Raw genomic sequence first — 144,179 nt, forward strand, 5'->3', positions numbered from 1 at the left:
TGGCTCCTGCATTCACCTTGTTCACGTTTTGCTCATCGTCTGGAAGGAACTTTGTCATTGCAGTTGTTCAGCTACCAGGAGACTTCGATGGTCAGTGCATAAATTTGTCTGATCTTCGCGTTTGTGTAATAAGACGACATTCCGGCTTCGTTTACTTCGCTTTCCCCGCCTTCATGGGCCTAAATTTCTAAGCAACATATACTTTTCTAAATGGAAAAGGAAAGAAGATTCTGTGAGCATGCGTACCCGCTCCTAATTTCAACCATTCCGCCTTTCGAGAGTAACTTGCGTGGCCAAGTGGAAACGCACCAAGCGTCTGCGGGATATTCGAAAGGATGCGCCATTACGTGTGTCGACGCCTACGTCCGGGGCGCAATGATTACGATATCGAATATTGCGATTTAGAATATAACATAAAGTATGTAGAACCGATAGCACCAGAAATACATATGGAAGCGACGTCATATGACAGGTTTGGGCGCAGAATATAACGGAACTCTGTTGGCTTTACGAGAAACCCCATCAAGGAGATCTTCATGTGGTGCAGTCGATCTATGCTGCCACTCAGTCGCCTGTTATTGAAGAACTTATATACATAGTTTCCAGAAGATTTCATTTGTTTTCGGGAAACAGTGGATTATAGTAATGCAGGGTCTGGAATAATTTACCGTTTGTGAATATATGGTTCGGTTTATTATAATTTTACAACGAGGAATTATCGTTTTATTTATACCCACACTGCGATGGTCCTTCTATAGGTCATCCTGCTAGAGGTATGACAGCTGACGGAGAGCCAGGCGGACACGTCTTTTGAAGAAGCTGAATTTATAAGACAGAGGCCGATGACCGAGCAACGCGCAGTGGTACGATAGCTAGGAGACGAAGGACATAATATGATAGCGCCTCTTTTTGTAAAGGATGTCGCAACGCACAGTGTTTTCACTGAAGCATCTATTGTTAAAACCTGCAACAACAAGAGCTCACGATTCGTGACTGTGGCAGGCATCAGTAATGTTTATCTTAGTGCCTTCCCAGCCCATGTTCATATACGTTGAGCTCTTTGTATGATCTGCGTAAGCAAAGTGCGATGCGCAGTATGACGTGTTTACCCTTGACACAGTACCCGAGGAATGCGCCAGAAAGTGAGTGAGCAATCCTACAACACATGAATAGCGTTGTTGCAAAGTTGAAATAATCTTCATGGGTTCCTTTGCTGAGAAGGGAGGAACTAACTCTGTCACGTTTGCTTTAGCTTTTGGTAACATCAGTGTTCCTAACGATTACAGGAGACCTTAGTATCAATGTTATCTATGCTTCTCGGCACCACGCTTTCTTGTTCTCTTACACCTTCATGGATTTAGTCACGTGGACTGGACGCTCCTGCCAAGGATACGTGTATACTAGTACGACACCTCACAAAAGGTTACGTCAGTGGGAAAAGAAAGTATTCAACTTACATTGAACTTCGTATTGGCTGGGTACTAGGGCTAATGAGAGAACATGAAATAAAATACAGAAATTACAGATTATAGCACGTTGTTCACCTAATGAGGGGCTCTTGGTTCAACATGGCGCCGTAGAACCTTAAAAATTATAGACAACTAGGACAATATTTGTCCGCAAGAATTTGTTGCTGTAACCATCGTACATGATCATGTCAGTGATACTTTTCTCTCCTGGTGATGGCTACATGTCTCCAACCTCTTTTATGATCCACGCAAAACGTTGTGAACACATGAGCCGGCATACTAAGCCTCAAAAGGCATAGGGATGTTGATATACTTGAAATGTGATCTGGCGCACGCTTTGCACTCGTGCTGGCGATGACGTCAGGCGAGCGCCTCCCGTTCATCGCTCCTTCCTCATCTAGGTGACGACACAGCGAGCACTCTCCAATCGCGCACTCTGCTCTCTCCACCTCCGCACATGCGCTTCCCTCCTTTAGCTCTGGCTTTCCGCACAGATTCTACTGTTACCTTCGCAAGAAACACCATCACGAGATGGCGAAGTAATTAAATAAAGCGGTCGCTTTAAAATGAAGTTGCGTTCGCTTAGCATGCGTAACCGGGTGTCTTGCATGCGTGAGCAATTGCTGTATGGAAGAAAAATTTCGGATACACACAGTTCACATGGATACACACAGTTCACATGGCTGCATGCGAACTTATCTCCTTGAATCAAGGTGCAGACACATTGTGGGGCTTACTTGTTTTCGCCAATTCTGCCGAGTGGTTGCACGAAAAAGTTGTAAAGCCATTAGGTACCGGGTAAATTAAAACCTCTGCTTACAACACGTCCTCGGTCGATCGATTTCACTTCAGTTTGCGCGATATTGTTTACGTACGAGCACATTACTGAACACCGCGTTTGATGTGATGCTCGACATGACGTAGCAACGGTGCAAGCGCAAAATTTTGTTGCTCGTAATGCCGACAGAAAATAATAACCTTCTCCGTGTGTTTTGAGTCGCAAGTTTATATATTTAGAAGAGAAAACGTGACGTGACTGACAGTACAATAAATGAAGATTTAGGTACTTAGTAATTACGTGGACTCACTGCAAATTGCATAGAGAATCGTCTTACAGCTTTGACTTCATTTCAACGGATTCTGTTTCACTTAGGGAGAAAATTGTCACTCTGACGCATTCAGTCTAAGGCAATCATAATTCGTTGCTAAATAAGCTGTGGAAGCGATAAAAGAGCTGATTGTTTAAATGAACCATTGATTGTTGTGCGTAGAGACGTATCTATGTACTGTATATCGGTCCCCACTAGCCATTCCGCAATTCGTCATTGCCTGCTAACTATACTATACTTGTCACCACACTATATACAATACTTAGGAGACCTCCCTGCCAGTCTTCGAGGCCTTCGTTTGCACACTACTCCTCCACTAATATAATTTTATGGCATGGACTAATAAACTTGACCTTGGTGGATCCAGTGGCCCTGGAATCTCGGGCCCGGCCTCTACCCTCCCCTTGAAGGCTACCCTGAAACCACCCCTGGTCACGATACAAGCAGCAAATGCCACGGCCGGCCACGAGCTTACCCGCGTTACTGCCCGCGGGCCGCGCCATGAGGTCAACCGCTTTCAAGCCCTTCATTGATGTGGTTTGACTTGCTTTCCGTGTAAAAAACGGCTCTCTGCTTGCTTTCTTGCTTTCTTCCTAAACCATGGCGCGTACCCGCTACGGGGGATTGGCCAACAAGTCGGCGGTTAAACGGAAAACGATTATAGGAAAACGTGTTTTTTTTTAAAGGAGGCCAAACTAGAAGGTAATAAATTTTAATCAGTTGAATTGGAATTTTGTAAACTAATAAATAATAAATTCGTGCGTAATTTTGCGTCCATAATATATCTCCCTTAACGCAGCTGCTTGCCGACAGCCAAGACATCTCGGCATGGTCTACCGCTTGCGAAGACACGTTCACCACATTACGCCATATTTTGATATCCCCACCAATTATAAGCCACTTTGACCCGGACGCTCCTATAGAAATCCACACGGACGCTAGTGGAGTAGGCCTCGGCGCTATTCTTGCCCAGCGTAAGTCTGGCTTCGAAGAGCACGTCGTCACTATTGGGCCAGTGAAGTATTGGATCAGTGAAAAAGTATGTCTTGCAATCGTTTGGGCAATCACAAAACTTTGACCTGACGTATATGGCCGTCCATTCGATGTGACTGATCACCGGGCTCTGTGCTCGTTGTCTCCATTAAAACACCCATCTGGTCGCCTAGCTCGTTGGGCTCTTCGTATACAGGACTATGACATCCGTGTTGTCAACCGGCCAGGCCGCATAGCATTCGGATGCCGACGCTCTTTCTCGCTCGCCACTCCCCGATGAGTGTGGCGCTAGGTCTGTCTCCAGCTACGATTCGTCGTCTCTTACATTCGCTGACATGGCAGCAGAGCAACGCACGGATCCTTGGAAAGCCTCTCTTCTAGAGTATTCACCTCAACCGTCATCTCACACCACTGAACGCTGGCTTCGTCACACTCCTCGCCACTTTGCCATCCGCGAAGAGCTCCTGTACCGCCACAAGTGCCTGATGGCCGTAAATGGTTGCTAGTGATTCCTCGCCATCTGCGTTCCGACATCTGTCCCTCTTTATACGCGGATCCGCAATGCACCCGTGCCGGTGTACTCAAGACGTATGCACGCCTACGGCTTCGATACTACAGGCGAGGAATGTACCGCCTCGTTCGGCAGCACGTCCACTCGTGCTCCAAGTGCCAACGCCGTAAGAGCCCACCTCACAAGGTAACAGGGCCGCTGCGACCATTGCCTTGTCCTTCCCGGCCTTTCGACCGTGCCGGCACTGATTTGTACGGCCCTCTACCGTACATTCCAGATGGCTACCGCAGGGTCATGGTCGCCGTGGACCACCCTACGCGCTAAGCCGAAACTTCAGCGCTCTCGGCGGCCACAACACGCGAAGTTGGCTTGTTCATCCATCGCAACCTTGTTCTTCGACACGGTGCGCCTCGAGAGCTACTGAGTGATCGTGGTCGTCCGTCCCTCTCCGAAGCTGTAGAAGCGCTCCTTTGCGAATGCAACATTGTCCATTGAACTACAAGCGCCTATCATCCTCAAACCAATGGTATGACCGAACGCTTTAATCGTACTTTCGGTAACATGCTCGTCATGTACGTTTCCGGTGGCTACACTAACTGGGACCGCATCCTTTGTTCTTACAATAGCGCCACTCAGTCTACCATGAGATTCTCTTCCTTCTTTCTTCTTTATGGTCGCGAACCTTCCTCGTTTATGGATACGATTCTTTTGTATCACTCGGACGCTTCCGAAGCTACGACACTATCCGAAACTGGCACTTATGCCGAAGAATGTCGTCATATCGCACGCTCACTTACCGCGCAAGACCAGGCCAGCCAGAAACATGATCGTCACGCAAGCTTGTCTTTCCCATCATGTTCACCTGGAATGCTGGTAGGGCTCCGCGTTCCCTCCTCTACTCCGGCCCTAGGCCCGGAGTAGTTCAGCTCAGGCCATAAGCATAGGCTACGGGGCCCGAGCCTCGTCCGCAGTTTTCCGGAGGGCGCAGAGCCCCCCCCCCCCCCCCTCCCCCGGCTATGCTCAAGCCTGCCCCCCCTCACCCCCTCTTCGCACACACGCTAACACCTAAAATGTCATTGCCAGAGTTTTGTCAGCCACATCATTTGAGGTTTCTTTTGAGTTGCCTCGACCTTTTTACATAAAATGTTGTTGTGGATCATACCTTACTGCATCACTGTTGGCGCGGATGTGCACTGTTTTTAATTCATGCTTTCGCTTTATTTCGGCAAATCCTGACAATCGGAGGACAAGCACATTAGAAGCACTAGCGGTGGCTGCCTCATCCATATTTTTCTCCCTTCTACATTGTTTTAAATATCAACTCAGACACCATGCACATATACAATATATTAAAATATACACACAGGACAAAGTTTATTATAATTTTATAAAAAAGGAGGTAGCCAGTTAAAAATTCTTTCTCAAGGTATGGATAGCCTATGCCTAGAGAAGGAACATGTTGTTATATGTTCACCTCGCTTCAAATAGCTTTGCGTGATTTTTTAATAGAGGAAAAAACCTGCAGACTAAAGTGACCGCTTTGGCAGAGTCTGTTATCAACGGCGTGTGAAATGCACATGAATGATACGTGTCTAAGTATTGCTTCTCTTTCCAGTAAACAATGCTAACTACTCATAAAAAAGAACGTCAATGCAAAAATTTAGAGGTGCGCTTTGTTTTATCCTAGTCAGCATGTCTTTCTCTAATGAGCAGAAAGAAAACAATCATTGCCTTGGGAGCTGCGAAAGGCAAAAAGAGGAATGCCACAAATATACAGGGTGTTTCAGCGAACAATTTCAAATTTTTTAAAGGTTGACTTTGGCAGATAGCTCAATTCTGTTTTATGAGCAGGTCTACTCGATATCAGTGCTTCGAGTAGTTCCTTCAACAACTGTCGAAGGAACTCTTCTTCCCCAAGGATGAACAACTCCACTAACAGAAGTGACAGTAGCTCAAAGTGGAGACTCCTCAGAAGTGGAAAGAGAGCAAAGCGACGATGCCCGGCGGCAACTGCCTCACATCAGTTAGGCCAAAGACAAGAAACCCCCGCAGCAATTAAAAGTCGCGCAAAGCGGCCACGTGAGCAGCGACCAGATGTGATAAAGCTGTTAACTCCAAGGCCACGGAAACCAGTATGCACGGCCCTCCAAAATACCTTGGCAGGGACGCATTGCAGCAGCACATGTGTATTGGATTCTTGAAGGGGGCGATTGGGACACAGGGAAGATGGGACAACGCCCCGCCGCTCTGGTCTGTCACGATTTGGGAGCACTTGCCACCCTAGGTGCCACATAAAGTCGTGTAGGTGGCCAGGCAGAAATGACGCCGTTATCGCATTCCACGATAAATCATTGGAACGTGCGCGGTGAACTGGGAGGACTAGAGGAAGCAGTAAGGCTGACATAGTAACAAGAACACGGATTTCGAGAACGTCTACATCAGCACATACAACCGTTGCATGTGGCGATAAAATGCTACGGCCGTAGAGTAAAATGCAGGTGCGTTTAACAATTGTGGTCCGCCATATAACTGCACCCCAGTAACGTGCAACGAATTTTTGTTCCAAGGAAATAGCAGGCGAGTTCACGCACAGGACACTGATCACGCTGTAACAGACGGAGCAGAAATCCCAGAGCAGCCGGCAGCAGACAGATACGTATGGGAACGCGAACTTACCGCGAGTGCATGGTTGCCCAAACGCCACGCGACAGAATAGTTCTGTACTGCCCGGCCACAAGAAGGAACCAAGAAGGGACTGGAGTAACCCGTAATGGTGACTGTACAATGTGACAACCTTAGGATGCATAGTTGGGCGTGTTGGTTAAGCATGATTTCTGAAGTGAAGGCGCTATAAAGACGGAGGACAAAGAAGAAACACACACACACAGGGCGCCACTTCCAACAATGTTTATTCAGGAAAAAAGGCCACTGATTTATACTAGGAGCGTAATCACAGTTTCTCAGGGCGCATTCGCGTTTAGGTAATACAGTTCTTTGCGTGACAGTGATATGGATGCAACACTTACGCAGTTATCAGCTGCTTCAATGATTCTTTTGGCCTCAATTATTAATCTAACCCATTTGTCACGGCTTCTGGCGACCACAGCGCAGGCGTGGAAGTCTGGCTTACATCTGCAATTTCTACAATGAATTGCCAGGTGGCCCTCCCTCCCATTGTTCACTTTGTTATTGTGTTGCCTCAGCCTGTCATTCAGGCACTGCTCTGTTTGGCCCACGTACTTTTTACCACAATCTAAGGGAATCTCATAAACAACTCCTGCCTGACATTCTACGTATTTGTTATCGTGTTTAGTAGCACAGGCCGGTGCCTTGCGGGAATAAGGGTTGGTCATTCGACAGAGCTTAGAGAGCTTGCACGGGGCAGAAAACACGACATTTACGTTGGCTCGCTTTGCAATCTTTTTCAAATTATGTGACATGCGGTGTATGTAGGGTATGACAGCAACTTTTTCTTTTTCGCGGGGTGGCTCCTGGTCCGGTTGGAGGATTCGCGACTTCTTCAGGATTGTTTCTACTACGGACACTAAAACAGGTGGCGGGTAGCCTGCCTCTTCCAGGCGGTCAATCTGGTTAAGAAAACTCGCCGCAGCTCGATGTGGACAGGACTTCTTAAAAACGTTCAGCAGGCACATGTTGGCGATGCTGCGTTTAACTTGCTTAGAGTGAGAGGAACTGAAAGGCAGCAGAGGTTTAGTAGCCCGAGGTTCATACTGCCAACAGACGTGGTTACTTGCTAAAAACAATCTAAGATCTAAAAACCTGATGGAGGAATCTACCGAAAGCTCGTGGGTCACTTCAATGGGGGATAAAGTCTGCCTGAAGGTTGTCAATGTTTGACTAACGACCAAGTCGGTGTCACTGCAATTTTTATCTACCAAGATTAGGAAGTCGTCAACAAATCTAAAAACTTTGACTACGCTACTACCCTCGAGACTGCTAGAAATGGTTCTGCCAGCACGAGCTAAAAATAAGTCACTCAGAATCGGAGCTAAACACGACCCTATGCAGACGCCGCTCTTTTGCAGGTACAAACGACTGTCCCATTCAATATAGGTGGCAGCCAGGTAATGTTCTAGCATAGCCAAGAATTTGTCTTCCGGAATACCAGTTTCGTTCTGAAAAGCCAGGGAGCCGAAACTGTCAATGCCTTCCTGGACGCACTGAAGCAATTCTGCTTTTGGCATGCTATAATATAGATCTTTCAGATCTACAGAAAAGGCCTCTAATTCTGCTTTTGTCTGTCTTGACAAGTACTCGACTACTTGTGCAGAGTCCTTTACCAGGTAAGGGTCGTCTACTGTTAGAAGCTTCAGCCTTTCTAACAGAAACGCAGCTAAACATTTCTGCCACGTATTGCGCTCCGACACAATTACCCTTAGAGGGCAGTTATCTTTATGGGTCTTGGCGCTGAAGAAGACCTCAAGAGTGCTCACTTTGCTATTCCTAATGTCCCTAGCTAATTTTGACAGGTTCATTTTCTCGCACAGCTTCTTCGCTTCACATTTCACCTTATTGAGCGATACGTCGTGGTGACAATGAAAAACAGAATTTAAGGCTTCCAACGTTTTCACCTTGTAAGTCTCTCGTGGAAAGATGGCAAAGCCGCCTTCTTTGTCCGATGAGAGTATGCAGTAGGCGTTCGTCTTCAAATAAGACGCCAGACGATTAATTGCGGGACGACCGGAGTCACACTGGTCCCGTAGAAGAACGTCCACGCCACTTGAAACGCACCGATCCATTTCACTCACGGGAGCCAAACTGGACACTTTTCGCACCAGGGAAAGCTTTTCCGGAGCGCTGGTCCGGGGCTTCACGGAAAACTTCGGCCCTAAAGCCAGACACTTTTTGACGTCCTCCGGTAGCGTGACGTTTCCCTCGGTGAAAATTGAGTTCCCAGGGCCTTGTTTTTTCTTCTTAGGATGAGGCTGGCCACGTAGGTGGGACAGGGTACTCTGCCAGAGGAATTCGGGTACTCTGCCAGAGGAAGTGTTGCATCCATATCACTGTCACGCAAAGAACTGTATTACCTAAACGCGAATGCGCCCTGAGAAACTGTGATTACGCTCCTAGTATAAATCAGTGGCCTTTTTTCCTGAATAAACATTGTTGGAAGTGGCGCCCTGTGTGTGCGTGTTTCTTCTTTGTCCTCCGTCTTTATAGCGCCTTCACTTCAGAAATGTGACGACCGTACCATACACGGCCGCAAAATGCAGACTGTGCTCTGTACCTTCTTTCTAACTAGGGTAAATCGCACCATTGACCTTCCTGAATATTGCGCCTTAAATCTTCAACAATTGAGAGCCACACAGCGTTTGATATGCTATCTTAGGTGTAATAAAGACCTAAAATACGAATAGAATCGCTCTTTTGAAGACGGAACCAATGAACAAATAACGACATTTTGAAGAATTTAGCGCAGCACCTGAAATATTTCCGTACTCAGTCGAAATTCGAAGACACGGGATAAGCTAGCTTCATTTCTGAGATACAATGTGGTGTCATTGGCGAAGGCTGTCACTTCCACAATACCACTACCAGGCAGTGGAAGAGCGCGCACGTAAGGGTCTCTCTGTACTGAGCGCAGAAATAACTGAAGGCTAAGCACAAAGAGTACTGGAGATAGAGGGCACCCTTGACGAACACCGCGAATAACGGGAGATGTAGCACTTTCACGACCATCAGCAAACAATGTACTTCGGACATTTTAATAGGCAGTCCTAATAGGTACCACAAAATTTGACGAAAAGCCGAATGAGGTCCCTACATTGAACGTGTAACTATGTTCAAAGTGATCGAATGCCTATTCTTGATCTAGTGAAACTAAGAGACCAGGCGCTGACCTAGTCAGCGTGTATGTCATTATGTCATGCGTGACGAATGGGAGACTGTGTACCTCTCTGCCGAGGACTGAGTATGCCCGATGGTGTTCTATTAACGAAGGCAACAGGCTTCCCAAGCGACGGGTGAGAACAGCTGTGAAGGTTTTGCAGTCAACGCTGAAAAGCGTGATTGGCCTCTATTCCGCTGGACAAACTGATGATAGATCGTGCTTAGGTATCAGCACAATACGACCGCCGCGAAAACTAGACGAGAATTCAAAGTTCTCAAAGCAGCGGCTGATAACAGACACGAAAGTGGCTCCAATATGTTCTCAGAATGTCAGATAAAAATCTACGGATAATCCATCCGACCCTGGGGTCGAGCCACGCTTCGTGGAACATAATTCTGCTTTCACCTCGTCAACTGATAGACGAGAACAAAGTCGTTCAGTGACCTCAGGTGGAACCTGAGCAATTCATTAAGCATTTCGACGTTAACATGATCTATTTGCAAATTCGTACCCTCTATGTTTTCAAAATGCGATGCAAAGAGCGAATAATCACGCGAGGGAGGCGAATAGCAGGAAGTGCTCTTGGAGCCGCAGAACCGAATGCGTTCGGCTGTCTAAATAGCGAGTTTCTTGCAAAGCGGAGAACTTCAGGGTGTGCACAGTAATTTGGCAGTGGAACTGCCGATCACTACATAACAAACATGCTGCACTTACACGATATATCAAGGCGGCGCTCGTCCCACCTGACATTATTTGTCTTCAGGAAGTGAGGAAAATGCGGATACCTATTGGGGGCTACCGTTTTTACAGCGATTCGAACTACCCTGAAGTGGCAGCATTGGCCCGCAAGGACCTGACAATCACAGTCGCCATAGCACCTGGCGTAGAAATCCACCACCAAATACTCACCATTTGGCCAGTTAAGAAGGGTCGTCCCAAATGCCTCATAACCAACGTATATAGCCCCCCCCCTAGGGATAAGAGGGCCGATTTTTCATTAATTTTAAGTCACGTATCTATCTTGCTCTCAACGAAAGACCGACTAATCTTTCTCGGAGACTTTAACGCTTGGCACTCCGCATGGGGTTATCAACGCGACACCGCCAAGGGCTTCAATCTACTACGACAAACTCAGTCCCACGAACTTGTACTGATTACGCAGCCAGGTACTCCTACAAGGATAGGAAACAGCGTTGCCCGGGACACCACGCCGGACCTTACGTTTGTCAACAATGAGACGGGGGTCACCTGGTGTAACCTAGACGAAACGCTAGGTAGTGATCACTATCTATTGTGTGTCAATGTTAATACAGCTAAAGTTCGACAGCCCCTAGGGGTGGCCAGGCTCACTGATTGGAAAAGGTATAGAGAAGAACAGCAGGCTGCTTCCTCATTTCCAGCCACGGCCGCAGGTTGGACAACTTTCCTCAAGGAGGCCCATGCTGCCACCACCAGAGAGATCAAGACCACAACGGAAGCACCAGCAGTAGACGGCCATCTCGCCCACCTCTGGGAGGCCCACAGAAGCCTCACCAAACGCTGGAAGCGGCAGCGGCGTAATCGCAAACTTAGGCGCCGAATAGCCCTGCTGGCAAACGAAGCTAACACCTATGCAAAGGAGCTGAATAATCAAAATTGGCGCAGCTTCTGCGACTCTCTCAGAGGCACCCTCAGCACCAAGAAGACCTGGGCCATTCTTCGGTGCATGTTAGACCCAACTAGCACGCGCACCGAGACGTCTAACGTCATGCGACGGCTCTTAGGAGAATACAAGGGCTCAGAACAAGTACTCGAGCACCTAAAACGCACCTACACCGGCGCTGCCCAGACATCTTCACACATTATGAGAGAATACCAAGGACAGGATAACTCGAGCTTGGACGCCCCCATCACCTTCTCAGAGCTCTACGCAGCGGCACAAACCTTCAAGAAGAACACGGCTCCTGGACCCGACCAAATTACCAAGGCAATGCTGCGCAACCTTAGTTATGTAGCCCTACAGCACTTAGTCGACTTCTTAAATGAACAGGTCTGGCGACCGGACGGAAGACTACCGCGAGAATGGAAGGAGGCAGACATCGTGCTTATAACAAAACCGGGCAAGCCGCGCGAGCTGAACCATCTCAGGCCCATATCGCTCGCGTCTTGCATGGGCAAGCTCTTTGAACGAGTAATTCTAACCCGACTCGAAGCCCACATCGAAGGAAACTCACTCTTCCCTGAATCTATGTTCGGTTTCCGCAGGAGCATCTGTGCACAGGACGTCTTTCTTCTATTAAGAGATGAGGTGCTCGATCCTCCTCCGGGCAGTACGGACAGAATCCTGCTAGCACTCGACGTCCATAAGGCATTTGATAACATCTCACACACTACAATACTAGACGGATTACGAGATGTCGGGTGTGGTGAAAGAGTATTTCATTACGTTCAAGACTTCCTGAGCAGCCGCTCCGCGAAAATAGGACTGGGTTCAGCACGTTCTGCCCTGTATCGCCTACCAGATAAGGGCACTCCTCAAGGATCCATATTGTCACCACTTCTTTTTAACATCGGCTTACGTAGAATGGCCCTGGACTTACAGAAGAACCGGGACCTTGGCTGCGCCATATATGCAGACGGCATCACACTCTGGGCCTGCAAAGGGTCCTACGGAAACCGACAGGACACGCTTCAACAGGCCATCAACACCATTGAAAGCTATATGAGGCGAGCAGGCATGAGGTGCGCTCTGGAGAAATCGGAGTATATTCATATTAGACCTAGACATACCCTAGCGACCAGGGCTCCGGATCTGCAACTCACCTTGGAGGGAGAGCCCATCAAGAGGGCATCCCACCTGCGCGTGCTGGGAATGTGCATTCAAGAAACGGGCATAGTTAGCATAGCGCTCTCCAATCTCAGACGCACTGTACGGAGCGTAACTGGGCTTATTAGCAGATTTGCACGCAGCCGAGAAGGCATGACCGAAGCAGACACCATGCAACTAGTAAACGCCTTCGTCATTAGTCGTCTAACGTACGCTCTGCCTTTCCAAACCACGCTGCGTAACGACATCGAACATGCGGATAAGCTCATAAGAATCGCCTGTAAAGCAGCACTCGGCCTGCCTGAAAGCACAAGTAGGATCCGACTGAACGAATTAGGAATGATGAACACTTTCGAGGAATATGCAGCGGCCACCCTAATGGCGCAGCGTGAACGGCTAAACACTACACCTCAGGGACGCTCGGTTTTACAAAGACTTCACTATTCACTGACACCACAATATTGCGGCGACGAAACAATACTACTACCATCTGAAATCCGAGAGCGAATCCACGTGGCGCCAATCCCCCGTCACATGCACCCAGTTCATCATGCGGCACGGAGACGCGCGCGGGCAGCCACCTTACTAAGGCGGCGAAGCGATCCGGATACTTACTTTACAGACGCGAGTTCGTATCACAAGAATACAGTCACCCTCAATACATTTGCAGCAGTCGTGACTAGCCAAGGACGAACAACCGTAGCAGCATCCATACACACGAAATCGGTTACAACGGCCGAAGCTGTGGCCATAGCCCTGGCCATACGCGCCGCGGAAGCTAAGGACCAATCGGCCTACGTGCTGACAGACTCGCAGGACGCCTGCCGCCTCTTCCTTGGGGGGGCTTTACCGGGTTGCGTCTTCCGCATCCTAGGAACGGAACTCACCCTGGATCATTGCGTGACCTGGTGCCCGGCGCACACAGGGATAGCGGGGAACGAACGGGCGGACCGCTTGGCTCGAGGCATGACAGGCCGAGCCGCGGGCCACACCGCCCGAGAGAACACCTCGACACCCGGTGCGCCAAGAGAAATCCTCGAATTACAAAGACTAAGTAGGCGAACCAAAGCCCTTCCTCACCCAGACCTAGACAGGAGGCAAGCACGGGACTGGCGCCGCCTGCAAACAAACACTTTCCCACATTTATACAGGCTACACAAAATGTACCCAAACAAATACAGCAACACATGCCCCTGGTGCGAAGGAACACCGACATTGGAACACATAACGTTCCAGTGCGCGTTACGTCCGGCGGCTGCCACCTCGCGTTGCTAGACAACACTCTACATAACTGGTCGGGGGAGGCGCGACTCGCGGAAGTGGAATTGGGAAGCCAACTGGCGACCCTTGACCAGGCCCGGCGAGCCGCTGTAACCAGTGGGGCCCTGGAGGAGGGGCTCCACCCACCATAACCAAACAACCTCTATTACAATAAACGTTTACTCTCTCTCTCTCTCAGGGTGTGCACACGGATAATGTCTGCATTTCCAAGCAGCAGCTGACAAAGAGGACGCTGCTATCATGCGTTGGAAACGCCTCCGTACCTCACGCTGCCATGACCGCATCAGCGGAGTCACTTGATTTACCCGAAGCGCAATACGGAGCTTCATGGCGGTATCCGCCAGTTCTGACGTGCGTCGCCTGAGTTCACGAACTTCAACTATGTAGACGCCACTGCACTTGAGAGCGTCCCATGACTCTGGGTCACATCTAGAAAGAGAAGCGCGCAAGACTCTTGACTAACAAGCGCGCGATTGCGCGTCATATAGAACGCGGATGTCGAGGCGCCAAGGTTTTGCTGATGAGGAAGCAGGGAAGCAAACTTCCAGCATAACTGGTCTGTGATCGAAAATATAACCAGGAGATAAACGTAAAGTTACCACATCAGATCGAAAGACATACTCAGCTAAATTGTTTGGCACATAGCCACGGTCTAAACAGCTTGACGAAGCGCCGCGTCGCCACGTCCAGCCAAATGAAGAACCATGAAAAAGTAGATTTGTATCCAGCAACGGAAAGTGCTGGACGAGGTGTCGCAACTCCCCTGAATTCCTATCAGGGCAACCCCAGCGCAGGCCTTGCACGTCTGCTCGAGTGTCTAAAACGAAACTAAAATTGCTAACTAGAACCACGTGACGACTGTCCAGGAAATACGCGTTCAGGTCACGAAAAACACCATAGGACTGAGCGGCTTGCGCGGGTCCATAGATGCGCAAAATACGTAACCTCAGCAAAGATAGCACATAATCAAATGCCAATATCCGCCCGGTCCCATCATAAGAACGTGATGATATCGCAGTAGCCCTCTGTTGAACATAATAATAGCGACTTCACTATAGGCGTGATGTTGAGAAATAGAAAAAAAAGAACAATGTAGGTTGAAATTGCGTTTTAAAGCAAGAACATGTCCAAATTTGTCCCTTGCAAACACAGAATGTCACCATTTTTAGCGTGGGCCACGCCGATATCTGCTTGTCTTATAGGAATTCAGAACCCTTGTGGGTTTAGTGAAATATTATTCAGGGTGTCAACCATATTAAACTAAAAGTGTCGCCGAACTGACCTGGTCGTGTGGTTCAAGTTGGCACCCCGGGAACTAGTCTAGGGGAGATGCAGTACACACGTCACTCCTTCGACCCTTTAGAATAAGGCCGTGGTTTCTTTGGCCGTTGTAAGTTGGCGGGGCGCTCCGGGGCGCCGTCCGAGCCCGAGGCTGACGCGTGGGCACGCTTTACGTCTCGTGGGGCCGCCATTTCTGCGTCGATTCAATCCAGGCTTGGTGATAGTCCAACGCCACTATCAACTCGGAGGCTGAAGAGATTGTCAGATGATGATGATGCTGGTAGCGGTTGGCCTGCGGGATCGACGTCATTGCCACCGACAACTTCGGCAGCAGGGGTGTCATTCAGATATAACGGCACAGTGGCTTTTGCAGAAGAGCCACAAATCGGATGTGGCATTGTAAGCGACGCAACTAAGGCAGATGAAGCCACCGCAGACTTCGTTGGTGTAGCGAGGAGAGAAATCACAAGCCCAGATGTTTTAGCCGTGTCTAAAGCTTTGGTGGGATCAGGACTGGTGGCAGCAGCCGTAGTGGAGGCGCCACCGGCCACAGCACGCGTGTGCCTCTCTGCCTGGGAAGCCAGCAAATATGGCGTGCTGCGATCGGCCACGTCATTAATATGACGGTCCTCCCCTTCGGCCGACGAGGCCGGCCAACATGACGTTGTTCTTGTTCGTGGGGGCTGGGGCACATATCCCCAGTGGGGGATTGGGCATGAATCGGGTGGTTAAATTAGGCGTATAAAAAACAAGGGAGTGGACAATTTGAGCGTTGGAGCTTGTCGCGTTATGATTGCTCGAGCTGAACGCTTTTTCTTTGCCATTCGCCAGTGCTGGTTGATGCGGTATCAAGGTAATCTCTTTGATTAAGGAGTCACGCGCAGTCGTGACCGCAGCTGACGACGGCGGTAGGGGGGGAAAGGCTCCAGCAGTAGCGTCTGAGTATGGACGTCGGACAGGGCACAAGACTGTAGGGTGACCATCCCCGCAACGCCGACAAGGACGGTCACATCCTTCGTTTTCGTGGCCATGGATGTCACAGCGGGCACAGAATTCTGCGGTGCACTGTTCATGGTAGTGGTAGCTAGAACCGCACCGACGAGACCCACGCGTTGCAAGCCACGGTAGTCAAACGTCACACGATGACCAGGGACTCGCATATAATTAGCGACAGGGGTTGTGGTGCTAATTTCCATCCGAAAGAAGCGGGGGTCCGTGAGCAGGCCACGTCGTCCGTTCATAACACCAGCGTTGAGAGACAAAACCTAGCCGTGTGGTGATAGGGACTGGACGAGGACTTCGTTCGTGCAGAAGGACGGTAAGAAGTGGCACGTAGCGTTGGTGACCTGCGGGCCGACGGGAACAACAGTACAACGCTGGCCACCGTTGACAAGGCAACCAGCATCGACGATTAGAGCCATGTAAGCCATGCTCTTGACGGTGACATTCAAGTTGAAGCCTCCCATGTGCTGAATGCAATAGACCGCAGGGAAGCCAACTATTGAGGCCGTCGCGTCGACGACGGTCTCGGGACGATTCCCCGCAGTGACAACATCAAAGACCAGGGCCTTCGAAGGAGTCCATTGTACTGTAGGTGTCATGGCGTAAGAGATGGACACCCCTGACGTGAAACATGCAGGGACTTCTTCTCTTCTTCGTTTGAGGTCTTAATGGTAGGTTCAGTCGGCGAAGCGGTAAACGGTTGCTGGCAATGGAGCCAAAGTTTGATGAAAAGCACACTCTTGCTATGTTGCGAGAGCTGCGTGGGTGCCCTGGAACTTTTACGTAAGTTTCTTTTCAGTTTCTTATGGCTACTGGGCAAATGCAGATGGTGATCAACAGACGCTTACGTAAAATATCCGCAACGTGTGTCTTTATATAGAAATTTTCTTTTCTTTATTGAAAACTGCTAGTCTTTTTATCGGTACAACTGCGAATATAGGATGCAGTGTTCTAGGCAGATGAGTAAGTTTGTTTTCCTCAGTGCGTTTTCGGCGTTCACGAACGAATCAGTGAGACATAGGAAGATTCGCTTTAAAGATTCGGAAAGCTGGTCGGGTCCCAGCCGCCACCGTCCCCCCGACCTCATAAAAATTAAAGCCTTCCGCCTAAGGCTCAAAGACGTCCCCGATGTCTTTGAGCGACGCAAGACGTGTCCGGTCAACTACGTCATTGAGCTTATTCACCCATCTATGGACCAACGGCGTCGCGGACGCGAAACTGTTCATGTCGACCTACCGAAGCCGCATTACGACCCACCAGTGCTCCCTGTTCCGTAGGCGTCCAGGACGGCTCTTTGTTCGCCGGTCAGTAATTGTAGTGACAAGTACGGGCGGCAGCAGACGACAACGACGACGTAGAAGACGGTGGTTGGTGCTTTCGTTCGTGCAACTTGGTTTAAATTTCTCCATTTTAATATCCTTTCTCTAGGAGCCTCCTCTCTTGGCAACTACCACAGGGATGTCTGCTCAGCCGTGGAGGAATTCATAGTTGTCTCAAGCCGTTTTCCTTAATTTCTTCAAACATTATTTTTATCTTTTTCCAGATGCCACTTTAACCAGTTTTTGTACCACCAAAATCGTCCTAATACCATCCACATTTTGGGCAATCGCCCGCAGTGGGTACAAGCCATAGAAGAAGAAAATTCAATCCAATCCAATCCAATCGCTCTCGCTCCGCTCCGCGATTGCCTGTTTATGTGCATTCATATAAAACGCCTAGCGCATCTATCACACGTACTATCAATCTGTAAATTAACGTAAATTGGAATTTTATAAAATAGTAAATAAACTAACTAGGTATTCTCCTTGTGTCACCAAGGAACTCGCATACGGCCCTGCATACGCTCCTGTGGGAGAACCCCGATGTAGTTTCCCCAAAGGAGAGAATGTTTTCAGTGTTTACAGCAATGCCTAATTTTCGTAATGGAATTTCGAAGTATCTATTTCCCTTCATTGCCAATCAGCGGCAGGTTAATGAAAAATATAAATCATCTCAAATTATTTGCAGAATTGACATAGAGAGGACAGCCCTAGACCAGACCTGTCTAGATAAACATTGAGGAGTGGAATACGGCATCGTAATTTTGACAGGGAAATTTCCAATTTTCGTGTGGGAGAGCATCGATTGTCCCAAGGATAAAGCAAATAGTTTGTCTGTTATTTGAAATGTCTGTTTTGCAGGGTATTTTAAAAGTGACATCTTTCTAAAGCTTGCTTCTCTGATTCTATGCGTGCCGTTCTTCTACAGTGTCGTTTTAGCTGATGTGCATTAAACATAGCTACTACCAGAAACGAGGAAACGAGGAGAAACCAAGGCGAGAATGAAAGGTTAGAAAACAAGTAGTGTCGTTGATGGAAGATTTTATCAAGAATAGCACGAACTGTGTGGTGGAGTAGACCAGGAATGATGTGGTACTACGAGAATAAAGATATTAGAGAAAATATGAAAGACGCAGGTGATAAATCATACAAAGTGGCGCTTGTATACAGTATAGTCGGCCTGCCTAAAAAAACGAAGAAACGAAAACAAATTAGGAATAAAAATAACCGTCTCATATGTGCACCTTCTTCTTCTTCTTGCGCCTAGTAACTTCAGGGACAAGCATTTTAAAAGCGTCGTTTCACTGACTTGTCATGAATTCTGCTATTTCTTAATTTGTCTTTACCGCCGTCTTTCGGAAACTGCGGTATATGCAGATGCGTGTATGTGTATATTATACAGGGTGTCCCAGCTAGTTTTAGCCAGTGTTTACAAATATGGCCATTAAATGGACCATTAAAGCATTGTAAATCAAACATGACCCACGATCATGCTGTTAACTTTACAGTCTACTTTTTCGCTTCCATTCGTTGTCCTGCACTTTTTGGACCTTCATGTTATAGCCGATCACAGCGATCAACGTAGCTGGACTGAATAAAGACAACGTTTTTTGCTGTCGCTTGGAGTTACCCCGATTATATTTTTCTCATTCTACCTAATTACATAATTAGCCCTAATTATTGAATCAACTTTTCTAATATTACAATTACATGAAAAGTGTCGTTGACAGAAATGTAGAGCACCATGAAAAACTCCCGATACAGCTATCTGTTGGTCAATACGTGCTACGGAAAAGTGTTCTTCCGAGCGTGAAAGAAGCCCGCGAATACATACAACGTTCCTCGAGAGGGCAGTCGCGCTGCAATTTTGCGTGCATTCGCGGGCCTCTTTCACGCTCACGAAAAATACTTTTATGTAGACCGTATTGAGGAACAGAAACCTGTATCGGTAGTTTTTCATGTTGCTGCACAATCTTCTCATTGACACTTTTCATCAAATTGTAATATCTGACAAGTTGATTAATTAATTAGGAATAATTATGTAATTAGGTAGAATGCAAAAAATTATCTGAGTATCTCCAAGCGACCACAAACAAGATTACCTTGCTTCTGTCCAGCTACGTGGCATTCGCATATTTTTAAACTCCCGCTAAAATTAGCTGGGATACCCTGAATAATATTGCTTGTGACATGTTAAACAGTATTTTTTCTGTTGGGGACATTTCGTGCTTTCATCATTTATCACCGTATCATTTTATAGTACGCTTGAACTTAAGAGATATTTTTGTTTCTGACCTAGAATGCAGCCGGCATTACCTCTTGATGCCAAAATCTTCATATACTTTCGTGTCAGTAAAGGGGAAAAAAAAAAAAAAACAGGAACTATCGCGGCAACCAGTCGGCTGAGAGTAACGCTCCGCTGCAGTACTGTTGTGATATGAGGCAAACACATGGTTCAAAGCAGGTAGCGGTAATGGGTGGAAGAAAGCGGCTACGAATAATCCGAGCGCACCTCGTATGTCCCATGATCATTTCACATCTTTCAAAGAAATACAAGCCGATACATTTTTAAAATAAGCTTAGTCCACACATTTAAATGAACTCATGTACGCTAAGTTTGGACCGGAGATATTCAACAAACGAAATTCGCCGCTTTGTGACGACATTGGAAAACTCACGCCGAGGGGCCTCCTTGAGCAGTCATGGTAGAGATGCTGTTAAGGCCTCGTTTATCATACAAATGAGATAGGTAAAAAGACGAGTTGGAAGTCCATTAGGAAGAATACTACTTGCAAGAGCTCTATCAATGACTTTCGATCTGATCAAGAGATTTGCGTTTATTGCAACGAGCCCTCACGAACGACTGCTGCTTTTTGTGCGTATAAATAAGAAAGCAGTAGGCACATGCAGTGAAGCTCGGTCCGGATCCCGTGAGCTATTCATTCGTGATGTTCTCTGCCTGGACATAAGAACCTGCTGGTCATTGCTCGACAGGAGGAATTTGACCGACTCTTTTGCTGCTGGAATTCGAACCTTATGGTTTCTTCTTTTTTCGATAATGCAAAATAAGAAATAATTGAATAACAAAATGAAATTACATTGCAGCAGAATTTTTAGAGGATCGGTATTCGAGGACATAGTTACTTAGCATCGTAAAGGGCAGTAACGAACATACATTTTGTCGGAATATATACTTCAAGATTTTAGCATTGCACATCAATTTCAGTGGTTTGTGTAACATCAGCTGCAACTGTTTCTTTTTTTTTTTTTTGCGTTTTATGTAGCCACGCCTACTTCTGCGAGAACACAGCGCAGACGAAGCTATCGGCCCTCGGCAGGCACGTACCCAGGATTTTTTTTCGGGGGGGGGCCCACCACCTCCACCACCACCATCATCATCATCATCATAATAATAATAATCATCATCATCATCAGCCTGTTTTATGTCCACTGCAGGACGAAGGCCTCTCCCTGCGATCTCCAATTACCCCTGTCCTGCGCCAACCGATTCCAACTAGCGCCCGCGAATTTCCTAATTTCATCGCTCCATCTAGTGTTTTGTCGTCCTCGATTGCGTTTTCCTTCTCTTGGTACCCATTCTGTAACCCTAATGGTCCAACGGTTATCTAACCGGCGCATTACATGACCTGCCCAGCTACATTTTTTCCTCTTGATGTCAATTAGAATATCGTCTATACCCGTTCGCTCTCTGATCCAAACCACTCTCTTTCTCTCTTAACTTTATGCCTAGCAATCTTCGTTCGATCGCTCTTTGCGCGGTCCTTAACTTGCTCTCAAGTCTCTGCCCCATATGTCAGCACTGGCAAAATGCACTGATTGCACACCTTACTTTTCAATAATAATGATAAGCTTCCAGTCAGGAGCTGGCAATTTCTGCCGTATGCGATCCAACCTATTTTTATTCTTCTGTAAATTTCCTTCTCATGATCAGGGTTCCGTGTGATTAATTGACCTAGGTAAACGTACTCCTTCACAGTCTGTAGTGGCCGACTGGCGATCCTGATCTCTTGTACCTTTGTCCGGCTATTTATCATTATCTTCATCTTCTGCATGTTAAAATTCAACCCCACTCTTACTCTCTCTCTGTTAAGGTCTCCAATCATTTGTTGTAACTCGTCTGCATTGTTGTTGAATAGAACAATGTCATGGGCAAACCGAAGGTTGCTGAGATATTTGCCGTCGATCTTTACTCCTAAGCCTTCCCAGTTTAATAGCTTGAATTCTAAGCACGCAGTGAATAGCTTTGGAGAAATTGTGTCTCCCTGTGTGACCCCTTTCTCTATAGGTATCTCCCTGCTTTTCTTGTGTAGAATTAAGGTAGCTGTAGAACCTCTGTAGATATTCTTACGCGAAGGACGAGTCAGTAAGACGAGAAACTATTTACAGATTATTTTTACAACAACGGTTGCAGCGCTGACCGGTCAGATTCACAGCGCGAGCCCAGTTCGTTCTTCCTCCTCTTTTCTGGAGTGATGGCGCCCACGCGCCTCGTTCAAACAAACAAATACCACACGCATGTAGCAATATTTTCCAAGCTTTTTACGTAAGCGTTCTGTACTCCTTGATTACGTAGTGCCTCTATGACTGCTGGTATCTCTACTGAATCAAATGCATTTTCGTAATCTATATAAGCCACATGGAGAGGCTTATTGTACTCTGCAGATTTCTCGATAACCTGATTGATGACATGGATGTGATCCATTGTAAAGTATCTCTTCCTGAAGCCAGCCTGTTCCCTTGGTTGACAAAATCGAGTGTTGCCCTTATTCTATTGGAGATTATTTTGGTAAATATGTTATGTAATACTGGGTGCAAACTAATGGTCCTATAATTTTTCAATTCTTTAACGTCTCCTTTTTTGTGGATTAGTATAATATTTGCATTCTTCCAGTTTTCTGGGACCCTTGCAGTCGATAGACACTTCGTATAAAGCGCCGCCAGTTTTCCAAGCATTGTGTCACCTCCATCTTTGATTAAATCGACTATTATTCCACCTTCTCCTCCCGCTCTTCATCGTTTCATGTCTTGCAGGGCCCTTCTGACCTCATCGCTAGTTATAGGAGAGTTTCTGTATCCTGTTCATTACTGTTTCTAAGTGAGGAATCGTGACTTCTCTGGGTACTGTATACAGGTCAGCTTATTTCCGCTGCTTTTACTATATCTTCGAGATTGCTGATGATATTATCCTTCTTATCTTTTAGTGCGTACATCATGGTTTGTCTTAAGCCAGGTTTCTTTTTTACTGATTTCAGGCTGCGCTTATTTTTTACGGCTTCTTCAGTCTTTCTCATGTTATAGTTTCAAATATCAGTTATTATCGCCTTGTTGATCAGTTTTGACAGTTCCGCGAATTGCGTAACGCTGTGCGGCCGCCAGTCCCATACAATCGCGTAGAGCGCAGGACTCTGCGATTCTAGACGTACTGCGCTCACCGCGAAAGGTTAGAGAAACACCCACATAAGCACAGCAGAGAAGTGGCTACGTGAGGCGGTTCGACCGATAACTGTAGAAGCGTCATTCAAAACAAGCAATTGTTCTCCACTTCCGGCGGCGTTCTCTCTACTTCCTTTTTAAATGAAAAGATGTTGATCTATAAATATTCTCATAAACAACGGTAAACTTTCTTATTATTCGCTTTTGCTTGCAGTTTGGTTGTTGCCTTGGCTCTCTCCCTTAGTAGATCGCTTAATTTCTGAACTCCTTGCGATTTTTGCTTCCAGTTGCCAATTTTGCACGAAAAGTGCCATACAATTAGGGAAAAACAGACGCGATAACGGGCGACAGTCATCTTGCTTATGGGTTTAAGGGTTATTGCAGGGTTTCATGACAGACGCTATTTCACATTATCTTATTTCCCATCTTATCTAACCCATATCACATGTATATGGTTCCGGGCGTCTGCCAGCGTCGCGGCGAGCCGTAACTCAAGGAAATAATGAAGCAAAGGGAAAAGTTAAAGGCAATTGGCGTTTTCTCCGGCCGCAACTCGTTCCTTGAGGGTGCAGACCAGCTGAGTAACAGCCGCATCCCTCTCCTGGTCCCAGGATCAGCCTAAACAAAGAAGATTGAACTAACAAAAGCAACAGCTATGCGCGTGACGGCTGCATAGATGGTGACAACCGAACGCATCTCGAGTTAATCGCGAGGGGTGCGGAATCTATGAGAAAACTGTCCTTCACATTACAAGAAATGCCGATAACTACCGCCATCTAAAAGGAGGAAAAAAAGGCAGCATAATGCTGACCGATGAACAGCTGCCAAGTCTCAACATTGATCTGGCAGCGCTTTAGGAATGTGTGAGGAGTGGTGGCGTGGGTGGGGAGGGGGAGGTGTGCCACTTGATTCGGGGGGGGGCGGCCCCCCCCCCCCCCCCCCCCCTGGGTACGTGCCTGGCCCTCGGAGCGCAATAGACTCTGTCCCCATCGCGGATAGCTTTAAAGATGGCACCCGCGCTCAGCCGCGCCATAAGCGGTAAACCCCCGCAGTTTTTCGCGTGATGGAAGACGGCGCGCTTCCTCCCCGCCTCCCTCCCTCCTTCCTTCCCTCGCTCGCGAGATCGCGCCATCATGCTCGGCTCGCCCTTGTAAGCTTTCAGTAGCGCACACAACTTAGGGCGCGCGGCCCCGGTGTTATCGCCCTCGGACTTAATACGGAGCATCACGGCGACGCCGATGGTGGCGACGGTGGAAATGCGCCTTGGGTGTCCATATAATTGCTGTTGTAATAAAGAACGTACGCCGAATGAAGTGTTTAACATTGTTCTTCGCGCTCTACAATTGTCAAAATACCGACTAATTAATCAGTAAAGACCATAAAACATGCTCAACTGCGCAACTTTGATATTTCAATAGTAGTATCTGTCTAGCATTTCGAAGAATTCACATGGACTACCACATGAACGCCGATGCCCACGCCGACGCTGTCGCCAACGGCGAAAATTCGACAGAGGTGTCCATGTAATTGGAATTATTAAGAAAAAAAACCAGCTGAAGCAGACCACGAACCAGCTTTCGTTCAATGGCGATTTATTGGTTCCTTCACTTCTTTCGCGGTGTTGTTGAAGACTGCTTAACGCGCCTAAAGGTTCGACCTCAACCTCCTGACCAGTCTTTTTATTATTATTATTATTATTATTATTATTATTATTATTATCGCCGTCGTCGTCGTCGTTGTTGTATTTCTGCTATTTTTGAAAACTAAGAATGATATGTACATTACGGCAGTGGGAAAAACTAAATCCTCCCGAATGGATTGTCCAATGTTACTTTAAGTTTACAATTTGACTCAATCACTCTCGCTGAAAATTTGAACTGCTGTTATTGAATTAAAAAAAAAGTGGCCGTGTCCATTTATAAAGCAAGACACGGTTGCAACGCCCAGTTATTCTGATGTTATCGAAACCGTTGAAATTGCAGTACAATGCAAAACTCTCGTTTCAAGAAGTATATATTCTGACGAAATGCATGTTCGGTACCGCACTTTACGTTGCTAAAGAACCATGTCTTCGAGTACCGATCCTTTGAATATTCTGCTGCAATGCAGCTTGATTTATTTTTTGAATTATTTATTGCTTAGCATTATTGAACAAGAAGAAGAAAGCAAAAGGTGCAGATTTCAGGAGTAAAAGAGTCGGTCAAATCCTCCCGTCGAGCAATTATCAACAGGTTCCTATGTCCAGGCAGCGAACACTACGAATGAAATAGCTCACGGGATCCGAACATTACGAATGAATACTCACGGGATCCGGACCGAACTTCACTGCATGACGCCACTGCTCACTTATTTATACGGATAAAAAGTAGTAGTCGTTCTTGAGGGGTCGTTGCAATAAACACAAACCTCTCGATCAGGTCAACAGTGATTAACAGATTTCTTGCAATTAGTGTTCTTCTTAATTTGCTTCCAAAATGTCTTTTTACCTACCTCCTTCCTATAATAAACGAGGCGTAAACAGCACCTGTATTGCGACTGTGCAAGGAGGCCCCTCGGCGTGAATCTTCATATGTCGTCGTAGGGCACCGACTTTTGTTCCTTGGATATCTCCGGCCCAACCTTAGCGTATTTGCGTCATTTAAACGCATTGGCTGAACTTTCTTTTTTTACTGAAGTATCAGCTTTTATTTGTTCCGAAGAAGTGAAGTGATCATGTCACGTACGAGGTGTGTTCTGATTCTTCGTAATTACTCTGCTGGACTACGTTACCGCGACCTGCCTAGAACCATGTGTTTGCCTCACCGCATTATAGTTATGCGGCGGAGCGTCACTCTCAGTCGACCTGCTTCGGCGTTACCTTTTATTACTTCTTTTACTGGCATGAAAACGTATGACGATTTTGGCATCAAGAAGTGGCGCACGCGGCTCCTTTTTACGTGAGAAACAAAAATACCTGTCCAGTCACGCAATACCACACAAGTTAAAGAAACGCGCTACAAAATAAGACAGTGATAAATGATTAAATGTCATTAACAGAGAAATACCGTTCGGTGAGCCACAGGCAACACACAGACACACGCACGCACGCACGCACGCACGCGCACGCACACACGCACGCACGCACACACGCACGCGCGCGCACACACACACACACACACACGCACACGCACACGCACACGCACACGCACACGCACACACACACACACACACACACCACACCACACCACACCACATATATATATATATATATAGAGAGAGAGACAGAGAGAGAGTGCAGCGGTGGCGTAGAGGTAGAACACCCGCCTCGCGTGCATGAGATCCGTGGTTCGAATCCCGGTGTCGCGTAATTTTCCACCGGATTAAAAACAATCCGCGTGTTGATAAAATTGCATAAACAGGCCTGGAGTGTGGCCTGATCCCGGTGACCAGAACCGGTAACGCACTCCCTCACCAGAGCATGATTGGCCACCCTGGTGCAGTACTTGGCTACAACCTCCTATATGAACACAGCGATAACCGATGGTCATTAACGGTTACGGACTGGATTCCGAGGGAAGGGAAGCGTAGCAGGGGGCGACAGAAAGTTAGGGGGGCAGATGAGATTAGGAAGCCTCGAGGGTCAACATGGCCACAATTAGTACATGACCGGGGTAGTTGGAGAAGTATGGGAGAGGCCTTTGCCCTGCAGTGGACGTAACCAGGCTGATGATGATGATGATGATGATGATTATATATAATGATCATGAGACTGAAATAATCAGAAGAATAAGAATGGGCTGGGGTGCGTTTGGCAGGCATTCTACAATCATTAACAGCAGGTTGCTACTATCCGTCAAGAGGAAAGTGTATAACAACTGTGTCTTACCAGTACTCACGCATGGGGCAGAAACCTGGAGGCTTACGAAAAGGGTTCTGCTTAAATTAAGGACGACGCAACGAGCTATGGAAAGAAGAATGATGGGTGTAACGTTAAGGGATAAGAAAGGAGCAGATTGGGTCAGGGAATGAACGCGGATTAATGACATCTTAGTTTAAATCAAGAAAAAGAAATGGGCATGGGCAGGACATGTAATGAGGAGGAAGGATAACCGATGGTCATTAAGGGTTACGGACTGGATTCCAAGGGAAGGGAAGCGTAGCAGGGGGCGGCAGAAAGTTAGGTGGGCGGATGACATTAAGAAGTTTGCAGGGACAACGTGGCGATAATTAGTACATCACCGGGGTAGTTGGAGAAGTATCGGAGAGGCCTTTGCCCTGCAGTGGGCATAACCAGGCTGATGATATATATATATATATATATATATATATATATATATATATATATATATATATATATATATATATATATATATATAGAACAGCCAGGCCGCAGCCACAGTCAGGAAACCTGGCGAGGTTCGCAAAGAAAAGCTTCGCTTAAAAATTTTTTTATAAGAAAAAGGGTGTACGAAACAACATTAGGAACATTAAAAGTAACTAGGTAAGCAGTAAGCCGTGGAAATTGGTATAAAAACTGGCTCTGTACATTTTATTTTCAGCCTTCAAGATGGCAACCGTCGACAATAAACTGTTCTTTAATAAGAGCATGTAAGCTTTTCAATTATAACCTTGCGTTAACCATAGGTACCACTACCTTGAATATTATATAGTGGCCGTCTAATGCCCTAGGTCCCTAACGGCCAAAAAATGACAAATCTCAACGTGGGGAGAAAAGCCAATGAAAGTTGTCGCTTCAGCAAACAATTAGGGAGGAGGAACAAACTTTATTAGTAGAAATGAGCCGACGGTAAAATCGTCCGAGGTGGGCGGCGTCCCTAGTCCAGGGTGCCGTAGGCCTGAGCCGATAGCTTGGCCCTGCTCATCAGGCGATGCTGGTCTTCAGGGCTCGAGCTTGTCATCTGGGCCTCCCACTGCTCGACGGTTGGTCCGGTGATGAGCGGTGTCGATGGGTTTTGTTGACATTCCCATACCACGTGGTAGGGGGTATTGGGCGTAGAGCAGAAGGCGCATTTGTGAGTATAGCTCGTACGATACGTGGCGTGTAGCAGTGTGCGGCGTGCGTTTTTTTTTTCTCTCTTCAGGCTCCAATGTCAGTGAAACAAGACAAAAAATTGAAGCTGCCTGAAAAGTCGTTACGGATGGACGTACTGACTTACCGTGTGCATGTATTTCATGTTTGCGCGCATGTGTCCTGCTGTGAACGCGCTGTGAACCGGCGATCGGCCGTTTCATGATGTCTCCATGACTTCTACGTGAAGCCAGAATGCGTAACTGATCAGGTAACGTACCTGCAGTAATATTTTTTTTAGATTGATTATTTTAGGGCACATATTTCAATCTACGAACTGCAGCTGGTGAATTCTGAGGATGGCACCGGTTTCGATATATGCGCCTACAACTTGCAGTAAAAATGCACTGTTCCGCACGTCTAAAAAACAAAGACAAGGATGTTGTTTTAAGCATTGAAACGTTTCGTGGGGCACTTTGTAAAATAATAGCTCGAGAATAGTGCAGTCATGATAATTTCTTCCAAGTGGCGACGCCTTGCGTACTCACCGGCTAGAATTCGAAAATTGCATTATGCGCCGTAAAGTTATAATGGGAAAAGTTAATTAGTGTAATTATGTTATTTAATCAAGCATCTTCATTTCTCGTATAAGTGACGACCGCCTCATCGAGTAATTTAGCTTAATGGTTAGAATCTCCCGCAGGCAATTTTCAAATGTTTGGTGCAGCTAAAAAAATAGCCACAGGCCTGCGTGGCAAACGCAGCACAGACATAGCGTGCTGGAGAGCGTCTCTAGAGGTGCCCGTCGTATAAACTGATTGGAGACGGTAACTGCATGTAGTGACTGTATTGAAAGCCGTGTTTTTATTTGCAAACATTTCTTGAAACATATTAAGGTGCGCTTTATTCTCGGAAAATACGTCCAGAACGACATGCAACGGCGCAATGAAGGCACTTTGATGTTGCTAACTACAGAGTCAAAACAAGCTTGTGCACGAAGAGCCGCGTTGTGTATTTGACACAAATTCTATGTCGAGCTCTTCTTGCACACACTGTACGAACCAGGCGTTATGGGGAATCCTTCGTGTTTACCTTGAAACAACCAGTAAAAAATTAGGCTAGATCGCGTTGAGGAACGAATGTACGTGCGGACCAAGGAGTCGGCACTCTTCCCGTGTTGAGCACCTGGCGACGCATACACTGAGGCAACCACAATCCCCGTCGCGCACACGACGTCAAAGTATACGTCCGGTGGTCCTACGAGTTTGAATGGCTCACACTCGTCTCCTCATTCGTATATTGCCACACCCGAGGCACCGGTGCGCAGTTTTATTTGCCGACACGACGCATCAGAAGGCGTTGATGTCACGTGGACGATCCCAGGTCTCGGAGAAACAGGTTAGGGACACTCGCATCAAGATGTAGTCGTGCATGACGTCAAGCCTGTGTGCAGCCAGAGAACGTACGTTGAGAGAGCAGACGGGCAAATCGGTGGGGTTGATGGAGCAGTGCGAAGCAACGTTCCACGATTGTGTAAAGAGGGTCTTCGCGGCGAAGTCTTTTTGCGTCGTGTTCTCGCGAACGAACTAAACTGTCCGCCAGATGGCGACGGACGGCAACCTGCTGCTTGCGCTGCTCCCTGAACAGTGGTCTGCGGAGCCCGACGTCACCCGGTTGCAGTCGCACGCGCAGCTCCACGAGTCACATCTGCAGCAGCGGTTCGCACCTTGCGAGGAGGCACAATGACGCGTTGCGAAGAAGTAAAACCGGTAGCGAGACTACGTGGCGCGCATGTCACATCCCACGATACGTGTAACGACACGATGCGAGTGGAAACTGGAGGGTCCAAAGCGCTCAGTCCGCAGGAACAGCGATTGCGATTTGAACAGAATGCGGTTCCATATATCACACAAAACGGGCTCCATCCCCGGCTTGCTCCTGCATGTGGCCACGACGATGAGGATGTTCGCCATCTACTCCTCGAATGCGCGATGCAAGGACGGCAGCTAGAACAAAAGCTGCACTGCATTGATCCTCACCGACGTTTCTCACACGCAAGATTGCTGGGCCCATGGCCTACGAAAATAGCACAGCGAAAAGCATTCAACGAACAAACTTGAACATTTTTACGAAGAAAAAGGCGTCCTTAACAAGTACTAGATATTGCACTGAATAGTCACAAGGTGTTAATATAACTTGCTTCTGTTATTTGTAATTATTAGTGCTTGTATATTACGTGTTCTACCTTTTTTCCTTTTTTTTTATTCTGTGCACGCGTTATTTTAACTCAGTGTCATTTCTCGTCTGTTTATATGCTCATCGCAGTCTACATCACGGTCGGTTGTGTGTGTTTGGGACTTTGTTTACGAACTCATTGTGGTGCAATTTGTATTTCACTTTGATATTGTTATGTTCATGGGTGTATAGGACTGTGTGCTATGGATTTCTGATCGTATGAAGTGATTCCTTTTCATTTTATTAGATATTCCTTTTATATTGTTGTTTCCGCTGAGAAAAAGAGTAGCCGTCACCTTTATAAGGTGACTACGTCGCTTTCTTTTATTTTCATTTCAATAAAAACAACGAGAAAGGACTGATGATGATGATGATGATGATGATGATGATGATGATGATGATGATGAACCCCTTTCATGGTTCACACCCATAAGGGGGGTGTGCCAAGAATCGGGCGGCAAGATGTAGCTAAAGGCACTTCTTGTTTGAAAACTTCTGATCAGTTACGTTTCTTCTGAATGGCGATATATATCTTATTTTCGTCATTGTCCTTGACGCTCCACAAAAGCGGCATTCCCCCCCCCCCCCCCCCATTTCAAAGGATGCATCGAACCAGTATGAACGTTAAGCGTGTGCATGAGCGAAACATTAAGACAAGAATCACTTGTATACGAATGGCTTTATGCGCAGCATAATGGGTAACTGCAATGGACAGTGAGCACGCATCGACGCCAAGCGGCGCGCCTATGACATCGCGTGAATCCTCGCGCGCTAGCCGATAGCTGCGACGGACACCGGACACCGGACGTCGGCGGCTGACACCATCGCCAACTTGAACCGGCTATTGGAATGAGCCAGTAACCAGCTTACGCTGAAAAAAAAGTAAAAATAAAAAAAAATGACCTCGTGTTGTGGTTACACGATGCCGCCAGGCAACGTCCCCGTCCTCTATGAAGCGCAGCAACCAGTTATTGCTCGGGCTTGGAGAAATGGCTGCCGCGGCGCAGCTAAACTGTAAAATAATTTACACCTTTAAAAGTGAAAAAGGGTGTAAATGTGTATGTAACTCACACCCTGAGAGCGTCAGTTGTATCAATCACACCTGAGGCATGTGAGTTACAGACACATTTACACCCTTCTTTCACTTTTAAGGGTGTATATTACATTACAGTCTAACGAAAAACTGTTTATAATGAATAATAATGTAATGGGTTGTGTGTAGTCCGCTTACTGAAAAAATCTAATCTGGCTGCAGTTTTCAGAAGGCGGGAAAGGAGCGCTCCCAGTATTACGCGACGAAGCCGGCGTGTATGCCGAAACCGTTCTGCTTCGAAAAAACGTTTGTGCAGTCTCCGGGCGCGTTAGCCTCTTGATCGCGCAAGACTCATGCGGCGGCATCCAAGATTCTCCAAAATATTATGTGGTCCTGCCGACTTTACACTGCGGAGCGATACGCGCTATGCTTAATCCCGTGAAAAACAAGAGGATTTTCCACACAACTGCGTACAACGTGTTTCCGGAAGGACACCAGATCATCCGATCAGAGAATACTGCACCTTCCTTTTGCGTTTATACGAGACAGTGGACATTCTGACGTGCGTTCACGGAATGTTTACGCCCAAAAAGAGAGGCCCCACAGGTGGAACAATTGCCACGGCCTCGATTGGCAGGCTAAAACCGCCTGTGTAAGAACACCATCACCCCCGCCACCACCGTCGGGACGTTTCACACTGCAAATGTAGATCATAAAATTATATATATATATATATATATATATATATATATATATATATATATATATATATATATATGCGAGTGCCGATGAGTGCTAAACTATCCGTTACTCTCAGACAGCTGCCGTGGTCCGGAATGCACTTCCCGCCCCGGCTTTTATTTGGTGCTCGTAGACGTAACAACTAAACCCCGCGCCGTATGCTTCACTTTGTTCCACGCGAACCACGGCGACGCGAAGCCACAGCGAGATCCGCCTGGGCATCCAATGCTGACTGCGTCGGCCGCAGCTGAGTGAAAGTCGAGCTCAGACAGCGCACATGCACTTCTCCGTATGTTTGTTTGTAAAGGGTTGCAGAATATAGCGCCTCTTCCCAATCTCTCTCTCTCTCTGTCTGTCTGTCTCTCTCTCTCTCTCGCTCTCTCGACAAGCGCTACCACCCGCGTGGCGTCGCCGCCATTTTGCTCGAGAAATGGCGGACGAGGACGACGGGGGCGTGAACCGCGTCTGGCTTCGCGGCTTTCTTCGCGGCGTCGACTGCCGACCGCTGCAGTTTAGGGACGCGCTTGGAACGACGCTGGTGTGCAACCTGTGCGGACTGGTCGCCCGCCGAACGGCCTCGCTCCCGTGCTCGCACGTCTTTTGCGAGCACTGCTTGGACCACTGCAGCGACGGTGCCTCCGACAACGACAGGCGGTGCATTCTCGACCGGGATGTCTTCGATCTCGGCACTGTAGTATGGAGCGACACCCGGCCGATTGACGTCGTCAAGGCCAAGGTAAGACTACCCGCAACGACGACGCGAGGGAGATTACTGTGAGAAGACTAATATTTACGGCGCCATAAACGCCCCTGATAAATTAGACTAAATTGGAAGGTTACGCATCAATACCATATCTGCACCTGCGTGAAACCGAAGGGGTGATTAGTTATCAGAGAAGATAAAGGCCGAGCTATGAACTCGAATTTCGCACCCGGCTTTGTGACCACTGTGCCAACCACGTCAATTGGACCCCATTTATACCGCAATAATTTTTGCATATTTGCGCAGTTTTTGTGCAGGAAACTGTTAAAAAAAAACGTGCAGCACAGACGCTTTGCTTACTTTAAAATAGACATTGTTATTTTTTGGCAGCCGAGAGAATGTTTTGCTATGGGCAAGAGCATGTACAAGAACATTAGGTAGACACGTTGCTGCATTAACGAAGCAGCGGAGGTTGTCTTACAATATCAGCAACAAATACGAAATACCCTCGGCACAAGCCGCTACTGGACGGAAGGTAAATCCAACAGCTATACGAGACCCACACCCAGAGCAAGGTGGCCTGATCAGCACAAATATGTGCTTGAGTGTTCGTTGCGAGGGCAAGGGGCTCGAGAATTGGACGCGACGCATTGCATTTCAATTCAAGACGTGCATAGGCTTGCTAGGGCTCTTCCGAAAGCTCGTACGAGTGGTTCCAGCCTACAAGTAGCCAAGCCATTAGTTAACTGCCCTCGCAAAGAATTTGCAGTCGCGCATAAGACCCCAATTTGATGGAAAATCACGGGTAGGCGATCGTATAGATTGAACTCGTGTCGTCGTCCTGAGCAGTAGAACGCCATATAGCATTCAGCTACAGAGGCGAAAAAAGTTAGCTGCCCATCACAATGAATATCGATTCGAACGGGGATTCTTCATATTACTTCATTATATAAGCTTTTTGTACATCAGTCTTTGTGCAAACTTATTATCTCTGTTCGAGAAGAGGCTATATGTCTGCGGATATTTTAGGCAAAACCTGATTCGTTACCACAACACAGCTGTCTTGTGTGTAGGGATAAAGTAAGAACAGGAAACAACGGTAACAAACTGGGTGTGTCAATAAATCGCACTGTTTAAATACTTACGACGCAAGGAAAACGAAAGGAAATAACGTGCACATACACGATACTACTTCCAACTGCTTATTCTGTGAACAAGCGACACTTTCTTTGGCGAAAAGGCAAAAACGCAATCATTCACAATCACTGCCGCACTGGCATCTCTAACACCTTCTTTTACAATACGAAAAAAGCCAAATTACGCGAGGCTGGTGTATACGAGCGTATTCATGAAAGGGAGAGTTACCACCAACCACATGAACGTGACATGGGAGTTTGCGAGTTATTTACCCTCGCGCCTTCTTTGTCAGGTGATCTAAGCTGGCCATGCGGTGGTCTCGAATTCGATTCATTTCGATTCAAATTCGATTCAATTCCTACGCACTCTTTTGGAGGTACCCGTTCGGCTTTTGTGGAAGCATTACGTGATCTGAACAACTCCTTTTTCACCGAGGTCTATAAGGTAAGTTTTTGTGTTAATATGTTTATGTGTGCGATGCTGTGTTTGGAACCTTTTAGAGGCACTGGCCGCTCCTATGCTCCGGTTTGTGTTCAAATTAAAAGAAGAAAAACATTTAAAAAGGGCCTCTCACCAAGGGTGGCTATTTTGAGCTGACAAGCGCAGAGCATAGAATGCGCGCTAACGATCGTGTCTGCAAAGTATTACATCGCTACGCGCCACGGAAAGGCAGGAAAGGTCTAAAATTTCAACGCGAGCGCCGTTTTTCCTTCTCCTCGCGGCCGCCGCGCTCCAAACCGGACGGTGATGTAGTCGCGTTCCGGCGCCTACGTAGTCCTGTCCGCATTGTGACGTCACTCGTGGTTGCACGTGACTTCAAGAATTATTGAAGGCAACATCTGTTATTTGTGTAATATGTTGCGTGTATTGAATATTGAACATTAGAGAAATAATAAAACACACAAACGGAATGTATGCGTGTTTTTTTCTTTTACTTCGCACCGAAGCAAGAGAGTTGTACTTCCGCTTCGTCAGCTTGTTCCCACGGTCGTGCGGCCACGTGCGCAGGTACCGAGGGGGGGGGGAATAAACTTTTATTGTAGAACCATCACTTTGTGATGGCCGGGCCTAAGCCTCTCATGAGGGTACGTCGAGCGCAGGTACCGAAGCTATGCCATTGTCTACCGTGTTCTCGCGCCGTGATCCCGCTCTGCGATCCGCTTGTTCTGCCTTAGTATTCGTGTAGCACTGAATTATACCGCTAGTCATGTGTCCTTGCGCACGGCGTGCGAAATCGTGCGCTGGGCGAAACGAGATAATGGAGTGTTTTAGTTTGCCGTTCTTACGCTCCGCTCAGCAGCTAAGCGGAGCGGAAGCGCCAATGCGCATGCGCCCTCCGCTTATCCGCAAGCGGGCTAGCGGAGCGACAAACACGGTCCGCTTGCAAGCTGCCTGAGCGGAGCGGGCTGCGCAGCACGTTGGCTAGCGTTGGCGTCAGAAAAAATGGATGCTCGCTGGCTATCACGTGGCGTTCCCCAAGACGGCGCTTTATTTTCCACTGGATAAAATGGACCGTCACGCGATCCTCGATGTCCGGTATGGGAGAACGCAGGAAAGGAATTTCGCTTGCGGAGGCTAGTGGAGAGAGCGTCTCGCTTGGCAATGGAGCCGGCCTACTGAAATCATATGTTCGCGGCGTTAAAATATTTCTATCTTGGCTATTAGTGAGCCGAATTGAAAAAAAAAATTTGCGGCAGAACACTCCCTAGAGGACACGCAACAACTTCCAGCGTATAACCAAAATTTGCTGTGGGGCCTGGTGAGGGGCCCTTCAACGAAGATTGACATGTTTCTAGACATGGTCGCGGCGCGAAAACTCGCGAGCTGCAAACAGTGTGCCGCAACATGATCTTCACTTAAAACATCGCTTGAGCACTTCGCGCACTGTGTTCACGGAAAGGGAAATACTTCCCTGGGAGGAAACGTTGTAGTTTTCTTAATTTACGCGCAGGTGAGATGTTGGAACGCGAGGTACGGGTGCGACTTCACTGGCCCACTGCGAGGTCTGCTGGATCACTTCGAGCAGGACTGCTCTTTCCACGCGGTCACTTGCCCGCGCTGTCAGGGCACGCAACTGCGCTCGAAGCTGGCGGACCATTACCGCGGTGGATGCGTGGCGCCTCCCACCTCCACCACCAGGCGGAGCCACCAACTTGCAAGCGACAGCGCTCCTGGCGGTGGACGACACGCTGTGCCACATGCTCCCATACAAGACACTCTTGCGGGTATGCTACAGTTCTGATTTCTCGCAGGGAAAGGATGCTACTGGGGAAGTGCGCTGCGAAACATTAGGCGCATCGTTTTACTGTAGGGGGCTTGTATTATTGGTAACGCACCATAGCCTTCGAACACTTGATAATTGATTTAGAAATACGTTGTTTCCCCGTCTGTTCTTTATAAGCTATAAGCTCTGTCGTCATTAGAAGCAGGATTTTAAAAGCAACTAATAATACATTGTGTTCTGCGTGTGTAAGAAAAAAAACATTTATCCATGCATAGGTCTTACTGAACAATAGAACGCCCTAAGAAAACTCATGGATGTCAGTAACTGTTGAAACTCTGTTCTAGAGTCGCAGGTAATGATATGCTTATTTCTTGTTTTAATTAACGAGATCTAAAAAGAGATTGGCGCCCCTATGTGGCACCAGTTACTCCACTTAGCTGACATGATAGTTACGCTCATAACGGTCACAACACAAACCGAGATTGGAAAAACATGCGCAGGGACTTCACTTGTAATGTTCGCGCACGAAATCAGCGAATTCCTGCCTAACGGGAATGTGTACAAAATGTGGATATTCTTGGGCGAAGTTTCTCTAGAGTGCCGCATTCCAAGCACAGCACTTGAGTCCGCGTACACAAGAGACAGAAAAACTAAATACGAGAATAGAAGGAAGCGCGTCGCTGAAGCCATGCAGGAGCAGCGGCTATGTCTAGAGCCCTACCATCCGATGTAGAGAAGGAAAAGAGGCAGCTGGCAGCGGCCAAGCGGATTGTGTTGGGGCGCTGCTTGCGCTAGGTGGAAGAGGGTAGTACGAATATGAAAAAAAGTCGGCAGCCAATCGGGGCGCGATTCTTGAGCTTGACGACACGACAGCCGGCGGCAGCCGTCGTAGCATTTCCCGGAGGACTAGGCCATAGGCATAGTTTGAACTGAACTTTGGAATTATAACCATGGAATAATACAGTGCAGTAGATGCTTGGTAAACAATGAAATATGTTTTAAACTGCCTGTCATGTAGGCGTCCAATGACCCCACACCCCTCCCTTGGTGAAAGTTCACGCGCAAACATTAGAGCTGCGTCGGTCGTCCTTCGCGCAGCGTTCGAGTCTAAGATGAACGAGCTACTGGAACACACGCGAGCACTGGGCACCCGCACGTCGCTTCTTCAGGCTGACATGAGCAACGCCAGGGAGGTTCTGGCGAGGCTGGTCCCCGAAGCTGCGACCGGAGAAGGCGTCGGCCTGTTGCGTGGCAGTTCTTCCGTCGATACCTCGGCAGCTCGGGCGAACCGAGTAACGGCCTCCGGACGCGAAGCCACCTCTGCTACGAGCGCGAGGCCTCGACCATTGTCTTGTTTCTCCATGCTTCGCAAACGTAAGTGCACCTTGAGCGTCGCGTTTAGAAAAGGCGACGCCGTAGACTCTGCCGATGCCGCGCTGTCGTCGCCGCTGGACCCGGAGGTGTGGACGACCCGATGCGAGACTCCAGACGGCACGTGTAACGCCAAGCTGGTCCTGATGGAGGAGAACTCCGCCCTGAGTGTCTACGGGGCCGCCGACCAGTGCGTAGACATGTTGAACCCTTGGGTCCTGCGTTCGGCGTCACTGGCGAGACCGCGTAAGCTGTTCCCGCTGGGAGGTGGTCAGCTGCTGACACCTACGTGGGTGGTGTCGCGTCAGAGCCGGGCCTCTTTGCTCGACGAAGGATTCGACAGGTTCCGGTCGTACCCGTTCGAAGAACTGTGCGGGCGTGGGTTCTTTTCCGACAGGGACGAGGAGGTCGTGGTCCTGACCGTCAAGTTGGTGCGCAAGTTTGACATGTTTTAAGGCGACACCTAAAGAAGTTGAGCAGTGTGCCGTGGAATTTCACTTTGCCTCGGTCCATTTAAGTTCAGTCATCAAGCTTTTTTTTTGTTGTTGTTTCCTAGTATGCAAAAACTGGCGTTGTCGTGTGTTGTATGCATTGCAATCCCGGGTTGCTGAGGCTTTGGATTGGCATCTTTCTCGGAGAACTAAGACATCGCGAAGACGCGTCCAACTAACAGCGTTGCTTCCTTTACAATGCTTTATTTTTTATTAACACAGTCATGGAAAATCATGTGTTTTTCTTTGATATTGCTACGTAGTAATATTATCTAAAGAACTTTTTTAATAAACACTGTGTACTCGTGCGGCTTTGTACACATTTATTCTTTTTATCATATACCTCATACTGACACTTGTACGTAACGATTTGCATATAATTGGGGACTTGGAATCAATTATGCCGTTTGGTAATGTTGTAATTTAACGATTAAATTGTTTATTCGGTAACAATGACTGTAATTCAGTTACTTTTCTTCTGTAACCAATTAAATGTAACAAGTTACATTTGTGACCATAGGTGTTTATCCCGGGGGAGAGGGAGCCGGGGAGGTCACTTGCCTTCCTCACCTTTTGACAGTGTGGGGTCTGGGGGCAAAGTATCCTGTTTGCCCTCCCCAAAATTTTCACGTTCCTGCTTTGAACTGAAACGTTACAAAAAATTACTGAACGATCGTTTATACCCGATTTTTGTGCGTCATACGAGGTTCGTAGTTAGTTTCTTCGGTGTCCCCTGTGAACTAAACAGGGCACCTTGTTTATATTCGGGTAAATTACGCGAACCGTATGGGAAATGTGTGGGTAATGTTCCAAGTGGGTGGGTTAAATATGACTTGTGAAATGAACTACGTACGAAACATTTTCACACCGTTATGAGTGAGTTTTATGAGGAGCATAAGACCCTTGTGCCGCTACCCTGGCACAACAACAACTTCAACCGAAGTGAAATTTGGCGAATTGGTGGAACACTACGCCATGTTCGTGTGCGTTGCTAAATGTGTGTTGATCTGGTGCAGCTTTCGCGAAAAATTCTCAAGTGTCTGAAACCATCACGCTGTCTTTATCCACTACGATTCCATAGTCACAAGAAACTCTGCGTTTGAGAAACTTTATGCTAGGAAGTAATATTTTAAGTAAAATTTGTCACAAAGTATGTTTTAACATTTCTGGTCATTTAGAAAACTTTACGGGAAACCTGGTGACACCAGACGATACCAGGTTCGCCTGGTGTACTCAATGAACTAAACGAGGCAGCTTCTTAATGTTTAGTGACAGTAAGGACCAAGTAATGGGTCATGTGCAGGGAAAGTTCGAAGTTCGGGGGTAATTGGGTCGTTGGCAATAAATTGCGTTTGCAAGTGTTCTAGAGCATTATGAGCAGTGTTACCAGTTTAGCGATTTTGTCGCTAGATTTAGCTACTATCGTTTGTGTTTAGAGACAAAAATTTTGTACTTATTGGCTGGCGGCATTCTTGAGCGGCCCGACACAACAATTAGCGACATTTTAGCGACTTGTAAATTGGAAATGTTGCTCCCAAGATTACTTTCTATGACGTGATTTATTGTTCAAGGAATACACGTGAGTGGCCCGGTTGCCTGAACTGTGCGTGGGCTATGTGATCATGATGAAGCAGATGATCATGATGATTGTCTTCACATCAATGCTGTTGTTATCGTGCATGTGTTATGAACAGGCGTACTTAAAGGTTGTCTTAAATGGCTTCACATTGTTCTCACAAACTGCACTTATTTATCTTGAAAAACAAAGCAATTTGAACTGCTATAAACCCTGCAGGTATAAATAAATTTGTTTGATTGGTGAGCGTTCACAGCCGTAGGCGTAAATTATTTTACCGAACTAATCGCAATAAAGTGTACGGCGAGATTTAGGATGCAGCCGATACATAATCAGACAGATAGACTACAAAAAGGCGTGTACATATTGGAGCAGCTGGCCTGGTTCGCGTGAATCTGAATGCACTGCTTTCGTTTCTCACGGCCAAGAAATACTGCGCGACGCTTTTCGGCAAATGAAGGGGGCCGAGGCGCCTGGGTAGAAGCGTGCCTCTGGCCTCACCAGACGCACGCTGCAGACCAGCCGTTGACGTATGTAAATATCACACACTTGTCATCATCCTCTTAAAGACATACCATCAAGCGCTTGTCGAAGAGCTTTGTTTTGTTTTCGCGAGTGCGGAGAACTACAAAATTTGCAGGTGTAGTGCGATGCAAAGCGCCTTAGTTATCGTGCTAAGCAAACCAGGTTACCCTTGTTTCTTGTTCACCCTAGTCTTGTAACATTAGAATTTGTAGGCCAATGCAAAATTTCAGCTGGCCTAACCCTTTGTTATATAAATATATTAGTAAATTAAAAGCTCTATACATTATGCAAGTAAATTTACTGTTTAATCTTCTCCAGCAAGAACGCTAGACAGATCTGAAATGATTTAGTACACTATTTCCGCAACGTTGGCAGACTTTTCCAAGATTCCCAAGGTATTTAATTTATTAGATAGTTTGAGCGACAATTTCAAAGACTTTGAAACACATTTCTTTGAAGAGACTTTGAAGCACAGAGACATTGAAGCAGACTTAGCACACATTTAGCCACTGTTCTATCTCAGTTTACCGACACGCGTCAACAAAAATATGGCAACGCTGGTTATGAGTGTCTTACGAACGGGACATAACTTAGCCCATTGCCCTGGCAGAACTACACATACCAACGAGGTCAAATTTAGCGAAACATGCTGGAATACTACGGAAAATTTCTGTGCGAAGGTAAATACGGTTGCATAAAACACATTCTCTGTAAAAAAATCACAATCAAAGGTGAGAAAGTGTGATACAGAATTTATCAGCTATGCTTCCCAATGTCCTGACACCATGTAGCTGTAGGTTACCGAAGGTTTATATTTCGTAGAAATGGGAGGGGCGGAAGTTGGTAAGGGCAGTTTGTGGCAAAATTTTCACGTTCCTTGTCCAATCACAAGCGTTGCAAATAATTACTGAGCCTTTGCCTCCTTTGTCTTTCCTTTTCTATTTTAAAGCGTCATAAAACGTTCGTAGTTGTGTTTTTTCCCGGTATTTCGTGCGTAGTTGTGCTTATTTCCAGTGTTCGCCGGCTTCTTTTATGCTTGCAAAACCGCTTTCGGGTACCACGTATTGAGCGATACAAATTTGGATCTGCAGTTTTCCGTGGCGCTCTAGGATTTTCCCATTGACACTTTTCACTTAATTCTAATATTTGAAAAGTTGAATAATTAGTTAATACTAACTACTTAATTAGGTGAAATGAACCAAATTATCTCAGTACCTCTAAGCAACGGCAAACAACGTTTCTGTGCTTCTGTCCAGCTACACGGCATCTGCATATATTTAATGTTTGGCTAAACTTACGGGGGACAACCGGTATATGTATGTTATTTCTCGCGGCTTGTGCACTTTCGTGAAATGTATATTGGCTACGTCTCCTGCGACCGTCAGGGGGAATTTCTGTTCTTGTGGCACAGAAGTAAAGCAGCTGTGCACCACATATTCAAAGCAGGAACACTAAAAGACGAACAATGCAACTTAGAAAAAGAAAATGAACAAAAGGTAAACAATTTATTAAGGGTTAAAATATAGCCGTGATTAATTAACTGTGCTTGATTTGCATGAGGAGGTTTAATACTTCATTACTGGTAGCGGGAGATAGCAGTGCCTAGGCGGGGTGCAGAAATAGCTTGACCTCAGTTAATCGAAAATTACTTGAACCTCTGATATTGGGGTGCTAATTCGAATAGTTCGCTTCAAGTTTTTTATATTATGTTTCAATATGTTTGGCGGTACACAGATATAAACTGGACCTCTTTCTTACTGAACAAAGAACCAAATCCTCGACTGTCGATTGCCGATTCGCGCCGTTAATGTCGCGTTTTCGTTTTTGTTTTTTGTGTTCGTTGTTAAAAAAAAAAAAAACATGAGGGCATTACACTCGGCCGCAAAAGTGTCGGTCAAATTCCTCCCGTCGAGCAATGTGCCAACAGATTTCTCTGTCCAGACAGAGAACATTACGAATGAATAGCTCACGGGATCCGGACCGAACTTCACCGCATGTCTCGACTGCTGCCATATTTATATCCGCACTAAACAAGCCGCCTTTTTGAAGGCTTGTTGTAATAAAATCAAAAGTTTGCCTAGTTAAAAAATTATTGATGTATTTTTTTTGCAACTTGTATTCTTTCCGGACTATTCGCTACATGTCTCTTTATTAAGCGCTTTTTTCACGGTAAACGTGGTCTCAAAATACCTCTATTGCGACTACACGAGGAGGTCCGTCCGCGTAGACTTTTAGAAGTCGTCGTACAGTGGCATCTTTTGCTCACTGAATATGTCGAAAATCAGAAAGTTTCGTTCGCTTGAAACGCATAGACAGATGTTTTTACACAAGTATCGGCTTATATTTGTTCGCGAGAACCGAAATAATCGTTTGACTTACGACGTGGGCTCCAGTTATTTGTCACCAGTGGGGCCGACCTCGAAAGCTTCACTTACCCTGAAGCTTATGTTCGCCTCACGTCATGGTTGTGCTGCGGCGGAGCCATACTCTCAATCAAGCAATGTCGTAGTTAATCTTAAAATGCATAGGCGTATTTGCCGCAAGGGCGGGCGAGGGGGAGGGGGCACTTGCGCCACCCGCTCTCAGAACTCGGGACGGGGGGGGGGGAAGCTAGGGCATTCGCCCCCTAATTTCTAAAGCCGGAAATACGGTGCTTGGAGTCCCGACCAAGATAATTCGAGTCCTGAGAAAGCCACTTCAAGCCCTGATAATGTGGGTCTGACCTCTCCACCAGCTGCACGCGGAGTCTCGGTCACATTCATCCCTCAGGGCACTCATCACGGGTATGTATATAGCACACAGGGTCTACTCGGTTCAAGCTCATAAATTTCTCCACATCTACACATCGGCAGTGGTCATTCAAGTCTTGATCTAGGCATTCATTCGGGCTAGTTGGTCTTTCATACTGGAACTTCTTTCTTTCTTTCTTTCTTTCTTTCTATTGCTATATATACAATGGCGGGGGCTAAGATAAAAGCTGCAGTGAGGCAGCTTGAGGTGCCCTTAGTCCCCGTGTTACATGGTGGCAGTGAGTCGCGCAATTAACCGCATGCAGAAACATTACATATAAATGCTTGGTAGAATAATTAATAAATTCAAGAAAATTTTCTGTAGGGAAACACCGAAATTGGATAATGGCAAGTAAGAACAGTGCAGATAGCACGCACCACCACATTACATACACTTGGCAATACGTAGATAAAAGTGAAAATTGCGTACACTTGCGGATGCATAATTAAAGCTGAAAAGAAATGGTGGTCGATTAATACTGGAATGATTAGGAGAAAGAATAGGACGAGCAAAAATTATATCATTACAACATTTAACACGAATATGTGAATACAGGTGAAAAAGAAATTACACTTGATTCACTAATTAGGAGAAGGTTCGGATAAGTGACAACAGTTTTGACCATGTTATGTTAATAATGTCAATGCCGGCATGATGAAGTGAATTAAACAGTCTGGGTAATTTATTTTTCGTCATTTGCAAGCCATAGTTGGTTCTTGAAGGGGTATAGACCAATATTCTTCATGACGGGTAATATATGTAGATGTATATCTCGCAGACAAGCAATTTCATTAAATGCGCTGTTTTCAGAGATTAAGTTTGAGTGCCGTATACAAAGAAGAGAGCGGTGGAGTAGGGAGTAGATTGTGGGTAGGTTGTAGTGTTTAAAGAGGTGCTCACTGTACGGCACGTTTGCTATGATACTGTCACGCGCTGAGTTGATCAACTCAGCGTCGTTCTCTTCTTCCTTTCCCCACTCGGGACCGCAAGCACGTTCACCGGTCTTCGTTTTCTTCATGCGTAACATTACGTATGATCTTTTTCTGTAGTAAGTCTATTTTACTGAGGTTAGATTCAGTTGTTGTGCCCCTCACAAGGGGTGTGTAATTAATGTGTGATGCAAACAATGAGTGGTAAATTAATATTTTTACGGATGTTGGTAGACAATATCTGTTCTTGTTTAGCATTCCTGTGATACGGCTAAGCTTTTTTACTACAAAGTCTGCATGTCGATCCCTGTGTGGCGTACTAGAGAAGTATGTACCTAATACTTTAATTTCATTGTCTATTTCTATGATTCTATGATTCTTTTGTTCATCTCTGAGGTGTGGCTTTGTGGAATCTTCGTGCCTTTCGCATAAAAAATTACGCCTTCTGTCTTATTTGAATTTATTTTTAGATAACTTTCTGTATACCATGGGGATATATTCTGGAAGAACTCGTTTGCGCTATTTATTAAGCTAGTAAAACATGCCGATGAAATAAACACACCAGTATCGTCTGCATGTATACTAAATTTTGCCTTCGGATAGATTAGAACGACGTCGTTTATATACAATTTAAAACGCAGTGGACCAAGAAAACTTCCTTGCGGCACTCCTGTTTGTATTTTTCGAGGAAACGATTTAAAGTTATTTATTTGCACATACTGACGTCTTTTTTCTAAATATGACTTAACTGCAGTGGGAGGCCCCTGATACCATAAGTCTCAACTTTTGTTAAAGATAAGTTATGGTTAATATGATCGAAGGCCTGAGTAAAGTCTATAAATATACCTATTGTCAGTAGCTTCCTTCCAAAATTTTGTAGTACATGGTCTTTCTGGTCTAGAAGTGCTAACTGTGTTGATTTGTTTTTTTGAAAGCCATACTGAGCTTTCGTGATATTGCGATATTTTTCTCAGAAGGATGATAACTGAATCAATATTACTTTTTCAAGTCCCTTAGAAACGTGCGGCAACATTTATGTGGGGCTATAATTTTGAATATTGAGCCTGTCTGCCTTATTGTATATTGGAATGACTTTAGCAATCGTCATTTTTTGTGGAAAGATGCCTTCAGCAATACAGGTAATATAGATATGGACCAGAATGGGGGCTGTATCGTGTATGACATATTTTATGGGCTTTGTCTGCAGGTCGTCTGAATCACAGCTTTTAGAGTTTTTCATTGCCATAAATACATAACCTCAATACTGCGATTGAGGTTCCCAGTACTTTCAAGACTGCTTTCATTTATTTGGCCGTGAAAGGTTTTCTCGTGGTGAAACCAGAGGTAGCACGAAGAGTTTGCTTCTCGCTGCCGGCGCTTTTCATCATGCCAGCGTATTTTTTTTTTTCATCACGCCAGCGAAAACAAGTTTTCTAAGTATGACAGGCTGCTGTATGAAGAGCGTTCCGAAAACGCTAAACAAGTAGTTGTTGAAGCAATACCAGAAGTTATAGAGAAGGAAAAGAAAAAGCTAATAAAGTATTTGTTTGCCTTAGACACAATAAAGGCCCTGTTACAAGGAAAACATCGTCGCTGTTTGCAACGTAAGATATAAACCTGCTACATGACTAAACTGCGAGAAAGACTAATTGACAGGCCAGAAGCAAAAATGACTGGTTGTCATGCTAAGGACGAAAAGAAGGGGAACCGAGGGGTGCGATTTCGTAAGGGCACCGTTGTTGTCGGAACGCTCGCACACTTTGTTAGTCACTACCATATGAAATCAATAGATAATGTACAAAAAGAAAGCATACGTAAAATTTTTTATAGTTTTTTATTGGAGTGTAAAAATTTGAAAGGGAAATGGAGGAAAAAAAGACTTGCTGATGGTGGGAGCTGAATTCACAACCTCCGCATTCGCGCGCTTGGACTGCCAATTGTGCTACGGCGAAGGCAATTCCCACTCCCACGCATTCTCGGATGTTTATGTATGCGTACAAGATCAAACTCAAGGAATATTAACCAACGCCACCCACCCACTGTAAAACCAAAAACAAAGCTTGCATTACCAATTTTGTTTCTGCATCGCTGCAAAAGCTTTGTCGCTGGTTTTGCTTCTGATAATTATAATTTGCAATACATTGTTCGGATGGTAGACCAAGGTAAACCGATTTTAACAGTCGGTTGCTGCGAAATATTTGGTTATTTTCGATATTCGAAAATTCCGAATAGTTATTTTCAAATACGAATAAATAATTACACGCCAACTTAAGTCTCCTTAATCGTCATCGCACAATCACAGAAATTGTGTTCATGTTATTTTTCTTCAGTAAGTTTTTTTTTTAACCCGGAACTTCCCTGCGCGTTTCTTTTGCGAAACCCTGTTGTTCACTATTTGCTCTCATTTGCTAAGTTGCCTTAACCCTCAAGAACAAGCTTCAGATATGGTCTAGCTTAGATTTCTTTTAATCAGGTGCACGTTAAACGCAAGAATTTCTCTGCGTAGGCAACGGCTGGACTGACTTTAACAGAATTTGTGGCTAGAAATGGACAATTGCAATCGCTGTCAACTGAGGGATTCAAAATATTCCTTTCAGGCCGCACGCACGTACACACACAAACGCACAGTTATGTCGGCTTAGTGAATCGAGCCCACGCCGTCCACTTCTAAAGCCCGAGTCGCCATGGTCATAGGAAAATCCGAACTGCCAGCTGACAAATTCGCCGGGTACCCAACAAGCGCTCTACATCGGCAGCGGAAGCACATTCGTTGGTGCTTGAGCATTTGGAACAGACGAATACATATGACCAACATCTGAAGGTATTCACCGACGGTTCAGTGGAGTGCAGAGGAAGCGTAGCAGCGTGTCTGATTACGTTCCCCAAGGTGTCCTAGACTTCCCGACTTGATCGCGTCGTCTCATCAATAGTATGCGAAAGCGTGGTCATTAAATCAGCCTTGAAGGAACTAGTCTTATTGGGCTAAGCAAGCTGTAGCAGTGTCGGACAGCAAGCCCGCTCTGGTGTTAATGCAGCAAGGCCTTGTGCTGGAGAGGTGCACACAAAGTTGCTTACGCCTTCCTAAAACATTGCGCAGCCTTGCAATTGCCATAAAGTTTCGATGGCTTCCGTCGCATTTAGGCGTAGCGGGAAATGACGTGGCTGATAGACTTGCTCGAAAAGCCTTAAAACTCAGACCTATAAAAAGACTTCATATGCTCCCCAGCGTTAGCCTTAAAACAAGCCCTAATCAGCTAATTTCATTCCTTATGGTCGCCACCCCACCAGTCCTGCGTGACAATGCGGCTGAGCAGGCCAGAAGCGTCCCTGCTCTATCGCCTCCGCTCGGGACGAGCGCATACCGCGTCACGGCTATACGTGATCGGACTCGCTGCGTATGCGTTATGCGTGAGTTGTAGTACTTGTCGAGATCGCTGGCAAACCACCGATCGCCGATACGAATCCTTGGATGGGCCAATGCCCGCCAGACGACGAAATTGCATCGACTCACCGGTCACATGATGTGCGCATGTTGAAGCAAGCGTGGTCGCAGCTTCGTGGTGGTGGTGGCGGTGAACTTTTATTCATGAGAAGGCCAAAAGTAAAAAAAATAAATAAAACGCACCGTTGTGGGCGCCCTTCACGCTGCCGGTTGTGGCGTCCAGGCCATGCCTAGTCGCGACGTCCTCCGTCTAGTTCACCAGCCGAAGTTGGAGATGCGGCTCGGTCGGTGCTGGACAAAGCAGCTTCCCACTCCTGCGGACGGGTTAGGTGCCAAGAGGCAGGGGGCAAGTGTGCCGGGCAGAATGGGACGTGAGTGTAATCGGCGCGGGAGCCGTCACGTAAGTGGCAAGCCGGAGAGTGCGTCCCGAGGAGGAGGAGGGCTAGACGTGCGGGAGTAAGATAGGTATGGGCCTGAAGGTGGCGCCACAAGTGTTGGTGGTGCTGGTAAAGGGATTGGTGCGGAGGGGAGAAGGTGAGACGAGAGAGGCGATAGTGCAACGTGATATCGCGGTACGTGAGGTGCGCGTCGCGCGTATCCATTCCCGGGGGGGACGGGCTTGCTCGGTCAGTCGGATCTCGAGCGATGGAATTGGCCGCCTCCTTACCAGGATGGGCCGCGTGAGCGGGCACCCAGATGATTGGGATGGGGCGAAAGGGAACGGTATCGGAACGCATGACTGCGATGGCCGGGTGTGCCTCCCGTCCAACCGCGTAGTTGTAGACCGCAGTAAGCCGACGCCACGAAAGCCACGGACTGTGGCGGCTGTGGGGAGACTGAAGAAGTTTGTTGGCGTCGAGTTCACGTGGTCTATTCCAATTTGTTAATTTCGTCTAACAAACGGTTCTTTGTTCACGTTTTCCTGCTACATCTTCCCCCGGGAGGACGACTTAAGACACTGCAGGCTTTAGGCGATGTTGACCACTATTTGTTGCAGTGCCCAGGGGCCCTATAACGTAAAACTATTCCAATATGTTTTTATTCCAATGTCCTGACGTCAAATTCGCGTAACCGCCGACGCAAGCATCGGGTGGTCACCCGCCATGGTTGTCTGAACAGACCAATCTAACGCTCTCCTCGTTCATAGGAGGTCACTTTTGTTTGCTTGAAAAACGAATAACATTGATTACACTGAGCGGCTTGTCTTATCTAATAGGCTCACAAGCGGCGAGGAGCACGCTCAAGTGGAGAGGGATTCGATGGGGCTGAGCTACTGCACTGAAAATCGATAAACCGAAGAGGAAGGTGGCGCCGGAGTCTGCGATTGGTCCGCGTTCCCTTACTTGGCTTGCGGTGGCTCATCCACAATCGCGGCGGCATGCAACGGACGCTTAAGAATGAGACTAAAACGGATCCTCAGCAAAGAAGAGTTGGCAGAACGAGGTCGTAAAAGTGCCGAAAGTGCTCGAAAACGTTACACGGCCACGCAAAAAGCTTTATTACACGCAAATAAACCCATGCTCTCCGGCAGGTGTGAGAGCCAGTGCCTGAGCGATCGGCGGCAGCCATCTTTTATTCCTTTCGGAACGGGGCAGCCTGCGGCTATTCAGAAAAAGCTTCAGTTTTGTTCGGCATATTTATGCATCTTTAACGCGTACACGTCACTTTGACGCGTGAGTTTTTGCGGTTTTGTGACGTCGCGTGAGAGGCAGATGAAGTGGGTTCAGCCCAAAAACTTTTGACCAATAACCGAGGGCTCATGCCGACAAGGCGTCGAATCAGAAATAACTATTTTTCTTTTGTTCCGCCAAATCATGCATAATCAGTGTGTACACCTCATATCAGATAGAGAGCTGTCGCAGTTTCGTGACGTCGCGTGACAGACAGGTGAAGTGGGAGTGGTCCAGAAAAGTTTTTGACCAATCGCGGAGGGCTGATTGCAGAATTGGAATAGATAAGTTTGGAATAGTTTTACGTTATAGCGCCCCAGGACTTGTTAGCGAACGTAACTTTTCGTTCGACGTTCTCCAGCGCATAGGCTTTCCACGTGCTGGTGTGAACGGCACGGCGCTTCTTTGTGAGCCCTCGGCGTTCAGTAAGGCGGTGTCCGAACAATTCCTGAAGTCTTTAAGTGATGTTGACTTTGCCATTGATGTGTTCATTTCAGTGCGTTATGTCGTGCGGGTGGACGGCCTGGCACGGCATCGTATGCTGGATTGTTCACGGGCTGCGGGCTTGTGTCCTGTACAGCTTCACTGTGCGCGTCATCTCGTTCACCCGTCTCGTGCGTCGCTTCTGAAGAATAACAAAGCTCCTCCCCCTCTTCCTGAAACAGCACAGACTTTACTACCAATCGGCTTCAGTTTAGCATTAAAGCGTGCCCTAAAGTATAAGTAATCAAAACGTTGATTAGCATAACTTGACTAATTATCAAAATTATCGGCGCAATTTTTCTGGCTCCTAATGTACACCTAGTGACATAGCCTATCTTCAGAAATGGGAGAAGCCTGTCTAGATGTGGCGGCTTCTTAAAAAAGGGTGTTGCGCATGAAAAAAATGCAGCTGGTCTTTGTTTGGCGTTCAAAAAGAGTCGGTCAAATCCTCCCGTCAAGATACATCGAACAGATTCTACACCGAGACAGAAAATACTTAGAAGGAGCAACTCACGGGATCCAAACTCAACTTCACAGCACGTCCTCACGGAGTTGGCATTTCTAGCCACGGAGAAAAGAGTTACCACACTCCCCAGGCTGTTGAACTGTGACAAAAGATTGCCAGAAAGTGCCAAGCATTTTTGCTACAACCTTTCACCTATTAGCCTTTGCTGTAAGCTTGCAACGTGTCTGTGTATCAGTTGCATTTTCTCAATGCGCAGGTTGGTGAAAATAACGATATTCAAAGTGCGTAAAGAGGTCTGTCAGCGTGAATATTCCAAGCTCTATCCCGCAGTGCCGAGTGTAGTTGGTTGAAACTTCGGTCAGGCCGTTTGAACTGTGTCTCGTGAAGCGCTTTGAATTATTTGACAGGGTTGCCTGAATGAAGTGAAGCTGTCGTATAATCTGTGAGCCCTGTTTTGAATTCCTTGGGGCAATCGCTAACGCCTCGGAATTTCTTTTAATTGAAGCTGCAACCTACCCTGAATCAAGTTTATGCGTCGTGTCGCAGCTGCCATGCCGTGCAAGAGTACTTCCAGCGGGTCATTGTCGTCGATATAGACTCGCAATACGATCCGCAACGCAATGCCCGGCCGCAGCAATGTGTGTGCGGGTGTCTAAATTGCGCTAATCGGTTTATCAGAGTTTTGCGTTATTAAGCTACACGAGAGTTTTGGTGACTTGGACATTTCTTATCAGTGTAACAACCACTTAGCCTCCAAGATCGTTGGCGCGGCACGCCACCAATGTCGGATGGAATTTTCGGCCCTTGTTTAACGGAGACAGTGGGCTACTTTCGCGAAATTTGGGTATAGTTTCAGCGCACAACACCATGTGGTTAAGCCACAGCTCCAGAACAGTGATAATAGGAGAAATATCCCCGACAGACCTAACCTCCTCAGAGCTGGAATATGCTGCTATACGGTTATAGGGCATTTGTTAGTGAGCATCGTGTATGGTATGGTATGGTATGGTATGGTATGGCAAACTTTAATGAAGTCCTGCAGACCGTGAGTCTTCACGAAGCGGGCCGCTCCCACGTGGGAACCGGAAGGCCAAGCCTCTCGGCCGCATCTTGGGCCTACTTGGACAGCCCAGAGTTGGTCAGCCAGAAGAGGGCAGCGGAGGACCGCCTCCCATCTGGCCGAGCTGTTTGAGCATCGTGTGGTATTTATTTATTTATTTATTTATTTATTTATTTATTTATTTATTTATTTATCGAAGACATATATAACGAAGGCGGCTAAAGCCCATTATTCTCTATATCCAAAACGCTAAACTTACGGACTTATAGTCATGCAGTTCTCGAGCTCTCATAACGAAGGAGGGCATTGCATATATAGAAATCGTGGCGCGCGCGGCCAGCGTCATAAAGCCGCTTGCGTGCCACGAACGCATAGCTTAGAGATGAGTAGTCTTTATTGTTTTGCTTGTTGCCTTTCTTTAGCACTCTGTGCGCCCGTACTATGCCGAATTCGAGCCAAGTGGACTGGAGCGGCTCTACAGAACCTCGCGCGTCAAGAACTACGTTCTTATGTCCGTGTCACACGGTCACCGAGAACTCGCTCTTACTAATCGAGCGATAGGCTTCCTAAAGAAGTTTGACCTTAAGGAAATCGTGGTAGTACACGACTATACTAACGGGTTATATATCGTCAGGGGTACATTAGGCGCTGTTCGATTCACGTGCGCAAATTTTTCAGCCCTAATTAGTCGTAATGCTAATTTACCGAAACTTGTTTGAATGAAAACATTCTATAACGGTATCGTGCGAGAAAGTGCACACGTATGTCAACTACTGGAATTAGCAGCGATTATGCGTGTTCGCAGATTCTTATTACCTTCTCAATATCAAATAAGTATAGATTGCCTTGAAATTTAGGGCAGTCAAGGCAGATAATGCGTAATAAAAGAAGCCACAAAAACCTTTGATGCCACAAGTTCGGAGGTAAGAAAAATCCATATTCATCATTCGCATGGTTGCTGAATGATCGCATCACCGCAGTTCCCTCTATTAATTATTGCAGGAAACTGTATGACCGAAACATATTGGCGTGTTCGTACGCCTGCATCAAGAAGCATTGACTGCAGGAGCTCCAACTTTTGTGGAGTCTTACGAGATTCTCGATTTTATCAGAGCAACAACAGGAACTAAAGTAGTTTTTGTTGTTCAAATGACTACAACCATTTAAAGCAGATTTTTCTAAACATCTATTCCAGCAATTACTTTACAACAACAACTGAACATCCATAACTCTTTGAATATATAGCAAATAAAGCATGTGTGTAAATAATTCTCTGCAATTAACTGTACTTGGAATATTTGTAGTCACAGCTCTTTGAAGAATAGTTCTGCAGCCCAAGATAAGGAGGTAAGAACGGTCGCTGACTGCGAAACCCGTAGCTCTTACTATAGCCTCGTTCATCTGCCGTTGGCCTGCCTTCGAAAGGAATCCGTCTCTCCGTGCCTGGTGACCCCGACGCCTTCAGAACGCCGGATGAACGCCTCCTTATCGTCTCGGCGTCTCCTTGCGACTTCCTCTCACAATCGCACTCTCCCTTTCGTTCGAGCACCTGTTTGGAGACGACGCGTACGCTACAGCCGGACGACAGCCGGGCAATATCGATTCAAGCGTCGGCAGTCCCCAGTACGAGGACACCAGTGGACCACCGCGATGTTGTCCGCGACCATGGCTTCGGCTGCGTCTGCGATTGTCCTTCTTTTGGCTTTGTGGGGTGGCACGGACGCGAGGTTTAACGTGTTCTTATTCCCCAGGCGCAGCCCACAAATGTGCCTTCCGGATCCACTGTCGCCCCGGCTTGGAGACCGGGCGTCCTGCCCGTTCAGGCGGAGTGTGAACGTGCAGGCAGGCCGGATTCCGGCCGACGTGCCGACGGTGCGATGCAACTGTCCCGGCAGTCGATGCACTCAGCTCGGCGATTTTCGCTGCCAAGAGGTAGGTGTCTTTGACAGGCGTTAAAGTTTCACATGAGACATTTGTACACTATTTCAGAATTAGCTTCCTTGTGCCTATAGGTATGTCAAACTACCCTTATCGTCGTAAACAGTATTGGATACTTCCTCACACACGAACGAATTATAAAACACGAAGAATCTGTTATCAGTTGAGACAGCAACTGAATAAACTGTTTCTTCCAGGCATTGGCTTCGAAGGTGTTACGCCTTCGCACCTTTGTTAATTTCTCACTTAATTTTCAAAATTCCAAAACCCGTCGCTGCAACTCGGATCCACCAATATATGCCCGCAAATGTATTTTTTTTTGCTTTTGAAATGTTGCTATTTCACAAGTAATACTGTTAAATATTATTTCACTTGTATTCTATATTTTGTCTCTCATTTTCGTTGTGCTGTATGTATGTTCGTTTTTGGTCACGCATGAAATACTGTGCTCCACCATGTTAGTTCTGTTGCCCTCGGCCCTGCGCCTGATGTACAGAGGATGGGGAAATGGTAGAATGGGTGGTCGCTCTTGTTCTCACCCCGTCTATCAACTTTATATTGATGGAAACATATTATTGTAACTTTACATTAATATATCAGGCTTGAAATTAAAGGGAAGTTCTTGCTTAGGCGAACGGTGTGTAGGCAAGTCTGTCGAGCATCGCAGGACTACTATTCGGCGCTGCAAGGTCAGGGTTATGAAAAACGCTTTTTTAGAAATACACTTGACGTGTCTTTTTCGCTTCTCCTAACGTTGAAGAAAAGGTGACCAACGTGGAGCATACTTAATTGCTGATCGCCTATATTCTTGTGAAAGATTAGTACGCAGAAGCACTCATGCTAAATTTCAGCAGTTATGAGCATTTCAATATACTGGCGAGTTGTTTTCCCATGAGAGGATGACTCAGCAGATGCGGTTTGTGCTCGCTGAAAGATGACGAAAGAAATTAGCTGTGCTATGTTGTGCAAGTGCGTTGACTGATTGGCTCGCATGGTTCGTTGATTGAATTACTGCCTGCTCGGGTATTGATTTCAATCTTCCCGTTAACACCTGGGATATGACAGACGGTGTATCGTGGTGGTGCCAGCTCTGAGGTGAAAGATTGCACTTATGCCAATGATCAACCTGTCAAAACTTTCGAGAGCACCACCTTAATTTTAACCGCCTCAGCGTCTCCAACGTTATAGCGTAAATCTTAGCTTACGGGTTCTTCTGTGTTCCCCTTCTGTGAACAAGGCACAGAACAAGGGACCAGATGCCCGAAACGTTACTGCAGTAGGTGCTACTACCACAGTGTGCAATCTATGCTTGTTACCGTTACCATTACAAATTGCATGAGTGAACTGCCATGGTAGAGTGAATTAGCATGAGTTAGTGCTTCTATAGGACAGTGGACGGAGCTGCAGAGGAAGCCATTTGAACGCACTTAAGTACTGTCGTGCTAAACTCGAACAGCCTACCACAAGTGCTGTTGATCGAGTCTGTAGACGCTGCTTTACCTATCCATAAGCAATGCTTAAAAATTAAGGAAACATGTAAATAATTGCCGATGTTAGTACTGATGAAATCGCACAAGCGTCATTCGAATTGTTTCAGTTTAAGAAAGCAAAACTAAAAACACGTCGATTTGCCGTCATCGTCACTGCTACCATGCGTTTCTTGTGTGCGCGTGTTTTTCAGATACGGGAGATTCTCCAGGTGGCTTACGCTGAGGGCGCCGGCCAAGTGTTGTTCAGGAACGAGACGTTTACTGTGGCTTGCGCTTGCGTCACCAGCAGGACGGGTCGAGGAGCGTCGGACCGCCTTACACGAGTCGCCGACGAGGTGGTCTACGGCGGCAAGGTTCGGGGCCTGTGGCAAAAGTACGCTGTGAGACCGTACAGCAAGCTGCGAGGTCTCCTGGACACCCAGACGGCGGTTACGCAGGTGGCTGCTGTTCCCCAGTAGCAATCAGGACGTTCGTTCGGACCTCGGACGGGGTTGTACCCCTCCACAGTTGTTTGTTGTGACCCCCCCTCCCTCCCGCCTCTTTGTTCTGTGGAACGGTTAGACGCGTGAATATTTATCAAACTTATCGTCTTTCAGCCTATGACTTGTTTAGTTTGTGACCCGCCTCGCAGTTTGGTTCAGTGGCGATGACGTACTGCTGCCGAGTACAAGCCCGCCGGTTCTATTTCCGAGTACATTTAGTAGAGGCGAAATGAAAACGAAACAAGAAAAAAAGGGGTAAAATACACACACGTCTGTGTGCCGTGCTCTGCGTGCCCTTTAATAGAAGCCTAGACATACGAAATACTCCGGAGCGCTCCACTACGACGTCTCCCGTGGGCGTTAAGCCACACAGTTTAATTTGAGCGGTATGTTTTGCCAGTAGTTCAAGTAATTATTAAAAACAGTGCATTAGTGGTAAAGGAAGATTCCTATTTCCTTATTACTTTTTTTTGTCAATCACACATTATCGATGCCGCCAGACGTCAGAGGATTACGCACTAATCATTGTTTATCTGAGTACTGATACAGAAATCGGTTACTAACGTTCTAATGATTCGTTCAGGGAACACACTACAATAACCAAATTGAAACCAACAATCTGCTCAAGACGCATCCACCGAGTAGAGGTCCAGATACTCCAACAAATTTTGATAAACCCGTTTTCAAAATTGTGCATAAGTGCATCCGTGTTCCTCTTATTTTCTCGGAAAGACTTCCTTACTCGCTGGCAGTCAAAGCTATGGTTGGAACACTGGTGAATTGCGTAACAGGATTTAGAGTCAAGCATCTCGAAAAGTGCTAGCATGTTCAGCATTCATCCTAAGATGAATTCTCAATGTGCCATAACAATCCGGCTTCAATTTCGCCGTCGTACCTCTTCTTTGGACGATAAACTCAGGTCACAAAAGGTAGAACCCCGCTTGGAGATCGGTACAGTCACCAGAGCCTTGGCTGTGTACAGAATGCGCGGGGAATTCGGGAGGCAGCGGCTGCTCAGATTGTCACCCGAAACCTGAAGTAAATGTGGCCCAGGTTGACCCGATTCGCTCTGAAGAGAAGCTCAAGGCAGAGCCTACTGAAAAGTCCATATGCCCCGCATTGGAGACAGAAGAAAGGCTAATTTTTTTTTGTTCGAACATGTCCTGTGGGGCTGCGCCTCTGCCAGTCCCCCTTTCACCCAAAAGGAAATGATGAAGCTAATTAGGGCCTAGGATCAGACCTTTCAAATCCTGGCAGTCCGTGGGCTCAGGCCGTCAGGTTTCACCCGATGGTCCCCGAGGGGGCCTAGCCAGGTGACGTTGAGTTTGCTTACGTCTATAGTGGACGAAATAAAGTTGTTTCACTCACTCACTCTTTTGATTTATACGTATGCGGCAAAATACAAGAGCCCTCAGCCTTTGCCGTGAGTGCCCCTAGACGCCCAGGGCAAGTAACAACCTGCCGCTGCGGTTATCGCAAGTGATCCAACCACAGCTGAAGTGGCGATCGCGATCGCTTTTTCCACGTGCACTGACTCAGCCGTCATAGTAAGTAAATCGCAAGCGGTGTATCGCAATTTCCAGAAAGGAAAAATGTCGGGGAGAACCCTGAGCAACCTTACCGAAACCTGTAACCGAATAGGAGGAGGAGATCTTCCAGAGACCTACGTCATCTGGAAGCAAGGACATTTGTACCTCGCGGGTAACGAAGCGGCCTATGCCGCGGATGGCATTGTGGACCACGTTGACTTGATTCGCTCGGAAACGAAGGTCAGGACAGACCCTATTGAGAAATTTATATGCCCCATGCGGGTTTCTAATGCGAAAGCATTATTAGCTCGTGAAGTCTAACGATGAAGATTATTTTACGTCCAGAAAAAGGCTGTTAGAAAAAAGCAATAAAGCCGTGAATTAACCACTTTGCTTCCCATAATTTGTAGTTAAGGGGGATAACAAATTGCTGTAAGCATGGGATCATGCCTTCCCTCAGTTGACGAGAGTAGCCCCGGTGAATACGGTTGGTGGGAGAGGATCAATGATCACTTTTATGGACATTACGGCTAGTTCATATTTAGCAAGACTGCGTGCGAAAGTATTTTGTGGCCATGATGCCTACTGCAAACCCACCAACAGATTGGGCTGAACGAAATAAACGGATGGCCCTAGATTCTGCAAAAAGCTGTAATTGTGTTAGGTGTGTTGTTGTATTACGCCATGTTCCGCAAAGCGAAGGTTTTCAAGCTAATAATAATAATATTTGGGGTTTTACGTGCCAAAACCACTTTCTGATTATGAGGCACGCCGTAGTGGAGGGCTCCGAAAATTTTGACCACCTGGGGTTCTTTAACGTGCACCTAAATCTAAGCACACGGGTGTTTTCGCATTTCGCCCCCATCGAAATGCGGCCGCCGTGGCCGGGATTCGATCCCGCGACCTCGTGCTCAGCAGCCTAACACCATAGCCACTGAGCAACCACGGCGGGTCTTTTCAAGCTAGTACACTGCAAACCAATGCATCTGGTGGGAGTCGTCGGTTAGCGATTACTGACCTTTTTTCGCACCCATGCTTCAGTCACATGCCCGCACTATTGCACGAACTAGACAAGTAGTACGACGTCGCAAGCGCTAGCAGCCAAAGTTCAATATCACAGATCGTTTGTCTAGTTAGTGATCATCACAACAGAACATTTTATGCGAAAACAAAACACCAGGCAGAAGTCTGATAACAAACGTTGTTATCTGCCGTGTTGCGTCCGTTAGCAATACGTATTCACTGTGTCCCAGAGCCATTGTTCTGCATTAGCGAGCAAAGGTGAAGCTGCTAGGATCTTCTAGCCGTCAATAACCTGGGCGCTCTGGAAGGCAGGACGCAGTCTCTGTCTCTGAGGGTGCAAGCTGCAAGCGAATACAAAAGGCGTGGCACAAGTCTGCCACACGGGAGTTAAATCGAGGTGTGTGGAATGGGAAGCGTGGGCCGTGGCTGCGAAGACTGCGAAGCGTTATCACCTCGTTCGCGTGAACATTGGCCGTGGTAGCTTGACACGAGCCTCGATCAGCTGATCGGTGCTTCAGAGGGATTTTTTTTTAAATTGTTAACTCTGTTTGTGGCCCACATGTTGCTTGCAGTCATTACCAGTGTAGTCGTCTTAAACGTTGCCGCAAGACCCCGGCACGTTTGAAAGATTATGCTAGTCGGATTGTCTTGTTGAAATGTTTCTTCTCTGGAGTGAACTGCATTTGTGCGGTGATATGGTTGAACGCAGTGCTTGGGACGTATTCCGCGACGATCACAATTTCGGCGGTACTATCGCCTCGGGCCTCAGGCACGCGCTGATTGGCTGGTTGAGCACTGCGTCATGCGAAGGCGATAGTATCGACGTAAGTGATCGTCGCAGAATACGTCTCTTGCTTGTATATTTTAGGGAGAATAGAATTTGTCACATGTACTTACCATGCCCCTTACCATGTGCTTTCATGAAAAATGTCTAACCATGCAATTGCAAGATTCACAGTTTAAACTATTAAAACATTCATGGCATGTATTACATTCAACCATAGTGTTCCGAAAGTGCTTGACCATGAGCGTGCCCAATCGTAGTTGTTGTTGTTGTTGTCACCTCAATACGCGGCTCGTACCCGCGAGGGGAACGTGTCACTGCTTGGGAACAAGAAGAAGAAGCAGAAGAAGAAGGACGCCGCCATGCCGGACAAGTCCGCCAAGAAACGTCCATCTCGCTCTCGGAGGTCACCGTCCTCTTCGCAAGCTGCACGTCGCGGTTCGCCTTCAAAGCGACGCGGCGACTCGCCCGTGAAGCAGGCGAGGTCGTCTCCTTCGAAGAGTCGCAGCTCGCCCAAGAAAAGCCGGTCCTCTTCCCCGTCCCCTGCCAAGGCCGGCGTCGCGAGCCCCTCGAGACCCCGACGTGCTGCCGGTTCGTCGTCCCCCAGACCGTCCCGGTCTCCGCGAGCCGCCGTCAGCAGCAGCAGCAGGCCGTCTCCAAAAGGGGAACTCAGGCTCTTCCGGGCGAAGCTCGATGCGGCAGCTCAGCGCCACCACGAGCGCCGCAACACGCTCTACCAGTGGCTCAAAAGGTAGGTGCTTGAGTTTCCTCCGTAGTCCAGGCAACAGAGGAAACTGCTCCTCAGATCGTAGGCAGTCTAAGAATCATTGTGCCTCGTAGTGCTAGACCAAATGACAGCGTGTTGTTTGCAACTTTGTTTGCGGGGTTTTTCCGTGGCTTCTTCCAATAGCTTGTGTAATCGAAGGGAACAGAAACAGTGTACCAAGCAGTGCTGCACTACATTAGACTATGTTGTTTGCAACGCAATCAAACTGCTCAACGTTTGCGCGTGCACAGAATGTAAACTATGTACAAGTGCATAGCAGTATGCGAACGTGTTGGCACAGGGCAGAAAAAGGCGCTGATATTGGCTACTGGCCCACTGTAGTACTAATGAATTTCGAAAGAATTCCCTGCACTTGGTTGATAGCACCATCTTTCTGGTAGTTATGTCGGCGTTCTCACCCCCAGCCTGACTCAACGGAAAACGACCCCTCCAGATTTGGGTTCCCCACGACGGAGGCACCGCGGCGCTTCCAGGTCAAGTCCAGGTCTCCGGTCTCCGCCCAGCTCTGGCAGCTTACCTCGCGGCCACAAAAGGGTGAGTGCCAGTGCCGCCCTGCAATTGAGAGGGAACGCTCAAATCCGCGTTTTTTCGCCAAGAATTCTCTGCAACGAAACAAGTATCGTATGAGATAGGAACGCTGCAGACCGGGGCTCTTGGATTCCTAGAAATGAATTACAGCAAACAGCAGTACGGAACTCGCAATAAATATGGTGGCTACTATATATTCATATTAAATTTAATACTGTGGTTCTCACGGGCCACAACCCCGATCTGATTATGAGGCACGCTGTAGTGAATGTCACCTCATTGATTTTGACCAACTGCCGGTTCTTAACGCGCACACAATGTACGCCGCACGAGCATATCTTTTTCTTCTTTTCTTGCCTTTCGCGCCATCGACATTCAGCCACCGTGGCCGCAAATCGAACCTGGCCATGACCTCGTACTTACAAGCGCAACGCCATAGCCACTAAGTAACCCCGGTGGATCTATAATCATATTCGCCTGCCTGTTTTATAGCGGAACTCTTAGACGCCTGTTCCTGCGGCGAGCGTCGGTGTCCGCGGCGTAGCCGAGCGAGCGAGCACAGCGAAAGATGAGAGCGAAAGCGGGGCGCAGCGGGAGATGAAGAAAAAGCGGTGAGAAAGATTTTCTTGGAAATGTTAGAAAGACATAAGGCTACAAGATGCCACAAGAACCCCTGAACACGTACGCACGAATATTACGGAGGGATGCGTGGATACTGCCTATCACTTACATGACACCTCTGCCATTGCAGATCCCAGAGCTCCCTCTGTCAACCAATTTAAGAAACCTTTCGATCGTGTGTAACAATGCCGAACACATTGAATTGATATGGAGCCACGTTACGTGCGTAGGAGCTTTTGTATTCCTGGAGCTCGATGTCTGTGTATGTGTTCGATCCTCCCGCAGCAGGGATGACCCGCCGAGGGTGGCTTAATGGCTATGGCGTCGTGTTGCTAAGCACGGGAGGTCTCCGGTTCGATTCTCGAACGCGGCGGCCGTGTTCCGGTGTGAGGGTAATGCAAACACACTCGTGCGCTTAGTCTTACATGCGCGTTAAAGAAGTCAAGGTGGTCGCAATTAATCACCAGAGTGCCCCAGTATTCGCCGTTCCTCATAATCAGATGCTGGTTTCGGCACGTAAGAACCGAAAATGTTACTATTTGGCGCAGGATGGCAAGAACGAGTTGCGTACAACAAACTCGTAAGGAAAAGTGACACACAGCAATTACAAGGGAAAGGAATGAAGAGCAAACGCGCTTGTTCATCGTATCCACCCCTGCAATTAGGTTTATCTTATACGTGAATGTCTATAATAATCGTATAAGTGCATGCGTATAACAGCAGTTCAACTTTACGAGCACGCCTTTCTGCACACTGCAAGAGCTGCATTGTATTTCAACAGATAGCGAAGTGAACGCCCCTTTTTTCTAGCGGGCGCTGAAAAATGATATTTATTGTTAATGATAAAGAGATAGAGACTCGTATCTTTCTTTCCTCACAACACGTATATAAACTTGAATAGGAATTTGTATTTCCGCTGAAAGAAAACCTAGTCGCGATTCAATCGCTGCTGCCGTAACCGTCCTTGCTGATGGCAGTGACAATTGGTTCTGGACCGCTTTTCGCCGGAAGCTTCGAGAAGTGTTCGGATCGACTTTCGAAAGAAGTTCCACTCGCGAGCAAAAGTTCGCACGCCATGATTCGAAGGCCCATAGTCCGCCTCAGGGCCACCTGGCCACGCACTACCAGTTGTGCTATTGCTGTTCAAAGAAGCAGGAAATGATAGAGTTGGTTAATAATAGGCGTTCTCACTGCAGTGATGGCTGAGGCTGACAATATTATCAAAGCGGAGGACGTCTGCGAAAGCCAGGCACCTCTTATGTCGCCTGAGGAAGTGGCTTTCCTTTGTGCGACATATACTTTTGTTGTTTATTGATTGTTTCTTGTCCGTTGTCTTATTGCTTGTTTTTTTTTTTTCGTGTTATTGTGGGAATGGCGTTATCCTGCCTGTATGTTTCCGCACATGCCAATTAGTTTTGCATCGAAATTCGGCGCCTAGTCGTGTCGTTTTACATCCTCTTACGTGTTTTCTCGGGCTGTTTACATACTGTGAAGAATATATCCAGTAGTGGACGGGCAATATCTCGCCAGCTAAATTTCCAAGGATATGACCGTCAAATTGGCGGTGGGCCGTCAATTTCTAAGGATCGCACCACGACGTATGTAACTACTACAGGCAGCAGCTAATCGAATCGAGATATTACTCGCCCCCCCTCTTCGTTGTTCGCGGTGTTCCAAATGCATTGCCGGAATGACGCCGACATGGTCGTTAAAATCAATAACAAAAATTACCGTTAAATTGAGGGCCTGTTTTTTTTTTTTTTTTTTTACATAGTGTATAGCACAACGAATTCTTACCGACTAGCAGAAGCTTGACGTGGGCGAGTTGATTTAACATACTTCAAAAGAAAAGAGCGCTGCAAAGACGCGGACTAAAAGGAAGAACATGTACGACGGACAGGCGCTAGTCCGTCGTACGTGTTCTTCATTATGTCCGCCATCTTTGTAGCGCTCTCTTCTTTTCGTACCGACTAGCTCAATTTTCGTTGCCTCTCCACGGGGCGCAGCAGAGCCCCACCCAGAGCACACACGAGCCGTCGCCGTCCCGGGCCAACTATGGAGGAGATGCGCGCCGCCGTGGCGTGTGGGCCCCGCTGCTGGTCCTCGCGGTGATCACGGCCGGCGCGGTCGCACTGGCCGTGATGACGGCGCGCTACCTGCGTGGGCCCGCGGCCTCGACCCTGGCCCGCTGCCACGGCGAGACGTGCCGCCGCTACGAAGAGCTGCTGGCCAACGCCATGGACCCCGAGGCTCAGCCGTGCGACAACTTTTACGCGCACGTGTGCGGAACCTGGATCAAGGCCGGCAGGAGGGCCGTCTACGAGGTGAATAACTCCGGGCTCTGAACGAAGCATGGAAATAAAGTAGTGAGTGAGTGAGTGAGTGAGTGAGCGAGCGAGTGAGTGAGTGAGTGAGTGAGTGAGTGAGTGAGTGAGTGAGTGAGTGAGTGAGTGAGTGAGTGAGTGAGTGAGTGAGTGAGTGAGTGAGTGAGTGAGTGAGTGAGTGAGTGAGTGAGTGAGTAAAGACTTTATAAGAAAACAAGGTATTGACAGATGACCTTGTTGTTAGGCAGCCAGGAGCCCCTGGGCCCGGGCTCGCGGAAATAAAGTAAAAAAAAATACAGACCGCGTAAAAATGGAAGACGTGGTCCAGACGGGAAACGGCGCAGATGCTCCCAAGCGTCTGATGCATTTCACGAAGAAGCAAAAGAATAGTTCGTGACATCGACCGGCAGTTCAGTCGCGATACATGCCTGCCGCTCTGTTTTTGGTGCAACTCTTATTTTCCACGCTTCACGGCCTGCTGATCCGATTGATAAAGTGGGAGGGGGCGGCACGTGACTCTCGCCATTGACGAAGCTGCCAAAAGTGTGACAAAGAATAGCATCAGAACAGGTATCGCTACGAAATCGCTGCAGCCCTACACCCCTTGAAGTCGTAGGGCTGACGATGTAGCTCAAAATGCTCAGCCGGTTCGTTATCAGAAGCAAGGGCCTTGTCAACAGCACTTTTGCTTCTTCCTGAACCACACGAGTTATTATTGAGCGCATGTGCTGTCCCATGTCTTCTACCGTGCATCTGTTCGCGTTGTTCCATTTTTACTCCGTGGAATGAACCAAGTAATGCAACAGCGCGTCTTGCGAATGAAGCATAGCATTATCATGAGTTTGAAAAAAAGTCCACACCTCGGATTTCATTGGATAAACACCCGAGTACTTAGGTTTAGGCGCACGATAAAGAAACTCTGTGGTCAAAATTAATCCTGAGCCCCCCCCCCCTCCCCCACTCCCACTACGGAGTGCCTCAGACCGTAGTTTTGGCACATAAAATCCTTCAGTTAAATTTTAGTGTATGTTAAGCCATAACAAACGAAATAATTGAAAGCATTTTATTTGCTTATCAGTTTTAATTAGGTCCGCCGTCTACTAAGCTACCTCTTAACAATACTTGATAATGGGCTGGTTGGTTCATCTTATTCCCCATGCTCTCTGACGCTCTTTCCTGTCCTAAAGCTTTTGTCCGCCCTTGGTAACGTCTTAACTTCGGGCAATAAACTACCTCTAACCACAAATTTTGCACTACAGTCCCGTATTTCTATTTCTATAGCGAACACTACTTAACGGCATTTGCCCTTACAATCCCATCGTCCACATTCCCGTCTCCCTGTCTGCTAACGTGACGCTTGTCATTTTCCGTATGTTCGCTCCGTCGCACAACTTCGTGTCAACATTCTTCGTCATCCTGCAAGCGTCGGGACCCACAGACTCAGTTGCCGGCACAGCGCGCTCAGGATCTACATGCCGCAGGTCAACTGGGACCGGTTCCTGGTGGAGATCGCGAAGCGCACGGCCGACTTCACCCCGCGCACCGGCTCGGACCAGGAGCCGGTTGACAAGGCGGTCGCCTACATCCGGGCCTGCCTGTCTCCGCTCGAACGAGACAACATGCCCGAGGTGCGCGCCGTCCTGGCCGCTGCGGGAGTCACGTGGCCCCAGCCTGACCCGGAACCGGACTTCCTGTCCGTGATGTTCCTCATGTCGCGGCACGTCTACCACCCGGTGTTCATCGCCGTGGACGTGGACACCATGGAAGGGCCGAGGACCCTGATGCTCTCGTTCGGAGGACAGGTGGGGGAGCCGTGTACGCGGCGTAGGAAGTGTGTGCTCAGCGTCGAACTTGTCGCGATGGCGAAGTTTACTGGACGCTGTGCTGCTTCTATTGGGATTCTAAACTCTTTCTAGGGATTTCTAAAGTTGTTTCTACACTTCAGGGAGTTCTAGGCTTTAAATAGGTGTGCTATTCTAGGAGTGCACTACTAGGAGATTTTCCTATTGTAATGCGGACATTCTAAATACGTACGCCATCTACGTATCCCACTGCAGGACTAGCTACAGGACAATGCCGTTTTTGTTTTCTTCTAAAGCATGCACGCCACTTCACCATTCACTACTTCAGTGATGTAAGCATGGCGACGCCCAAGAAAAAATAAGTCTCGATAATGAACGAGGTCTGTGTTACATAAACTGAAATTGCAAATCTAGTGGCAACATCAGAACGGACCTTATTTATTCTTTCACTCTACGCTATCCCTAAAAGAGGAAGGTCTTGAAGATTCGCAGGTCCGTACCTTGCCTGACAAACCTTCACCACTTCGAACCTAAACCTCCTCCAGCGATGCGACGCCAGACTTTTTTGCATATTACCACCAACCTTCTCATGTGCAAAGCTGCTTCTCGATTCGTCGCCACCAGCGGTTCCGCTTCCGAAATTTCCGGTTCTTCTACTGCATCTCGCTGTCACACGCCCGCGCACACGTTCATATACTTCATCCGGGAAGTAACTTCTCGGACCCACAAGATGATGCATTTGATAGATCTGCTTTACGATGCAACAGAAAATGATCGAGAGAAGCACTGAGGTAGGTTAGCTGGTGCTACTTCACCTTAGTAATAGTGGCTGCATGAATGGCTGTGTAGTTGATTGAGATGAATTAGCAACACAAGTTTCAAGTGCTTTTGGAGAATTCATTCCTTTTGTAGGCTCTTCTATAATCGCTGTTAACCTGCGTAGTCAGCCATAGATGAATTCTGGAAGATTCAGAATATAAAACTTCAACTATCATGGGAAGACAATAAATAAGAACGTTTGATTCATAGCCCAAATTTTGAAACAATCACTCTCTTTGACGTTATTCGAATGCGTCGTTACGTGACTGGAATATAATAACAAGAACAGCCTCCTTCAATTAAGAACAGAAAGCTGGTTATATGTAGGCAGCCAATGCTAAGCGCTCGAGAAGTTGCAAACTGGTTTAGTAAATGAATTACCGAATGATGAGAACGAGAAAGAAGACAGAGCGCCAGATGGATAAAAACATTTCGCAAACGATCTTCTCAACCAATAGTTCAACTGGTGCGTTGGTACTGCCAGTTTTAAGAATTTGCTGCAAACTGTATCGTTTATTGGGAAATCTTTGCGCGCTGGCCGGAGCCACGACTGCCACTATGTTCCGCGAAAAATAGAATCCGCATTTACGTTTATTTGGTTCTCTCCCTGTATCTGACACTTTATAATAGTAAAATACTGATGAGAAAGAAACTACTCCGAAAAAAAGTGACCTCATACTGTGCCGTCACAGTTCCCGTCGACGTACGAACAGATCTCTCAGCACGTGACCACCATCCACGCCAAGCAGCACTTCCGCGTCACCTACGAGAGCCTGGCGCCCATGAACGAGACTCGCCTGGACGAGCTGTTCGACCAGTTCATCGTCATGAAGCGTTTCCTGGACAACCACACGCCCATGACGGACGACGGCCACAGCAGTGCGGACCCGGCGTCCTTCCTGCAGTGGACGCCATCCGTTCCCGAGTCTCGCTGGGACGAGCAGACGCGGCGCTTCCTCGACAGTCCTCTGCGCCGCCTGGGCGGTTGCTTCATCGACCACGTCGGCGCCTTCAAAGCGCTGTTCGAACTACACGCGGCCTTCGGCGAGAACAAGATGGCCAACTTTGTCGGTTTCTTCGCCGTTCAGGCCCTGGTGGGCTTCGGCAACATCCGCCTGCTGGAGAGCTTCTACGGTGCCTCGGACGTGGCTACCGAAGAGCAGCGCAAGTATTGCGTCATGACGGCCTACCAGATGTTCGCGTACGCCATCGACAGCTTCCTGGAGACGGGCACCAAAGGCGCTCTGACGGACGTGAACACGCTCGTCGGTTGGGTAGAGGCGGCCTTCGGGCGCCTCCTCAGAGCCACGGACGATTCGTCCTCGCTCGGGGGAGACCCGACGCCCGAGCCGCTGCACTTGAATCTCAACCAAGCGTTCAGCATCCTTAATTACTCCAGGCGCGAGGTCACGCATAGCATCTATGCCGGGTACCCTGAAATGGTCATGGATGTGAGTATACTTCGATATGCATGGCTTCCGAAAGGTGGCAGTGCGTTGTATGCATGATATTCTGAGATAAGGTGGCGTTCTCGTTCGCACACCACTGGAACACGGAAACTATGTGCTTCATTGCACACAACTCTATAGCAGAGGAATCTTATAGCAGAAGAAATTTCACAAGCGCTGTAAAAGTACTACATTTTCTTCGTGCATCTCCGGTGTCATGCAGCGACTGCCGCAGTAGTTCATGACGGCTATGCGTCCGCTCTCAGGGCAACTCTTAAAATGAAAGGCTTATCGCAGTTTCATAGTTTCGTTTTCATTCCGGGCACTCTCTTAATAGACATCGAGGTTTGTTCTAAGTTCATCCGACTAGTGCGTCTGGGCACGCCATACTTTGTGCATTTTGTGTGCTGTAGTGTATGCTGCCCGGAGTTGTACGAAGCTGTACGAATTCGAGAGCCGTCGATGGAGCTGGCTATCAAGTGCTGCAATGCTGCATACGCTGAGCCCGTGCAAGAAACAGACGCAGTGCGTACTTGTATCCCTTTCGGACTTCTTAGCTCCCTACATCCAAGCATTATATGTGCTCGGTATGTGCGGACACACTTATGAGGTACCAAAAACTGTTGAAAAGTACGTATTTCTGATGTCGCGGTTCCCTTGTTCTATAGTCAATATTATTAACATTTTAAAGAAGAAAGGACGCAGGTTGAGCGAGCGGATGCTTGATATGCTAGTCATTTATTGCAATAATAGCGAATAAAGCGGCATGCGTTTTGGTGTTCAGAGCATGGTAAATATCTTGATGCCGATAAAAACAAACGGAACGTATTTCAATGCGGCATGAACTGTCTCGGAATGTCACCCAATTGCTTTGTATTTTATGTACAGATCTTTTCCATATAATAAGAATGTTCTTGTCCAAATTTTTCAAGCGTTATTCAAGCCTTAAATCCTCACCGTGCGAAAAACTTATACAATTTCCTTTGATCAGCCGTTAACTTCCCTAGATTGCCAAGTCGCTTCGCTTCCCTGCAGCCATTTGCTCATCAGTAGCTGCAGCAAAATAATGCAACGAATTTGAAAAAGCATTGTCGCTTATCTTTCTCTGTGGAGAGCATTTAGCATAACACTTTCAATTCTTCTGGGAAAAACGTTTCCGGAACTACGACAGGCGACCAGCTCAGTTACCACCTGGAAGCAATGAAAAACGTCACAGCATCATAACCCTTCCCTTAACGTACTTACATATTGCTTCGGGTGAGGTTCGTACGGTGCAGAGGTTGTTTGACGGCGCAACTCCTGCAACGTTACTGACGCACTGCTTCGACGTCCTTCCGTACGGTACCCCCCAGGCTCCATTGAGCAACAGCATCAACGCGTCGGCCTACATGCAAGCCACGCAGCAAACGGCCTCCGCGTCCGGGCAGACGGGACAGACCCCCTACCAAGGCTACCAAGCGTTCGACGCGACCATCTTCAACAGCTTCCGCCTCAACCCGCAGCTCCTGGTGTTCCCGTGGTACGAAGCGGACGCCCACGTTGGAGTCCTGCTGGGCGGTCTGGGTGCGAGGCTGGCGGCGGCCGTCTTCTACGACTACGTCGAGCGAAACAACGGCAGCGGCAGCGCCCTCTACGCTGAGAACCAGCGCTGCCTGTCGCCCAAGAACGAGACCAGCGGTAGCAAGAGCAACGTCGACACCGACCTCCAGGGGGCAGTGGCGGCCGCCGCGGTCGTCGCAGACGTCTACAAGGAGGTCGCCGGAAGCGGCGACCGAGCTTGGACTGAACGCGAGTCCCCGCCGCCGTGGACGGGCGAGAGCGTGGCGTTTGCGTTTTTCTGCTGGCTCAACTGCGGCGACGCCGAGCGCGGCCCGTCCATGTGTAACACGGCTGCCATGCACAGCCGGGACTTCGGGCGCGTCTTCGGGTGTCCCGCGGGATCGCGCATGAACCCCGTCAAGAAGTGTCGCCTGAAGGTTTAGCCCGAGTTTCGAGACTGTGCAACTGGGCTCACTTCGTTGGAACGATGCGTCGCCGGAGCTTGCGGTCGGCTTTCGCAAGCAGACGCGCCTGTTACACGTTCGTTGATTCCAATACATACTCCCCTATAATTGTAGGCGATGAGTAACAAGCAAACTTGACTCTATGGGGGCCGTGTTACTCGCTATAGACCCTCTCGGTGCTGTCGTCAATTTTTTGTGTGCATTCATGCGCACGTGCGAGCGTCGATGTTGCGAGAGTGTCCCTTTTTTTTTCTATGATATTCTCTTTTAACGCAGCCGTACTGTGAAGCTGTGCTTTGATGATGTCACGCATAAACTATGTAATGCGTACTGTGAAATGTGCAATTTTTGTCGCCCCTCCTGACGTTGGTTGCGTGCTTCTTCTCAATGAGAGCTGCCATCGCCAAGAGCTGCGTGACTAAGCTTGATGACGCAAGTGTTAAAGTATGCATTTGCAGCTTCTGCAGGGAAAGTAACGACAATACAGTTTTATATAGACGCCACAAACTCCGTGAACGTGGCGTTTTTGCAGACGAGTTTCTAGACAAGGCGGACAATTTCTTTCGGTAATAACGAGAGCTTCGGAAGACTAATTAAAAAAATTAATTATCACCTTTTTTTTTGTTCGCGCCCTATAGGGCCGTTGCTTTAATTGCGAAATTAAAGGAAGTCTGGTTTTAATGCGCCCTCCTTTTCTGCGCCGCGGAAGCGCAGAAAAGGTGGCGCCGCTATAATATCGGTCCACTACCAGACGGAAACTCGTCATGGCGACAAGCTGGAAGTTGCAAACCGAGCGTCTCGGCCCGTCGCGGCAGCCACCGATGAGGCACGCTTTGCGCAGCAATCACGTGCGGCTGCGTGTCGGGCTCGAGATGTGCCGCGGCACGATACATCGTTCAAGCTTCGCCGCGCACTTCTTTACACCACGTAAGGAAGTGCGTCGCCGTCTGACGCGTACAGCGGGAAGCGCTCGGTCTCGATATTGCCTCGAATGGGCTTCGGAACTGGAGAACGACCATCTGGAAGTAGCTGCGATGTTCAAGATTATATTAAAGGATGAGTGTCCATGAATATGTCGCTGCCTACATATTTTTCATTTATACAACTGGTTCCAAGGTACTAATAAGAAAAGTTAATTTGTGTTAATTAGCCTTCTGAAGCTCATGGTATTAAAGACATAGTCAGCCTCGCCTAGGAACTTGCCTGCGTTCGCTGCGCGCATACTTCTTTAATATAAGAAAGCCTACATGGTCTAAAAAAAGAACGCCCTTCGTGCCTTGACTTCCTTATTCTTCGCCGACACTCCACACTCTCCTGGCAGTGTGTGTGTGTGAGAACTTTTATTGTAATGAGTTCCGGAGGCTCGACTGCTTAAGCCAAGGCAGGCCGCTCCCACGTTGGCACTGTCAGGGCAGGCATTTCAGCGACATCATGGGCCCTCTGGACTGCCCTTAGTTGGTCCTGAAACAATGGGCTTTGAATCCTCTTCTCCCACCGTGTCCATTCTTCAACGAGGTTGGGGAGGGTCGCGGGTAACCCCGCCAGCACATGTCCGATTCCAATGATGCCATTGCAGTCGTTGCAGTCCATCTTAATCTCCCTCTCTGGATATATTCTACCCGCCGCGGTTGCTCAGTGGCTATGGTGTTGGGCTGCTGAGCACGAGGTCGCGGGATCGAATCCCGGCCACGGCGGCCGCATTTCGATGGGGGCGAAATGCGAAAACACCCGTGTACTTAGATTTAGGTGCACGTTAAAGAACCCCAGGTGGTCGAAATTTCCGGAGTCCTCCACTACGGCGTGCCTCATAATCAGAAAGTGGTTTTGGCACGTAAAACCCCATATATTATTATTATTATTATTGGATATATTCTATTAATGGTGTACGGTGTGGGATATGTACCCGCTTGCAATAAGCGCAGTGAGACTGCCTGAGCCCTCTTCCGTTTTGAATGTGGCAATTTGAATGTGCCTGGCCGTGGCATCTGCAGCTGTTTTGCCGAACAATTGATACTTGAATTACGTGCCCGATGGTGGCATCGTACCCCAGCGCAGTAGCCCAGTGCATTGGCCACCGCTACATCACGATGGCACGTATACCTTCATCGTGCCAGCGCCAACTATAGCCCTTCGAGATGATCGCCATGTGCGTCACATGGCGTATACATTGTGTGTAGCAAGGTCGCGCGCGATCACACGAGTGCGCGCCAATTTTCCTTCTACGTCATTGGCTCAGGAATGGAATGGAAAAATTTATAGCACTTGATTAACCGCTTCTCGTGAGCTTCACGTGTTGTCGAAAATGCGCTTTGGAGCTGCATAAATATTGTAGGCTCGAATGTCCTGCCACCTCCCCCCCCCCACGCGCGCACTTATCAAAAATTGCTTTAGGTGAATGAGCCGACGAAGCAGGCGCTACTTCTGCAACGAAGTGCAATGTCTTGGTAAATAAAAAAATACCATTTTTTATTACTATTTAGGCAGCGTCGGAATTGCGGAATCGAAATCAAGCAGTAGTAAAAGCGCGTACGCGGAAAAGAAATGCAAGGACTATATTCGCGGACAACTTTCTGTGGCAGTGAAGCGAAAGCTACGGGGGCCGAGCTTGTGCACGTGTGCTAGCGCGCCACGTAGTCCGCTTGCGTTCACAGTGCTTTTTGTTTCTCGGACGAGGCGCTGAATCTAGGCAGCTTCCGCGTGCGAGAGTTTCGCGTTTGCTCAGACGCGAAAGGGAAAAGCCGCAAAGTAAGTAAACTTTACATTCAGTGGTGTCTTGCCGTACTTGACTGTTGCTAATAAGGTGTCTGCACCCGCCGTGGTTGCTCAGTGCTTACGGTGTTCGGCTGCTGAGCACGCGGCATTTAATAACGGCCACGGCGGCCGCATTTCGAATGGGACGGAATGCGAAAACGCCCGCGTGCTTAGATTTAGGTGCACGTTAAAGAACCGCAGGTGGTCAAAATTTCCGGAGTCCGCCAATACGGCGTGCCTCATGATCAGAAAGTGGTTTTGGCACTTAAAACCCCATAATTTTTTTAAGGTGTCTACGTTATCCCTTCCACAGCCTAAACTAACGCGCATTGAAACAGGGAAGTCTTTTCAGAAGCGCTTTCACTTGGACGCGCTTTGCCTCCGTAGCTTTCCCTTCATAGCGAGCGAAAGTTTGCCGCAAGTATGCTGTCACTTTCGAAATGCCCGCCCCCAAAACTTGATAAAAGTATGTGTTAATTTTGTTCCTTAACAAATATTCTCAAAATGCCACAACGAGTTCTTTTTTTTTATTTCTTCGCACATTTTTTGGGGGGGGAGTAAATTGGGGAAGAGATTTTCGAAATAAAATGAAAAAAGAAATTGTGCTAGCAGCAGGACAGTGGTAATATATAGATGCAATGCAAAGCATTGTGCAGAGCTCGCTATGCAACTTTGTGGTTCTGCAAAGCGTTGCCACTTGACGTAGCATGTTTGTTCAAAGTAGAGTTACTTTATATGCTACCGAAGGTAGCATAAACAATAACCCTAGTCCAGGGCAATCAAATGTGTGACGCGAGCGTGTGCGCGGCGACAGTAGCAAGGCGACGGCGGCGACGATGCCATGACGATTGATTGGTTGTACTCCGCCGAAGAAGCGTTGTAGCCTGTTTCATTACGCTGTGGGCCGATCAATAAAAGTAGCGCTGTGTGCAACCTGGGCCGATCCCGCAGGCTGCACGATGTCACATAGCAGAAGAAAGCGTCCACCAGCCATTGGGTTGGATTGGAGCATACATTATTTGCACCTGCAGTTGGGCGCTCGCGCGCCGCGACGAGGGCCTACGTCATCTACGAGGTCGCCGTTACTCGGCGCGGGTCTCCGCTCGCTGGGTCCACGCCTTTCGAGCGCCCCGTGGACCGGCTGGACGGGCCAGAGCTGTTCGTCTTGGTCGTAGCTCTTCGCGGCTGCCTCGAGCCCCGGCGGGATCGTTCTTGAACTTCCTTCGTCTGGATTTTTGATGCAGTCCCACAAGATGTGCGTATAATCTGCCGTCTCCCTCCTGCATACTCTGCACTTATCGGTCGGGCATGTCCCGGGGTACGTGCCATGCATCAGTCCCGGGCTCGGTAGCGATCCGGTCAGGAGCTGTCTCAGTAGGTCCGCTTCCGCTCGACTCAGTCTCGGGTGCGGGGGTGGGAGAGTCTTGTGAGCCAGGCGGTAGGCCTTCGTGATGTCGTTGTAGTCCGTCATGCGGTCCTTGTACAGCTGCCCAGTGTTAGGCCCGTTTTGTCGCTCGAAGCCGTTGATCGTCGCCGTCTCACAATAAATCGTTCTCAAGGTGTTTAGCCCTAAGACTGAACTGTTTTTGCTTATGTATTGAAATGGTGTGATTATATGTCTGATTTTATGTCTCCTGTTGCGGTTTTCGAGCCCGGTGCGAATCTGAAAGGGTGCTCATGTCTACGAACTCGGTGAATTGTCAAGCAGCGAGTTATGCATGGGGATCGAATATAACGGCTGCTGTGCGGAATTACAATTGCAGGGGCGCTTTCCATACGCTTATTGTTTTGGGCATGCGTGTGCATTTACTAATATGAGTTGGCGTTTCAGAGTTATGTTATATGAACAGCTAAATCACCCCTCCTATGGGGGTTACAAGCGTAATGTGTGCATCTTGCTACTGCACGGCAGGTCAAAATGTGTTTATCGCGTTAATATGGTTAGTAGAGAAATGCAGTGTCAAAATAAAACGTAGCTTTAATTCCGTGTTACCAGTCGTCTGTCGCTCACAAAACAAGGAGTTGGTCTAAGAAACTAATAACTGCGGTCTAACTGCAACTTTTGCATGCCTTCAAAAATGTAAAATGCTGGATTTCAAACTGCAGCAGTAGTCGAATCTGCCAAAAATAAACTCCGCCGCGCACCCCATAAATGAAAATAAGTTCATGCCTTTTAGTTAGCTTAAATGCAGGCCGCAGTGAACTTTCTTCTTCTTATTGAAATGTCGGTAAGATTACCAAAACAAGCCTTGTTGCCCTTTCTTATAGGCACATCCAGTCATATGCATTAAACTGGAGGACCATATTTTCATACCTGATGAGCATCATGTTCGCAGATATGATCGTCAAATTGTGGCTTGAGCAGTAGCAGAACCAGAGATGGTGCGGGGGGCACACTGGGCACATGCTTAGGATGTGTCACAAGTGGTGTTTGCGACACACGAGGCCAATGACAGGCCTATGACAATGACCGATATTCAGTTTATTAGCAGGAGTATGTTAACGTTGGTGCCGAACGAGGATGAACTGCCGGACATTTATTTTTTGTTTATATCTAAAAATTGAAGGTAGTTTAGCAGTTGACTGTTGTAGTCATTTAGATGTTTCGCATGCATTTCAGTAGGAAGACTAAAAGCTAAGACTTTCTTTTAGTACCATGACCTTGACTGTCTTGATGTTTTACATCATGTCCTCATGTTGACTTTTGCACACGATATTTTTCAGGCACCCGCTTTATATAACGTAAGAAGGCAGCTGCAAGGAGAAAAGGATGTCAAAAGAGCCAGCCCAGCGCAACTTCATGTAGTGCAGAGGAGCTCACGCCAAAGAATCAAAATACATTGCCGTGCAATTTGGACAAGAAAGCTAGAATGTGGGTATATTGGGTGTACCATTTGACTAAATGTCAACAAGATCAAAATACAGTATGTCACACCAAGATGAAAATTCTCACGTGCTCTAGGCAGTCATCTTAACATGGCATATTTATGCATTGTCTCTGATGGGAAAGTCAAAATCAAGTATGCTCTCTGGAGATAAACACACAGGAGCAAGTGTCATTGAAAGGTTCGAAATGTGTTCAAAAAGCTGATTAGTTGTGAGAAGTGACAGCTTTTTGTCTTGCCTCTCAAAAGATATATCCATGTGATAAATGAATAGTGGTACAATGCAATTGCATATTTGCTTAGTGGCATGATACATACTTGCAGTGAGCACTGTGACTGTGTTCACTATAAAAAGCAACAACTCATGCTTGGTTAGGTGCTTACATACATTAAACATTTAACAGCTTTGATAACTTGCATTTAATAGCACGTGAATGCAAGGGTGCAAATACAAACCGCCTTGATTCTGTATTTTAAATGCTAACATGAAGTAGACAGGTTTTCATGTCTTCCCATTTATCTATTTTTTACACCTAATTTTAGAAGTATGGCTTCCTTTTAGGTTCCAGAAAGGTGAAGCATTGGGGAAAAGAATGACATCTTTAAGAAGTCATTATCGTTTACATGCATGCTCACGAAATGAGTTCATTAGACCCGCTCGTGCCTCCCCAAGGGAAAGCAAGGAGCAATTAAGGCCCTTAACTGTGTACACTGTGGTGCACACCTTATGTCTTAGTAGCCGGAGAGTCACTCGGAATTGAAAATTATTTGAAAAAATGTAAAATGGTGGTTTCTCCAATCTGCTTGCCAACCAAGCATGCTAGGGGAGGTAGAGATGCGTACAATGCAAAGAATTGAGAGCATCTGAGTAGAACACTTGATCGTCAATTGGCGGGTGGGAACATATAGAGTTAAGCAAAAGCTCCTTATTTTCGCGGCTTCTGTAGACATAATTTTTGTGGGCTTAAGATATAGTGGACAGTGAGGCGATGTATTAACCTTCCTAGACACATGTGTACTTGTTTTGAGACGAAGATTCTTTGAAGTGCGATCATTTTTCTTACTTTAGCGCATTTTAACCTCTTCAGTAGGAAAAAAAGCTTTGGTTTCAGATACTTGTTTCATTTTGCAAGTATAAGCATAGTCGCATGCAAAATCGATGTGCACGGAAGGTGTATGTAAAACAGGATGATGCTATTCTCAATTTATCTTTTGCTTCTTTGTTTGTCTTTTTCGTGCACGTCCCTGCCTGTACTTGTCTTATGTTGCCTTTGATGCATAATATTCATCACATCTGAGTTTTGGTTCACATCTGAAGCCATGTTATTTTAGTTAGATTGCATATTCAACGAGTCAAAACAATTATGTAATTATGCAAGCTGCTCCTCAAAAGTATACCACCCTTACCGTAATGGGAATGAAAAGCTATCATATATGAAAAGGAATTTGATGTGCAAGATTTGAATGCCAATGCTTCTTGCAGTTTTATACTCATTTGCTACACACTAGATTATATGGTCAATTCAATTTTATTTATTTGTGAGAAAGTGTAACGGCCGAATCCTGACAGCACCAGGTAACTACTTTCACGAGGAGGCCAACCGAATAGGAAATATAATATGCGTCTGTACCGGTTTGAGACCGGGCAGGATATTGCTGCAGAACCACGACAAGACACACTTTCAAGCAATGGGGTGCAGCCCATAAATGACTAACTTCATGTGAAATATAAGCATAGCTAGCTAGGCCTGTGGCTTCACATGAGAATAAACAACACATTTCTAAATGCACTGCACTCTAAGTCAGGAACATCCATACGCTGTACAAGACATTACCAATTGAGCTGCTGTCTTAGAATATGGCACAAAAAAAAAAGTTTCTTGCACAATTTATCTGCATTACCAGCCCCATGCTTAGCAGCTCATCTCGTAACCTCTAACTTATAAGTGCACGCGTTTTATGCCAGAAATGTGTTTGCTGGCCTACTAGTAATGTGGCGAATATTTCTCTTCGGTCATAGTGTCATAACTTTGTGACTTTACACACGTTTGTTATATGTTTAAGTTTCCATTGTATGCTTTATTTTAGAAAAAAAAAGAAGCCAATTCAAATTAAAGGATATTTGTACTCTGTAATACTGATGAAACTTTAGAGAATACGTATACTTATGTTTTATTAGAATTTCTGTTCTAAAGTTCATGCGAATCATTGTAATCTGATTTTATGTGTTTGTCAGTATGTTTTTGATATTATTATTCAGTTTGTCTTGTGACTGATCAATAAAGACTCTGACCTTTTAAGAGAGAAAATATTTCATTTGAGTAAGTCGGCGACTACGTATTACATACCATTCACCAAGCATAAGTGCAGGAGCTGTTCATGAAGGAATCAAATATTCCCCACATGTAAGTATTGCGAATCCCTACAGAGGTTCCGGGAGAGGCATAACATTTTTTTCCCACCCACTTTCATTTCTATTTATGTATCGTTTCTCCAATTTAATTAGGAACTACAAGTAATTTTCCCTATGCTGTCCATGGTGTCATTGTTTGTTGGCTTCTTATGAATAATGAAAATTGGACCCCTCGATTTCTTTTCCTCTCTTTCAATACATAGCAAGGGGCTCGAATCTGGCGGCGGCAGCTTGTTCCTTGCCTTGGGCGTCTGCGGCACTCACGGCAAAGGCTGAACGCTCTTGTATTTTGTCGCACACGCATAAATCAGAAGAACCAAAAATGAGGCTTTCTTCTGTCTCCCCTACGGGGCATGTGGACTTTTCAGTGGGGTCTGCCCTGAGCTTCGCTTCCTAGCGAATCGGGTCACCCTGGGCCACAATTACTTCAGGTTGCGAGTGCCACTCTTAGCACCCGCTGCCTCCCGAGGTCACCGCCGCGCGTTCTACACACGGTCAAGACTTTGGTGACTGTACCGATCGTCGAACGGGGTTTTTATCTTTTCTGATGCTGCGTTTATCGTACAAAGAAGAAGTACGATTGCGAAATTGAAGCCGGATCGTTATGGCATATTGAGGATTCATCTTAGGATGAATTATGAACATACTATTACTTTTCGATGTGTTTGACTCTAAATTCTGTTACGCAATTCACCGGTGTTCCACCCATAGCTTTGTCAGGCAGCGAGTGAGTCTTTCGGAGAAAATAAGTAGAACACGGATGCACTTATCCACAATTTTGCGGACGGATTTATCACAATTGGTAAGAGTATCTGTATCTCTACTCGATCGGCGCGCCTTGAGCAGATTGTTGGTTTCCAGTTCGCAATTGTATTGTGTTCTCTGAACGCAATCACTAGAACGTTAGTAACCGATTTCTGTATCAGTACTCAGGTAAACACTGATCGGTGCGTAATCCTCTGACTTCTGGCGGCATCGATAATATGTGATTGAAAAGAAGAAAATAGGAATGTTGCTTTACCGCTAACGCACAATTTTTAAGAAGTACTTGAACTATTGGCAAAACATTTCGCTCAAATTAAACTGTGTGGTTTAACGCCCCCGCAAGACGTCGTAGCGGAGCACTCCGAACTATTTCGTATGCCCAGGCTTCTAATAAAGTGCGGGCAAAGCACGGCACACGGACGCGCTGTGGGTTTTCGGCCCTCTCTTTTTTTTTTTCATTTCGCCTCTATCTAAATACACTCGGGAATCGAACCGACTGGATTGTACTCGGCAGCAGGACGTCATAGCCACTGAACCATACCGTGAGGCGGGTCACAAACAAGTTGTAGGTTGAAACACGATAAGTTTAATAAATATTCACGCGACTAACCGCTCCACAGAACAAAAAGGCGAGGGGGGGAGGGCACCACAGACAATTTTGGAGGAGTACAATCCCGTCCAACGTTCGAAGCAACGTCCTTATTGCTACTGGGGAACAGCAACCACTTGCGCCACCGCAGTTTGGCCGTCCAAGAGCTCCACCCGAAATTAACTCCACGGAGTTCCTTCGTACAATAAAGTTTATTCTCCATCTCGCAGCTCGCTCTGCGGACTCGCAGCGTTTTCTCGCCACAGGCCTGGAGCCTCGCTGTCGTACTCCTCCGCGGTGCCGCTTGGCATGAGCAAGCGTGGTGTTCCTTGACTCGTCCTGTTGGCGACGCAGGCGCATGCCACCGTAAACGTCTCGTTCCTGAACCACGCTGGTCCGGCGCCCTCTACGTAAACCACCTGAAGACTCTCCCGTATCTGAAAAACACGTGCAGTCAAGAAACGTGTGATAGCGATGACGATAACAGCGAAACAACGGGTTTTTAGTTTTGTTTTCTTAATTTGAAACAATTCGAACGACACTAGCGCGATTTCAGCAACACTAACATCGGCAATTATTTACACGTTTCCGTAATTTTTAAGCATTGCTTATGGATAGGTAAAGCAGTGTCTACAGACTCGACCAACAGCCTTGTGGTAGGCTGCTCGAGTTTAGCACGACACTACTTAAGCGCGTTCAAATGGCTTCCGCTGCAGCTCCGGCCGTCGAATACCCGACCAGGCAGTAATTCGATCAACGAACCATGCGAGCCAATCAGTGAACGCACTTGCTGAACATGGCACAGCAACTTTCTTTCCTCATCTTTCAGCGAACACAGACCATATCTGCTGAGTCATCCTCTCATAGCAAAACAACCAGGCAGTATATTGAAATGCTCATAATAGCTGAAGATTGGCAAGAATGCTTCTGTAAATTAATCTTTCACAATAACGTAAACGATCAATAATTAAGTATGCGCCACGGCGGTCACCGTTTGGATGAAGATGCATCAGGTGTAAAAGGAGTTTTTCGCAGCCCTGCACTTGCAGCTCCGAATAATACTCCTGCGGTGCTAGACAGACTTGCCTATCCACCGTTCGCCTAATCAAGAACTTCCCTTTAATTTCCAGCCTGAAATAGTAATGTAAGATAACAATAATTTATTTCTATCAAGATAAAGTTGATGGACGGGCAGAGAATAAAAGCGACCACCCACTGTATCATTTTGCCATGCTCAGTACATCAGGCGCAGGGCCACGGGCAACAGAACTAACATGATGGAGCACAGTAGTTCATGCGTGGCGAAAAACGAACCTATTCACACAAGATGATTTCAATTTACGCGTGCCAGCCGCCTCCTGCATCCCCCCAGATGTTTACTGCTACCTGCGAAAGATCGCCGCAGTGAAGCGGGCAACGCGGGCGCACAAGGCACGCGCAATCGGAGCAACGTGTCATCAGCGCGGTTCGCGAGGGAAGAAGAAGAGTTGCCGAACGGTTGCGGAAAAGACTGTGGACGTTGTAGCGATGTTCTCGCTTCGCTGTTTGTCGGGCACGAGTTCGCCCAACCTAAAGTGATTAAAGTGCCGTCACTCAACTGTGCGTTACAATTCTGGTGCAGGTGCGGGGTATGATATCGATATATACAAGACAGCGAAAAGGAGAGACAAAGTAGAAAATACAAGTGAAATATTATTTACCAGCATTACTTGTGAAACAGCGGCATTGCAAAAGCAGAAAAATACATCAGCGGGCATGTATTGGTGGATACGAGTTGTAGCGACGGGTTTTAGAACTTCGAAAATTGTGTGAGAAAGTATCAAAGGTGCGAAACCCCAGCACATGCGAAATTAATGCCTGCAAGAAACTTTATTCAGTTGCGACGGCAACTGATAACAGATTCTTCGTGTGTAATGAAGCTGTCGGATACTGTTTACGACGGTAAGGGTGCTTTGACATACATTGGCACAAGGAAACTATTCCTGAAATAGTGAACAAATGCCCCATGCGGAACATTAACGCGTGTCAAAGACGCCTACCTCTTGACAGCGAAAATCGCCGAACATACTGCATTGACTGCCGGGACAGTTGCACATCACCGTCGGCACTACAGCCGGAATCCGACCGGCCTGCGTGTTCGTACTGCGTCTGAAAGGGCAGGACGCCCGGTCTTCGAGCCGGAACGACCGTGGATCCGGAGCGCACCTTTGTAGCCTTCGCCTGGCAAACGAGGACCCGCTAAACATCGCGTCCGTGCCACCACACAAAGCCAGGAGAAGGACAGTCACAGACGCAGCCGAAGCCGTGGTCGCGGACAACATCGCGGGGGTCCACTGGTGCCTTTGTACTAGCCACTGCCGACGATATTGCCCGGCTGTCGTCCCGCTGTAGCGAACGGGTATATATATATATAACGCGTCGTCCCCGAAGCGGTGCTCGAAGGAAAGGGAGAGAGCCATTATGAGAGGAAGTCGCAACGATACACCGAGACGATAAGGAGGCGTTCATCCAGCGTTTTGAAGGTGTCAGGTTCGACAGGCACGAGGAGACGGATTCTTTCGAAGGCACGCTAAAGGTCACTTGTCTGGCAGATAAACGAAGATATTAGGTCATTGCTGCGACTTAGGCGGTCTGACGGTTGGGAAAATGTCTGCTGAGACGGTGATAAGGCGATCTCCCAAGTCTGTGCATCTCGAGCCGCAAAGCAGGTCAGGCGCTCTAGTTTCGCTGCAAACCATACATTCTCTCTTGCTAAAGGGACGCAAAGCTGTGTCAATGAAGGCGAAGCTACGTTCAACGCCGGTCACATGATATGCTGCGGCATCAAGTTCATTACAGACGATTTTTGCAAAAGGGGATCGCAGAAGCGTTGCGGAAAAAGGAGACGTGGACAGGAAAGACGTTTGCTCGCGACTAAGTATATATTCAGAGACAAACCACCAGGTGAGTTATTGCGCACGCGCTGTCATCGAGAATTGTACAAAAAAAACACATTTTTTATTATATGTATATATATATATGTATATAAAATTTGCCTAACAACGGGGCATGCATCACTACTTCAATAATGACAGCGGTAGTCTAGGTGGTAGCAACAACGGCACGTGGAAGTGGCCTGACAGAAGTGATCCCAAAAAAATAACCCTAGGGGGGGGGGGGGGAGGAGTGACAAAGGAGGCGGTGTACAAACTTCAGCCAAGGGCAAGGAACGGAAATTCCTTATCCTTCAGATACACTGACGGGGCACTAATGCAAAGGTTAGCATGAGCGCGAATCTGGCCTGCGTCGAGAATTTCCCTTTCGAGTCTGCCTTTGGATCTGCATTTAATCTCGGTTTCATCGAAAATTGGCTTACAGCCACAATCTTTGCAGTGCGCAGCAAGGTGCGTGGAGTCGTTCAGGGCCTTTAAGAATGAAGAACGTTCTCTTAGCCTGTCATTTAGACAGCGCCCCGTCTGCCCAATGTAACTATCCCCCAGTTTTGCGGTATCTTATGTACCACTTCGGCAGCACAGGAAGCGAGCGGTTTCGTGTGTTTCTTTTCACAGGCCCTGTTCTTCTTATGGCCATCTTGCAAGGGCTCACAACCGAGAAAGCTTGAGAGGAACTGGGAAGACGAGGTCAAGGCCACGTTTTTCCCCGATCCTTTTTAGGTTGCGTGAGATCGTTTTGTCTCTGAAAATATACTTAGTTGCAAGTGAGCGTCTTTCCTGTCCACGTCTCCTTTTTCCGCAACACTTCGGCGCTCCCCTTTGCAAAACTCATGTCAAACCACCTAGCCCAACAGCTTACTATTCCATTAGAGACACCATGGTCCGCGTCGAATTGCTCTGCCTGCAAACGACTGCAATCAAGGGCGCGCCGCACTGCGTTAACGCCGTAGTACGTGGAGGTTCAGGCTCTGTAAAGGTCAGTATGTCGTTACTAGCCTTGATAATGCTCACGGGCATGAAGGCATATATTTGTATTTTCGCAAACACTTAGTAAACACAAGCGCATACCGGTAGCAGACGTTAGTTCTTTTTCAAGCGCTCCTGTATTTAACAAATTAATCCTTTGCAGTAAGAAACAATCTTTAGTGTATTTGGAAACGTAAACAAAAATAAAACAGCTGTAGAATACAACAATTTACGAAACTCGTAAGGTGTAGGGTTGAGCACGTTCGTCTGGAGCCTCGAGCAGCGTACGGCGGAGCAAATGAACTGAAATTTAGCGTAGCTGTTTGACTAAGGACAAAGTGATTGTGCCTGAACGGGTTTCACGTTTTTCCGCTTGCGTTTGGAGTTGTTTCTTCGTAACTCGATACCTCCCTTAAAATTTGTTTCTTCCTTGCGCAGAGCTCGGATCGATCACTATTGGCCTCGAGCTCCACCACTGGAAAAGCTGGCGCCACCGTCGTTGTGACGCGGCATGAGGGATCACGTGGACGCGTCGGTGGAAGCGCTGAAGTGAGCTGAAAACGAAAGGTGAAGTCACACCTGCCCCGCGGTTCTGATTAAGTGGTGCGGCTTTACCGCCTTGGGTGTCTGCTTGACAACATTTGAAACTACTATAATAGGTAGTGGCTGTCCTTGGAGGCGTGCAGCATGGTAGGCTACTGCTTGGTGCCGCAGTGCCGGACGTACGCAACAGATCCCGGTGTCAGCCTTATTCACACGTACCCGCAGGGCAAGGAGCTGCGTGAAGTTTGGCTGGCGAAATTTAGAACCGGCAGACAGCCATCGGCTACAGCTCGCGCATGCAGCAAGCACACACGTGAGGAAGATTTCTGCTACGGCGCCGGGACTGCGCGATGTTCGGTGAGTAGCAGAAACCGCGCACTGAGACGCTCGCCCGCGCCCGCTACCCGGCTAATGTCAGGACGGTTTGGTCTATAAACTTGTTGATCCTGGATACTGGCAAGTTGTCTGGAACGGAAAGGGAGCGGTAAGACGCATATTAAAGACAGGCATGGCATATGGTCATGTTTGTGTTACGAATTAATGCACTGGATTACAAAAAAGAAGCAGAGCAAGTCGCACGCTGAGAAGACCGATAACCATACGGTGCGACGCAACTTGAGAAATAATATCGAAATGTCCAAGAATTTAAAAAACAAAAGAGGATTGAATCGTCGCGACGACACATCACAATCGCCGTAGGCGTCGAAGTCTCTGTAACGAAATTATTTTTGAACAGTTCTGATCGCGCCCGCGCAACAATGGTTGCTAGTGTTCTGGGAAATGCTCATATGCTGCGGCCTAAAGCTCACGGCCTGGTGCGAAAACGCGCTCAAAGCGATAGCAAACCATTGTGCGCGGACATGCATACAGATGCGCTGTTGCTCGCCGTGAACACGTGCGATGGCTGCACGCATTGAGGCTTCGTTCTGTTATGCACCATTTGGTTTTACAGACCACCCACTATAAGAACATATTTCACACAGTTCGCGCTCGGCGATTGCCGACCTTTCACGCAAGAAACCGGTTCGGGAGACTCTATCGCGGCGACCGCGCGTTGACTGTACGTATTGTTGTGACGGAGACGTCTCAACGCTGCCGCCACTGTTGCGAAGAAGGATCCAAGGCGACGGTGATTAAACGAAACGTTTATATGCAGTATGTACAAGGACGTTACATGAACGTCTCAGAGGCCGGGGCATAATGGACACGCAGCCCCAACACGAGCGAGTGCCGTTTTGTCACCCGTCGGAATACCAGACTCAAACGTGTCGAAATTCTTCTAGGTTTGTCTCTGTCCCAATTTAGTTCGCTCTTCGACAAGAGATACATGTGGCATACAGAACTCTCAAGAGCGGCACAAACAATGTGTCACTACATGACAGGTAATGTTTACGATACAAAACAAAATTTTGGTTTTCTTGAAATCACTTGGTCAGAAAACACTAAGATAAGGCTGCAAATGAGGTGTCTAAATTTTGCCATCAGCTAATAACGACGCAATTAGCGTTTCGTGAACTAACGAAATGAAAGTCACGAAGAGTTCGAAGGCAGCAGTGTTTAGAACGCACGGCTCAATGCGTCTGCGTTCGCGTTCAACTTTCCTTTTTTATAGCGAACGACGAGATTGTGCTGCTGGAGCGTCATACTCTACCTTAACAAACGGCCGCTTTTAGACGACATATTATTTAACCAAGTCAGTGGGCAGTGGTCGGTATCCAGCACAAACTTGGAACCGGCAATGTAGCAGGCCAATTTTTCCACGGCCCACACGACACAGGCGCATTCCTTTTCAGAGGTACTGTAAGCCTCTTCTCAGCAAGTTAGTTTACGGCTCAAGTACAAAACTAGCCGTTCATGGCCGTTGTCATCCCCTTGGCATAGCACCGCTCCCATACCACGGTCGCTCGCATCACACTGGATCAAAAAACCTTTTGAAAAGTCTGGCGCGATTAGAACTGGTTTTTCGCTCAAGGCTTGTTTCAGCATTTGAAACGCGTTCTCTTTTGCCGTGTCCCATTGCACGTTCACTGGCTCAGACTTTCTAAGTGCGTCAGTTAGAGGACAAGCAAGCGCAGAGTAACCTTTCACGTAATGCTGGTAATATCCAGCCAAGCCTAGGAAGGCCCTTATCTCAAACTTAATGGTTGGTCGGGGGTAGTTCACGACCGCGGCTACTTTGATTTCAAACGGTCTTCGTCGGCTGCGCCCGACCACATGCCCCAGATAAGTCACTTCGGCGCAACTAAGGTGACACTTCACAGGTTTTACCGTAAGACCCGCTTCTTTCCGCCTGCTCAGCACGACTCGTAAGTGCTCCATATGCTCGACCAAAGTGTTTGAAAGGATGGCGACATCGTCGAGGTAAGGGAGTGCGTACTCAGACAGGCTACGAAGCACTTGATCCATTAGGCTGGAAAAACAATACAGTGCGTTTTTGAGCCCAAAACTCAACATGACTGGGCGGAACGTTCCGCTTGGGGACACGAACGCAGCGTAGCGACTGGCCCGCTCTGTGAGGGGGACTTGCCAATAGCCTCGCACAAGGTCTAGCGTGGATATGTAATTCGACTTCGATACCGTCTCCACCCTTTCCTCGAGGTTCGGTATCGGATAGTTTTGATCTCGGGTTATCGCACTGATGCGTCGATAATTGATTCACGGCCTGGGATCCTTTTCCGGTACTTCGACTAGTATTACAGGCAAGGTGTAGTCGCTCTCACTCGGCACAATGACTCCTAGGTCACACATGCGCTGAATCTCATCTGCTATAATCCGTTTCTGTAGGGGAGAACAACGATACGGCTTACTACGTATCGGCTCTTCGCACGTTAGTTCAATGTCGTGCTCAATTAGCGTCGTCTTTCTGGGCCGATCGGAAAAGACTTCTTCAAACGCAGAAGCAATTCTTGTCAAGTCCTCCTTTTGGGCTTCGCTTAGAGGAGGTTATAACTTTGATTGTTCCAGCGGGACATTCGGACTACCTTCCTTAATGTCCGCAGTGGTCAGGATTTCCGTACTTTCGTCGTCCTGGACACTCAAAACTACGTTCACCACTGCGTGACGCTGTATGTGTGGTTTCATGAAATTGCTCTGGTAGATTTTGTTCGGTCATTTGCCTAGTTTCACTTCGTAGTTTGTATAAGAAAGCTTCGACGCAACCTTCGCTGGCCCTTTCCAATGAACCTCGAGTTTACTTTTCTTAGAAGGCCGCAGTAACATCACTTGGGTACCCGCTTCAAAGATACGCTTCCTTGCTGACCGGTCGTAGTACATTTTCGGCAATGCCTGTGCAGCCTTAAGGTGGCTCTCGACAAGGTCTTTAGTTCTTCCGAGCCTCTGAAGCAAGTTAAGAACGTACGCAACTACATTTGGGTCCTCATCGTAGCCTTCCGAAGCCTCTCGTAGCACGCGCAGCGGGGTTCTTAAACTCCGACCGTATACAAGCTCCGCTGGGCTGAAGCCTGTACTCTCGTGGGGAGCAGATCTCAAAGCGAACATTGCGGCTGGAACGCATGCTTCCCAATCACGTTTCCGCTCAAAGCAAAGAGCTCTCAATATTCGTTTCAACACTGAATGCATTCGCTCTACTGGATTGGATTGCGCGTGATTGATCGAACTGTGGAACACTTTGATTCCGCACCTTTCCAGGGAGGTAGAGGTTAGGCAGCTAGTGAAGATGCTACCATTATCACATTGAATTTCCGAAGGAAATCCGACTCAAGCGAATATAGAAAGGAACGCATCAAGGAGCGCGGAAACTTCGTTGCGACACACAGGGCAGCTAAATCTGTCGACATCCGTTCTCGGACTCGGGGCGTGGCCCTACTAATTCGTTTACCAGCCGACGGAAAGGCTCAGTTATGACTGGTACCAATTTCATTGGCGCCTTCCATTTGTCAGTACTCTTGCCGACCCTTTGAAGTGTATCGCAAGAGCGCACAACCTCTTCAATATCCTTCCAACAACGAGGCCAGTAGTAGTCTTGGGCAAGTCAAGCTTTCGTCTTCTTCAAGCCGAGGTGCCCTGCCCACGCGTTCTCGTGCGCGAGGTCCAGTAGTTGACGGCGATACTTTAAAGGGATTAAAAGCTGCTCGTACTTACGACCCTGTACATCCGTATAACTGCGGTACGACAAGCCAGATTTCTCATGGAATGAAACATTCTTTCTCGCTGTTCCCTGTTTCACATTATCATGCAAGTCCTTTATCGAGATATCCCCCCGCTGTTCTCAAATGAACGTCGCTCGGTCAACGTTCAGTAGCTCATGCCAGCTGTCAGAGACTGGGGTCAACGTCGAGCTCACCTCGCCCAACGGCGCCGGCTCGGTTTCTCCGCCGGTGGGGATGATGTAACCCTATTCTGCAGCAGACGGCTCGACTACACTACTGCGGGAGTTCTCCAGCCCGGTCGACTGACTGCTCGGGTTACGCTGCTTGGCCGCTGTTGTTATCTCACTCTCTGGTGCAGTATCAAGTTTCTGCGTGAGCTTTCGCGCTTGCGATCATGTAAAGACTGTTACACGTGCAAGCGAAAATGCTCGCGAATCCTGCCGCCACGCCGCAGAAATCTGTTTCACTCAGAACCGCGACGTTACCTACCCGCAACACAGGAACCCTACAAGGTGCTGTTCTATCACCCACCCTTTTCAATATTGCTATGGTGAAATTACCTGACAAACTCAACGCAATACCAGGAATCAGGCATGCAATATACGCCGATGACATCACTATCTGGACCACCGCTGGTTCCGAAGGAGAGAAACAAGACGCCCTTCAACAAGCGACCGACGTCGTCCAGCAATACGCAAAAACAAGTGGTCTCCGGTGCTCCCCCGAGAAGTCAGAACTATTGGTCGTTCGACAGAAATCCCGAAGAAAACTCAATGAACTACCAAACATCACACTCACCCTCGATGACAAAGAAATACCCACAGTAAACCGCGTCCGCATTCTCGGACTCCACATACAACAGGACGGCGGAGGCGCATACACCATCCAACGTCTCAAGCAGACCACCTTCCAGATCATGCGAATGGTCAGCCGTAACACCACCAAACAATACGGACTGAAAGAAGACGACATAATACAATTCGTCCAGGCCCTGATAATCAGCCGCATTGCCTACGCTTCCCCGTACTTGCCCCTCACTCCCAAGGAGATAGATCAATTAGACGTACTTCTTCGGAAAGCCTACAAGCAAGCGCTCGGCCTACCCCCAGGAACAGCGACACTCAAGCTTGAAGGCCTAGGAGTCCATAATACTATAAGAGAAATTATAGACGCCCACCTCACAAGTCAACGAGAACGACTAGCCCTCCCACCAACAGGAAGAACAGTCCTAGCGCGCCTAGGCTACCCCACACACAGCAAAGGCCACGAACAAGCAATCCATCTGGCCCCCAACTTCCGAGAGCACATCAAGGTAGCCCCTATCCCCAGAAGCATGCACCCGGAACATCATGCCGATCGCAAAAGCTCTACAGACAAGATATGGCAGTCTCCCCACCACACTATACACAGATGCCGCGCAGTACCCCCAAAAAGCAGCCATGACGGCCAGCGTTGTCGACTATAACCTACAAGAGGTGGTCTCGATGACTGTCCGCACTGCCAGCGCCCTCGTAGCGGAGGAGACAGCCATCGCCTTGGCCATCACCTCTAGTCTGCCCAACGAGTAGATCACAATTATTACCGACTCCCAGGCAGCTTGCCGTAGCTACGCGAGAGGTCGAATATCTTCAATCGCCCACTGACTCCTCAAACAGGCCTCCGCATTCCCGGACGTTGAAATAGTGTGGACTCCAGGACACGAGTCCCTCCGTGGAAATCAGCGTGCGCACGCTGTAGCCCGAGCTCATGCCTCCCGGGCGCCACAAGAGAGGGATACGGACGCATCCATGGAGCCCGTACCTTTACAATACAACGCCATACTACAACACCACAGATTGAACAGACGACAATACCCACCTCCACACAAGACCCTCTCACGTGAAGACGCCGTAACATGGAGACAACTACAAACCAATACATACCCACATTTAAGCAGACTACACGCAATCCAGCCTACACTATATTCATACAAATGTCCCCTTTGTAATGATTACGCCTCCCTATATCACACCACATGGGCGTGCCCCAACGTGAAGGCGGCCCCGCAAGTACCCAATCCCACACCCGAGCAGTGGGAGGCCGTGCTGACTAGTTCGGACCCTCGTAACCAGCAGCAACTGGTGCGGCGGGCCCGGGAGACAGCAAGAGCCGCAGGAGCCCTGGACTAAGGGCGCCTCCCGCACAAGCAGAAAGACATCTGCTTGTACTTTCCTTCTTTTTTTTTTTTTTTTAAAGAAATGTTTCTCCTCCTCCTCCTCCTCCTCCTGTTTCGAGCGGCGGCGGGAGCACCAACGGCGGGAGCGGTGAGGTTCCGGCAAGTTGGAATTTCATCGCAGCGGCAGAGCGGCAACACCGCTTCGGAACGGCCCGCCTTGACACGTGACCAGTGGAGGACTAGTGCGGGAAAGCCTGCGCATAGGACGATGTTTTTCACTTGCTACACATGCTACGGGCAACATGCCAAGAGAGCTTTTCAACTGGTAAGCGCAGGATATGTATTTATAAAATAAAAATTTTAGAGGCAGGGACAAAGCAATGCTTTTGTTGGTAGTCACAAACTACCGAAACTGACTGAAAGTCCCGTGTTTTTTTGCCAGCAACATTGCTATTAGCAGCGGCGTAAAACGCGCGGCGGCAATGCATGAGAAACGAAACCTCGCGTAAGGCTTTGCAGCGCCGCGCCGCTGTTCGCTCCATTCGCTCAATCGCTTGCACGTGAAACAGGCTTAAGGGCCATGCACGCCAAGCTGGCAAAGAACGATTTTCCTTGTTCTTTTAGGAGCTGCTCCGAGCTGTTAGAGAAGAGATAAGGAAAAGGCTCTGGGGGAGGGCTGCAGACAAGGCCGCTTCGGTATTGAGCTTACCAAAAGTGCCTTCAATGATCACCGTAGCGATCGGTAAGCAAGCACACTGCTCCACAGCAACTTCTCTTATCCACGCGCATTCTCCTGTGAAGTCGTTCGGAGAAACTAGTGAAGAGTGCACCACGTCCATAGTGGCTGCTTAGTCCCGGAGTGTTCGGCATTTTTTACCGTTAACGTTTATCTCCTGCATATAGGGTTCCAAGAACCACATGTTCCTTTTTGTTTCTCGAATCGTTGCAAACGCAACCTTCTGTTTGCAGTTTGCCGCGATGTGCCCTTCCCTTTTGCAGTTGTAGCAGATTTGCGGCTTCCGCGATTCAAATGAACGTGCGGCATCCGCGCGCTGCTTGGCATCATCGTTTGATTTTTGCGATTCATTTAACCCTTTCCGCTCAGTTTCTTCAGAGGAGATGAGTCCTTCGAAAACTGCGATACGCGAACGGTTTCCTTTCATCGGGCTTTGTAAAGCGTCCTTCCTCTCCGCTTTTACCACTCGCACGGCCCTATTATGCAAGCTTCGGCGGATATAGTACTCCTCAGCTAGCTCTGCTGCCTTGTTCAGCTTTACTTCTTGAAGCTTATGCAGCAGCCAGAGCCTGACGTCATCTTCGATGCAACGGTAGAATTGCTCTAATTCTACGCACTCTACCACTTAATCTGAATCGTCATGAACTTCGCCCTTAAGCCATTCAATCAAGTCAGCCTTAAGGCGGAATGCGAAGTCGATGTGCGACTCACTGCCCTTTTTTTTGCGAACCGGCACCTTTGCCGGAAAGCCTTGGGTGACAATCTATACTTCCTCAATAGAGCCTCTTTGATATCATCGTATCTCTCAAACGCCTCATTTCCTTTGACAGGCACGTTATCACGTCAGATGCATCCCCAGGAAGCATAGCTAACAGGCTCTTTCCCTAAAGAGACCTCTCGATGTCGTTTCGCTCACAAGCGTGCTCGAACTTGACGAGATACTTTGCCATGTCTTCGCCAATTACGAACGGCGGCAGTTGGTCCCGAATTCTTGGACCGCTCGCCTGAACTGTCGCTAAAGCTACCGCCGACGAGGACTGCCCAAGCTCCAACTCCAACCTCTTTGTCGCGAGCCGCTCTTTTCTATCGGCTTCCTCTTTACGTACACGCTCCTGCCTCTCGAATTCCTCGACCTCATGCTCACGGCGCTCTTTGATCGTAGTCCCGGCCTTATTGGCCTCCTTAGCCGTTACGTTCTCGTTCTTCATGATTTCAAGAATGGCTTGCTTTCGTTTCGCACGGCCTACGGTAAGGCCTAGCTCCTCACATACTTCGATGAGTTCCTTTACCCGAAATTCTCCATCGACCACAGTGGCCTCTTGCCGTTTGACCTTGTTAGAATTCCCTTGCCGTTCACTACTATCGAGCTACTAGCGTGACACGCGCAAGCAATTCTTTACACTGTCTTGTTTATTCCCTCGGCACTAGCTTTTGTTTCAAAACTCTCACTAGGTCTGAAACACTCAAAGCTCTCCACATTGCTTCACACAGCCCTACTCTAAACTACGATAACCTGTGCTAGAGAAGTCTGGTGAACTGAGGGGAAGACATCAAGCACTCACCGCGCCGGGGTAGCTGACGCCGGTCGATCCCGCAGCTGCCAGCCAACTGTTGTGACGGAGACGTCTCAACGCCGCCGCCACTGTTGCGAAGGGGGATCCAAGGCGACGGTGCTTAAACGAAACATTTATATGCAGTATGTACAAGGGCGTTACATGAACGGCTCAGAGGCCGGGGCATAATGGACTCGGACTAAAGCGTGCGGTGAGAAACGGGAGCACGCCTCTGCTTGCTGTCGTCGTCGTCGTCCCGTGGTTCGGGCTTTTATAACCCCAGGAGTCATTGCAGTTGCCATCGGCTCGAACTCCTCCATTCAGGACCCACCGCGGGTTGCTGTGCGAATTCCGACGAATGGACGAGAGGCAGCTGCATCAGGCGATACCTGTGAAGTGGTTCTTCGGCGCCGCTGCGGCGGAACCACCGGATGTAAACCGAACACGACTCGCCGTCGGGCCCGGCCAATTCGCTCGGCGCCCGGCTTCAGCCGCATGCCGGGAAAGCGAACTTTTGTCGGGAGCTCTAGCACGACAATGGGTACTTCCAGTTGGTCATTGTCATCGACATAGACTCGCAATACGATCCGCAACGCAATGCCCGGCTACAGCTATGTGGGTGCGGGACTCTAAATTGCGCGAATCGGTTTATCACAGTTTTGCGTTATTAATAGCGTCCTCGATCACCCGAACCGGTGCGCACCGGAGCGCCTTGGTGCGCACTTTTATCCTCGATCAACCGCACCGGTGCGCACCGACCATCCTCGATCACCGGAAGCGCACCCTGTTGGAGCGGTTTTTTGTTGCCCCGTCTCGCACCGAGAAAATCTGCGGTGCGCCGGGGTGCAATCCCAGCAAGCACTGCGGGACGCGCTGCGCGCGCGCGCGCATGCCGACTGCAGTACCGCGGGCGCTCTGGTCCGGTAGGTGCGGCATGGCTGCGGTTGCAACGGAGTTGACGGAGCTTGCTAGTGGAGATGTCGCCAATGAGAGAGAAAGCGCTGCTAGTTGCCGCAATCGATGAGCTTTTTTCAAGTTCGTCTGACAGCGAAGACCACATGCTGATCGACCTCGTCCAAAAACAATGTGGTGAAGAGCGGCCGAAAGTGGACAGGTTCGTTGAACGGGTCGTCAGGCGCCTCGACGACACCAGAGTAAGGAGCCTGTCTATTTGCAGTTGTTTACTGCTGCCAAAGCATTGTGTAATGCCACCGCCATGTGAGGTGTTGTGTCGTTTACTTGCCGTTCCGAAAGCATTTCCGGGTAAGCAGGAGCGTCTGCTACCGTCTGATTGCGGATTACGAGAACTCCAGTTTTTATCCAAAGCATCATGGAGGCCCACATGCGCAAAAATCGGCTGAGGAGCACGTTCTTTCGTTTCTGTGGTGAGTCGTTTGTCCCTGTTTGTTTCTCAATAATTTTAGTCAGGCACCTGCATGCGTGACAAGTTACATGTTTACTTCGTCAGGTTTGCAGGAAATAAGACTACCGAGCGAGCCGTCGCCGTCATGTTTGGAATGGCGGAGAGCACTGTGAATGGAATTATCGAACATGTGGCGGGCTTCTTGGACAGCATCAGCGCGCACATGTGAAGCGCTTCCCAGACACGCCTGAAAAAAAAAAAAAAGAGCAGCCAGCGCCGAGTTCGAAGAAGTAAGGCGACGGTGTTGTCATAAATGCTTTTATGGGGCAGTTTATTTAAACCTTTTTTTTTTTAATATTAGAATCCAGAGGAGTTTGTTTCTGGACCGCTGTTTGCTGCTTGTTATGCATCCCGCAGCATTCGAAATCTCGGTGAGAGAGGCCCTAGTTCTCTCCTCTTTCACAAATGCGCTACCATTAAGAACATGGCTTACAAACAAACCATGCCTGGGCTGTTAAATTTTGACAAATGCTCTACGTGTCTGTTGGGGACTGCATATGAAGTCGAATTGAGAATATATGAAAAAAAAGGAATAATATGAAGGAATTGTATTTTAAGTGCAAGGTTTAATCCCTCCTTTGCCCTGCATGCTTTTAATTCTAATCCATCCTCAGGCTAACACGTTTTATGGCAACAGTCTCGCCGTGTTCGCTTTTTAGTCACCCACTGCTTTTATTCTCTGGTGAGCTCTACCTGTGCATACTGTAATCACAGGTAAGGCATTTACCCAGCGTTAATTTTCTCTCCCTGTATGACTGGCCATATTGTAGTTCTTCCCACACATTTTAGCAACATTTTTCTGCATATTGTGTCTTTAAATATAGTTAATATTGGTATTTCAGCATGCTAGAGAAAGTAACTGGGAAGGTAAATTCAAAACCCATTAATGTTTCACTGGCTTCAGATTTCAGGTTTTCCAAATGTCTTGGGATGTATTGACGGGACATACATAGAAACGAGGTGTCCAGCCGAGAAGATCGCTTCAACATATACAAACAGGCATGACAAGAAGTCATACGGCGTTCAGGCAAGTTGCACTGCTGATCGCAAGTTTGTGGATGTGTTCCTTGGTCCCGCAGGCAAGATGCACGACGCTGACACATTCAAGCGCAGTTTTGCTTTAGATAAACTGCCAGGAGTTTGTGAAGGCAAGTATCATCTGCTTGGTGATGCTGCCTATCCACTCCGAGAATATCTCCTGACACCATTCAGGGACTATGGTTCCCTGACCCCTGAATGTGTAAAATATAACTTGCGCTTGAGCCAAACACGAGTACGCATTGAAAATGCTTTTGGCTTGCTGAAAGGACGTTTCAGGCAACTTTTGTACTTGGAATTCTGGACAGTAAAGAAGGCCACATTGTTCATTCTTGCATGCTGCGTACTCCACAACATGTGCATTGAAGGAGGGGACAGTGGCCTTGACTGTGAGGATGTGGGTACCACAAATGCCAGCAGGCCAAACCCGATTGAAATGCTAGCTTCTGTAGACTCAAAAACAGAAAAAGTGCTGAAGCAGCTAGGAGAGAAAAAACGGAAGCAAATTGTACGGTACCTTCAGACCATTCAGTGAGCCGCGACTATTTAGTACTGAATCTGGCTGTTCATATATTCTTTCGGTTTAGCTTCATAATGTCTTCCATACCTCTTTCCTGGCCGTAAGAAAAATGAGGGTTCATTGCAGGTTCATATTATTATTTTCTAGTGGCAATTTTACATTATTGATATTAGCATGTAACACGAGAATAATGCAGGCAATTGAATATAATATCTTATTAAATTATGGTGGCTTTTCGTAGTGGTAACAGTAGTCCTGCTTAGATAACAGATGAATGAAGGAAGCTGTCAAAACAAATATTTAGAGCATTTAAGGACTTTATCATTTTCAAAGATATTGTGCCGGCAGGTTTTTTGTAAGTAGTAGGCTACAACAAATTGTCTGCTTATAATTAACATGTAGAATAACACAGAAGTGTGGGAGGCAAGAGAGAGTGTACGCTGCATTTTAATGCTAGCTGCACTTGCTGCTGTTGACCAAGGATGGCTGAGAGAGGGCCACCTGTACACTGCATTTCCATGCATCAGTACCAAGAGTCTCGTGGTTATGTGCTGCACTTTCATATTCTCTTGTTTGCTAAACCACAATTCGTAACATACCCTTACCATGCCTTGTTCTCGCAGCTTGTTTTGCACAAGTGATCCACAAATAAATATTCTTTACCTTACTTAGGTTCTCTGTCATCTGTCTTGAGCCAGACGCAGTGAGTTGTAATAAAATACATCATGAATACTCACACGGTGTATCGTTCAATGTATTTATTAAGTATTATGAACAGAAGTGAAATGGAGGATACAATATGATTTAATATGTGATGATCACAACAACACATTGCACAGCATTGCTACCTTTGCCTAAGTGGTGGTAAGGAAAATGCACAATGACGTGCTTCGTAGGTAAGAGGTAGACTAAATGCACACTCATCTTCTCCTATTCTCTGCATCTCATCCTCCGGGCAGTTTTATGTTCTTTTAGCCAAGGACCAAGTACAGATGTCGCACACTACGGACTCCAGGAAGACGCTGCTACTGTAGACTGATTTGGTGCCCCCAGCAGGTGTTTCAACAGCTCCACCTTCTCTTTGTGTCGTTGTTCTCGCTGCTTTTCTCTATCTTCATGAATTTTCCACATCATTTCCGGGATGCTTAGTTTTGATCTTTTGGGTGCAACTGTGTCATTTTGCTTCTCTGATCTATACTCAACCCTTCCTGGTCGCAAAAGCTCAGGCTCAAAACTGTCGTCTATGGATTTAATCTTGGCCAATTCGTTGTCAAAGGGTATTTCTGTGGGCTCGGCACCTGAGGTTGCATTGTGTTTTTGCTTCAGAGCACCTCTTTTTTATGGTCTTAAATCTGTTCTGGCACTGCTCTGCAGTTTTGCAGTGTCCTGTTTCATCTTCTATATCTAGAGCAATTGCAGCCCACATGGCCTTCTTGTTCTTAAATCTTTTCATCGGGCCCACTTGGCTCAAGTAATCATAAAATTTGTCCAGAAGGACCTTTGTTTCCCCTTCACTCCATTCACTTGTTTGAGAAATCTTCGCGTCCTGATCATTTCTTTCATCAGCATCTGGTAAATAGAGAACAAATTCATTCACGTAGATAAATGTACAAATGACTCTGTCAGTACCATCCAAGAAATAATAGCCACAAAAGTGACAATGGCAAGGGCAATACATGTGAAAGAAAGCTAACTGTCGACTTAAACATACCCAGTCAAAAAAATAATAATAATGAGCCCTATTGGCACCAGTTGAACCCAATCGGTCAACTGATTGGGCTCATGAATCCAATTGCGTATTCCTTTGGGCCCAATAGGATGGTGTGCCATTTATTGGTGTTATTGGGTAAAGTTATTTCCACTTGGAAGCACCGATTGGGCTCAAATGATTGAGTTCAATGGGTGGCAAAAACACAACTGGTGTTTGACCAGTTATTCCAGTTAGAAATTTTCTAATAGGGTTTTTTTTTTAGTGGACATGCATACTTTCATAATGCCAATCATATTTATTTCGTAACGAGCCTCGTTTCTCGTACACTATAGTCTGCTCGGTGGGCGACATACTTGAACGTCTATGAAAAACTCGAAGAAATGCAATACTTGCCAGGGCTGCTAGACAAGCTGCTGCTCGCAATTCCTGATGGTCCTGCGACTGCACTCGGACCATCGGCTTTCGCATTGCTGTTCGCACTGCCGGTGATCGACTCTACCAACGCATGCAGCTTTGTCGGATCTGTAAAGCGTAAAAAATTATTTCGTATAAATATGTGGCTTCCCATATTTGTGCTACTAGAACTTGCTGGGAGCAGGCCGCGGAAGCGCATCGCGCTGTGTTGCTGGCAATACGCTCGGCTGCCCGCGCGTACGTTGCTAAAAACGAATACTTACTCGCCAGAACATCGTTCATTTCATCCACAGACATCGCCACATGATGTCTCTTGCCATTAATTATAAAATCCATTTGTGTTTGATTGTAGCCGGGTATGCTGGAGCACGCAGTTTGACAAGGTTCGAGCTTGCCGCGGATGCTCAGCACCTGTAAACAACCAAATATGCGCGCGCGCGCGTGTTCGCGCACGTTTTGCGCGCCAGGGGCATGGTGGCACTGCATGCAGGCACCTGCACGGGGGGCAGTTTTGTCCTCGATGTTGACCCTCCGCAGTGCGCCACCACCGCGGTGCAAAGCGCACCATTCTGGTTTCGGGGCAATCCCGGGGCAAGGTGATCGAGGACGCTATAAGCTACGAGCGTTTTGGCGACTTCCACATTTCTTACTACCACTTAGCCTCCAAGATCGTCGGCACGGCGCGCCACCAATGTAGGGTGGAATTTTCGGCCCTTGTTTGACGGTGACAGTGGGCTACTCTCGAGAAATTTGGTGCTAGGGTCATCGGACGTCACCGTATGGTTAAAGCACCACTCCAGAACAGTGATAATAGAAAAAATATCCCCGGCAGCCCTAAATTCCGCGGAGCTGGAAAATTCTGCTATTCGGTTATAGGGCATTCGTTAGTGAGAATCCTGTTGTATTTATTTATTTATTTATATATTTACTTATTTATATTTCGAACACATATACAACGAAGCCGGCTAAAGCCAATTATTCTCTACATCGAAAATGCGAAACTTGCGGACTTTTAGTCACGCAATTCTCGAGCTCTCATAACGAACATTGGCATTATTGCATATATAGAAATGGTGGCATGCGCGGCCAGCGTCATAACGCCGCTTGCGTGCCACGAACGCATAGCTTAGAGATAAGCAATCTTTATTGGTTTGCGTGTGGCCTTTCTTTAGCCCTTTATGCGCCCGTACTATGCCGAATTCCAGCCAAGTGGACCGGAGCGGGTCTACACAACCTCGCGCGTCAAGAACTCCGTTCTTATGTCCGTGTCACACGGTCACGCGAGAACTCGCTCTTACTAATGGAGCGATAAGCTTCCTAAAGGAGTTTGACCTTACGGAAATCGTGGTAGTACACGGCTATACTACCGGGTTAAATATCGTCAGGGGTGCATTAGGGGCTCTTCGGTTCACGCGCACAAATTTTTCAGCCCTAATTAGTCGTGATGCTAATTTACCGAAACTTGTTTGAATGAAAACATTCTATAACAATCTTGTGCGAGAAAGTGCGCATCTATGTCAACTGCTGGAATTAGCAGAGATTATGCGTGTTCGCGGATTCTTATTGCCTTCTGAATGTCAAATATGTATAGATTGCCTTGAAATTTAGGGCAGTCAAGGCAGATAATGCGTAATAGAAGAAGCCACAAGAACCCTTGATGCCACAAGTTCGGAGGTAAGAAAAATCCGTATTCATCACTCGCATGGTTGCTGAATGATCGCAGCACCGCAGTTCCGTCTGTTAATTATTGCAAGCAACTATATGGGCGAAATATATTGGCGTGTTCGTACGCCTGCATCAAGAAGCATCGACTGCTGGAGCTCCAACTTTTGTCGAGTCTTACGACATTCTCGATTTTATCAGAGCAAACAACAGGAACTAAAGAAGTTTGTGTTGTTCAACCGACTACAACCATTTCAAGCAGATTTTTCTAAACATCTATTCCAGCAATTACTTTACAACAACAACTGAACATCCATAACTCTTTGAATATATAGCAAATAAAGCATGAGTGTAAATAATCTCTGCAATTTACTACACTTGGAATATTTTTAGTCACAGCTCTTTCAAGAATAGTTCTGCAGCTGAAGATAGGGAGGTAAGAACGGTCGCTGATCGCGAAACCCTTAGCTCTTACTATTGCCTCGTTCATATGCCAGACTAGAGACCGCTGGCGTGCCTTCGAAAGGAATCCGTCTCTCCGTGCCTGGTGACCCCGATGCCTTCAGAACGCCGAATGAACGCCTCCTTATCGTCCCGGCGCTTCGTTGCGACTTCCTCTCACAATCACACTCTCCCTTTCGTTCGAGCACCTGTTTGGAGACGACGCGTACACTACAGCGGGACGACAGCCGGGCAATATCGATCAAGCGTCGGCAGCCCCCAGTACCGCCATGTTGTCCGCGACCACGGCTTCGGCTGCGTCTGCGATTGTCCTTGTTTTGGCTTTGTGGGGTGGCACAGACGCGAGGTTCAACGTGTTGTTATTCCCCAGGCGGAGGCCACCAATGTGCCTTCCGGATCCACTGTCATCCCGGCTTGGAGACCGGGCGTCCTGTCCGTTCAGGCGGAGTGTGAACGTGCAGGCAGGCCGGATTCCGGCCGACGTGCCGACGGTGCGATGCAACTGTCCCGGCAGTCGATGCAGTCAGCTCGGCGATTTTCGCTGCCAAGAGGTAGGTGTCTTTGACGGGCGTTGAAGTTTCGCATGAGACATTTGTACACTATTTCAGAATTAGCTTCCTTGTGCCTATAGGTGTGTCGAACCACCCTTATCGTCGTAGACAGTACTGGAAACTTCCTCCCACACGAACCAATTATGAAACACGAAGAATCTGTAATCAGTTACCATCGCAACTGGATAAACTGTTTCTTGTAGGCATTGACTTCAAGGTATTACGTCTTCGCACCTTTGTAAATTTCTCAATTAATTTTCGAACTTCTAAAACCCGTCGCTACAACTCGGATCCACCAATGTGTGCCCGCTAATGTATTTTTCTGCTCTTGAAATGTTGCTATTTCACAAGTAATACTGTTAAATAATATTTCACTTGTATTTTATATTTTCTCTCTCCTTTTCGTTGTCTTGTATGTATGTTCGTTTTTGGTCACGCATGAAATACTGTGCTCCACCATGTTAGTTATGTTGCCCTTGGCCCTGCGTCTGATGTACAGAGGATGAGGAAATGGTAGAGTGAGTGCTCGCTCTCGTTCTCACCCCGTCCGTCAACTTTATATTGATGGAAATATATTATTGTTACCTCACATTACTATTTCAGGCTTGAAATTAAAGGGAAGTTCCTGCTTTGGCGAACGGTGTGTAAGCAAGTCTGTCGAGCATCGCAGGAGTATTATTCGGCGCTGCAAGTGCAGGGTTACGAAAAACGCCTTTTTAGAAATACACTTGACGTGTCTTTTTCGCTTCTCGTAACGTTGAAGAAAAGCTGACCAACGTGGAGCATACTTAATTATTGATCGCCTATATTCTTGTGAAAGATTAGTACGCAGAAACACTCATGCTAAATTTCAGCAGTTATGAGCATTTCAATATACTGGCGGGTTGTTTTCCTATGAGAGGATGACTCAGCAGATGCGGTTTGTGCTCGCTGAAAGATGACGAAAGAAATTTGCTGTGCTTTGTTCTGCAAGTGCGTTGACTGATTGGCTCGCATGAATCGTTGATCGAATTACTGCCTGCTCGGCTATTGATTTCAATCTTCCCGTTAACACCTGGGATATGATAGACGATGTATCGTGGTGGTGCCAGCTCTAAGGTCAAAGATTGCACTTTTGCCATTGATCAACCTGTCAAAACTTTCGAGAGCACCGCCTTAATTTTAACCGCCTCAGCGTCTCCAACGTTAGCGTAAATCTAAGCTTACGGGTTCTTCTGTGTTCCCCTTCTGTGAACAAGGAACAGAACAAGGGACCAGATGCCCGAAACGTTGCTGCAGTAGGTGCTACTACCACAGTGTGCAATCTATGCTTGTTACCGTTACCATTACCAAGTGAATGAGTGAACTGCCATGGTTGAGTGAATTAGCATGAGTTAGTGCTTCTATAGGACAGTGGACGGAGCTGCAGAATAAGCCATTTGAACGCACTTAAGTACTGTCCTGCTAAACTCGAACAGCCTACTACAAGTGATGTTGGTCGAGTCTGTAGACACTGCTTTACGTATCCATAAACAATGCTTAAAAGTTAAGGAAACATGAAAATAGTGGCCGATGCTAGTACTGATGAAATCGCACAAGCGTCATTCGAATTGTTTCAGTTTAAGAAAGCAAAACTAAAAACACGTCGATTTGCCGTCATCGTCACTGCTACCATGCGTTTCTTGTGTGCGCGTGTTTTTTAGATACGGGAGATTCTCCAGGTGGCTTACGCTGAGGGCGCCGGACAAGTGTTGTTCAGGAACGAGACGTTTACTGTGGCTTGCGCTTGCGTCACCAGCAGGACGGGTCAAGGAGCGTCGGACCGCCTTACACGAGTCGCCGACGAGGTGGTCTACGGCGGCAAGGTTCGGGGCCTGTGGCAAAAGTACGCTGTGAGACCGTACAGCAAGCTGCGAGGTTTCCTGGACACCCAGACGGCGGTTACGCAGCTGGCTGCTATTCCCCAGTAGCAATCAGGACGTTCGTTCGCACCTCGGACGGAGATTGTACCCCTCCAAAGTTGTCTGTGGTGCCCCCCCCCCGCCTTCTTGTTCGGTGGAATGTTTAGACGCGTGAATATTTATTAAACTTATCGTGTTTCAGCCTATGACTTGTTTAGTTTGTGACGCGCCTCGCAGTTTGGGTCAGTGGCCATGACGCACTGCTACCGAGTAGAAGCCCGTCGGTTCTATTTCCGAGTGCATTTAGATAGAGGCGAAATGAAAAAGAAACAAGAAAGAAACGGGGTAAAATACACACACGTCGGTGTGCCGTGCTTTGCGTGCCCTTTAATAGAAGCCTAGGCATACGAAATACTCCGGAGCGCTCCACTACGACGTCTGCCGTGGGCGTTAAACCACACAGTTTAATTTGAGCGACATGTTTTGCCAGTAGTTCAAGTAATGTTTAAAAACTGTGCATTAGTGGTCACACACATTATCACACATTATCGATGCCGCCAGACGTCAGAGGATTACGCACTAATCAGAGTTTATCTGAGTACTGATACAGAAATTGGTTACTAACGTTCTAATGATTCGTTCAGGGAACACACTACAATTACCAAATTGAAACCAACAATCAGCTTAATACGCACCCGCCGAGTAGAGGTCCAGATACTCGAAGAAATTTTAAAAAACCCGTCCTCAAGATTGTGCATAAGTGCATCCGTGTTTCTCTTATTTTCTCGGAAGGACTTCCTTACTTGCTGGCCGTGAAAGCTATGTGTGGAACACCGGTGAATTGCATAACAGGATTTAGAGTCAAACATCTCGAAAAGTACTAGCATGTTCAGCATTCATCCTAAGATGAATTCTCAATGTGCCATAACGATCCGGCTTCAATTTAGCCATCGTACCTCTTCTTTGCACGATAAACTCAGGTCCCAGAAGGTAGAACCCCGCTTGGAGATCGGTAAAGTCACCAGAGCCTTGGCTGTGTACAGAATGCGCGGGGACTTCGGGAGGCAGCGGGTGCTCAGATTGTCACTCGAAACCTGAAGTAAATGTGGCCGAGGTTGAGCCGATTCGCTGTGAAGCGAAGCTCAAGGCAGGCCCTACTGAAAATTTCATATGCCCCGTATCGGATACAGAAGAAAGCCTCTTTTTTTTTGTTCGAACATGTCGTGTGGGGCTGCGCCTCTGCCGGTCCCCCTTTCACCCAAAAGGAAATGATGAAGCTAATTAGGGCCCAGGATCAGACCTCTCAAATCCTGGCAGTCCAGAGGGCTCGCGAGAGGGCCGTCAGGTTTCGCCTGATGGTGCCCGAGTGGGCTTAGCCAGGTGACGTTGAGTTTGCTTACGTCTATAGTGGACCAAATAAAGTTGTTTCACTCACTCACTCTTATGATTTATACGTATGCGGCAAAATACAAGAGCCCTCAGCCTTTGCCGTGAGTGCCTCTAGACGACCAGGGCAAGTAACAAGCTACCGCCGCGGTTATCGCAAGTGACCCAACCACAGCGGAAGTGGCGATCGCGATCGCCCTTTCCACGTGCACGGACTCAGCCGTCATAGTAAGTAAATCGCAAGCGGTGTATCGCAATTTCCAGAAAGGAAAAATGTCGGAGAGAACCCTGAGCAACCTTACCGAAACCTGTAACCGAATAGGAGGAGATCTTCCAGAGACCTACGTCATCTGGAAGCAAGGACACTTGTACCTCGCGGGTAACGAAGCGGCCTATGCCGCGGATGGCATTGTGGACCACGTTGACTTGATTCGCTCGGAAACGAAGGTCAGGACAGACCCTATTGAGAAATGTATATGTCCCATACGGGTTTCTAATGCGAAAGCATTATTAGCTCGTGAAGTCTAACGATGAAGATAATTTTACGTTCAGAAAAAGGCTGTTAGAAAAAAGCAATAAAGCCGTGAAGTAACCGCTTTGCTTCCCATAATTTGTAGTTAAGGTGATAACAAATTGCTGTAAACATCGGATCTTGCCTTCCCTCAGTTGACGAGAGTAGCCACGGTGAATACGGTTGGTGGGGGAGGATCAATGATCACTTTTATGGACATTATGGCAAGTTCATATTTAGCAAGACTGCGTGTGAAAGTATTTTGTGGTCGTGATGCCTACTGCAAACCCACCAACAGATTGGGCTGAACGAAATATACGGATGGCCTTAGATTCTGCAAAAAGCTATAATTGTGTTAGGTGTGTTGTTGTATTACGCCATGTTCCGCAAAGCGAAGGTTTTCAAGCTAGTACACAGCAAACCAATGCATCTGGTGGGAGTCATCGGTTAGCGATTACTGACCTTGTTTCGCATCCATGCTTCAGTCACATGCCCGCACTATTGCACGAACTAGACAAGTAGTACGACGTCGCAAGCGCTAGCAGCCAAAGTTCAAGATCACAGATCGTTTGTCTAGTTAGTGATCATCACAACAGAACATTTTATGCGAGAACAAAACACCACGCAGAAGTCTAATAACAAACGCTGTTATCTGCCGTGTTGCGTCCGTTAGCAATACATATTCACTGTGTCCCAGAGCCATTGTTCTGCATTAGCCAGCAAAGGTGAAGCTGCAAGGATCTTCTAGCCGTCGATAACCTGGGCACGGTGGACGGCAGGACGCAGTCTCTGTCTCTGAGGGTGGAAGCCGGAAGCGAATACAAAAGCAGTGGCACAAGTCTGCCACACGGGAGCGAAATCGAGGTGTGTGGAACGGGAAGCGTGGGGCGTGGCGGCGTCAGAGACTGCGAAGCGTTATCACCTCGTTCGCCTGAACATTGGCCGTGGGAGCTTGATACGAGCCTCGATCAGCTGATCGGTGCTTCAGAGGGATTTTTTTAAAAATTGTCAACTCGGTATGTGGTCCACATGCTGCTTGCAGTCATTACCAGTGTAGTCGTCTTAAGCGTTGCCGCAAGACCCCCGCACGTTTGAAAGATTATGCTAGTCGGATTTTCTGGTTGAAATGTTTCTTCTCTGGAGTGAACTGCATTTGTGTCGGTGATATGGTTGAACGCAGTGCTTGGGACGTATTCCGCGACGATTCCGCGACGATCACTATCGCCTCGGGCCTCAGCCACGCGCCGATTGGCTGGTTGAGCACTGCGTCATGCGAAGGCGATAGTATCGTCGTAAGTGATCGTCACAGAATACGTCCCCTGCTTGTATATTTTAGGGAGAATAGAATTTCTCACATGTACTTGCCATGCCCCTTACCATGTGCTTGTATGAAAAAATTCTGACCATGCCATTGTAAGATTGGCAGTTTAAACTATTAAAACATTCATGGCATGTATTACATCTAACCATAGTGTTCCGAAAGTGCTTGACCATGAGCGTGCCCAATCGTTGTTGTCACCTCAATACGTGGCTCGTACCCGCGAGGGGAACGTGTCACTGTTTGGGAACAAGAAGAAGAAGCAGAAGAAGAAGGACGCCGCCATGCCGGACAAGTCCGCCAAGAAACGTCCATCTCGCTCTCGGAGGTCACCGTCCGCTTCGCAAGCTGCACGTCGCGGTTCGCCTTCAAAGCGACGCGGCGACTCGCCCGTGAAGCAGGCGAGGTCGTCTCCTTCGAAGAGTCGCAGCTCGCCCATGAAAAGCCGGTCCTCTTCCCCGTCCCCTGCCAAGGCCGGCGTCGCGAGCCCCTCGAGACCCCGACGTGCTGCCGGTTCGTCGTCCCCCAGACCGTCCCGGTCTCCGCGAGCCGCCGTCAGCAGCAGCAGCAGGCCGTCTCCAAAAGGGGAACTCAGGCTCTTCCGGGCGAAGCTCGATGCGGCAGCTCAGCGCCACCACGAGCGCCGCAACACGCTCTACCAGTGGCTCAAAAGGTAGGTGCTTGAGTTTCCTCCGTGGTCCAGGCAACAGAGGAAACTGCTCCTCAGATCGTAGGCAGTCTAAGAATCATTGTGCCTCGTAGTGCTAGACTAAATGACAGTGCGTTGTATGCAACTTTGTTTGCGGGGTTTTTCCGTGGCTTTTTCCAATAGCTTGTGTAATCGAAGGGAACAGAAACAGTGTACCAAGCAGTGCTGCACTACATTAGACTATGTTGTTTGCAACGCAATCAAACTGCTCAACGTTTGCGCGTACACAGAATGTAAACTATGTACAAGTGCATAGCAGTATGCGAACGTGTTGGCACAGGGCAGAAAAAGGCGCTGATATTGGCTACTGGCCCACTGTAGTACTAATGAATTTCGAAAGAATTCCCTGCACTTGGTTGATAGCACCATCTTTCTGGTAGTTATGTCGGCGTTCTCACCCCCAGCCTGACGCAACGGAAAACGACCCCTCCAGATTTGGGTTCCCCACGACGGAGGCACCGCGGCGCTTCCAGGTCAAGTCCAGGTCTCCGGTCTCCGCCCAGCTCTGGCAGCTTACCTCGCGGCCACAAAAGGGTGAGTGCCAGTGCCGCCCTGCAATTGAGAGGGAACGCTCAAATCCGCGTTTTTTCGCCAAGAATTCTCTGCAACGAAACAAGTATCTTATGAGATTGGAACGCTGCAGACCGGGGCTCTTGGATTCCTAGAAATGAATTACAGCAAACTGCAGTACGGAACTGGCAGTAAATATGGTGGCTACTATATATTCATATTAAATTTAATACCGTGGTTCTCACGGACCACAACCCCGATCTGATTATGAGGCACGCTGTAGTGAAGGGCACCTCATTGGTTTTGACCAACTGCCGGTTCTTAACGCGCACACAATGTACGCCGCACGAGCATATTTTTTTTTCTTCTTTTCTTGCGTTTCGCGCCATCGACATTCAGCCACCGTGGCCGCAAATCGAACCTGGCCACGACCTCGTACTTACAAGCGCAACGCCATAGCCACTAAGTAACCCCGGTGGATCTATAATCATATTCGCCTGCCTGTTTTATAGCGCAGCTCTTAGACGCCTGTTGCTGCTGCGAGCGTGGGCGTCCGCGGCGTAGCCGAGCGAGCGAGCACAGCGAAAGATGAGAGCGAAAGCGGGGCGCAGCGGGAGATGAAGAAAAAAGCGGTGAGAGAGAACGGGCGCGAGGAGGAAAGCGCAGAGGAGGGTGCACTGGAACCGTGAGGCGGACAGCGGAGTTGGGTATGGCGAAAGCGTGAGGAGTGTAGTGCGATGACGGTGGCTACGAGATGGCGCCAGAATAGCCTGCGTAGCCTGGAAAGTTTGTCGGCAGCGGATTCTTTGAATCGCGCTTACGCGTCAACCGCACGCTGTCTCTCGCGATCTCCAGATTGGCGAGGCAGTGGTGCCCCACTCGGCTCCGTTTGCAACGTGCCGCACGAGACCGATTGTCCACGCCAGCCCAAAATTTGGAGGACGTTTAAGCTTCGCCTTGAAGAGCATTCAAAGATCCCTGACAGCTTCTCACGGTTCCCGGCAACTGCAGCCTATGTAACCGTAATGTTTAGCGGGAAACGCTGGCGGCAAACGCTATGGACGACAGCGAGCTTTCTGGATGAAATGCGGCACCTTGCGTGGGCCGCAAATCCGTGGATATAGCGTCACCTGGAGAGTGGCGTTGCAAGGAAGCGAGCTCAGTGCGCCGCTCTGTGAATGGTAGAAACGCTGGAAAAGGGGTTTATGTTTGAGTTTCGACCTAATAGAATGATGTTTTCTTGTATAACCTTATCTTTGAAACTATTGATAACAGCAGTGAGCACAATGCTACACCTGGTGACGACCCCTCCCACTCCCCGGTTTCACCACTGCCGTATAGCTTCGTAGAAAAGCTACTATACGGAGCACTGGAACTAGTGTATACAGGAACAGCAAGTGAGCACTTTCAGCCACGGCGTTGAAATGATGGGCATTACTTGAATGGGCTTAGACATCGTCCTTTGCGGTTCAAACGGCTTGGCGACTTTGAAAATTGATATTCTTGCCAAGAATACATTGCTTTATAAGTAAATGCATGAGTGCAACTACTCGCAACGATTATAGGCGTGCTCAAAGATGCTTATTTCGTGCGTTCGTTCGGGAAGTTGTGATTTTCTTGGAAATGTTAGAAAGACATAAGGCTACAAGATGCCACAAGAACCCCTGAACACATAAGCACGAATATTACGGAGGGATGCGTGGATACTGCCTATCACTTACATGACACCTCTGCCATTTCAGATCCCAGAGCTCCCTCTGTCAACCAATTTAAGAAACCTTTCGATCGTGTGTAACAATGCCGAACGCATTGAATTGATATGGAGCCACGTTACATGCGTAGGAGCTTTTCTATTCCTGGAGCTCGATGTCTGTGTGTGTGTTCGACCCTCGCGCAGCAGGCATGACCCGTCGAGGGTGGCTTAATGGCTATGGCGTAGTGCTGCTAAGCACGGGAGGTCTCCGGTTCGATTCTCGAACGCGGCGGCCGCGTTCCGATGTGAGGGTAATGCAAACACACTCGTGCGCTTAGTCTTACATGCACGTTAAAGAAGTCAAGGTGGTCGAAATTAATCACCAGAGTGCCGCAGTATTCGCCGTTCCTCATAATCAGATGCTGGTTTCGGCACGTAAGAACCGAAAATGTTACTATTTGGCGCAGGATGGCAAGAACGAGTTGCGTACACGAAAACTCGTAACGAAAAGTGACACACATCAATTACAAGGGAAAGGAATGAAGAGTAAACGCGCTTGTTCATCGTACCCTCCCCTACAACTAGGTTTATCTTATACGTGAATGTCTATAATAATCATATAAGTGCATGCGTATAACAGCAGTTCAACTTTACGAGCACGCCTTTCTGCACACTGCAAGAGCTGCATTGTATTTCTACAGATAGCGAAGTGAACGCCCCTTTTTTCTAGCGGGCGCTGAAAAATGATATTTGTTGTTAATGATAAAGAGATAGAGACTCGTATCTTTTTTTCCTCACGACATGTATATAAACTTGATTAGGAATTTATATTTCCGCTGAGTGAAAACCTAGTCGCGCTTCAATCGCTGCTGCCGTAACCGTCCTTGCTGATGGCAGTGACAATTGGTTCTGGACCGCTTTTCGCCGGAAGCTTCGAGAAGTGTTCGGATCGACTTTCGAAAGAAGTTCCACTCGCAAGCAGAAGTTCGCACGCAATGACTCGAAGGCCCATGGTCCGCCTCAGGGCCACCTGGCCACGCACTACCACTTGTGCTATTGCTGTTCAAAGAAGCAGGAAATGATGGAGTTGGTTAATAATAGGCGTTCTCACTGCAGTGATGGCTGAGGCTGACAATATTATCAAAGCGGAGGACGTCTGCGAAAGCCAGGCACCTCTCATGTCGCCTAAGGAAGTGGCTTTGCTGTGTGCGACATGAACTTTTGTTGTTTATTGATTGTTTCTTGTCCGTTGTCTTATTGCTTGTTCTTTTTTTTTCTCGTGTTATTGTGGGAATGACGTTATCCTGCCTGTATGTTTCCGCACATGCCAATTAGTTTTGCCCCGAAATTCGGCGCCTAGTCGTGTCGTTTTACATCCTCGTACGTGTTTTCTCGGGCTGTTTACATACTCTGAAGAATATAGCGGACGGGAAATATCTCGCCAGCTAAATTTCCAAGGATATGACCGTCAAATTGGCGGTGGGCCGTCAATTTCTAAGGATCGCACCACGACGTATGTAACTACTACAGGCAGCAGCTAATCGAATCGAGATATTACTCGCCCCCCCTCTTCGTTGTTCGCGGTGTTCCAAATGCATTGCCGGAATAACGCCGACATGGCTCGTTAAAATCAATAACAAAAATTACCGTTATATTGAGGGCCTGTTTTTTTTTTACACAGTGTATAGCACAACGAATTCTTACCGACTTGCAGAAGCTTGACGTGGGCGAGTTGATTTAACATACTTCAAAAGAAAAGAGCGCTGCAAAGACGCGGACTAAAAGGAAGAACATGTACGACGGACAGGCGCTAGTCCGTCGTACGTGTTCTTCATTATGTCCGCCATCTTTGCAGCGCTCTCTTCTTTTCGTACCGACTAGCTCAATTTTCGTTGCCTCTCCACGGGGCGCAGCAGAGCCCCACCCAGAGCACACACGAGCCGTCGCCGTCCCGGGCCAACTACGGAGGAGACGCGCGCCGCCGTGGCGTGTGGGCCCCGCTGCTGGTCCTCGCGGTGATCACGGCCGGCGCGGTCGCACTGGCCGTGATGACGGCGCGCTACCTGCGTGGGCCCGCGGCCTCGACCCTGGCCCGCTGCCACGGCGAGACGTGCCGCCGCTACGAAGAGCTGCTGGCCAACGCCATGGACCCCGAGGCTCAGCCGTGCGACAACTTTTACGCGCACGTGTGTGGAACCTGGATCAAGGCCGGCAGGAGGGCCGTCTACGAGGTGAATAACTCCGGGCTCTGAACGAAGCATGGAAATAAAGTAGTGAGTGAGTGAGTTAGTGAGTTAGTGAGTGAGTGAGTGAGTGAGTGAGTGAGTGAGTGAGTGAGTGAGTGAGTGAGTGAGTGAGTGAGTGAGTGAGCGAGTGAGTGAGTGAGTGAGTGAGAGAGTGAGTGAGTGAGTGAGTGAGTGAGAGAGTGAGTGAGTGAGTGAGTGAGTGAGTGAGTGAGTGAGTGAGTGAGTGAGTGAGTGAGTGAGTGAGTGAGTGAGTGAGTGAGTGAGTGAGTGAGTGAGTGAGTGAGTGAGTGAGTGAGTGAAGACTTTATATGAAAACAAGGTATTGACAGATGACCTTGTTGTTAGGCAGCCACGAGCCCCTGGGCCCGGGCTCGCGGAAATAAAGTAAAAAAAATACAGACCGCGTAAAAATGGAAGACGTGGTCCAGACGGGAAACGGCGCAGATGCTCCCAAGCGTCTGATGCATTTCACGAAGAAGCAAAAGAATAGTTCGTGACATCGACCGGCAGTTCAGTCGCGATACATGCCTGCCGCTCTGTTTTTTGTGCAACTCTTATTTTTCACGCTTCACGGCCTGCTGATCCGATTGATAAAGGGAGAGGGGGCGGCACGTGACTCTCGCCATTGACGAAGCTTCCAAAAGTGTGACAAAGAATAGCATCAGAACAGGTATCGCTACGAAATCGCTGCATCCCTACACCCGTTTAAGTCGTAGGCCTGACGATGTAGCTGAAGATGCACAGCCGGTTCATTATCAGAAGCAAGGGCCTTGTCAACAGCACTTTTGCTTCTTCCTGAAACGCACGAGTTATTATTGAGCGCATGTGCTGTCCCATGTCTTCTACCGTGCATCTGTTCGCATTGTTCCATTTTTACTCCGTGGAATGAACGAAGTAATCCAACAGCGCGTCTTGCGAAGGAAGCATAGCATCGTCAAGAGTTTGAAAAAAAGCTCACACCTCGGATTTCGTTGGATAAACACCCGTGTACTTAGGTTTAGGTGCACGATAAAGAAACTCTGTGGTCAAAATTAATCCTGAGCCCCCCCCCCTCCCCCACTCCCACTACGGAGTGCCTCAGACCGTAGTTTTGGCACATAAAATCCTTCAGTTAAATTTTAGTGTATGTTAAGCCATAACAAACGAAATAATTGAAAGCATTTTATTTGCTTATCAGTTTTAATTAGGTCCGCCGTCTACTAAGCTACCTCTTAACAATACTTGATAATGGGCTGGTTGGTTCATCTTATTCCCCATGCTCTCTGACGCTCTTTCCTGTCCTAAAGCTTTTGTCCGCCCTTGGTAACGTCTTAACTTCGGGCAATAAACTACCTCTAACCACAAATTTTGCACTACAGTCCCGTATTTCTATTTCTATAGCGAACACTACTTAACGGCATTTGCCCTTACAATCCCATCGTCCACATTCCCGTCTCCCTGTCTGCTAACGTGACGCTTGTCATTTTCCGTATGTTCGCTCCGCCGCACAACTTCGTGTCAACATTCTTCGTCATCCTGCAAGCGTCGGGACCCACAGACTCAGTTGCGGCACAGCGCGCTCAGGATCTACATGCCGCAGGTCAACTGGGACCGCTTCCTGGTGGAGATCGCGAAGCGCACGGCCGACTTCACCCCGCGCACCGGCTCGGACCAGGAGCCGGTTGACAAGGCGGTCGCCTACATCCGGGCCTGCCTGTCTCCGCTCGAACGAGACAACATGCCCGAGGTGCGCGCCGTCCTGGCCGCTGCGGGAGTCACGTGGCCCCAGCCTGACCCGGAACCGGACTTCCTGTCCGTGATGTTCCTCATGTCGCGGCACGTCTACCACCCGGTGTTCATCGCCGTGGACGTGGACACCATGGAAGGGCCGAGGACCCTGATGCTCTCGTTCGGAGGACAGGTGGGGGAGCCGTGTACGCGGCGTAGGAAGTGTGTGCTCAGCGTCGAACTTGTCGCGATGGCGAAGTTTACTGGACGCTGTGCTGCTTCTATTGGGATTCTAAACTCTTTCTAGGGATTTCTAAAGTTGTTTCTACACTTCAGGGAGTTCTAGGCTTTAAATAGGTGTGCTATTCTAGGAGTGCACTACTAGGAGATTTTCCTATTGTAATGCGGACATTCTAAATACGTACGCCATCTACGTATCCCACTGCAGGACTAGCTACAGGACAATGCCGTTTTTGTTTTCTTCTAAAGCATGCACGCCACTTCACCATTCACTACTTCAGTGATGTAAGCATGGCGACGCCCAAGAAAAAATAAGTCTCGATAATGAACGAGGTCTGTGTTACATAAACTGAAATTGCAAATCTAGTGGCAACATCAGAACGGACCTTATTTATTCTTTCACTCTACGCTATCCCTAAAAGAGGAAGGTCTTGAAGATTCGCAGGTCCGTACCTTGCCTGACAAACCTTCACCACTTCGAACCTAAACCTCCTCCAGCGATGCGACGCCAGACTTTTTTGCATATTACCACCAACCTTCTCATGTGCAAAGCTGCTTCTCGATTCGTCGCCACCAGCGGTTCCGCTTCCGAAATTTCCGGTTCTTCTACTGCATCTCGCTGTCACACGCCCGCGCACACGTTCATATACTTCATCCGGGAAGTAACTTCTCGGACCCACAAGATGATGCATTTGATAGATCTGCTTTACGATGCAACAGAAAATGATCGAGAGAAGCACTGAGGTAGGTTAGCTGGTGCTACTTCACCTTAGTAATAGTGGCTGCATGAATGGCTGTGTAGTTGATTGAGATGAATTAGCAACACAAGTTTCAAGTGCTTTTGGAGAATTCATTCCTTTTGTAGGCTTTTCTATAATCGCTGTTAACCTGCGTAGTCAGCCATAGATGAATTCTGGAAGATTCAGAATATGAAACTTCAACTATCATGGGAAGACAATAAATAAGAACGTTTGATTCATAGCCCAAATTTTGAAACAATCACTCTCTTTGACGTTATTCGAATGCGTCGTTACGTGACTGGAATATAATAACAAGAACAGCCTCCTTCAATTAAGAACAGAAAGCTGGTTATATGTAGGCAGCCAATGCTAAGCGCTCGAGAAGTTGCAAACTGGTTTAGTAAATGAATTACCGAATGATGAGAACGAGAAAGAAGACAGAGCGCCAGATGGATAAAAACATTTCGCAAACGATCTTCTCAACCAATAGTTCAACTGGTGCGTTGGTACTGCCAGTTTTAAGAATTTGCTGCAAACTGTATCGTTTATTGGGAAATCTTTGCGCGCTGGCCGGAGCCACGACTGCCACTGTGTTCCGCGAAAAATAGAATCCGCATTTACGTTTATTTGGTTCTCTCCCTGTATCTGACACTTTATAATAGTAAAATACTGATGAGAAAGAAACTACTCCGAAAAAAAGTGACCTCATACTGTGCCGTCACAGTTCCCGTCGACGTACGAACAGATCTCTCAGCACGTGACCACCATCCACGCCAAGCAGCACTTCCGCGTCACCTACGAGAGCCTGGCGCCCATGAACGAGACTCGCCTGGACGAGCTGTTCGACCAGTTCATCGTCATGAAGCGTTTCCTGGACAACCACACGCCCATGACGGACGACGGCCACAGCAGTGCGGACCCGGCGTCCTTCCTGCAGTGGACGCCATCCGTTCCCGAGTCTCGCTGGGACGAGCAGACGCGGCGCTTCCTCGACAGTCCTCTGCGCCGCCTGGGCGGTTGCTTCATCGACCACGTCGGCGCCTTCAAAGCGCTGTTCGAACTACACGCGGCCTTCGGCGAGAACAAGATGGCCAACTTTGTCGGTTTCTTCGCCGTTCAGGCCCTGGTGGGCTTCGGCAACATCCGCCTGCTGGAGAGCTTCTACGGTGCCTCGGACGTGGCTACCGAAGAGCAGCGCAAGTATTGCGTCATGACGGCCTACCAGATGTTCGCGTACGCCATCGACAGCTTCCTGGAGACGGGCACCAAAGGCGCTCTGACGGACGTGAACACGCTCGTCGGTTGGGTAGAGGCGGCCTTCGGGCGCCTCCTCAGAGCCACGGACGATTCGTCCTCGCTCGGGGGAGACCCGACGCCCGAGCCGCTGCACTTGAATCTCAACCAAGCGTTCAGCATCCTTAATTACTCCAGGCGCGAGGTCACGCATAGCATCTATGCCGGGTACCCTGAAATGGTCATGGATGTGAGTATACTTCGATATGCATGGCTTCCGAAAGGTGGCAGTGCGTTGTATGCATGATATTCTGAGATAAGGTGGCGTTCTCGTTCGCACACCACTGGAACACGGAAACTATGTGCTTCATTGCACACAACTCTATAGCAGAGGAATCTTATAGCAGAAGAAATTTCACAAGCGCTGTAAAAGTACTACATTTTCTTCGTGCATCTCCGGTGTCATGCAGCGACTGCCGCAGTAGTTCATGACGGCTATGCGTCCGCTCTCAGGGCAACTCTTAAAATGAAAGGCTTATCGCAGTTTCATAGTTTCGTTTTCATTCCGGGCACTCTCTTAATAGACATCGAGGTTTGTTCTAAGTTCATCCGACTAGTGCGTCTGGGCACGCCATACTTTGTGCATTTTGTGTGCTGTAGTGTATGCTGCCCGGAGTTGTACGAAGCTGTACGAATTCGAGAGCCGTCGATGGAGCTGGCTATCAAGTGCTGCAATGCTGCATACGCTGAGCCCGTGCAAGAAACAGACGCAGTGCGTACTTGTATCCCTTTCCGACTTCTTAGCTCCCTACATCCAAGCATTATATGCGCTCGATATGTGCGGACACACTTATGAGGTACCAAAAACTGTTGAAAAGTACGTATTTCTGATGTCGCGGTTCCCTTGTTCTATAGTCAATATTATTAACATTTTAAAGAAGAAAGGACGCAGGTTGAGCGAGCGGATGCTTGATATGCTAGTCATTTATTGCAATAATAGCGAATAAAGCGGCATGCGTTTTGGTGTTCAGAGCATGGTAAATATCTTGATGCCGATAAAAACAAACGGAACGTATTTCAATGCGGCATGAACTGTCTCGGAATGTGACCCAATTGCTTTGTATTTTATGTACAGATCTTTTCCATATAATAAGAATGTTCTTGTCCAAATTTTTCAAGCGTTATTCAAGCCTTAAATCCTCACCGTGCGAAAAACTTATACAATTTCCTTTGATCAGCCGTTAACTTCCCCAGATTGCCAAGTCGCTTCGCTTCCCTGCAGCCGTTTGCTCATCAGTAGCTGCAACAAAATAATGCAACGAATTTGAAAAAGCATTGTCGCTTATCTTTCTCTGTGGAGAGCATTTAGCATAACACTTTCAATTCTTCTGGGAAAAACGTTTCCGGAACTACGACAGGCGACCAGCTCAGTTACCACCTGGAAGCAATGAAAAACGTCACAGCATCATAACCCTTCCCTTAACGTACTTACATATTGCTTCGGGTGAGGTTCGTACGGTGCAGAGGTTGTTTGACGGCGCAACTCCTGCAACGTTACTGACGCACTGCTTCGACGTCCTTCCGTACGGTACCCCCCAGGCTCCATTGAGCAACAGCATCAACGCGTCGGCCTACATGCAAGCCACGCAGCAAATGGCCTCCGCGTCCGGGCAGACGGGACAGACCCCCTACCAAGGCTACCAAGCGTTCGACGCGACCATCTTCAACAGCTTCCGCCTCAACCCGCAGCTCCTGGTGTTCCCGTGGTACGAAGCGGACGCCCACGTTGGAGTCCTGCTGGGCGGCCTGGGTGCGAGGCTGGCGGCGGCCGTCTTCTACGACTACGTCGAGCGAAACAACGGCAGCGGCAGCGCCCTCTACGCTGAGAACCAGCGCTGCCTGTCGCCCAAGAACGAGACCAGCGGTAGCAAGAGCAACGTCGACACCGACCTCCAGGGGGCAGTGGCGGCCGCCGCGGTCGTCGCAGACGTCTACAAGGAGGTCGCCGGAAGCGGCGACCGAGCTTGGACTCAACGCGAGTCCCCGCCGCCGTGGACGGGCGAGAGCGTGGCGTTCGCGTTTTTCTGCTGGCTCAACTGCGGCGACGCCGAGCGCGGCCCGAGCACATGCAACACGGCCGCCATGCACAGCCGGGACTTCGGGCGCGTCTTCGGGTGTCCCGCGGGATCACGCATGAACCCCGTCAAGAAGTGTCGCCTAAAGGTTTAGCCCGAGTTTCGAGACTGGGCAACTGGGCTCACTTCGTTCGAACACAAGCAGCACTTCGTTGGCTTTCGCAAGCAGCGCGACGCGCCTGTTATACGTTCGTTGATTCCAATACATACTCCCCTATAATTGTAGGCGATGAGTAACAAGCAAACTTTGTTCTATGTGGGCCGTGTTACTCGCCATAGACCCTCTCGGTGCTGTCGTCAATTTTTTGTGTGCATTTATGCGCACGTGCGAGCGTCGATGTTGCGAGAGTGTCCCTTTTTTTTTTCTATGATATTCTCTTTAAACGCAGCCGTACTGTGAAGCTGTGCTTTGATGATGTCACGCATAAACTATGTAATGCGTACTGTGAAATGTGCAATTTTTGTCGCCCCTCCTGACGTTGGTTGCGTGCTTCTTCTCAATGAGAGCTGCCATCGCCAAGAGCTGCGTGACTAAGCTTGATGACGCAAGTGTTAAAGTATGCATTTGCAGCTTCTGCAGGGAAAGTAACGACAATACAGTTTTATATAGACGCCACAAACTCCGTGAACGTGGCGTTTTTGCAGACGAGTTCCTAGACAAGGCGGACAATTTCTTTCGGTAATAACGAGAGCTTCGGAAGACTAATTAAAAAAATTAATTATGACCTTTTTTTGTTCGCGCCCTATAGGGCCGTTGCTTTAATTGCGAAATTAAAGGAAGTCTGGTTTTAATGCGCCCTCCTTTTCTGAAAATCGTGAATGTTGCACCTAACTCGAGATACTTATTATCGAATTTCAACGGTAAATCTGGCAATATCGAAACCTAGCGCCGCGGAAGCGCAGAAAAGGTGGCGCCGCTATAATATCGGTCCACTACCAGACGGAAACTCGTCATGGCGACAAGCTCGAAGTTGCCAACCGAGCGTCTCGGCCCGTCGCGGCAGCCACCGATGAGGCACGCTTTGCACAGCAATCACGTGCGGCTGCGTGTCGGGCTCGAGATGTGCCGCGGCACGATACATCGTTCAAGCTTCGCCCCGCACTTCTTTGCACCGCGTAAGGAAGTGCGTCGCCGTCTGACGCGTGCAGCGGGAAGCGCTCGGTCTCGATATTGCCTCGAATGTGCTTCTTAACTGGAGAACGACCATCTGCAAGTAGCTGCAATGTTCAAGATTATTTTAAAGGATGGGTGTCCATGAATATGTCGCTGCCTACATATTTTCCATTTATACAACTGGTTCCAAGGTACTAATAAGAAAAGTTAATAATTTTTGTTAGTCTTCTGAAGCTCATGTTATTAAAGACATAGTCAGCCTCGCCTAGGAACTCGCCTGCGTTCGCTGCGTGCATACTTCTTTAATATAAGAAAGCCTATATGGTCTAAAAAAAGAACGCCCTTCGTGCCTTGACTTCCTTATTCTTCGCCGACACTCCACACTCTCCTGGCAGTGTGTGTGTGTGAAAACTTTTATTGTAATGAGTTCCGGAGGCTCGACTGCTTAAGCCAAGGCAGGCCGCTCCCACGTTGGCACTGTCAAGGCAGGCATTTCAGCGACATCATGGGCCCTCTGGACTGCCCTTAGTTGGTCCTGAAACAATGGGCTTTGAATCCTATTCTCCCACCGTGTCCATTCTTCAACGAGGTTGGGGAGGGTCGTGGGACACCCCGCCAGCACATGTCTGATTCCAGTGATGCCATTACAATCGTTGCAGTCCATCTTAATCTCCCTCTCTGGATATATTCTATTAATGGTGTACGGTGTGGGATATGTACCCGCTTGCAATAAGCGCAGTGAGACTGCCTGAGCCCTCTTCAGTTTTGAATGTGCCTGGCCGTGGCATCTGCAGCTGTTTTGCCGAACAACTGATACTTGAATTACGTGCCCGATGGTGGCATCGTACCCCAGCGCAGTAGCCCAGTGCCTTGGCCGCCGCTACACCACGATGGCACGTATAACTCCATCGTGCGAGCGCCAACTATAGCCCTTCGAAATGATCGCCATGTGCGTCACATGGCGTGTACATTGTGTGTAGCAAGGTTGCGCGGGATCACACGAGTGCGCGCCAATCTTGCTTCTACGTGATTGACTCAAGAATGGAATGGAAAAATTTATAGCACTTGATTAACCGCTTTTCATGAGCTTCACGTGTTGTCGAAAATGCGCTTTGGAGCTGCATAAATATTTTAGGCTCGAACCTCCTGCTACCGCCCCCCACACGCGCACACTTATCAAAAATTGCTTTAGGTGAATGAACCGACGAAGCAGGCGCTGCTTCTGCAACGAAGTGCAATGTCTTGGCAAATAAAGAAATACCATTTTTTATTACTATTTAGGGAGCGTCGGAATTGCGGAATTAAATCAAGCAGAAGTAAAAGCGTGTACGGGGAACATGTGTGAAGTGATTTTAGGAAAGGAAACGGAAGAGATGAGTGCAGCGCCGTAACTGTCTCACGCGGAACAGAAATGCAAGGACTATACTCGCGTACAACTTTCTGTGGCAGTGAAGTGAATGCTACGGGGGCGGAGCTTGTGCACGTGTGTTAGCGCGCCACGTAGTCCGCCAGCGTTCACAGTGCTTTTTGTTTCTCGGACGAGACGCTGAATCTAGGCAGCTTCCGCGTGCCAGGGTTTCGCGTTTGCCCAGACGCGGAAGGGAAAAGCCGCAAAGTAAGTAAACTTTACATTCAGTGGTGTGTTCTCGTACTTGACTGTTGCTAATAAGGTGTCTGTACCCGCCGTGGTTGCTCAGTGCTTACGGTGTTCGGCTGCTGAGCACGCGGGATTTAATAACGGCCACGGCGGCCGCATTTCGATTGGGACGGAATGCGAAAACGCCCGCGTGCTTAGATTTAGGTGCGCGTTAAAGAACCCCAGGTGGTCAAAATTTCCGGAGTCCGCCACTACGGCGTGCCTCATAATCAGAAAGTGGTTTTGGCACGTAAAACCCCATAATTTTTTTAAGGTGTCTATGTTTTCTCTTCCGCAGCCTAAACTAACGCGCATTGAAACAGGGAACTCTTTTCAGAAGCGCTTTCACTTGGACGCGCTTTGCCTCCGTAGCTTTCCCTTCATAGCGAGGGAAAGTTTGCCGCAAGTATGCTATCACTTTCGAAATGCCCGTCACCAAAACCTGATCAAAGTGTGTGTTAATTTTTTCTTTAACAAATATTCTCAAAATGCCACAACCAGCTTTTTTTTAATTTCTTCGCCCTTCTTTTCGGGGCGGGGGAAGTAAATTGGGGAAGAGATTTTCGAAATAAAATGAAAAAAAGAAATTGTGCCAGCAGCAGCACAGTGGTAATATATAGATGCAATGGAAATCATTTTGCAGAGCTGGCTGTGCAACTTCGTTTGTGCTTCTGCAAAGCGTTACCACGTGGCATAGCATGTTTGTCCAAAGTATAGTTACTTTATATGCTACCAAAGGTAGCATATGCAATAACCCTAGTCCAGGGCAATCAAATGCGTGACGCGAGCGTGTGCGTGACGACAGTAGCAAGGCGACGGCGACGACGATGCCATGATGATTGATCGGTTGTACTCCGCCGCACAAGCGTTGTAGCCTGTTTCATTACGACGTGGGCCGATCAATAAAAGTAGCGCTGTGTGTAACCTGGGCCGATCCCGCAGGCTGCACGATGTCACATAGCAGAAGAAAGCGTACACCAGCCATTGGGTTGGATTGGAGCAAACATTGTTTGCGCCTGCAGTTGGGCGCTCGCGCGCCGCGACGAGGGCCTACGTCGTCTACGAGGTCGCCGTTACTCGGCGCGGGTCTCCGCTCGCTGGGTCCACGCCTTTCGAGCGCCCCGAGGATCTGCTGGACAGGCCAGAGCTGTTCGTCTTGGTCGTAGCTCTTCGCGGCTGCCTCGAGCCGCGGCGGGATCGTTCTTAATCTTCCTTCTTCTGGATTTTTGATGCAGTCCCACAAGATGTGCGTATAATCTGCCGTCTCCCTCCGGCAGACTCTGCACTTATCGGTCGGGCATGTCCCGGGGTACATGCCATGCATCAGTCCCGGGCTCGGTAGCGATCCGGTCAGGAGCTGTCGCAGTAGTACCGCTTCCGCTCGACTCAGCCTCGGATGCAGGGGTGGGAGAGTCTTGTGAGCCAGGCGGTAGGCCTTCGTGATGTCGTTCTAGTCCGTCATGCGGTCCTTGTACAGCTGCCCAGTGTTAGGAATGGCCAGCCGAGGTGCCGAGATGCAAAGTTTCTCAGCCAGCTGCAGCAGCAGAGTTGGCGTTTTCTAGGAACCGACCGTCCTTCTCCAGCCTCTTGGCGTCACGGTGTCTACTGTGTGAGGAGGACAATATGCCGCGTCAGCGACTCTCCGTCGCGGGAATGCCGAGATGAGGTCGACGAACCAGGCTTTGTTACTGAACTCGCCACCGCCGACCTGGTCTTTCGGGAACGGGGGAGTTCCCGGGGGAATGTATTTGGCGGCACCGTACCACGCGCCTTTCAAGACGCAAGGCAAGGAGAACCACGGCGGCCACGCTGCGGCGGTCAACTCGGAGAATAAGAGGCGCCTCCTTTGGGCAATACACAGTTCTGCGAAGAGCGTCCGACCTCGGTGGAGGCAGTGAAACCAGCGCGTACGTGTGTGTGTGAGCCCTCTTCCTCCAAAAAGACGGGTTAATTACGATGACGTTAGGCGCTACGAATTGGCGGTGAACTGCCGTTTTCCCTCACCTAGGGATCTAGGGAGGACGGAGTGTTTATAAGCAGCGGTTTGTCGGCTGCTAGGGTGTGCTCGTGAGCTGTGTGCTAGTGCTCGACAAGTGGTGTGCTTGGAGCTGTGTGCTGTATGCTTCGTCTTTGGGGCTTCATTTGGGAGCCACGCTAAACTGTCGAATGTATCTCTTGTTCTAGTGTAAATATCTGTAAATAAATCCTGTACGCCTAGTTCCTCTCAAGTTCCTCCCTACGACCTCCAACTCCTAAAGCTGGATGCCAGCGGCGAGATCGTCCTACAACTCTGACACCAGTGACATGGCCAAAGGACACTGTTCCGCGTACGCCCTGGTTGACAAGTATACGACAAAAATAAAAGAAAGAGCAGGCCATCTGATTAACTGGAAATCATTCTCTAACATCGCCAAAGAAAATAATTTGTCATCCCGGCTCAGTTGCACAGTTCAGTTAACTAGTGTATTGAAGAACTTTGTTAAAAACACTTTACCTGCAGGCGAAGAGAAGGATGCAAACTTCGTGTCATTGACTTGAGGTGGTGCCACCGGGGGCGCGACTACTTGCTTCAGGATCATTGTTATCGGTTTTTCATGACAGAGACAATTATATAATATGATAAAATAAATTAGAATATTGAGTTCAAGAAAAAAATCAACTTATCGCCCGCGGCGTCGCACATTTGCTCAACCAGTAGTAGCAAAACAATGTTGTTTTGGCTAGCCACATGCCATTATCGGTACAAGTGAGTGCGTTATAAATCAGGCACCTGTGTGCCGCATCTCTAAGCCCTACTCAGAATCGAAATGGCGGTTACCCTACCTCAACTGTCTAGTTGAGTGTGGCTCGGCCCCACTGCCGGACGGGTTACGCGTAGAGCTTTATCTAACATTCTGAGAAGATATTGGTGCCGCTTTCGTGTCTGTAATCAGCCGCTGCTTTGAGAACTTTGCATTCCCGGCTGGTTTTCGCGACGGCCTTATTGTACTGATACCTGACTATGGTCTATCATCAATTCGTCCAGAGGAATGGAGGCCAATGACGCTTCTCGACGTTGACTACAATACCTTCACAGCTGTTCTCACCCGACGCTTGGGAAGCCTGTTGCCTTTCTTCTCAGTCCCTGGTAGAGAGATACACAATCTCTCGTTCGCTATGCGTGACATAAATACGTACACGCTGACAAGGTGAGCGCGTGGTCTTTCAGTTTCTCTAGATCAACAAAAGGCCTTCGATTGCCTTGAACAGAGCTACGTATTTAACGTACTGAACTGGTTCCGTTTTTCGTCAAACTTTGTTGAACTTATTAGGGCTGCATATTCAAATCTTCGAAGTACATTGTTTCTTGATGGTCGGGAAAGTGCCCCGTTTCCCGTCATTTGTCGTGTTCGTCAAGGGTGCCCTCTATCTCCAGTACTCTTCGTGCTCAGTCTTGAGCCATTTCGGCGCTCACTAATGTGAGACCTTTACGTGTGCAATCTCCTACTGCCTGGTAGCAGTGTTGTGAAGGTGACAGCCTTCGCCGATTAAATCACATTGTAACTCAGGAATGAGGATAGCTTATCCCGCAGCTTTCGAATTTTCATTGAGTACGGAAATATTTCAGGTGCTGCGCTAAATTTTTCAAAATGTCGTTATTTGTTCATTGATTCACCACAGACACAGTCCTATTTTCAGTCTTCAAAAGAGTGACTTTATTCGTATGTTAGGCATTTATTACACATATGATGGAATATCAGACTGTGTGGCTCTGAATTCTTGGAGATGTAAGGCGAAATATTCAAGTTGTTCAAGAATATGATTTACCCCTAATAGAAAGAAGGTACTTAGCACAGTCTGTATTTTGCGGCCGAGTGTGGTACGTTTGTAACGTTGTACAGCCACAATTACGATTTACTAGATCTCTGCAGTCCTTTTTCGATTCCTTTTTCTGGTCGGGCCGTACAGAACTGGGGTGCTATGCAGGATGCGCCGAGTTTGACGAAACTCGGGATCTTCACGAGCTCTGGCGGCACCCCAAGGTGAAAGCACAAATGGTACCGAGACAGTTCATCTTTCGACAAGCCTCGTGCTTAGTCGTGCCTTCTTTCACTTGTTTGTCGTTCCACCGAGTACATTACATGCAGAAGCAAGTTATACAACAAATGCATTTAGTACAATATTATTGGTTACTTTAACGTGGTTTAGAAACATTTTAAAGCCTACAAGATGCACACTGAATGCGTACTAGACTAATTTGTAATTTAGTACGCTTCGCATTATACCACGAGGGAACGCTGTGGTGGGGACATCACATCCATTCACCGGGCGAGCATGGCGGCTAAGCATCGGAATGGCCCAGTGTAAACAAACTCGTGCAACGAGCTTGCAGTGCGCGACGTAGTGATCAGGCTGGACGATGGCCTCTATTTCTTGGATAGTTCTGTTCCTCCGTGAGCAATCTTTCCGTGCACCACGTAACACTGTTAATAACTTCGGCGATTTTACAGATCGCAACGCGATCCTAATGTTCACGGCGTAATGTCGGAGAAACAACTTGTACGGTGCTGTTTCTGTGAGTGCGCTGAGTTTCTCCACTCGCGTCGTGACTGCGAGCGTCACGAATATTACATAGTGCGTGCAAAAGGAAGACAGCCTATATAGCTACGATGCGACAAGGAGGTGGCGACGACGATGGATTTCGCAACCAACACAGTGAAGGAGACATCGACAAACTGCGGATAAGTATATTTCTACTGTTTTAAATTTAGATAATAATCTTGCACGGATTAAGTTACTTTCTTAGTAACGAATTGGATGTCCAGTGGTTTAAAAAAGGCATTGAGAACCAATGAGTGTTCGTGGTTTCACATCCACGTGGGCCCGCGATAATTTAAAAGTGATCGCGTTTGCCCGAGCTTCGAAGCCATGCCATGCCACATTCATGTCATCAATCAGGTAATTGAAAACTCTGCAAAGCACACGAAACTTCTTGCATGGCTTCATTTATATCAAAAAGGCATTTCGATTGATTAGATACACATAGTCATAAACATTGTACATCGTAGAGCACAAGAAGCACAATACCCTGGGGAATATCGAGACTATGCAGCTATAATAATTCGCCCCTAGAAAACTGGAATAGCAATCACAAAAGGGATCATGCAAGGCGACAAAATAACCCAGGTACTATTCACTGCACGGTTAAAAGTATTCGAACTATTACACTTAGGCGGACGTAGGGTGAGCAGTAGAAGGTTGAATAATATGGAAAAGATAAAGGTAACCCTCACTAACTTGGTGAGATAACAGAAATTCATGAGTGAAATTCAGGCCGCAGAATCTATGGAAGAATATCTTTATCCAGGTGAAATGTCAATAGCAGGTACTGATATAAAGCAGAAAACTTATACAAAAATTTCATGGGTTGAACAGCACATGGAAGGCATTACCGAATCGTGAACGCAATCTTACCGATATCCTTGAAAAAAGTTTAGAATCATTGCATTCTACCGGTTATGCAATATGGGACACAAACCTGGAGGTTAACAAGGAAACTTGAGAAGGGGAGAACTCTGCAGAAAGCGAAGTAACAAAAGTTGTTGGAGATAGCATTAAGGCAGGAAGACAGTGGCATAGTAAACCGTGGCAGCTGATATGGTAGTTGAGATTAAGGGGGAAAAATGGAGTCGCCGGGCAGGCCACGCACGTCTTCAATCACTTGTTGCCACTTCATAACAGATGATTACATAAGCGTGACAGAATGGCTGTCAAGGAGGGAGAACTGCAGCCGAGGATGGTTAAAAATTGCGTAATGGGACAAAAATATGATATTTGTAGGCATAGGATGCAATCAGCTAGCATAAGACGGGATTGTAGGGAGACGCCTTTGTTTTGCAGCCAACAAAAATAGGTTTGTGGTGCTCACAGCAGAGACTCGTGAAGGTGCAGGGACATCTCAGCTGCTGGCACACTAATCAACATGACAATTGGCTCTGAAAAAGACAACCCCCAGTTATGAAAAATAAAGCAACGTTGTCCCGACACATCTTTTTATTATGCATACTACACTCAAGGCTTCCACATTTAAGGGCGCTTAGTACCAATAGTGCAACGAGCATTTTTCTTTGTAAATAATGACTTATATGCGGTTGATTCCTTACAATGCACTTTTTTTTTGCAGCAAAACATTCTGCTACTGGAGGCACTCAACCGCCTGGTGGCAGTAGGCGAGGGCCAGGTACGTGCTCTTGAGAGTGTGGCAGAGGTCCAGAGGGCTGCTCTGCAGCAGCACTATCGGTGCCCTGTAAATTAAGAATACACTAATGCAGTATACACGTCATTGTGCTATTTGTTCTTTCTGTGTGGCAAGAATACAGTGCGGGTTGATTAGCCATAAGATGAACGGTGTGCATAATTCACAACGAAAAGACAGGAAACACAGCAGGAGATTAATAATGCTATCACCTATAGACTGTGCATATGAATGCAATACTCTCCGATTCAAACGTGCCATTACATGCATGTTCGATACCACATATTCATTAACAATGTCATATCTTTGCATGTACAAATTTTCACACTGCTTAAGCCCTTGCATTGCTCACTTGTATCCGTTTCATAGGCCAAATAATTGCACACTTTGTCCTTTTGTGTTGTACGAAAAGCGGCATCCTCTACAGTCGGATACAACTGCAGAAGACAACAGAGGCTCCGCCCCGGATGACCAAAGCGCAGCAGTCAATTGCGTCCACGTCTGAAGAAATAGTCCCTCTCCAACGAGCGGGTATAGTGCATCCGGCGGCACGACGTCAGTCTTGAGTGCGTGCCCATTGGTGCAGGCTTATGTTCACCTGCCTTTCAAGTGAAGATCACGCGGCCTGCTAAAGTTGTATCCGACTATAGAATCACGTAATGCATAGACTTTAGCAATTTGATAGCACACAATGATAAGGAACAGAAATCTATAAAGGTATCCAAGCAAAGCTGGCTGGCCACTTTTCCATTATGAGGGTCTCGCCCAATATTCCTATGACTTTCTTGAAGAGAGGTGGTGTTTGGCACTTCTTTAGAATCAAAACCACATTACAGTGAATGTTGTGTATCACGTCAAAACAAGCTGATCTTGGTTATCTCCACAGTATGTAATTGAAGCTTGTGCTCCACACAGGAAACAAACTGCTCTATCCACTACAATTGTTGAGTCCGGTGTGGCGCCTATTATGTCAACAGTGTCAATATACAAATTACACTTTTCAAAGGGGAAGAAGAAGAGGTGCCGAGCAGTGCAGACGTATCCACGTTGGCTCCCGCGTTCTTAAATATTTTTGGACGTCTTTCCAAGAAGAAGCCTGGATATATATACCTCATCGGAACCGCCAAGTTTCAAGGAATCCACCGATGCCAGCGTTTTATCGGTGGGTGGACTTTTCGGCATATTCTGAGGCTTTTTCTCTACGATCACGCCGACGAGGGAGCTAGCCCTAACGGGCACAGCCTGCTCTCGGCGCGGCGGTGCAAGCAAGCCTGCCTGTAGAGGCAGTCCCACGCTCGCGTTTTCCCGTCTCTGTGCGCGACTGAAGCGACGACACGTGCGTTCATCGAAAGCGACGCAATGCCCGAAGTCGTAACTGTGGAAGGCATGGACGTAACCCAAGAAGATCTCAACGGTGCGGGGTGGATCACTGCCCTCAGCAACCGTAAAAAGCAGGAGACGAAGAGGCCGCCATTACGAGATGGCCAACGTGGTACCGTGAACAAGACGGCTGGCTACCGCACTGCCAAGGGACCGGCTAAAAGTCTGTTGTCGCAAGTAACGGTAGCTTCGCGACTTCCGAAGCTCCCGAAGGAATAGATCAAGGTTATCGTGCGCCCCAAGGGAGACCTCGACGTATCAAAAGCCGACGTGGTACTGCTCGCTCAAGCCCTGGCCATGGCGGCGGCCCTGCCTGAACATCAAACGAAGGAAGACACCGTGTGCCCAAACAAGGTACAGAATATTTTAATCATCGCCACTCCGCACGCCTCTAATGCGAGGGGCTATGCGAGACTAAATAAGATCCATACCAAGTACGGCGCCTACGAAGTCTCGGCGTACGTCGCCGCCCCCGAAGATACGTGCAAAGGCGTAATAAGGCACATCGACCCCTGTCACGATGAAGGCACGCTTAGAAACATGATTGTGAATGAAAGAAATCCCACGGCACTAGAAGCCAGACGAATCAAGGACTCGCACGTAGTCGTGATTTTATTCAGAGGCATGCGCGTGCCCAACCACGTGATCTGCGGCACAGCCTTGTTGCCATGTTCTTTATACCGACGCCAAGTCGACGTTTGCCATGCTTGCGGCCACGTAGGCCACCGTGCCGACGTTTGCATCAGCAGCGAGGAAGAGAGAAGCAAATGCCGCGGTTGCGGAAAAGCAAAAGCGGACGACGAAGAAGAACATCAATGCACCCCCAAGTGCGAAGCGTGCGGCGGGCCCCACGTCACCGGAGACCGAACGTGCAAACAGCGCTATCAAATCCCATACATCGTACGATGCCGACGCCGAAGACGCCGACAAAGAGCAAGGAAGGCACAACTGGACGAAGAACCTGACGTCACCGAAGTAATTGGCGACATCTCGTCGGCTGCACCAGCTGCGCGGAGCGGTTCCATCCTAGGTACCCGATCTCTATCCGGAGAGCGCTCACGCTCAAGAAGAAGAGAACCCAAACCGAGGCAAGGCTCCTCCAGATCGAGATCCCGGTCTCGCTCCCAGTCCGTCAAGCGGGCCACGTGGGCTGACAAGGTCAAGGGAGCGACACAGCCGTCTGGGAAGAAGAACGCATCAAGCAAAGAAACCACAGGTGAGGCACAGCCAGAGCATAGGATCGATCCCCGTATCCAAGCGCTCGAAGCAGAAAATAGGGAACTTAGACGCGAGCTCGCAGAGCTTAAGGAATCTTTTAACAGCATGAAAGGACAACTTATAAACCGGCATGAGGTTAACAACAGTAACCCAGGCCCGTTAGCCGGGCAGTCGAAACGCAAGGCGCCCAACCCGGAACATTTTAGCGACACAGAGGAGGAAGAAGAGGGTGACATAACCGAGGTCAAAAACGAGGGTAAACTGGAAAAGACCCTGAGTAGCATTATGGAAATGCTCTCCGCCATAGAGTCGAGAGTAACGCTATTAGAAAGACCTAGGGCTCAGCCCAAAAGTAGACAAACATTACCTACTGAACCGCTCCCGACCGGATCAAATACCGACGGGGGCGCCAAAGGTTTCTAAAATTTCACAGTAAACAAGATGGCTATCACAAATAACAATACCGTTAAAATTTGGCAGTGGAACTGCGCTAGCTTCCAGAGGCGCAAGGCTCCGTTAGGTCAGCTCGTCAGATCGGTGACAGACAAGCCACAAGTCATTTTACTGCAGGAGACGCTCGCGGAGAAGGAGATTACTCTGTCGGGGTATCGTGCAGTAGCGTACAAAGGAGAAACGGGGAGAGGCATCGCCGCCTTAGTTAAAAAGAGCGTTTCTTTTGTGGAGCACACGGTTCCAAAATATCGTAGCGGACTAGAAGCACAGCTGATCGAGCTCGTGCCCAGTAGATCGAGCAACGCGAATGTCTTTATTCTTAACGTCTACAGTTCGCCTGCAGATAAGAACAGGGACTTTAATGCACTATTCCATTCCGCAATCAGGACAGCCAGAGACGCGCCCCTCTTAATTGCGGGGGACTTCAACGCTCCGAACACGGTATGGGGATACGGGTTTAACAGCAAGAAGGGCACTAACTTAGCCGCATGTGCAGCCTATTTTAACCTCACGCTTGTTACAGATCCTAGGTTTCCCACTAGAAGGGGTAATTCGGTCAGTCGAGACACAACGCCAGACCTCACATTCTTCCGAAATATCGAGGGCACGTGGGATAATCTCCAAGAGGACTTGGGTAGTGACCACTACGTTCTCGATATCGCGGTGCGGGTCAAACCCAAACCTCCGGTCAAATACGAATACGTCGATTGGGATCTTTTCCGGAAAATTCGAGCCGAAACCGCCCCCTCAAGCGAATCCTACAAAGAACTAATTACCAATCTTAAACAGGCCGTCAAAAACGCGACCAAAGAAATTAGCACAGAACTGGAGGTCCCCAAAATGGACTCGCGGTTAGCGCATCTCCTGGAGGCTAAACATGCTCTTAGAGAGAGGTGGAAAATACAGAAATTAAATCGCCGACTGCGAGTAAAACTAACATCACTAAACAAGGAAATAGAGTGCTATTCCAAGCAACTGGCCCTGCAACAGTGGGACGAAACGTGCAACGAAACGGACGGTCGCATGAGAAGAGGTAGTAAGTGGAATCTGCTTAAAAGCCTCCTAAACGATAAACAGTCCCGAAATGCGCTAAATCTCGCCGTCGATAGGGTCATACATAAACAGGTCACCTCGGGCCTCACAAACGATGTAATTGTCGACGACCTGGCGCGAACTTACCTACCCGTCAAGGAAGGAGATTCGCAAGGCATAAGCGCGAGAGCGATGTACACGGGGCTACACAGGCCAGAATTAGACGAACCTTTCACGATTTCAGAAATCAGAGACTTACTCTTCAACCTAAATGGAAGATCGGCCCCGGGGCCAGACGGGGTCACCAACAAGCTCCTCCGGAACCTGGACGACAAGGCCATCGAAATCCTAACGGCAGAGATAAACGAGGTGTGGAGCTCGGGGCAGGTCCCGTCGGAATGGCGCACCGCAAAGGTGGTGCTCATCCCCAAACCGGGGAAACCTCCGCACATAAATAACCTGCGTCCCATCTCTCTAACGTCGTGCATTTGCAAAGTGGCAGAACATGCAGTGCACAATCGAATCGTCGAACACGTAGAATACCACGAACTATTTAGGCATAATCTTATAGGTTTTAGAAAGGGACTCTCCACACAGGACGCCATGCTCCTCCTGAAAAGATCTATATTCGATAACGAGACGCGGGACGTACGAGGTATCATTGCACTCGACCTCGCTAAGGCCTTTGATAGGGTGGCTCATGAACACATCTTGACCGAAATTTCCAATCTCAACCTAGGGCGGAAATTCTTTAATTTCACTCTCTCGTTTCTATCGGAAAGGAAAGCGTTCCTTCGACTGGGCACGATCTCGGGCGGTCCTTAGGAACTGGGCAACTGCGGAACCCCTCAGGGCTCGGTCCTATCCCCGCTGCTATTTAATATCGCCATGCATAAACTGTCCGAAAGGCTGGCCGCACTCCCAAAAATAGGACACGCAATCTATGCAGACGATATTACAATCTGGTCCCCGGGGGGATCTCTGGCCGATCTAGAGCAATCTCTCCAGGCGGCCATAGATGTAACGGAAGAATTTCTTACAAGCACGGGCCTCAAGCTGTCACCGACCAAATCCGAACTCCTCCTCTACAGACAGTCGAGGCAGGGCGTTAGGAACCTCGAGCCTCTGGAAACGCTGCCAGTCAAAATTACAACACAAGAAGGGCACCCCATTCCGAGGGTGAACTCCATCAAAATTTTAGGACTTCTAATCAACGCCAAAGGCTGTAATGCAGAAGCTCTAAACAAGCTGGGTGCGCAGGCGAAAAACATATTAAGACTCATAAGTAGAATCGCAAACAAAAGGGGGGGACTCAAGGAGGACAACCTACTCAGGGTCTTCCAAGCTTTCTTCATCAGTCACATTACTTACACGGCACCGTACCTAAAATGGAGCAAAATTGAAAAGAACAAACTCGACACGCTCATCAGGTCCGGCATCAAAAGAATACTCGGTATCCCACAATCCGCTAGCACAGTAAAACTACTTCAACTCGGAATTCACAATACCACAGACGAATTAATTGAAGCGCAGTTTATTGCACAGATCTCCAGGCTTTCGTCAACTAAGCCGGGAATCAAAATTCTCGATGAAGCTGGTCAACTCCCTATACAGGCACCGCTCGACAGACACCCCCTGTCTAAATTAGCCCGTGAAGGTATAAAGGTTGAGCCCGTGCCGAGGAACATCCACCCAATATATAACGAAGGTCGCAGAAGAGCGCGGGCTAGAACCATCCTTCGACGAATCGATCCTTACGGGGCAGACGCATTCTTCGTCGACGCCGCCAAATATGGCAGCGAAGACAGGTTTGCAATTACGGTCGTTGACGCGCGCGGGACACTTATCAGCGCCGCATCAATTTACGCTAAACACGCGAATGAGGCGGAGGAAACCGCGATAGCCTTGGCTCTTCAAGCCGCAAAAGGCCCGGCGACCATTTTCTCCGACTCGCGCACGGCGGTTAGGGCTTTCTCGTCCGCTCTAGTTTGTAAACACGCAGCCGACATCGTCAACAGATCCTTTCGTATTACTACGCGAGAAGACATTGGAGGTCATACATTAGCATGGTTCCCGGCGCACGTGAACGATGTAACTAACCAAGCGGGTTGCAACCCTAACGAGCGGGCCAACTGCCTGGCGCGTGAATTCACGAACCGCGCCCGAGATAACGGTCCGGCTCTCCCACAGGATTGCCCCTTCAAAGATAATCTTACGACCTTTCATGAAATTACATCACATTACAGACAAAGCAGGAGAAAATTCCCTCCCCCCAGCCCGAAACTGAACAGGGCTCAGGCTGTTACTTTCAGACTTTTACAGACGAGATCCTACCTAACCCCTAGAGCGCTGAGTTGGATAGACCCGAACTTCCCGCAATCGTGCTCCAAATGCGGTCACGCGTGCTGCTCCTTCGACCACATGCTCTGGCTGTGCCCGTACAACGCGGGCTCCGACTTTCATAACAAGTCCAAGTGGGACGCCTTGCTGAAGAGCTCGGATTTCACAAACCAACTACAGGCCGTCCAGAGGGCCCGCGACGTCGCGGAGAGTCACCACCTCCCTGTCCCGTCGTGGGCGGAGCCAACAACTTGATCGGGGAGCCTTCGGTCTCCCAATCGAGTTCCTCAGGACACTTAATAAAGTTCTTGTCACTGTCACTTTTCAAAGGCCATTTATTTTACCATTATTTTTGTATGAAGGTTCTTTCAATCAGTGCTTGTATTACATGAGCAGGTGTATTTGAAAGCAAAGCTTTGTTTGCAAACCTTCAGACTTCCATAATTGTGTGGCAAGGCACTGGCATGTTGTCGAATAGCTCACACTTCCTCGGTCCTGCACCAAAGAAGCCCAATGCTCTATTTGAAGTTGGATCGCGCAACAATTCGACGGCACACAAAGAAGAGTAACAGCAGAGCATTCTGCTATGTGTATTTCTCTTCTTTGTGTCCCGTCGAATTGTTGTGCAATTCAACTTCAAGCTTCTATAGCCATACACCCAGTTTTTAACCTCACCAATGCTCTAGTTATTAGGCCACAGTGGCGCACATCTTTGAAATGTCCCAACACAAGTTAGCTCTGCAAAACATCCCCACAAGCGTTAAATCTTGCAGCACAGGTGTATGCACGTGCCATATCATTTACCACTAAGCTCGCAGGAATCAAAGAGGCAAGCATTAACCAGCCTTACTGCTGCCATTGCCATCACCATCATGGCACCAATGGAAAGACAGGGCCACATTTCAGTAAAGCGAGAGCCGGAGGGAAAGGCATGACAGCGAGGCTTACAATAAAAATAGCAGTTACAAGACATGTTCAATGCCAAAATATGCTACATGTCGCTCATGCTACTTTGGCATTGCGGCAAGCTTTTACACGTTTGAGCATGTCACGTTTTGTGGAATCATTGCTCGAAAGCTGTACAATAGGTCTATTCACTCTGCAATTTTTATTTTTATCATGGGAGGGTAAAACACCCACTTTTCATTGGCATCTGCACAACACTACTCACGATATGTAATTTTGCCTTGGTGGTTCACGACATCTTCACACACACCGAGTTCTGTAGAGCATTGGATCTTCATTGTTCTACTGCTCAAGAATTAGAGCCCCATTATGAGACGAAAATATATGATTTGTCCATCCACAACAACGCTGCCCACCCAAAAAAAGATACGCTGAAGCTCTGGCACATGCATCAACAGTGAACGGAGCAAACACCCTGAAGTATTTTCTCCATGCAAACCAGCACACTGAGCTTCTCAATGCATTTTCATTTCGCCACAAATGCATAGGCACAACCGGCTTGGCGCAACATCCGCATCTCGCGCTACAACGAATTGTGCAATCCCTCGCTGCTTCGTAGTGCAGCCGATAGATGACGCATGACCAAAATTCAGCATTATGCATACTAAGTAACTTTACCAATGAAGAACCCCAAGTTCTTTATGAGATTAGCGTTCATAGGGTACTTGGTATCAATTTATGATATCCATTTATCTATATATACTTAATTAACCTCTTTTCCAAGAAAGTGAGCCATTTGGAAGGCACCCTGACAGACAAGTAGAACAATCAGCAAAAAGTCAGCAACCAGCAAGAAAGTCAGTATCATAGCCGCATGTGAGATGTCGGTAACACAAAATTGAAGTCGGCTACACAGAAGTGACAAATTTGGCAATATGGCGTGTCTAGACAATGATTCAATGCTAATCATAGTAACGAAGGCGCCTTAATTCCTACGTACGTTCCGTCGACACACCCGACTACGTTCGTAATGTTCCCGCAAAGTAGGAAGCGTTCTTTTACATATGCCCGCTCTGCCGCAGTCTTCGGGAAAGCCAGCTACCGCTTACACAATGCCGCATCGATAAGCGCGTCAGGCACATCTCTGACACAGCGGCACACAGTAGTTTGATGACATCCAATGTAACGCTCGGCGCCGGCGCTTCCCTCAAAACTCCCAGTCCCGTAGAAATGGAGGGCGCAGAGGACTTGCTCTTCGGCGGTGAGCGAATGAAGCCCGCCACGCTGTCTCCACAGACGAGAGTCTTCGCTTAGCTCGTCACACAGCCAGCACACTGATGTCTTCGACAGGCGAAAATGACGCTGAAACTCCACGTCGGTCATGTACGTGAACGGGTCCAGACGGTCATACTGCCGCTTGCTGCCGCTGGAGGCAATGACACAGGCTGTTGCTGCCGCCGCCATGTTCCCGAGTTGAGCCCCGCGCGAGGCATGTAACTCTTGTGTGCGCCCCCACCACGGTTGGGCCACGACCAACTTATTTTTCGGCAACAGCGACGCGGTGCCGAGCTGAGAGGTATCAACAATCTTGACCGCCGACATGAAACACGCACAACGCACTGTCATCGGTGATGTACTGAGCAACACTATCAAAAACAAAGCGTTGATGGTCGCTGCCTTATGTATACATCTTCTCGGGCTGAGATGGTCCCACAACATGGTTTCGTTGCCTGCATTGTTGCGACGTAGTGCACAGTAAACATTTTTATCGGCACGTCACTGTAGCTGCTTGCAAGGCGTCGATGCGCCGGGGTGGACGACGATGCTAAGGAGTGTGTATCGCAGCAGTTGTTTGAGGTGGCTTTTCTGTCATCGGTGATGTAGCGGAGCCACAGCGTCGCCAACACGATCAGCGTCCGAGAATCGCTCGCTTTTCTAGACCCAGTGCAATGGCATTTCTTCATCACAAGCACTGCGCACTCAACATTTTCGACACCTTTCTCTGTTTGAAGTCTCATTTCATAGCTGGACACAGGAGCCCTCACCTGCCAAAATGCGATTGCTGCGGTGTCGTTACGATATCCATCTGCGATCGCTGCTGGCTCCAGCAGAGGTAATCCGCAAGAACCTTAGAGTTCACAACACACTCAAATACTGCGTACATTCGCTCAGAGGCACCTTCACTGGGCAAGCGATGACAAGCGATGAATTGTGTCAATGGGAAGCACGCACTTCTTCGCAATGCATCGGAGAGGCTTCGCGCACAGAGATAAACTGGTATATTTTCGCTGTACTGCGTCACTACGGACCGTAAAATTACGTATCGCCATTTTGCAGCGACCGCCGTTGCTCCCGTACGAGACGTTCACTTGAGGGATCGCCAGTCGTTTGTGCGCAGGCGCGAGTAAGAGCGGGAGCGAGAGAGAAAATTTTGGGGTTTTGCTCCTTGAATATATAGGTTTGTTCGATTCAGAAATGGTGCACGGCACCGGAAACGAAAAGGTGCAAGTGGTGCCGATACACGGTGCAGAAGTTCTGGGCAACTTGTGCGAGGTCGCAAGATGGAACCTGTCTGTAGCGCCACCAATAAAATGTCAATCGAATGTGTAGGGGCAGGCGTGTCGTCTGCTGCGTCTGCAAAAACGTGGGTAATAAGCTGGCGAGACGACCGCAACGACGGCACGCGTTTCCAAAGAAGCCGTTTTATTTATCTTGTGCGTCCACAAACCTGCTGACTTGGACAACGAAATGCATGACCTGCACGTTGTTATGGAACTCATAGAATCTGATAGCGAAGACGAGGAACTCCATGCAGTGTTGTGCCAAGTGGGTGCTGAACTGGTACGCAACGATCGCAAACGCATTCATAGATATTACGATAAAGTTGTGGCCAGGTATTTTGATCATGAGTTCAAGCACCTTTTTAGGCTCTCCAGAGGCACATTTCAGACCCTTGCCGACCGTTTCAAGGAATCTAGTTTTTTTCCAAGCCCTCGGGGAGGTCGCCCGCAAATACCCGCGGAGAAAACGTGCATAATTGCTTTGTCTTATTTGGGTACTCAGAACAGTATGTACAGAATTGCTGATACCTTCGATGTGTCAGTGTCATCAGTGTCTGTGTGCTTTAAAAGGTTTCTGGACTTCTTATTCAGTATTAGGAAAGAAGTGATTGCTTGGCCTAACGATGAGGAGCGGGCGAATATCAAAGCACGCTTTCTTGCTAGAAGCAACGGCAAAGGACCAAGAAACACTATTGGGTGTGTTGACGGCTGTCACATTGAAATTCCTCACCAGAAAAAGTCCCCTGCATCCTACTATAACAGGAAAAAATACCCTTCAATCGTTCTACAAGGAATCTGCGATTGAAGCAGCCGTTTCATAGATATTTTCGTTGGATATCCTGGCTGCGCATACGACGCGCGCGTGCTGAAAGAAAGCCCCATCTACGGTGTAGCCGGGACCAAGTGCGCTAAGGACTACTTGCTGGGCGACGCAGCGTATCCGCTTCTCCCATGGTTGATGCCTCCATATAGGGATAACAGGGCGACGTTTGAGCGTTACAAGCGGAATTTCAATAAGGTTCACAGCCAACAGCGTGTGGCAATTGGGCACGCATTCGGCATTCTGAAACAGCGTTTCAGGAGACTGTATCTTGTAGACGCAGATTCAATTGACCAGTGTTGTGCTATTGTACTTGGTGCATGTATACTACATAATCTGTGTAGCAAGAGCATGGACTTATTAAGCGACTGCGAGAACCCCCCCCCAGGGAGGACAACATTGAAAATGAGAACGATGGTGCAATCACCAGCACTGCAGCTGTTTAGCAGATGCGCGAGCTTAGACGCAGTAATATTGCAGAAACGCCTTGCTGAATGGTTACTGCTGCAGCCTCCACTTTTCTCAAGAATGCACTTTGTTTTCCGACTTGTTCTGACCACTGTTCCCAGCCTCGTACCTTCTGTTTCGTGTCTTGGTTGAATAAATGCCAGAAAACATGATTTGATGAAGACAAGCTGTTTATTTTTCTGCTTCATATGCGCTCACGAAACGCTCCAGCAGGGCCATCTCTTTGTGTCGACTTGCCCTATTTTTGCGATGTCATCTAGTTTTTGCAGGAGCTGCTATAAGGGCGGGTCCTTCTTTGGTTTATGCAGCTCCACGTGGGCAGTTGGGCTGTCCACCGCCTCTGGGGCCTGCAGTTCCCTGCAGCAAAAGTATTGTTCATTAGTAGAAATTTACACTTCTTTAGAGAGGCTTGCCTGACGACATGCCTAGCATATTGCTCAAGATTGCTATGATGAAAAATGCAGTGTGCACAGCGCACGACGGAAACCTCGACAATCAACGGACTGAAGTATCTCAATGAGACCCGTGTCCTGTGCCTTCATTGGCATAATGCGCAGGCAGTATTAGTCAATGGGCCAAGAAAGTGATACCTGAAAAGATGGCAGTCAATGAATGTTCAGTGTGGAAATTGAGGCTCTTTCTAAAATAAACAGCCTGTAAGCACAGATAAAGTGGACTATATCATCATGTATGTTGCACACAAGGCACCAGTATTGACCATATCCATTTTATTTTAAATTAGAAATGTTTATTATTTGTGCCGTTTAGTCAAAAGCGGTGTAGGCATGCCCGGTAGTGCATCCTAAAGCCACATGGCATGACAAACTAGCTTATAGGATTGCAAATACAAATAGGTCAGTACTAGCTGCTGTTCCCGAGTCTGACGGAACACCAAGTCCATGCAGACAGCATGCAGGATGCAACAACAAAACAAGAGTTGCCACCTTTCTACGATCATGTTCCCTTCTCCCTGTCGTCGGGCACCATTTTACGTCCCTGTGCGTACGTAACAACAGGACTCACGTGATGTTGTTTCTCCATGAAGTCCTGCAAGTGTCTAATAGAAAATTAAATGCAAGTAGCACCAGAACTTTAGTACACCAGCAAAGCTGCTGCATTTGCACAGGCAAAACTTGCAACATCGTAGCAAAACAGAGAAAGGAAGTTTCTGCTCTTTAATTGATTTGTATGCACTTATACATATCCCAATGCCAACAGGGACCAGGCAGGAGTGAGAAACATTGGCGTCAAACAAATCACTTAGCCAAATTGCACACATGGCTTGCGGAAAGCATAACTGCATACGAAAGTGGTACAATTGCCGATAACTTGAATGATGGACAAGGAAGCACTACAAGAATAAGCTGTTCTCTGAAGCTGACACTCGTTACCATTGCATGCTGAGTCATTTTTGATTTATTTAGCATAAAGTATTTCAGGAATTTGCTACGTCTAGAAACAGCCAGTTTTGTTACTAATTTCATGTACACGCTGTGAATAAGACTTTAGGTACGTCTTAGTTGAAGTATGCACTGCCATAAGAGACCATGAATAACATAAAAGCACTGCGAACACTTACCCCTTAAAACTGCAGTCGGCAGCCCCGCTGCCGGATTTATTATTGTTCGTCCGCACTCTCTTATCGCTTTCTCAAGTGACTTCCATTTATTGGTAACTTGAACGACGGTGAGGCAGCAGCCGAATTCATCATTGAGGGAGTCCGTTGCGTGCAGAACAATTCAAAATGCAACGCAAATACAAGCGCATCCAATGCTAAGCCTCACCTTAGTCCCCGCTTTTGCCCGATGCGGCCGAAGTGTTCCTTTTAACTCTCTATAAGGAATTTTGTCCTTCGGCCGCTCCACAAAGCTTCTTCACCGTCGTGTTTCCGAGTCGGCATGGCTGCCGCGTCCGCGGCAGCGGCTTCGGTGGTACGCGGCGTGGCGTCTCCGCAACGCGAAGTTGCGGCTCCTGACCGCTCTGTTTGCTCGGAATCTGCGGCGAAACCCCCTGGCGTGCAAATCACCCTCACTCTTCTTCAATCTGCAAAAATACGGGAAGAAATGTCGCCACTTCGCACGTATACAAACCATGCTATTATGCTTACAGAGTACAATGGCAAACCTGCCTGCTGTAGAGTAAAGCTCGGCGTCACCGTCGAAGGTAATCACGCCAAACACATCATCAATTGGGAACAGCTCTCTCGGGCTTCCATCACTTTCTACCAGCACAGACATTTTACTTGCGTCGTCTACTGCAACCCGTCTGCTATGGCGGTAGGGTCGCGCGGCTGCACATCTTCCCAGCCAGGTTCAAAGGTGCACTGCACCGCGGCGACACCTAACCTCGCACCCCGCGCACTCGAGGGCGAGAGTGCAGGGGGCGCCTCTGCACCTCAGGGAATCGAGGGTTTAGGTGCAGCGCACCCTGGATGAGTGCAAAAAGTGCAGAGAACCCAAGCTGAATCGACCTTATGACGCTGCCTAGGTATAACGGAGTTGGTTTCTTAGCGCGTGTTGTACTCGTTTGTCCCTAGGCGTGCCGGCATTGCGGAGTGGGGTCGAGTTTACGCTCCGACGCTGGCTTCCGGCGCGGCAAAATAGGGGAAGCAGCAGGCACTGACGCCCGATATGGCGACCCCTCTGTCGGACAGACTGTCTCGCACCTGTGGCGCTCACGCTAAGTCAGTCGTGGCGGATCATAGCTTTTTAGCGCCTTACGGCGATGTACCTTGTAAATAAGATGGCAGATGTTTCTGTGGGAGCAGTAGCGACCGTAGCAGAGCCCGGGCAGCGCATAGATTGAAAATCTAGAAGGCAGCTCGAGCGCCTTAGCAATCGCGGTTGAACGCAAGTGGCTGAAAGGCGGCCGGTAAGGATGACTGACTCAGCACCAGCGGCGCAGGCGCGAGCTAGAACCCGGACTGGACCTTGGGTTGGCGCTCACCGAGGCCTGCGCGTGCTAGGGGTGTATAATATCGGCTGCCCGCTATCGCTGACAGCCAATTTTTTATGCGAACACCCCCTGGCACGCTTCGGCCTACGCGGCCACAACCCACGGGCCGCCGTGCTTCCAGCTTTGATCCCCCCCGCCCAGCTACCCCTTGGGTGACCTCATAGAGTTTCTAAATAAATACTATATTATGCTAATATGAAACTCTATGGGCTACCTGGAGATCCTGCACCGCCTGCTTTATTTTAACCTCAGGTGCTCTCCTGAGGCCTCTGTTTGCCGGTTACGTGTGCCCTCCTGGAGCAGTGCTTGTAAAAAATCCAATCTATCGTCGCGACGAAAACAGCGACCCCCGACTTATACAACACCAGTTAGGACCTGGCCCCTTCAAATACAGCGATGACCAAATGGGGCGTCCGTGCCCACTGCCTGACCGCGCGGGCAGCCAGCGGCGGAGCGCTAAGCCGCGGCAAGCCGCAACGACACGGAATGTCGACATGCCGCAACGCAACGCCCTAGACATGCCGCAACACCGGCACGTACGAGGCACGTAGCGCGTACAACACGTGCTGAGAAACCTCCTGATGATAGTGATGATAGTGATCTAAAGAAAGGAAGGACGCTTGATTCTGCAACCCGCGAGGGAGCACGGCGAACCGTCGATCCGTAGTGCCTAGGCAGGGTCACATATTCAAGGAGCAAAAGACCCAAATTTTCTCTCTCGCGCCCGCTCTTACTCGCGCCTGCGCACAAACGACTGGCGATCCCTCAAATGAACGTCTCGTCTCTTCGATACATCTGCTTCTAACATTGCTTCTAAGCTTTCGCCTCACTGTCGGCACTCGCGGCAGGTGCAAAATTTATTAATTTGCTCGATCTCCGTTTGTCATCAGAAATTTCTAGCATTCATAACGAAAAACAGATACCTAAAGAAATAAAAATGTTTTTTTTTTAATTTTATTTACTGTATCTTAACGTATTCGATTGAGCGAAAGTGTGGGTGCAAGGATGCGCCGCACGTACCCTGTTCGAATTCGACGGAGGATGGAACGATAGTGGCCGAAAGAGGAGGCACGCCCTTGACACGTCCGAGAAAGCCTTGGCAAGCGGCTCACAGCAAGTGTGCAGATAGACAGCGGGACAGTCACGGTATTGCTTAGTTGCGAGAATCCGTTGATAAGAATACGCGGCGCTGGCGCGTTTCGTTGTGCAGCCTTCTGCGCTTGAAACGTGGAAGCAGCGTTCCGTGAACGGTGCGCTCGTTTTGTCATACACGGCTTTTTGTCTACATTTCTATTTTGCTTGTAGCTTTTGCGTGTTCCACGCTATCTCCGTTCACTGACTGCCGTCGAGCAAACTCGGGTAAAACTCGGGTGAACGAGAAACTCGGTGCATCCTGCTTAGCACCCCTGGTGTGTCGCGCGGCGCTTCGGCAATCACGCACTCGCGGTGGGTTAGCTCTCCCATCCGTCTCTGTGCGCTGCCGGCTGCTTGCCCTGGGATTTCTGCTCCGTCTGTCACAGCGTGATCAGTGTAATGCGCGTGAACTCGCCCGCTATTTGTTTGGCGCGAAAATTCGTTACATGTTACCGGGCGCGCACTTATATCGCAGACGACGAGTATTAAACGCACCTGCATTTTACTCTAAGACCATGGCATATTATCGCCACATACAACAGGTATTTCCTGATGTAGACGTTCTTGAAAACCGTGCAGTGGATCGATGTCAGCCTTACTGTTTTCTCTAGTTCCGCCAGCGCGCCGCGCACGTTCCCACAACGTGTCGTGGGATGCAATAACGGCGTCATTTCTGCCTGGCCACCTATACGATTTCATGTGACGTCTAGGGTGGCAAGTGCTTGCAACTCGTGACAGGCTAGAGCGGTAGGGTGCGGTCCCCATCTTTGCTGTGTCCAAATTGCCCTCTTCAAGAGTCCAATGAACATGTGCCGCTGCAGCGCGTCGTTGCCAAGGTGTTTTGGAAGGCCGTGCATACTGGTTTCCGTGGCCTTTGAATTAACTGCTTTATTACATCTGGTCGCTGCTCACGTGGCCGCTTTGCACGACTTTCGCTGCAGGGGCGTCTTCGTTAGTAGGCGTTTGGTGTGTCGCGACACCACGTGCCCGAGCACACGAGGGTTGGACCCTCCCGCTTGTAGCCGTGCGCGGCTTAGCCGTATCCAGGGAACGGGGTATCCTGGGGGTTGAGGCGAAGCCGGGTGTTCGGACTTTTAAGGCCTCCCGGCGGAGGCAACACACCTCTTTGGCCTCTGCTACACGCAGAGGGCACCCACAGACTGACCCACCCGGGGGAAATCGGTAGTTGCCTTTCCTGTCTTACTCTCTCTCCAGCCTTCGTCTTTCTCGCACTTTCATCTTTCCTGTCTTCTCCTAGCTTCCGCTTACTTCCAATTTTTCCAAGCAGCAAGGGTTAATCTTGTGTGAATAGCCAACCTAGGTTATATCATATTTGGTTATAGTGATTACGTACAGCTGGCGTTTGCAGGACCTGTTTATACAGTCCCTGTAGAGTGCCCTTGAAGGGCTCCACGGTGGGTGACTGGCGTTATTGCCGAAAATTACATTCTTCTATGGCAAGCTCCTTCACTCCGCTCCCTGATCGCCCTCAGAAAAGAGGGCGCACCTTAGATCTATTTCAGTTCTTTGGACGTCAAAGACCCAACATCCCACGATTTCCCGTCATTCGCTCGGAAAAATCAGATACACAAGTACTCACTATCTCCCCATTTCTAGTTTCAATGTATTTAACTGGCGCTCTTGGTCCAGGTTACAAGTCATCAAGGATGGCAAGTGGAGATCTCCTCTTGGAGCTCCATCATCTGAAGCAATTCGAAAAGTTGCCCAGTCTAGTGTCGTTTGGGGACGTTCAAGTGACAGTGACTCCGCACCGCACTATGAACACTACCCGCGGCATTGTATCAGACGATGATTCGCTTCAGCTAACAGAGGCAGAGCTCCTGGAGGGCTTCAATGAGCAGAATTTAGTAAATGTGAAAACAATAAAGATGAGGGGAGATGGTAAAGACACTGCGAGCAAACACCTAATACTCACCTTCAATTCAAGTGTCCTGCCCGAGTCAATCGAGGCCAGGTACACCAAGCTCCGTGTTAGGCCGTGCGTGCCAAATCCGCTCCGATGTTTGAAATGTCAGCGTTTTGGCCACAGTTGGCAGAGCTGCTTTGGCCGCCAAGCTTGTGCGAAATGCAGTGCCCATGAACACACCTCTGAAGCTTGTGAGAACGCTCTCCACTGTGAAAACTGTGATGGGGAGCGCGCCGCGTACTTGCGTTCGTGCCCATCGTGTAAAAAAGAAAAAGAAATTGTAATGATCAAAGTAAAACAGAATATATCATTCAAGGAGGCACGCAAGCGGGTTTCATACCTGCCCAAGAAAACCTTTGCCGATGTGACGTGTCAGGGGGCAGCGACACAAAGGCTTGCGGTGGTTGTCCGACCCACAAGCAGTGAGTCGGAAGTTACGCCATCTGCCCCCGCGGCGGTTGCAGTTAGCACTGCTCCGCCAACTCAGCAAAAGGGACCATCGACCCTGAAGGTGGGCGCAGCCAAAGCTGCCTGAACCTCCCCGGCCCCTTCCAGCGCTGGCACCAGCCCGCGCAACCGAATTCCACAGGGAGCCCCATAGACATGCGGGCTCGTGGGCGCAGGGGTGTTGCCGTCCGAGGCGGGACTCTCTCTGAAAACTTCTCGCTCGCAAGAGGGCGTGTCCGGCGCCTCACAAGAGGCAATGGACACTACACCTACCCTCACGGCACACCAAGTGCCTAAGGAGTGGCGAGGCTGCCTCGAACGCTGAAGAAAGGACAAAACCCCCGTTACACGGCCTCGAAAGAGCTCTGTAATCTAATCGCCCTAACCTCTGTAATTGCTACTTCTGTTTCTGTACACACAGCACCTGTTTACTTGCAATATGGATACACAAATAATTCAATGGAGCGTCAGAGGTCTTTTTAGAAACCTTGATGATGTGCAGGAACTTATCCCCCAACACAATCCAAAAGTGCTGTGTTTACAGGAAACACACTTAAAATCAAAACACGCAAACTTTCTCCCAAAGAATGTTACACTTCGCAAAGATATCGATGATGCTGTCGCATCATCGGGTGGTGTTGCCATTCTTATTCATAAAAGTATAGCGTGTCAACGTTTACAGCTACAAACGCCCCTGGAAGCAGTGGTGGTTCGAGTTGTCCACCTGAACAAACTCATTACCATTTGCTCGCTTTACATACTCCCACATTACAAATTAAACAAACATGAATTTCAGTCCTTCATAGATGAATTGCCAGAACGTTATGTTGTTCTTGACGATTTCAATGCGCACAGCTGCTTGTGGGGCGACCCTCGTATAGATGCGCGAGGTCGTCTTGTTGAACAGTTCCTTTTCTTTCCTACTGTGTGCCTTCTGAATAAGAAGGAACCTGCATATTACTGTCTTGTAAACAGAACCTGTTCTTCAATTGATCTCTGCATAGTCTCCCCATCTATATTGCCTGAACTTCAATGGGAAGTTACCAACAATCCTTACGGGAACGACCACTTCCCCATACTGCTAAGAACATCTAAAGAAAACGAATATCCACCACAGACCCGGCCCCTAAGTGGAAGATTGATACAGCCGAGTGGGATAATTTCCAAACTCTCACTAGTCTCTCATGGGATGACATGTCTTCTTCAGGAATTGATGCTGCTGGGCAGTATTTTACAGCCTTCATTATAGATGCCGCATCTCAATGCATATCTGAAGTAAGTGGCTTGGCATGCAGACGGCGTGTCCCGTGGTGGAACGACTAATGTAGGATCCCTCGTAAGAAACTCAACAAAGCGTGGGGGTCTCTACGCGCTTCTCCCACTGCAGAGGATCTTATCAACTTTAAGAAAGTAAAGTCCCAAGGCAGGAGAACCCGCCGACAGGCCAGAAGAGAAAGTTGGCAGAAGTTTTTATCGAGTATCAACTCTTTTACAGATTAGGCCAAAGTCTGGAACGGGGTTTATAGGATGAGAGGGCGACAAACATATTCACTCCCTTTGGTAAATACACAGGGCGATACACTGCAAGATCAGGCAGACTCACTTGGGGAGCACTTTGAGAGCGTGTCAAGTTCAAACCATCTTTGCCAATCCTTTCTCAAATATAAACAAATAGAAGAATGTAAGCCACTCATAAGAAAATATCGACAGAATGAACCGTACAACTGTCCTTTTAGTATTGCCGAGTTGAGAGCTGCCTTGAGCGCATGCAATAGCTCTGCACCGGTATCTGACAGAATCATGTATGAAATGACCAAAGATTTACACAATGACACCCAAGTTACACTACTCACAATTGTCAACACCATTTGGGCTGTAGGATACCTTGCAACTGCATGGAAAGAAGCCATTGTGGTCCCTGTTTTCAAACAAGGCACCCTTCCTCAGTGGCAAGTTACCGCCCGATAGCCCTCACAACTTTCCTTTGTAAGGTATTTGAAAAAATGATCAAAACTCCAAAAACCGTTATATATAGACTCCCTAAGTGTGGTGAAGGCCTTAATGTCACTCTGCAACCATAAAAATCCCGTACTTACTGAGGTCTATTCCGACCTGTGCAAAGCTTATCTATCTAACCAGCATATCATTATATGTTGGGTACCTGGCCATTGGGGAATCGAAGGTAACGTTCTGGCAGACCAGACGGCCACGTCAATTGCATCCCCTGCTGTTAATACTTCTGCTTCGGTGCCTCTCACAAATATGAAACCTTACATACGAAAGAAACTGCAAAACCATTGGCAACGTATGTGGCATGCAGAAATAAAAAACAAACCGAATGTGATAAAGCCACAGTTAGGTTCTTGACCCTCCGCAACAAAATCACGGCGAACAGATTCCTATTCTGTCGTCTCAATATAGGACACACATTTGGGACCCATAATTTTCTCCTTACTGGAAATGAACTTCCAACCTGTGGCAGATGTGGTGAGAGGTTGACCGTCCTCCACGTGCTCCTGGAGTGTCGG

At 48.1% G+C, this 144,179-nt stretch overlaps 4 protein-coding genes and 2 long non-coding RNA genes across 8 annotated transcripts; 5 read left to right on the forward strand and 1 right to left on the reverse strand.

Moving 5' to 3' along the window:
• The first annotated feature begins 32,523 nt into the window (after positions 1 to 32,523).
• LOC126528140 (uncharacterized) lies at positions 32,524 to 38,327 on the forward strand. The gene is made up of 3 exons (XM_050176001.2): positions 32,524 to 32,829; positions 35,885 to 36,158; positions 37,256 to 38,327. The coding sequence occupies exons 1-3, from the start codon at positions 32,524 to 32,526 to the stop codon at positions 37,981 to 37,983; spliced, it is 1,308 nt and encodes a 435-aa protein (XP_050031958.1). The 3' UTR covers positions 37,984 to 38,327.
• An 18,135-nt stretch (positions 38,328 to 56,462) lies between these two features.
• Positions 56,463 to 69,108, forward strand: LOC126528136 (uncharacterized). The gene is made up of 7 exons (XM_050175996.2): positions 56,463 to 56,639; positions 58,467 to 58,957; positions 59,398 to 59,527; positions 62,152 to 62,466; positions 63,948 to 64,268; positions 65,780 to 66,538; positions 67,888 to 69,108. Exons 1-7 carry the CDS (start codon positions 56,463 to 56,465, stop codon positions 68,515 to 68,517), a joined length of 2,823 nt encoding a protein of 940 aa, XP_050031953.2. The 3' UTR covers positions 68,518 to 69,108.
• Positions 69,109 to 78,134: 9,026 nt separating this feature from the next.
• On the reverse strand, positions 78,135 to 80,314 carry LOC129384056 (uncharacterized). Its single transcript, XR_011890010.1, has 2 exons — positions 79,981 to 80,314; positions 78,135 to 78,378 (listed from the first exon to the last, which is right to left on the reverse strand). It is a non-coding gene; the product is annotated as an uncharacterized lncRNA (long non-coding RNA).
• Positions 80,315 to 82,294: 1,980 nt separating this feature from the next.
• Positions 82,295 to 100,806, forward strand: LOC126528581 (uncharacterized). 3 transcript variants are annotated; one of them, XR_008611816.2, is made up of 3 exons: positions 82,295 to 82,407; positions 98,537 to 98,717; positions 100,400 to 100,806. It is a non-coding gene; the product is annotated as an uncharacterized lncRNA (long non-coding RNA). The 3 variants fall into 3 exon arrangements; XR_011890009.1 differs by lacking the exon at positions 82,295 to 82,407 and adding an exon at positions 91,850 to 92,090; XR_011890008.1 differs by lacking the exon at positions 82,295 to 82,407 and having other exon boundaries at positions 96,544 to 98,717.
• Positions 92,813 to 96,539, forward strand: LOC126528148 (putative nuclease HARBI1). The gene is made up of 2 exons (XM_050176015.2): positions 92,813 to 95,489; positions 96,025 to 96,539. The coding sequence occupies exon 1, from the start codon at positions 93,246 to 93,248 to the stop codon at positions 93,930 to 93,932; it is 687 nt and encodes a 228-aa protein (XP_050031972.1). The 5' UTR covers positions 92,813 to 93,245; the 3' UTR covers positions 93,933 to 95,489; positions 96,025 to 96,539.
• A 1,865-nt stretch (positions 100,807 to 102,671) lies between the features above and the next one.
• LOC126528582 (uncharacterized) lies at positions 102,672 to 115,138 on the forward strand. The gene is made up of 6 exons (XM_050176441.2): positions 102,672 to 104,485; positions 104,926 to 105,055; positions 108,641 to 108,955; positions 110,550 to 110,870; positions 112,382 to 113,140; positions 114,490 to 115,138. Exons 1-6 carry the CDS (start codon positions 103,941 to 103,943, stop codon positions 115,117 to 115,119), a joined length of 2,700 nt encoding a protein of 899 aa, XP_050032398.2. The 5' UTR covers positions 102,672 to 103,940; the 3' UTR covers positions 115,120 to 115,138.
• Positions 115,139 to 144,179: the final 29,041 nt, after the last annotated feature.

This window comes from Dermacentor andersoni, chromosome 9 (genome assembly GCF_023375885.2).
Source record: "Dermacentor andersoni chromosome 9, qqDerAnde1_hic_scaffold, whole genome shotgun sequence".
In the NCBI taxonomy this organism is placed as follows: domain Eukaryota; kingdom Metazoa; phylum Arthropoda; class Arachnida; order Ixodida; family Ixodidae; genus Dermacentor; species Dermacentor andersoni.

Excerpts from the sequence above, each read along its gene's own strand:
- LOC126528148 (XM_050176015.2), top strand. The coding sequence starts at position 93,246 with ATGTTTCACTGGCTTCAGATTTCAGGTTTTCCAAATGTCTTGGGATGT.
- LOC126528582 (XM_050176441.2), top strand. The coding sequence starts at position 103,941 with ATGGCATGTATTACATCTAACCATAGTGTTCCGAAAGTGCTTGACCAT. Across the intron at positions 104,486-104,925 it reads CTCTACCAGTGGCTCAAAAG|CCTGACGCAACGGAAAACGA; the intron begins GTAGGTGCTTGA and ends TCTCACCCCCAG. Across the intron at positions 110,871-112,381 it reads TGCTCTCGTTCGGAGGACAG|TTCCCGTCGACGTACGAACA; the intron begins GTGGGGGAGCCG and ends GTGCCGTCACAG.
- LOC126528140 (XM_050176001.2), top strand. The coding sequence starts at position 32,524 with ATGGCGGACGAGGACGACGGGGGCGTGAACCGCGTCTGGCTTCGCGGC. Across the intron at positions 32,830-35,884 it reads TTGACGTCGTCAAGGCCAAG|GTGAGATGTTGGAACGCGAG; the intron begins GTAAGACTACCC and ends ATTTACGCGCAG. Across the intron at positions 36,159-37,255 it reads CATACAAGACACTCTTGCGG|CGTTCGAGTCTAAGATGAAC; the intron begins GTATGCTACAGT and ends TCCTTCGCGCAG.
- LOC126528136 (XM_050175996.2), top strand. The coding sequence starts at position 56,463 with ATGTCGGGGAGAACCCTGAGCAACCTTACCGAAACCTGTAACCGAATA. Across the intron at positions 56,640-58,466 it reads TGATTCGCTCGGAAACGAAG|TTGTTGTTGTTGTTGTCACC; the intron begins GTCAGGACAGAC and ends GCCCAATCGTAG. Across the intron at positions 58,958-59,397 it reads CTCTACCAGTGGCTCAAAAG|CCTGACTCAACGGAAAACGA; the intron begins GTAGGTGCTTGA and ends TCTCACCCCCAG.